The sequence below is a fragment of the Lampetra planeri genome, chromosome 5, assembly GCF_965212315.1.
Source record: "Lampetra planeri chromosome 5, kcLamPlan1.2.h2, whole genome shotgun sequence".
Taxonomy (NCBI): domain Eukaryota; kingdom Metazoa; phylum Chordata; class Hyperoartia; order Petromyzontiformes; family Petromyzontidae; genus Lampetra; species Lampetra planeri.
The window spans coordinates 5,344,061-5,456,636 of NC_136111.1; the positions used below are offsets into that span (position 1 = coordinate 5,344,061).

The window sequence follows — 112,576 nt, forward strand, 5'->3', positions numbered from 1 at the left end:
TTGCATCTCACCATGTTTACCAACCTCCGAAGGTCAATGATTGGCAAACATAAGCATATGGACTGTGGGCAAATGTGACGACTGCACCTTTTCACAACTAGAAATTTAAATGCAATAAATTTACATGTTTTCCAAAAAGTTGTCCTTATGTACAACAATGGTAAAATAAAACAATCGACTATTTTTGTTGGTTTGCAACAGCTGTTGAAGTATACATAAGCTGTCTGGGTTTTCATCGCAGGGCCCGAACCCATCCATACCTCCGATAACTTGTTTTACACTAGAACTCAGCCGTGCCGAGCCAACCCAGCGCTGGTCAGGAAGCGCCAGATTGTTTTTCCACTGCAGAACCCGAGCCTTGCTGCTGACGTCACACACATGCAATTTGTCATCATGTGCCGTGCTCGACCCTGCTAGACCCTAAACTAGATTCACATTTCTTGTGAGGGCTAGCCTATCACGGTTTGGTGCTGGCTTGGCATGGCAAAGAGCCAGTGGAAAACCACCTGTACTGGGAGAGCATCGCTCTGGCTCGGGTCATGTACCAGTGGAAAAGCAGTGAATTAGGTCCTGGGTTCAAACCTTGTGGCTGGTGGACTCAAGAGGGCCGATGTCAATGTTAGTACACTGAGCAAGCATTTTTGAGATCCTGGGTTTGAGCACTTGCTGAGTGTCTGAAAGAAAACGATTTCCCATGTCTGGGCACACTCAGCCAGAGTCTCTTGAAGGCTCAGCCTGGTTGGTCACCAATCGACTGCACCAACATTCATCACATACAGGAGTAATTGCACTTCATATATTCAGGCCTACCTATCAAGTTTTCAAATGGCCCGTGGATAAATATAAAACGATTCACTTATCTGCACAACGTTGAGCACCACATTGCAATCCTCAGCAAGACAGACCATTTAAGGACCATCGTTTTTTCGGGGGGTTAAATCGCGTAAATATAAATGTGTCGTTAAACCCGCCACCACCCGACACAGCCAATAAGTAAGGTTCGTCACGTAAACAAAACGTGCCAATTCATTACTAGTTCAGCACACCGGTGTGTTTGAGAGTAAACCCACAACATGTACAATTCGAGTACGATGTTTCGCCGGTAATAACCAGCATCGGGTTTAACGACTCATTTATACTTAGGCAATCTAACCCCAAAAAAGCTTTTATGGACAATATTGCTAGCGAAAGCCTACGTGTTAAACATTTAAGGACATTGGATCAAAATCTGTGACGTTAATGCTCTGCTGTCTGTTGGCAATTCTAAATAAAGTTACACGTTTTTCCTCAGTACCTTAATAAACATAACGAAAAACAAATATCAGTAAAAAAACAGCAACAGGAAAATAGCAACATTTGTAAGAGGGGCAGTGAAAACGTATAAAGGTTCTTTGATATTCAAGGAATTTCATAAGCTGACATTTAATTTAGCAACTACTTACATTAAAATGTTTTGTTAAATAATACCAGCTCATAAATCAATGCACTAATTCTATAATTATTACATTTCCATGGAGTCTATCTTTGAAGTGTCCATGTGGCTCCGAAGACAAATGCTTATTTTCAGAGCACTGAGTCGGCACCAATGAAAATCCGAGCGTTCAAATCCGTGTTGGTACAACAATGATTAAACCAGGACCCTCCAGTAGTGTAGCAGGTAGGAATTGGACACAGATGAGAGAGAAAACGCCAACTATATATATAAGTTCAGTTCTGTTGTCCTTTACCAAGACAACGGATTTCTAGTAAAACCTGGATTTATTTTTTGTAATAAAATTTTTTATCAGGGCACCATGGTGTATGGGGCAGTTATCAAATATTATTGACTCAATTCCTCGGGCTTCTCTATATGAAGGGCTATTCCCCAAAAGATCGCCTGCTAGATACATCTATGTTTTTCCTGCTCGGGCAATATTATTGACGGATGGTTTTGAATTCTGTATTGAAAGAAGCAGGAGGTAAATTTCGGGAGTTGTGTTTGGTAAGAGTGGAGGCAGACTGTGTTGTGCTAACGAGTCCTAGTAGGGATGCAACCGTTCGAAAGTTGTCTATCACTCTATCGCTGCTGTCTAAGCCGGTCACATTTGCGCACATTTATTTTGACGGTGACCTAAGAGGACCACAATGCACTTCTTGAGGAAACTCTCGAAGAGTTTTTTTTTCATATGCACAGCAGCTTTGTGCGCTTTGTACACATTTGTGCATGTCGTGTGAAAAGGTAAAGAGCGGTTGCTCAAAGTTGAGGGCATATATGTTGAACGTCTTTCAACATATATGGCCTCGAACTCGCAGTGCTGGCTCAGTGCTCTGCCACAGGCAATTTCCCTGTTGTGTGCTTTTGTCTTTGTGCACTTTTGACAAATCGTTCCCGAAGCCGCCTTTTCAACTGCCCCTTGTCATCTTTCACTTCCATCACTTAATGCGTTTAATTAGCTGCCTCATTAATTGTACTTCATGGCTGCACGCTACGAATTGTCCACATCGCGGACTGGTAACGTTAGCTGTCCATTCAGCAAGCTCTCTGTACGACTATCCATCAAGCCGCGCAGCACGCTTTCAAACCTTTCATTTGAAATGTTCACCACCTTTCGATTTAACCGTTACTCTGACCAGCGAAGATAATTCAAACGAGGTGTTCACTTCGTCGATCGGCAGGTCGCGTGCTGTTGCGTAAAGCGTGAATACGGACACCTCTTCCAGGACGTCTGGCCGGCAAGGAGGAGTCAGCCAAATACCCTCCACATGGGCTCTTGGGGAGGCCCTTCCATCACCAGTTGTGTTTGACACTTGCAGGGCTGCACCCTTACCTTTTCACTTAGCCATCCACCTCACCGAATGTCTGTCTGTTCACTCGGTGAACCTGGAATAGCGGTCCGCAGAGCATGCACGCAGTTGTGCGCAAAGGTATCAAATATTAACAATGCTGCCCGTCCCGCAAAATGTCCATTTCGTTTTCCACAACACAGACTTATCAATACATTTCAGCCGTGCATAGACCACGTAATCTGATGTCCAAGCATCAAACCAGTAGCTCCTCCATTATTTAGTCCATCATAATGATGGTGATCTTCATCATCATCATCGTCGGCTGTGATCCACTCACTGCTGGATGAAGTTCACCCCTCCCTCCCAACCAAAGACGTCCCCATCTCTCAGGATTGTGAGACGTATAAAGATCCCTCCAGTAGCTGAGCTCCATCCGCAACGAGCTCGTGTGCAGGTGGACGTCCTCTCGGCCACATCCCCCTCCCCCCCTCTCCGTCTTGTGCAGTCCGCTTCTGAATAAATATCCACCAATCGCTCACTTGCGTCCATGCTGTTGCTGCTGCTGCTGCAGCATACGAGCAGCGAGGGTAGCATGCAGTGCAGCGAGCACCCCTCCTCCTCCCCCCCCAGCTCCCCCGCCCACCCCACTGGACCCCACTCGCCCCGCTCTCCCTGCCCGGCCTCCCCGGCCCCCGCGGCCCAGCACCAGCGCCCGGAAGGCATCCTCGCCGGACAGCAGCGATGGCATGTGCTTGAGGAAGTATCCCTCGCAGAACACAGCCAACTGACCGGCGCCCACCTTCTGCAACCGTGACAGCAGCGGCAGCGGCAGTAGAATCAGCAGCAGCATCAGCAGCAGCAACATCAGTAGCAACAGCATCATGAGCAGCAGCAGCATGAGCAGCAGTCATAGCAGCAGCAGTATCAGCATCAGCAGTGTTAGCAGCAGTAGTATCAGCAGCAGTATCAGCAGCATTAGCAGCGGCGTTAATAATAGTATCGCACTTTGGATTGTACTACCGTTTGGGTTGTGCCGGACTGAGCGTCGTTCGACGTTTCGCCCCACGCGCTGGGAGCTTCGTCGAGAACCTTCTGTTGAAGGGACCGACGAAGTTTCCGGGGCCCGGAGCGGAACGTCGGACATAGTGCCGAACGGCTTCCATCGTGGCTGGTGGTGGCGATGTTTTAGTTGTTGAGCCTGATTTCATTATGTGCGGAGTGGTCGTGTAGCAGGTGAGCACGCTGCACTACGAACCTAGTGACCCGAGTTTGACTCACGGCCAACACCAGTGACGATTATCTGAACCGGTCCTGGGCCTCCCCTAGGTGGACTCAGCCTCAAACGAGTGCGGTGTGTAAAAACATCGCCACTGGGTAGACAAAGGCAGTCGGGCGTAGTGCTAGACTACCCACCCACCCTCGTGTGCCGTGCCGGCCTTCATCAGGGCTCGCTAACAGCACTCGCCCCAACAGTCTGCAAAGGCTACACGGGGGATATTCCTTCGTCTTCTTTGTTGCTGTTATGTGGTTGGCCGAGTGGTTGCGCGTGCCTTGGCGTGACGGTAAAGGCCCGCAGCGTTGCTGTAGGAGATGGCGCGGGAGCAGAGTTGCTCGCAGTGGAGCTGCAGGGCGTCGAGCTGGAAGAAGCTGGCAGCCGACATGAGCTGCACACGTGCACGCAAACGGGTACACAGGCACGGAGGTCAAGAGGTCGTCGAGATCGATGATGACAATGATGCCGTCGCCAACACTCGCTTCTCAAATCACCTCCTAGTGGCAAACATTGTCACGATAAAAGGCGACCAACGTACAGTCATACAAAAACAAAGATCCCCTGTATAGCCTTTAACAGACTATTGGGCAAGTGCGGTTAAGCGAGCACCTGTGAAAACCGGCATGGCATACGAGAGGGTGGCGTGGTGGTGTTTACACACCGCTCCAGGTACGCATTGAAGGTGATATGAACCGAGGGGGGGACCAGGACTGTATCAGATATCCGTCACTGATGTTGGCCACGAGCGGGAAGGGAATGATCAAAATCCACTGTCGACCAGGACTTGTGTGCTCTCCCTCCTTCACCAACCTGCACTGGCCAGCTGACCAGCGTGGAGAGGTACGGCCAAACAACCCCCACGTCTGACATGGCATGAGGAGGTTTTTATCTGCCAGTGGCTTTATGGAAGGTCAGTGAATTACTACTATTGTTTTATGGCATTATTTTCTAGGCCCCATCCAATCCCTTTCCAGTGGAGTTATTGGCTTATTACTCACAATGAATAATCTAAACAGATTTCTTAAACTCGGCCATCTCTACCGTACTATATTTCAATATCGGTGTTTATGATACACAACTGATAGTTGCGCATTTTTACCGTTTGTACAGCAATATTATCACAAAACCGCACGCGCACACATACAATGACGTATACACAAGACAGGTGGCATGAGCCACGCTGTCAGTGATCCAGTTCTGCTCTCCTTTCCTTACCTCCAAGATGTCTTCGTCTGCTATTTTGACCTCCTCCACGCCGCCGTAATACACGTAGCGCATTAAGAGCTGTGAGACACAACAGGGCGCATTGTGTAAGGTTCCATTTATATATTTATTTTTGCCTCTAGTGGGGGTCCTTCTGCCAGCGGTGGCACGAGCAATTGCAGGGTCGCACCTTTACCTTTGCTACCTTGTTTACTTTAATAGTGCTATCGTAATTGCGCTACTCACATATTTTGCTTAGCCCTTCCGGTGCGTGTCTGCACATAGGGCAGTCCAGGTTTGGCACCGCAGAGTCCAAGCGGTTCCATAAAAATCTGTCCCGGTGTCCTGAAGCTTTTCGTGAAATCCCAGACTTTGTACCCTCAATGCATACATACTTGTACAATTACATGCGCACATATCAACAACACGTGACTGCTGACCCACCTCGAGGATGTGGTATTTGATTTCCCCGATCTCAATGCTCCGACACTGATCCACAGAAGAGCCCCCGCCGGTCAACAGAGCCTTGAATCTGTACGACAGACGAGGCGCGAGGTTGTGGGTATGAAATGTGCAGCACGTCGTTTTTATTTTCTGTTTTACAGTCTCATCGTGACTATGGGAACCTCATTTGCCAGTAAAAAATATGATAATTGGTTCTTTACCCTTCTATCTGGCAACAAAACTGACACCTTTTTATTATTTGGTTCTTTCGGTTAAGTCACGTCTAAAGATAAAATAATAAATTATTTAATTTAATTTATTATTTTATCTTTAGACGTGACTTAACCGAAAGAACCAAATAATAATTCCTGCAGTCACGAAAGTTCTAAAATTAAGATTGACACCTTTTTACAAGGAGTCATGTTTGCATAGACCGCAATACCTGCAGTCATAATACAAACAAAGGAACATAACTCTGATAATGTGCACTGTCCTTAAAGTTGATTGATCCACACCCGAGACAGCTCATTGTAAAAAGGTGTCAGTTTTGTTGCCAGATAGAAGGGTAAAGAACCAATTATCATATTTTTTACTGGCAAATGAGGTTCCCATAGTGTAGATGCTTAACCCGAGCTCTCATACTCTGATGGTGCATTGTCTTTGAGTTGTGCGCCTTTTGGCGTCATCTGGTCCAACCCATATGAGACTAGGCTCTAAGGAAAGCTGTCTCGGGTGTGGATCAATCAACTTTAAGGACAGTGCACATTATCAGAGTTATGTTCTTTTGTTTGTATTATGACTGCAGGTATTGCGGTCTATGCAAACATGACTCCTTGTAAAAAGGTGTCAGTTTTGTTGCCAGATAGAAGGGTAAAGAACCAATTATCAGTCTCATCGTGATAAAAGTCAGGCACAGCGATTCGCAGGTGCTTGGCCTCCCAGGGCAGAATGAACGCGAGGCGCACGATTGGGCAGGCGTTGCACGACTTCGTGGCAGCGGCGGGTGTCTTACCGTGGCGAGGCGGTCACGAGCAGCACCTTGTGGGCGTAGAGAGGGCGGCCCTCGGCTATGAACGTCACGTCCGACATCTCCCGATTGTTGACGAAGTGCGGGTCTGCGAGCGCCCACGGGTTGCGGCGGGAGAGTGAGTGTCGGTTAAGTGGCGTCAGCCGCACCGCGAAGATTCCGACACCGATGTGGGCTCTGGCCAGCAGATGACAGTGTTGAGCATTGCCCCCCGCCCCCCTGCCTCATACACGTGGTGGATGTTCTCCGGGCACTCTGGGTTTTTTTTGGGCTCCGACGCGAGGGCCAAACAAATCAACTGACGGAAACGGCCAAACATCACCAATGCAGGACCCTCTTTGAGAATGAGTCTTGCGAATCAGTGAGGCTTTACCCAGGTTAAGTAAGCGACGTTAATTTACACACACGAGCAACGTCCAATAAACAACAAGCGCCAATGCTTCGTCGTGAGAATGAGTAGCCCCCACTCGTTTCAGTCTTTGTGAACTACCGGGATCCCCAAGTCTCTCTGCATTCAAACTCAGATGCGTGTGAGTTTGTACATCTCGAGATTATTCATCAGTGGACCGGAATATCGCAACGGTTTATACAGAATGTGTGGTGTGCAAAACTTTGAACCTGACGTCGTAGGTGACAAAAATAGCGTGGTGTCCTTGTAGAAGCCTCACGTTCTAGGACTGGGCTCCAGAACGTAAAACGGTTTCTATACCTTGCCAGCACCACGCCCGGCCGCCTTTGTCTCCCCACAACCGCACCAGGTGCTCATTCGTGGCTGAGTCGACCTCGGGGAGGCCCAGGACTGGTTCAGATTATAATCGTCACTGGTGTTGGCCATGAGCGGCGAATCGAACCCGGGTCGCCGGGTCAGTAGGGCAGCTCGCTAACAGCTACACTTCCGCGAAAGAAGTTCAACACACGCACACGTACACGCACGCACGCACACGTACACGCACACGTACCGAGCCGGGCCCCCAACGGGGTGTGGTCCTCGGGGATCTGGGGCACAGGCTGCGGTCCGTAGCACTGGCTGAGGATGTCGGCGACTCTCTGCGTGATCGCCTCGTTCTGGTGGTTTACACGCGCACGCACGCACACAACGAGCAGACGCAAAAGCCACGCAGAAAAATAAAGCACGCGCGTTTTACGAGCGCAGAAATGATCATAACCGCGCCAGGTGAGAGGGAGTCTCCGGCCTGTGCCTTGCAGCCGACCCCATGCCACATGGCCCACGGCCACACGAGGCCTACCACTTCGAAACGGCGTGCAAACGATATTTAACCTTGATTTGAAGCTTTCGTGACTGCAGGAATCCATACTCTTATATTTAACCGTCGCTGCGAGCGCCTTTAGCTGGAGGAAATGGGTACTGAGAGGAGGGGGGGGGGAGATAATTTTGACCGGGCAATGACGTGTTGCTAATTTCCACGTCGCGCTCAGTCACTTATGTCACTGCATTGGCAGAAGTGACTGCGGTAAGTGTGTGTGTGAATTCACGTGTGGCCTTGCCAAAGGTATTTGAAAGTTCTATTCAGCCCTAAGTAGGGAACAGGTTACGCACCCCCTGTTGTACACAAAAAAGTTCATTCATACACATACGTGCGTGCTGCGAAGTACACCATAAGAACACCACGTGGTAATTACAATTGTCATCACAGTCTGCACTGATGTGAAACTGGGTTTCATGCCACACGATACACACTTAGTTACTTTGACGTTCCTTAAGCAAGCAACTTTATACATATTCTTAGGTTTTTTCGGTAAAGTCACGTAGGTAAAACATCAAAATTAATGAAAATAAAATAAAATAAAAACAAAAATCACGACGTTTCGGAGGCAACACAAGTCTCCGTCATCAGGTGGGACCGTCACAGCCGAATTAGCAGCTTGATGCAGCTAATTCGGCTGTGACGGTCCCACCTGATGACGGAGACTTGTGTTGCCTCCGAAACGTCGTGATTTTTGTTTATATTTTATTTTATTTTCATTAATTTTGATGTTTTACCTACGTGACTTTACCGAAAAAACCTAAGAATATGATTCCTTGCAGTCACAAAAGCTTCAAATCTAGAACTTTATACATTTCATCGCAATCAATTGTGACACAACCTCTTGTAGATTCTCGGGCAAAGTGCAATCAGAGCAGTCTTCACTAACGAATGTGCCCAAAATTAACATACTCTGGTTAACAAACCCAGGTTAACAACAACAATCACTGCCATGCACCACCGCGTGGTGTTGACGTCACCACGATGCTTGTTCCAGGCTATGTTCACTTTGAGGCCTCATCAAATGGAATGTTCGCTGGCAGCAGTTCACAGGACGGACCCATGTGTTTTGCGTTAAGTGATATAGATGACTGGCAGATGCACCACCTGTGCTCCCCACTGCACCAACTTTCCGTGTTTTAGGCCGCCCGGCGCTCTGCTCGTTGTTGCGAGCACCATTCCTCCACCCTCGTTAAATGCTGGAGAGCTGTGCCCTCAAACTGCCCAGCACCATCTTTTTACGAGCCTCCTCAACAGGAGGTTCCAGTTGTCGGCAAGTCCAATCACTCCTCCACCCTCCTTTAATGTTGGGGAACTGCGCCCTCAAACTGCCCAGCAGCATCTTTTTACGAGCCTCCTCAACAGGAAGCTGCAGTTGTCGGCAAGTCCAATCAGCTCCAAATCAGCCCGTGCCACATCAGCCCATCGCTCACAACCGCCCAACCTCCCGCAAAGTCTCAGATGAGGCCCTGTCCCGTTCTCTTTAGTTCTCAACCGGTAAAACTAAACCTCACCGCGGTCAGCCACAAATCATCATCACACGGTCACTTGTATACAGGGTGCTTCAAAAAAATGTGAACACACCCAAGAATTTGCAACGACACCACAAGAAATGTGGCCTCCGGGCTCTGGAGACCACCTGGAGACGATTCCAGGCAATATGCGTTGACAACGATGGCGAACAAGTGGAGACTCTTCGACTTTTTGAAGCGATTAACATGCATTTGTTATCGTGTTACAGTGCATATTATTACCCGTTCTTTTCCCATTAAATACGACAGTCCCATAGAAGTGTTAACATTTCTTTGAAGCACCCCGCATATACACACGCGAGCGCGTTGGTGGGCCGAGGTTAACCGACGCCCCCCCCGCCCCCTCCAGCCCGTTACCTGCTGGCCTCGCAGCATGTCGAAGAGCAGGGGCAGCCCGCGCGCCAGCATGAGCTCCGTGAAGTGGACGCCGCCGGCGCGCACGCTCGCAAACTCGTCGAGCAGCGCCATCGTCACCGCGGAGCGCGACTGCACGCACGACGTGTGCAGCGACTCCAGCCACACGTGCAGCGTCCACGGCACGTCTGCACACGTGGCACACGCAGCACGTAGACATCCGCACACGCCACGGAATGAAACGGCGCACAGAAGATCCCCCCGTACGGCCTCAACGGACACTTGGGGCAAGCAGCACCGTTAGTGAGCAAGTACAAAGATCCCCCGTTTAGCCTGTAACAGAACGTTGGGGCAAGTGCTGTTAGCGAACACCGATGAAGGCCGCAGGGTGCGCGAGGGGGTGGGTGGCCAACACCGCGCCCGACCGCCTTTGTCTCCCCAGTGGTGATGTTCACACACCGCTAGTGAGCACACACACAGACAGACACACCAGGCTATGAGAATGATTCTTACCCTTGCCGCGCAGCTCCATGGTGACGTCCAGGTGTCCATGCTCGGCGCTGTGGTACATGGCCTCCTGCAGGGCCCTGACCCTCACCCGTCCGCCCTGACCCTCCGCCGAGACCCCCACGCCAAAATCCCCGGGGCCGCCCGCGCCCTCGGCGAGGATCTCCTCCAACGACAGCACGTCCTCCTGCTTCTTCTCGGGCTGAGACAGCAGCTTGCGCAGGACGTTCCTGAAATGGCAGCCGGTGGCGGCATCAGTCACGGTCGGCCGTCGCACGTTCGACGTTGTGTTCAATTGGTTGTTTTAAACGTACGCGGCGTGTGTTGTGCGTTCTGTGCGTATGTGTGTGTTGAGGTTTGCGCAGCAGAAAGAGTTAATGGCAGCACCAGAGTTGTTCTTTATATTCTTACTTTGGGATACCTTTCACAAGCGGCCGTTGTTATAGGCTAAAAGCTGGAATGTATGAGAATGGTTCTGAGGCTTGTGATATTTTTCAAGAAAAACACATTTATTGAAGTGACACTTTGCACCTGTGAGTGCAGAAACGCTCTGTGTTCCCCGACAACTTAATATTAATTATTCGAACAAAATACACGCATGCATGGTTGCTCTGAATGTACCATATTTGGAAGTAACGTTTTAAGTTCCAGTCGAAAATACTTAGAAGCTATTCAGATTTCGCCTTTGGTCTTCCAATTCAATTTTGATCGGCCTCACCCAGTCGTCGGACATGACTGTACAAAGACATTCTTGTTCATAAGCAAACTCACTAACTCAGCTCATGCTCAATGAGTGCGGAACAGTAGCACGGGCGTGTCACTGCAGAGCAGTGGCACGGGGCGTGTTACTGCAGAATGATACGTCAGCATTTTGTTGCCGACCAACACGCAGTACAATCTAAAAACACATCGGGAGCAGCTATTCAAAACAACCGTGGAAACCTACGCAGTCCAGAGTGCTGCACTGGAGCTCGCGGTCTCACCTACATTTAGCGCGTGGCCTCCTGCCCTCACTCAAGCCCAGTCTCACCTGTGCCCATGTGACGCTGCCTGGCTGAAGGAGTTCATGTCCCCTGGAGTGGCGGCGGCGATGCCGTTGCGTTGCACCGTGCTCACGAGCGCGTTGGCTCCCTTCGCCAGCAGCAGGCTCACCAGCTCGTAATTACCTGGCGACATACAAAGAAAGACAAACATTCCCCCGTGTAGCCTTAACAAGTGCTGTTAGCGAGTACCTATGAAGGCCGGCACGGTACATGAGGGGGTGGGTGGCCAACACCGGGCCCGACCGCCTTTCTCTCCCCAGTGGCGATGTTTTTACACAACGCACCAGGTGCTCATTCGACGCTGAGTCCACCTAGGAGAGGCCCAGGACCGGTTCAAATAATGGTCACCGGTGTTGGCCGTGAGCGGGACTCGAACTTGGGCCGCCGGGTTCGTAGCGCAGCACGCTAACCCCTACACTACTATCTCCCCCAAAACGTACATACACACACACACATTTCACACACACACATTTCACATACACACATTTCACATACACACACATTTCACGTACACAAACATTTCACATACACGCACACATTTCACATACACACACATTTCACATACACACACATTTCACATACACACACACACATTTCACATACACACACATTTCACATACACACACACATTTCACATACACACACACACATTTCACATACACACACATTTCACTTACACACACATTTCACACACACACATTTCACATACACACACATTTCACATACACACACACATTTCACATACACACACACATTTCACATACACACACATTTCACATACACACACATTTCACTTACACACACACACATTTCACATATTTTCTATTGCCAACCCGGGAGGCCCCGGGTTCGTAGCTCAGCGTGCTAACCGCTGCACCACCGCTCCCCATACACACACAGACACACGCGCTTCGCATCACAGCTCAAAACAAAAACTAAAATTCCTGCGCGCGTTGCCAACTCTGATAAAGCAACGGCGGCGTATCTCTGCGCGGCTACGCACGTTTGTTTCAAGCGCAATCAAGCAACCGCTATGTTGTGGTCGATGAGATGAACTGGACGAACTTGCTCGGGTCGTGATAAAAACATCCAAGAACTCACAGGGAGATTATGACAATGATTGATCCACAGTAATACCACAAGGCATGTGTGTGTGTGTACTGGGTACCAGGGAACAAAAGAAAACCCAACCACTCACGAAGGGACTCGCCCAGGCACGTTTGCAGATGTTGCGCAGATAGCTACGTCGTCACTGGACGTGTAAGCAAAATCCCCGCAAAGTCAAAGCAAGTGCCGATGTTGGGCTCCAGATGTATTTGAGCTCTAACGTGTCTCTTGTGGCGGCTTCACGTGCGTGCAGGCGAGGGAGTGCGGGCGAGCGTGTGCACGTGTCGAGATACGCGAAGCAGTCGTCCGCCAATCCCAGCTCTACCATCGCCAGCAGCCACAGCTACATTCTTGGCCAAGATGCACGATACCCACGTCGATATCGGCTATCCAGCCGGATTATCTAGGTGTGCGTCCATGACAGACGCGGGCACAACGTACGTAGCCAGCCGTGCTAATCTCGGAGGTGCGGGGAAAGCACAACAGACTAAACACAAAAAGCAGTACTAAATAAATGAGTTTTTAATCTCGCGCGTACACGTGTGGATGATGCACGCGCGAGTCGCGTGCGTGTGCGAAACGCAAAGGGTGCGCACTCGAGAGATGTGCGGACGAGCGAGCGAGCTAGCGAGAGAACCGCGTGCAGGACGTTACTGGGGAGCTGCGGAAATAGTGAGCGCGTGAAGAGGTGTGGACGCATCAGCGGACGTGTCCACCGATATGTAAACATTCATTGAGCCCATGTGAGAGAGGCAGGCAAGGGTGTGCGCGCCGTGAGAGGTGTGCGGATGAGAAAGGTGTTCACATCGATGACGGTGCGTACGCGGGAGGCGCGTGTGTAGGTCGACTCGGCCTCAAATAAGTTCCATGTGCTGTGTGTGTGTAAACGTCGGCACGAGGGAGAAAAAGGCAGCCGGGCGTGGTGTTGGCCACCCACCCCCTCGTGTGCCGTGCCGGCCTAAATAGGTGCACACTAACAGCACTTGCCCCAACAGTCTGTTACAGGCTGCACGGGGGGGGTAATTGTCCTTGCGTGTCGCGAGAGCGAGCGTGGTGTCACAGGTGGACGTGTACACGGGCGAGGGTTGTGCACGCTCGCTCCACCGACCTGCGGCCGACGCGAGCTGCAGGGGCGTCTCGGCGTAGTTGGGATCGTCCGTGTCCTTGAGTGACCCCTCCACGTTGGCACCGGCCTCCAGCAGCAGCTACCGCAGCACAAAACGTCACGGTGATTAATTACAAGCGTTGTCCACAGGCTGCCCATGAAGCGGACCCAACTTTTGTTGGCCGTGGAAGAGACGATGGGCTGAGTTGCTAGCCTTCCCGACTGAGATACGTATTTATGTTTGCATGCTGAACTTCTTTCGCACCGTACGTAGCCAACCATGCTAATCGGCGGTGCAGGGGAAGAACAACAAACTGAACACAAAGAGCTGCTCTAAAGAAACGAGTTTTCAATTTAGATTTAAAAGTGCCTTGCTCCAGTGGCTTCCTTACAGTGGAAGGAGGAGTGTTCCGGACGGCTGCAGAAGCGCTTCTGAAAGCGCGCGATGCGGTGACCACCGTCTTTGAGATGATGGTTAGCCAAAAGCCGCTGTGAGAGTGACCGGAGTTTGCGTGATGGTTTATGCTCCATGTCCAGTAGGGGCGGGTAAGAATGTTATAACAACAATACGATAACATGATAGGAGTGTAAAGTTCAAGAAAGGTAAACAAATCACCCAAACACATACAAATGAAATTAAACCATTCCCATTGTACAAGGCAAAGCCCACTGAGGTATTAACTTATTTTTCAGAAGCGACCTGGCCACAAATGATATCTCAATAAAGTGGCCCATCATTTGGAGATTTAAAGCATCCTTAACGGTTGCAACCCAATCAGCGGTGCTGCCTGGCACGAACGTTTGTTTGACACCGGCCGGTCGGCCACGTGACCCCTGATTATACCTGGGCTATGGAGAGGTGCCCGTACAGGGTGGCGAACGACAAAGCCGTCCAGTGCCTCGTGCCCGGGTGCACGGACGGGAGCACGTGGGGGTCTCCCGGCACCTGAGATGTGAGCACACAGACACGCAATTAAAAACTATCAAACGATTTTTATTTTATTTTACCAGGCAGTAAGACCCCCAACTGAGCTACTGAGCTCTTTTTCAGAGGCGACCTGACCACGTGTGATGGCTCAACAAAGTGGCTTATCACGTGGAAATTTACAGCAGCCAAATATCTCTGAACGCGTGTTGATGCTAAATGTGGATGGAAAAACCAGAGGACCCGGATAAAAATCCACGCGACCACGGGGAAAACAACCCGCAAACTACAAATATACAGCAGGCGTCAGGGTCTGGATCGAAGCCACGACCTCCTGCAGACCAGACGGTGGTAGTGCGTTCGCCGCTTTGTTGCCGATGTCCACGGCTTCGAATGGGGCGGCCTCCCTGGTCAATGCTGCGGTGAGCAGTAACGGGACAAGAGCCACGCCTCGTCCGCTTCACAGTGGACGTCAGAGATCCCGTGACGTCATCCGTAAGGGTGGCAGGCCATAGTGTGCAGCGTCAAGGTCCAAATTTGTGACTTGTGCAGTGTGTGCTGTGTGGGTGCGCTTGGTCTGCACGGTGTATGCAGTGTGTGCAGCGTGTCTATAGTGTGAACAATGTGTGTGCTGTGCAAGCAAGCACCTCCATGTCCAGCCTCGCGCCGGCGTCGATGAGCATCTGCACCATGGCCTCGTCCCCGCATGCGCAGGCGTACATCAGCGGGGTCATGCCCTTCACAAAGACGAACACACCCGCGGACGCATTAGAGATGTAAACGACGCGTCGACTCGTCAATTAACATCGTTTCGTTCGCCCGCGTAAAAAACAAAAAATCGCGTCTGTTAGAATCAAATACAGCACGCTAAATAGCTCTTATCTCAGCTGTGTGTCCCGGGCTGCCCAACACCAGTCTCAACATTCATTGCAGAGATAAGGAGGTTAACGTGCCTTCGGGGCGCACATTTAGAGCACCCATCTCTTTCTTTTCCCCTTGGCCGCAACCAGCTACCTGGTCATTGAGCGTGTCGACCCCGGCGGGTCCCAGCAGGGCGATGGCCTGCTTCACCAGGTCCGTGCGGCCGCAGTTGAGCATCCGGAACGCGAGGTCCTGCAGGAAGCGGCCCTCGGCCGCCCGGGCGTCGAGACGGCGCCAGGCGCAGAAGCAGTCGTCCGTCCTGCGTTGACGACGCACGCGCAGGTAGGCGCGCGTGCACACAGCAATGTGCGCACACCACAGACACACACGGACACCTCTGATTAGCGCGGTTGGCTTCGAACGGTGCGAAAGAAGCATGAACAATAAGAATATATTTTACCCTTTCTGGCAATAAAACAGGTGTTAAGATGTTCAAACACCAAACAGACACCTTTTGCAAGGAATCCTGTCTGCATTAACCACACGTACTTGTGGTGAACTTGCAAGCAAAACATGCTCTGATAATATTTGGCATTGTCTTTGAAACTGATTGGCCTACACCAGAGACAGCAGCCTTCTTTATGGCCTAGTCTCACCAGTGTCAGACCGCAGAACGGCAAAAGGCGAACAGCACAAAGCCAATGCACGTATCAGAGCAATTATAACTCGGGGGGGGGAGGGGGGGCAGCTATGTCACGTGACCTTTTGTTGCCAGTCTCACAGTATGAAAAATAAGGGCAGGTATATTGCCAGGGTTTAACCGCGCGTACTTGAGCAGGCGCGGCTCGCAGTCGACGCCAGGCAGGAAGAGTCGCGCCGCCTGCCGCACGTCGTCGCTGTCCACCGTGAGGCCTCGCCGGTGGGCCGCGTGGGCCATCGCCACGCGCATCCACTCCATCAGCGGGGGCCGCAGCACGAACGGCCTGGGGGGGGACACGCGCGGCGGCCGTCAAGAAAAAAAACACCTGGCCTCACCCGCCGACAAAACAACTAAAATGTTCTCGCGAATCGTTTTGTGTCGATCTGTATCGAGCGGCCCCAATTCAGAGGGGCCGCTCGACAAGCAATTATGGAATTTGTACGTGGGGTGATAGTGATCGAGATGAGTGGGGTTGGTATTATTATTCAAAGTGGTGGTGGAGTTATGGTGACAGGAGAACAGGTGGGAGTGGATAAGGAGGGGTTGGGGTAGGAGTCGTGATAGGGGTTGGGGTCGTGATAGGGGTTGGGGTAGTGATAGGGGTAGTGATAGGGATAGTGATAGGGGTAGTGATAGGGGTTGGGGTAGCGATAGGGGTTGGGGTAGGCCTGGTCGTAGCTCGGGGGCAGGGAGTAGCGGTAGCAGGATGGGTTTAGGAACTATCGTTGGGGATTGTGGCGAGGTTTTTTTTTGGTTTTAATTGGACCGGCCACTAGAGGTCCCCCTCTCAGCCATCAGCGCCTGATATTGTCCACCGACCGCGCTGTTTGCTAAACTACAACTCAAACGTATCATGAGCATCGTCTTGGAGAATTCAAATAACAAAGTAAATAAGCACACGATATGTCTCCACACATTCCGTCTCTCGGTGTAAACAAAACGAAGGCATTTCTTACACACACCCATCAGCCGCTCGGTCTTCTGGGAGTCCATTTCAGCAGCATCGTACCAAGACAAGCAAACTCTGGACCGGTTCATATTCTTTGGGTCTTTCGGTAAAGCCACGTAGATAGAACAATTAAATAATAAAAATGAAAATAAAGTGAATAAAAATAATAACATTTTATTCACTTTATTTTCATTTTCTTTTTACAATAACATTTTATTCACTTTACTTTCATTTTCATTTTTATTATTTTATTCTATCTACGTGACTTTACCGAAAGACCCAAAGAATATGAATTCCTGCAGTCACGAAAGCTTTAAGTCAAGATCTGGACCGGTTATTTCACATACAGTGTCTCATCAGCAGATTCAGGCTTGTTGAATTAATCACTGTTAATCTGGCTGGCTCTGACGAGAATAGTTTACTTTCATGAATTGTATTATCCATGTTATCACTGTAGTTACGATCACAAACACAATCAGCATTATCACTGCAGTATCAGGGCGATCTATCAGGCACCGTCGTTAACAACGCTCGACTCCTACCGCACAAAACCGCGAGTAGAAATCTGGGCCAAGGTTTCACCCAGCCTGTCAATCCTTCTGGGGTGGATAAAACAAATGCTAGTTAGTCAGAGGTCATACGTGGTCGTCCTGTGGTAAAACTGGGCCCCTTGCTATCGCAATGTTGTGCTTTTCACCACTATTTCCGGACACAACTGGCTCGTAAAAGAGCCGAGGGACCGTGCCAATGAACGTTATCATTCACGCACTCATTGTTGATTTCAATCACGTATCTACTGCTGGATGAGGGCCTTATTCTTATTGTTTCGGCCATGAAGGTGTTTCGACCAAACTTCACCAAGCTGGTCAATGCGGGTCGGTGACGGGAAGGGCCCAAGACCCAGGACTCAGAAACTGATGTTGGCCATGACCAGAAATTTGATTCCCCAGATCGCAGTCTTCAGAGTGCAGCGCGCTAACCACCATGCCACCACTGGGATTTGTGCGCATTTTGGTAAATCCGGACATAATATTCGTAGGTTCTCAACAATGTCATTTGCATAGATATTCCAGAACTAAAGCCGAATGGAGAATATTTATTTTACAATGTGCCGCATGTTTGGTCAGATGAATGTACGTGCATCTCTCTGTGCATACAGGGCCGTGTCATCCCATAACCCATAACCCCCCCGGGTCTGTCCCGTGACCTCGTACCGGGCGAGCCTTAAACACTTCACGTGAAACCCTCAAAGTGCATCGAGCGCGGCGCAAGCACTGTGGTCACATCACCGCCGCTTAGTGGAGGAAGGATTACAACATAACACGACAACAAGAGGTGATTTCTCGACAGCGACATGTGCGGCCGTTGACCGCAGGATCGGTCCTCCCTGTCGCAGGAGCTAGGCAACCCGCGGCTCCGGAGCCGCGTGCGGCTCTTCAAGCGGCCGCTTCGTCACGTTGGGCACGCGCATTGGCGACCCTTGAAGTATTGAGTCGTTTTTGCCAAATTCGATTTTTTTAAAAATCGCTCTTCTTGTTACTTTTGATTGCCGGCCGCTGTCCCATCGTGTCTTGCACATCACGTCGTCACGCGCGTTGTTGCGCGTGCGCGTTGTTGCGCGCGCGCGTTGTTGCGCGCGCGCGTTGTTGCGCGCGCGCGCGCGCGCGCATCTCGGTCCCGTTGCCCGTGAGAACTTTTAAACTGCTCGCATCCATTGGGCAAGATGTGGTTCCAGAAAAATTAAAATGAAATGGAAATAGGAAAATAAACACAAGGTCCTAATGATTTACTGGAGGAGGAGGGGCGGGGGTGCATTGTGGGGGGGGGGGGGTAAGCACAAGAAGCTGCTTGCCTTTAATAAGGCTGCCGTGTTTACGTAAGGGCGCGTACATCACAGCGGACGTATTCGGTAATAAAGATAAACAGAGCTGGGAGGGCCTCATTATCATCGCTTATCTCTTCCTCCCATCCCATTCACTGCGCGGCTCCCCGTTTCTCACAGCGCATGCAGCAGCTACTGGCGACAGCACCACTGCCCACCACCGCCCTCATATCACTGCTGCTTGCTGCTGCTACGAGTTATTCAGAATGCATTCTCGACCATACATGCACAGCCCCGTTGGTGAATCCGCTGCCTGGATGAGCACCGGCCCCAGCCTCGACTCACGAACGCGTCCCGAGTCAGTGCCCAGGTGTTTGTGAAGTTCGTGAGGTGGGGGAGCGTAGATGCGTGCAGCACAACCACGGACTTGGCCGCTCCTCCGCTCTCTGCTGGCTGACCAGCTCGCAGCAAGAACTCCCTCGGCTGGTGATGGTTCGTCGGTTAAGAGGAGTTGGACTCTTCGCTGTCGATTGGGAAGGATTGGGCGAGCAAGAGCGTTGATGCCAGAGGACAGCCACTTTTTTTCCTTCCCACAAATGATATTGAGCCTGATCGAAATGCTTTTTTTTTGGTCTGTTTGGTCAATTTCTGTTGTATATGTGTATGGTGAACTTCTTTCGCACCGGGCGAAGCCAACCATTAAGGGATTGGGGGGGGGGGTAAGAACCAAATTAAATGTTTGTTACATATTAAACCATGATCAAAATATTGTAACACCCTAAATATATTGTATACAATATTGTATTGAGTATACAGTACCATATATATTGTATTGTTTAAGGATTAAGGATACAATACGATATTGTGTATTGTACACAGCATTGTATTGTATCCTTAAACAACAGCAAAAGAAATGTCTCGACGTTCCCCAGGTCGCCCGTAGCGACGTTGTCGCTTCAAGCTCTTCCATGGATCTCATCCCTCTGCTGCTTGGACGACGGACACCGACTGTGGGGCTGGAGGGCACCTGGGGGATGCTCCTCTCCCCCCCCTGCCCCCCAGGGATTAACCCCCCCCCCCACACACTTTTCCGAGAGCTTTTACTGCCCTCGTGAACCTGATGGGCCATTTCCTGCATTAGGGTAATTGTCAATGTTTACGCTTTGTTAATGCGCGAGATTTCCTGCTAAAATCCTGCCCCCCCCCCCTACCCCGGGCGGACTCCCACCGTGTCACGAGCCCAGCCCAGACCCCCACAACAACAATAACCACAACAACGACAACAACAACGACGACGACATCGACAACAACAACGACGACGACGTCGACCCTCTGTCACCGTTCTTTTGGACCGCTCGCATGTGTCGACCGAAGCACGCCGGCGAAATTTCAGTCCGTCAAACAACAACAACATCAACAACAACATCAACAACAAACAACAACATCAACGACAACAACATCAACAAACATCAACAACAACATCAACGACAACAACATTAGCAACATCAACAACATCAACAACAATATCAACAAACAACATCAACAACAAACATCAACAACAACAAACAACAACATCAACAACAACAACATGCATCAACGACAACGCGTCTCCACGTTGCACCCCCCCCCCCCCCCCCCCGTGACGTCTCAAGACGTCTCGGCCCTCGGTTGTCTTCGAATTCGGAGCGTGGCACGCTAACCCTCACTCCTCGTCACTTCGTGGCCGGGTCACATACACACACCACACACACACACCACACACACACACTGGTCACACACACACCACACACACACACACCACACACACACATCACACACACACACCACACACACACACCACACACACACTGGTCACACACACATCACACACACACTGACCACACACACACACCACACACACACACACACTGGTCACACACACACCACACACACACACTGGTCACACACACACCACAGATGCAACGCAGCTCCATCATCTTTACAAGGAGCACCCCTCCCACTCCCCCATCTGTGGCTCCGTCGCTCCGGTGCCGGGAATGTCATCGTGGCTGTTTGTCGTGTGAGACAGCTGCCATTTACCATCGCCAGGCTTTTAATGGTTGGGACATTTTACTGCGAACACAACTGTGATTTTTTTTTTAGTCTAAAAGATATTGATTACTTTCAGTCCATTAATCGATTATATAAGTGCTGAAACTTCCCCCATCCCTCTCTCTCTCGATATATATGCGTCTTATGGGAAGGCCTGTTAAATAAATGGAAGTGCCAAAAGGATACTTAACCGGATGGACCTAAACACATTTGGGGAATTGCGAAAGGTCATTGTAAGTCGCCATCGTCTGGACGTGAATGTCCCAATAGTGATGCAGAGTCATGACGACGATGATGATGCGCATGAGACACCCAACGGCTGAACGACGAGGCGGTTGCATGTGGGCGACAGTACAGCAAGTAGGTGTCCAATAAACAATCTGCGCAGTATCGTGGAGCCCGAGTGTCATTCTCCAAGTGATTGGACTTCCTCCCGCGTAAACGTCAAACCAAAAGACGAACGTTACGAGCATCCAATCGTTCTGGTGAAGAAGCCCACAAAGTCGGTGAGCGTCTGACAGCTCGGTTATTCTTGCGCGTGGAGGTGTGGTGAAGCAGTCGGCAGCAGACGGTGGCGATGAGCCCTACAGCCACCTGAGTTTGACTCCCCGCCGTGGCTATCATGCGGGGCGAGCGGTATCTGAACCACTTCCCGGTCCCCACCGTCCTCGACCCGCGATCAATAATAAACGTTTGTCGATATTTCTCAATCTTGATTTAAAGCTTTCGTGACTGCAGGGATTCATATTCTTGGTTCTTTCGGTAAAGTCACGTAGAAGGGAAATAATTAAATAATATACATATAAAACAATAACAATTCTCACGACGTTTCGACTGCAACACGAGCAATCATCAGGTGTGAAATCCACAGGAAGAAAATTTGAAAAAAGTGTGTTGCAGTCGAAACGTCGTGAGAATTTTTATTGTTTTATATTTATATTATTTTATTATTTCCCTTCTACGTGACTTTACCGAAAGAACCAAGAATATATTTCTCAATCTGTATGCAAAAAAAACTTACTGGAATAAACACACACTTGTGAACGCCAGTAGACGTTTCTGTGCTCAATGTTTCTCTATGGATGTTTCAAGCGGGGGAGGGAAAGAGAGGGGTTGGCTTGCTCTGAATTTTGACTTTAACTGATTGAGCCGAAAGAGAATACAAACAAAAAACATCTATTACTGGGCATGGCATGACATTACGTTCACTTAAAGTCAACAACCACTGCCCTTTGCTCAAACGCTTCAGAACACTTGGATGCATATTGAGGCAGGAAATGTGTTTTCCTGCCTCATGTTGCTGTGTTTGTGAGTCTTGATTTGCATCAACTTGTCTGGGTGATTCTGGAGGTGGATGCTTATGGCAGGGAACTAAAGCAGCCTGACTTCATACGGCGTTTAAATCCAAGTTGAAACCACCCACAGCTAACCTGGACTTTACAGTTTAGCGAGTACGGCCACCAATGATGGCACGAAAACATCTGAAAGATATAAATGACGGCCAATCTAAACTGCGTCACCAATTTCAATAGATGAGGTAGTGTGAACAACTTAAGATCATGTGAATGAGGTCGACATTTCCATAATAAATTACCTTTGATACAACAATTTTGCTTATCGGCGCTGACTGTCCACTCAGCAGGATCACCATCAACCAGGTGACCAGCTCACTGATCGCAAGGCTGACCGAAATGAGAAAACTAAACACACGGTCATCGCAATCACCCAGAATGCATCTGGCCTCATCAGATCTCAGAAAGCAAGCAGTACTGAGCCTGGGTAGTGCTTAGTTGGGTGATCAGCATGCACAACCAGATTGTTGTAGAGTTTGCGGGGCCACATGATGGGTGGCAGAGGGGAGTGCAGCAAAATCCATGACTGGACTGAACTTTAATGCTTGTGCATGTTATTCATCACGAGCCTGCACTGCCCAGCTTGGCGATGTCTAGCAAAACAACCCCTGCATGCATAACACAGGTCGTTAAACCCACCACCACCCAACACAGCCAATCAGTAAGGTTTGTCACGTAAAGAGAACGTGCCAATTCGTTGCTAGAACAGCACACGGGTGTGTTGGAGAGCCAAGCCACAACGTTTACAATCTGAGTACGACGTTTCGCCAGTAATTACAACCGGCATCATCAGGCGACAGCCAGATTTGGGTGCCGCCTGATGATTCTAACTGGCTGTGTCGGGTGGTGGCGGGTTTAACGACACATTTATACTTACGCGAACTAACCAAAAAAAAACTCTATTATGGATGATATTGGTCGCGAATGCCTACGTGTTAAACTAACCCCTGCATGATTCGTTTTGTATGTACGTTTAACTTCTGTCTGTATGTAGCCGACCGTGGTAAACGGAGGTGCGGTAAAACCGTCATCCAGCGGTTGATGTACAGACAGACGTGAATAATGACTTGGGGCATTAGTAATTCTTCTCATGGAACGTTTAACAAGTTGCCTTAGTGTGGCCATTTGAGCCACGTGTGTGTTTCCACTGAATCTTAAACAATACAAATACTTCTCAGTTTGGCTTCGTCAACTTACCGTGACCCACAGCGCTTGTGAAAATATTTTCTCTTCTTTTTTTTACATTTTAAAATAATTGCCGTTATTCACTCTCTCGCTCGCGCACTCACTCACTGGGATTCCAGCGCACACCTAACACACCCCATGTGATCGGAGGGGCCCAGCGTGATATCGAGTGTGATTAAACCCCCAGGCATGTAACCACTGTTGTAGTGACCGCTCACAGCTCCCATTCGTCTTCATCATCGTTATTCAATCTTTGTCAAAATTAATTGTTTTCATCATCCTCTTTCTCATCTACAATTGTTAACATTGGCGCTTGGATACTAATGATATAAGCCACTTTGTTGAGCTATCATTTGTGGCCAGGCCGTTTTTGAAATAGAGCTATATAGCTCAGTGGGCCTTACCTAGTAAACTAAAAAAATTTACATAAATAGTGAAAATAGTTACTAATTGTTATTGCAATAGTTGGTCAATGTTATGCCTGGCCCCTAGACAATTCACATGTTTTCACAAGAACTCCAAAATCCCTGATTCAATCATTATAAAGCTTAGCACGCAGCTTACCAATACCGTTGCCAACAATTACATCATTATTTGTGGGTAAGATTGGCTACAAAACAACTTGACAATAAACATTTCCCCCACTGCGTCACCACCGCCACCCTCACCAAAAAATTCCAAAGTGGAACTTATATCTGCCTCGGACAAATTGTCAACCCAATCATCATCATCATCATATATGTATGTTGAACTTCTTTCGCACCGTATGTAGCCAACCGTGCTAATCGTCATCACAAGATGCCAGGGTAGTGGAGACACGCGCGCAAAACAAGCTTCTTACATAAGCGACTTTAAATGATTATTTGTAACTAATGTGACAGCGTGATAAGGATGGCCACAGTCGGAGGGGGTGGAGAGAGGTTTGAGGGGGAGTGGGTGTGGATGCGAGAATGTGGGCGGATGGGGTGGTGAACATGCACATTTATTAAACAGAACTAAAGATGCACGCCTTGATTTATGATTAAAAATATAAAGGCGTCGGCTTTAATCTTGCTGGCTACCAATAAACGCATGCTTACTTCACCATATCTTTGCGCGTGGTTATTTATTCTATTATTATTCAAGAAAACCTTGTTTACCAAGTCTCAACAATTTCAGGACAGATCTGCATTGCCACATTTGGCAAGGACACACTTCACGCTGAAAGGGTCCATACACAATGGGTTCATGAACCCACTTGCTGTACTGCCGTCTAATGGTCGTTTCAACCACTGTCACCTCGGGGTCAGAGACGAACGGGCTCGGTGGCAAAACCATCGTGCAAATCTAACGTGCACTTCGCCTAGCGGCCTTGCCCAGGTTTGAGGTGTTTCGTTTATGAGCACACCAGCAGAGCGACGTGTGTTAAACTCCTCATAACATGACCTAGGGAAGGCCCAGGATCGATTGAGATCACCGTCACGGGTGTTGGCCGCAAGCAGGAATAGAACTCTGCTCGCCGGGTTCGTAATGCAGCACGCTAACCGCTGCGCCACCGCTTACACACAAGATAAAGACAAAGGTGCCCCAAATAGCCTTAACATACTGTTGGGGCAAGTGCTGTTAGCTAGCGCCTATGAAGGCAAGAACGGCACACGAGGGAGTGAGTGGGTGGCCAGCACTACGCCCGGCCAGCTTCGCCTCCCTAGTGGCGATGTTTACACATCGCATGAGGCACTCATTTGCGGTGGAGTCGACCTAGTGGGGCCCAGGACCGATTCAGATAATTTGCCCCGGGTGTTGGCCATGAGTGCGAATCGAACTCGGCTTCCCAGGTTCGTAGCGCAGCGTGCTACCCGTTGCACTACCGCTGCCCCCTAACACACACAACACGCACACACGTACACACATTACGCGCGCACACTCTCACACACACACACACTGCCCCCTCCCCTCGCACCCACCCCCGTCTTCCTCTCTGCGCTCACCTCTCATAGGTGAGGCTCAGCTTGGGCGGCTCCAGGTTGGGATCCTCGATGCATTCCATCCGCGGGCAGCGCATGAAGTAGTAGAGCGCGTGCAGCGAGTCCCAGCCCCAGGCCGCCTGCGTTGGGGCATTCGCGTGGGCTGCCCGCGAAGGGCTGACACCGACGCTCGAGCCGCCGCCGCCGCCGCCGCCACCGCCAAACCTCGCCAAGTGATGCATGGCGCGAGAGACCAGGTCTCCTGGTGGGGGTCCGGGACAGACGATGCGACGCACGTTACTTGGGTGGTGGGGGGTCACGAGGATGTCGAACGATACCAACGGGCACAGAGTCAACCCCCCCCCCACCCCAGAACTGGCTTCGAACGGCGAGAATTGTTTTAGGGGGTTTTGTTTTCTGCTGCCGTGCGGCTCTCCCGACGTGTTTTTTCGGGTCGTCACACGTGTGGCTCATAACGGGTTCAGGAGTTTTATAGCGCGTGCGCTGTGTGGTTACAAGCGCAGCGTGAAACCGTGTCACCGTTCACCGCGTGCGCCGAGTTGCGCAGGGTGCTGCACGTGGACCGCTTCTGAACGGCCAAAGCTGTTGTCGCCGACAAATTTAGCTTCCAAGAGGCACGACCAGATGCGTCGAGATACCGTGAAACCTTGGGGTGGCTGTCGTGGTGTGAAGGTCGCCGCGCTAAAACTTGCAATCCAGGGGACGCAGGTCCGATTTGATCTCATGGAGCGCTGGTTGAAACAATGGGGCCAGGTTTTTTAAACCTCCCCCCTTCCAGCAGTGTCAATGGGTGCACCACAATTAGCTAATCCATCGGTAGGTCACGTGTGGTGGGGTAAAGAGTAGGAAATCCCACCGCTTAGAAAACGTCAGAGCAGTGTGACAAAAAAAGGCCAAAAAACCTCTCAGAAGGGCTCACACCCACAAGTAGAGGCCCTTTTGTCCAGCGGTAGTGTGAGTAAGCAATTACAGGTCTGCACCTTTGCCTATTACCGTCATCCTGTACGGAGCATTGTATGTAAAGCAGCATCTCACAGCGAAAGGAAACTGCGCGCCAAGTCGACAAGATCGTGACTCGTTCCGCCAAAGGCCTTCCACTGGTTGCCAATTGGTCATTGCAGCAACATCGAATTGCTTCCCACACATTGCAAGTGTCACAATCACTGGCAGAGGGGGGCATGACAAAAGTAATCACTATTTATACATCAAGCAGAACACTGGGTCCTGGCAAACGACCTCAGCTTAGATGCAGACAGAGACAACACACAATGGCTCCCACACGAAGTCTGATAGACACTCGAGGGCAAGAGCTGTGTGAATGGCCAAGGCCATTCCATAAGCAGCGGCGTTTGAAGCTATTCAGTGCTTTGTATTGAATACAGATACTAGTATATGCTTTGCTTTGAATCGCGAGGAGGAGACGGTGGCTATGAGCGGGACACATGTGCAGGATGGGGGGTGGGCAGGATGCTAAGATGGGCATTCGAGTGGCGCCCAGAGGTGAGTGACCAAGAGGAAGACCACGAGAGCAGACGGTGGGATACTCTAATCGTGGTGCTCGGAGGTCAGGTTTTGTATATTTATTTTTATTTGAATGTGTCACGAGGTGACGTGCCATTCCAAAAACGACGCCGCGTTCGCGGAGCCTCGTGCCGCGTCGCTGAAAAGCTCCGGAGAGACGAAGCTGCAGAAGTTACATCTGGGGAAAGTCCAAGAGCCCTCACCCTCTTTCAGCCGACGGGAGATTATTGGGTTGAAAAGTGGAAGTGCCTCAAAGGGGCAGCAGCATGGGTCATGAGAACTACTGTGGGTGACGACAGACCACGTACATGACTCGAATATTACCAAAAAAAAATCTTCACATTTATAATATTTAGGGAGCATAGGAATTGATTATAATCGACGATGCACCATTGCACCGCCGATGCATAGTATCAAGGCGACACACCCGATGGGATATCGCAACATGGAATCGTCGTCGTTTACGTTTCGCTTGGCGATGGTTGCTCAACCCCGAGCCCGGCACACGACTGCTCGCTGAGGCTAGGTTTGGGGGAAGGCGCCCCCCTCCCCCCGCCCCCCATCCTCCCGAGACTCACCGAGCTCGGCGACGCTGCCCACGTAGGTGGCGAGTAACGACTGGTCCAGCGTGCGCAGCTCTGCAGCGCCGTACGGCTCCACGGACATCGTCCCACCGGCGCCGCCTCCTCCAGCCATCGATGCCGCCCGCTCTTCGAACGCGCTGAAGTGCAGCGGCAGTGACAGCACACCTAGACGGAGACAAGGGTGGGGGGGGGGAGGAGCACGGTTATGGCCTTGCAGACACGTGCAGGAAAAGCGTGACCAAGCAGGCGTTGAAACTCTCGTTTTGAACTCTCGTTTTGAAGTGTCGTTATACCCGCGGGAGAGCGGGTGGCTCGCCATCGGAAGGTAGCAGAGTTCAAGTACTGGTTGAGGTTTGACTTGGCCCATCATCCCTCCGGGGTCGATAAAATAGGTAACCACTCTGTGTGGAAATCAATGGAGGTTATCCTGCCCGAGACTCGTCCCCATCGTAAGAATGTGGAATCTTCACGACTGGCTGTAAACGGAGAGGGATGAGCACCGCCTCAGTGCTCATTGGAGCAAGAAATCGCTTTTGTTTGCGAAACTAACGCACTCCGCCATAGACGCCACGCGCTAGGCACGGTCAGCGCGCCGCACATGGCAAAACGTATCGGTAAGATTTATTTAAATAATAACGGGAGTCGCTCCAGGTCAGCTCCGTACACTAGAGGAACAAAAATGAACACGTTTCAAAAAAATACATTGAAAAAAGCCAGAAAAACTGCCCATTTAAAGAACGTCAAATTAACGACTGGAATACAAAAGCGCGGGATGACATGAACTTCTTTGTAAGATATGCGTGTGCGAGCCCCCATGTGACTGCCCCACTCGATCGTCCCTCCGTGCTCATCGGCGGCCCGGGTCAAGTCTTTTCTGTTCGACGCCGCGACGACGCGATCGCTCGGAGCACTCGGAGAGATTGAAATCTTAAAAAGTTACACACGGAGCTTTATTTTGCTCCTTTATTATTCAGCCTCACTTCCGCTGGGACCGGGAGCTCTCTTGTGTGTTAGTCCTAACGCTGCTCGCCCGGTACTGTGTTTTTAGGCATATTTGTCATAATGTTCACGACATCAAAGCCGACACAATACGCAAGAGACTGGTGTACACACACACACACCACACACACACACACACTTACCACACACACCACATGCACACCTACCACACACAAAATACACCCACCAGACACCCACCTACACCACACATACCCACTTACCATCATACAGACGCACCCATCACACACACAACAAACACAAAAATTCCCCATATAGCCTTCAGAGATTGTTGGAGCAAGTGCTGTTAGCGAGCACCTATGAAGGCCGGGACCGGCACACGAGGGGGTGGGTGTCCAGCAACATGCCTGGCCGCCTTTGTCTCCCCAGTGGCGAGGTTCACACACTGCTTGAGGTACTCATTTGAGGCTGAGTCGACCGAGCGGAGGCCCAGGGCTGGTTTAAATAATCGTCACCGGCGTTGGCCGAGATCGGGAATCGAACTCGTATCGCTGAGTTCGTAGAGCAGCGTGCTAACCACTGCAACGACCACCCAACACACACACACACTTACCACACACACACTCACCACACGCACACCTACCACACACACACCAACCACACACACCCAACCAGATTTGCTTGAAACCCAGTGCCGCTGGCTATGACCAGGTGCTCATTTTATATGTAAGCTGAACTCGCAGAATCATCGGCCAGGCTCTGATACCAAATGAAATTCAAATGCAAACGAAACCTAAGGGACTGCGTTAGCAGTGGCCTATTGATGCGAAACAAAGGCAGATCCATTTATAAGCACCCAACTTGAATAAACGTGGAAATATTACAAGGAAAATAATATTGTGTCTCAAATCCTCTGCCCATCTCCTCCCGCCAGTCTCAGTAAGGAGGGGGTCATCGGATATCAGTGGGGTATCTATAAATGATTCACCCTACACACCACCATACACATGAAAACACACGAATGCTTAGAACACAAGGGCCACTGCTCTTCTGCCTGAAAGAAGGAGCAATACCTAAACACGTGGAGTTGTCCCAACCTCTCCACTTTCCAGGTTGCCTGGGATATAAATGCAACATTAGCCGCGGCGCACAAAATATGTCACGGTGCAAAACGCACTGGCAAAACAGAAACCGCGCGCAAAATCCACGTGCGCATCTGGACGGGGTGCGCACGTGCTTCACGCATAAACAGAAACACATGGACACACGTGCACACACTTACACCTGAAACGCGAAACAATCCGCGCGGTGTCAGAGCAAAGCGCCGGCGCAGATGTGCACCGTGCACGCGAAGAACGTGCCCCCACGCGTCCAGGCGCCCAGCTCCTACTACCACCACCACGACGAAGCGCAGTCACGGGCGCTCACGCGAAGCCAAGGGACGGGGCAGAACCTCGCCCAAGACGAAGATCCCCCCGTGTAGCCTCGGCAGACTTTTGGGGCAAGCGCTGCGTGCGAGCACGTACGAAGGGCGGCACGGCACACGATGGGGGTGGGGTGGCCAACACCACGCCCGGCCGCCTTTGTCTCCCTAGTGGCGATGTTTACACGTCGCACCGGGGGCACTCATTTGAGGCTGAGTTGACCTAGGGGAGGCCCCAGGACCGATTCAGATAATCGTCACTGGGAATTGATCTCAGGTCTCCGGGTTCGTAGGGCAGCACGCTAACCGCTACGCTACCGCTCCCCGCCCACACACACACACACGCCTGTGCATGCACCGACACACATGCCCGCACGCACGCGTACACAGGAGAAAGCAGGAAATAGCAGGAAGTAATCAGAGCAGGCAGTGCGAGTTGTGGGTACGTGTGTGTGTGTGAATGGCGAATGTACACATGCACATGTGTTTGCTGTGCAATATGCATTCATGCAGGTACGCGAGCCGTCTGGGATATAATGATGCATGTGTGTTTGGACGTGCAGGTGTGTGGTCATGTTGATGTGCGTGTGTGCGGGGAGCGGTGGTGTCGCGGTTCGCGCGCTGCGCTACGAATCCGGCAGCCCAAGTTCGATTCCCGCTCAAGGCCAACACCAGTGACCATTATCTGAATCAGTCCTGGGCTTCCCCTAGGTCGACTCAGCCTCAAATGAGTACCTGGTGCGTTGTGTAAAAACATCGCCACTGGGGAGACAAAGGCAGTCGGGCGTGGTGTTGATTCACCAACCCTGTCTCGTGTGCCGTCCCGGCCTTTATAGGTGCTCGCTAACAGCACTTGCCCCAACAGTCTGTTAAGGCTATACGGGGGATCTTTGTCTTTGTGTAGGTACTTGAGGTCAAATTCTATTAAAAACATTGGGAATTAATTGACAGTAAGACTACACGTACGGATATAAATATTTCTTTTTTTAAAACGTCGCAAGTTGATTATCGACAGCGCTGCATAATGAAAATACAACACACGGGTTGACTGCCAATACACAGGTCACTGGAAGGGTTGATGGCCGATATGAATGATGGAGTGGCAGCAAGAGTGTTCAAAGTCACGGTAAATCAGAAACCTCCTTGGTCTTTTACTGACATACGTAGGTGCGTTATGCATTGTATGGGCTCAATAAAAGCATTCGTTCTAACAGTTTATCCTGTTAAATTGGCAGGATATATATGTTTCCATACCTATGCACACACGTGCGGATGAATACAGTTACCAATTACAACCTGGCTAGAAAAGGATCTTTGTCTCTTTCTGCGCACGCGTGTGTGCGCGCGTCCACGCGTGTGTGCGCGCGTCGACGCGTGTGTGCGCGCGTCCACGCGTGTGTGCGCGCGTCCACGCGTGTACGGCTGTCTGCGGATTGTATATAAACCCCTGCCAAGTCAGCCAAGATTTCCGAGGTCGCTCCGTTTGGAAACATTTTGTAGAGTGGGGGGCGGCGGGGGGAGGGGGGGGTGGGTGTGAATGTCAATCAAACGGGGTATGACCCTGGGGCCGGTTAATGCGGGTTGACAGCGAAGCCTGGGACGAAATGCAGACCGTTCGCTCGCTGTGTCGGAATAAGTGCACGGAGGTGCGCCGCGTACGTTTGTGGCTGTGGCCGTGAGCGTGTAGGCACAGACATCCGAGTGGGACGCGGGCGAGGATGTTAACTCCCTCTCCTGGTTGGTATACAGGAGGAGGTCGTGGGTTCGATCCCGACCCTGGCGCCTGCTGTAGATTTGGAGTTTGCGTGTCTCTCTCCCCGTGGTTGCGTTGATTTATTTTCTCCGGGTCCTCCAGGTTTTTCTCTTCACATTTAGAAAACATGCGTTTCGAGTGTTTGGCTGCTATAAATTCCCACGTGATAAGCCACTTCGTTAAACTCCCAGGCATGTAACCACTGTTGTAGAGACCGCTCACCGTTCGTCAAAATGCATTGTTTTCATCATCAACTTTCTCGTCCAAGATTGCTAAGGGTTGCACTTGGATACAAATGATTTATAGAATTGTTGGCTGCTATAAATCTCCAAATGATAAGCCACTTCGTGGAGCTATCATTTGTGGCCAGGTCACTTCTCAAAAAGATCCACACAGCTCAGTGGGCCTTACCTGGTAAAATATAAATAGTTTAGTTTAAATCAGCGGCATGCGTCACTATCCGGCTGTGATTGTGTGTGTGTGTGCGTTCATTTTGAGTATTATCCTCGCGCAAAGAATTAATTTTAGGCAACAACCGTGGAGAACCCGTCGCTCCGCGATGAAAAATGAGAGATCCGTCATTTTCATACTCTTCTCACAATCCTGTACTTGGAGTGCTAAAAAGTAATCCGCTTTTTTTTACAGAATAATAAAATGCCAAGTTAATATAGATTGTGAAGTGTTTTTTTTATATTCTCTGGGATTTCATGAATATTCTGGTGAAATAAAATTGCATTAAAAGGAACTATGGAAAAGTTTGCGCAGTTTTAAACGAACCGTGTCAGTCTTCTTCTGTCGCCATCTATTTATTAATATACATATTCCGAACTTCTTTATCTCCAAAAAAAACCCGGCGACCTGAACTCGACTCCCACTTACGGCCAACACGAGCGACGAATATCTGAACCGGTCCTCGGCCTCCGCTAGCTCGACTCAGCCTTAAATAAGTACCTGGTGTGGTGCGGTGTGGTGTCTAAACATCGGCACTGGGGGGGCAGACAAAAGGTGGCCACCCCGCCCCCTTCGCGTCCAACGTCGGCCTCAATACGTGCTCGCCAACAGCACGGCCCCAAACTGTTGAAGGCCCAAACAAGGGAGATCTTTGTCTTTGCTATATGCACGTATAAAATGCTTCAAATTCTCCGTGGGCCAGGAACTCTTTATGTAAATAAATATATAACAAGAACCACTGCCACATCCTCTCGGCCCCTCGTGTAGCCCCCATGCCCCGAGCTAAACATTTCCCAGCATGCTGGTCTCCCGGGTGCCACCACCACCACCACCACGACAAGAAAGGCCGTCGCCTTCTCCTGACAAATCCTGCCCCAACCCTGCCCCAAGCCTGCCCCTCACACAGCTGCCCCCCCACCCCACCCATAGGGCAGCACAAACCACATATGCCTGCAGCACCTAGCAAGTTTTATTTTTTTTATAAAAAAAAAATCACCCTCAAGAAAGACTCGTTGAGTGTTGTTGGGGGTGGAAAGAGACAGGAGAGGAGGGAATAGAAAAAAACGCTCCGGAAACTTTGACGGGCCCCCAAAACGTGTGCCCGGTGTGAACAAAGTCGTCCAAATCTGGTCACACACAATCACCGCCGAGGTACTCAGAGAGGCAATGACTTTTAAATTTGGTTGACATGTACACGTACACCTTTGCAGAGTTGAGCAGTGGCACTGGGACTAATGCTTAACCCCATGAACCTGGGTGACCTGAATTCAATTCCCGACCACGGATAACATAAGCAGCGAGTGATACCAGACCGGGTCATGGGTCCCACCTTCAACGCGCATTGGCCAGTGCGGTAAAGTATGGTCAAACAACCCTGCCATAAGTGACATGGCGTGGGGAGGCATTCATCCAGCAGTGGATTGTCAAATGGCTAAAATGTATCTTATAATTATTTTACATCTTTATGCACAGAAGCCTCACTCATTCTCAAAAGTTAACACATTTTTTGTTTGTTCCTGGACCAATTACATTTCGAACAATATAGCACACTCCAAAACTCCGCTGCACAATCGTAGCACCAGCTACCTACTTGCTGTACTGCATTCCCACAGGCACCGACTGCTCGCCTTGCGGGCGTCTGACGCCGGCTGCGGCCACCGCTGTGAGAAGGCGCCCCGAGCCGGCTCGAGCACCTGCCTTTATTTATCATTTAAAAAAAAAATTTCAAATATATAACCCCACAAAATGTGCTTTCCATGCATTCTTTACCTACATTCCAATTCACAAACATCATGTGCGGAAATAAATTCTAATTAAGCGACACCTGCTCGCTAATGACTCCGGGAAATACAAATAACCCGAGGAAAAGTGGTTTCGTGGGTGGTTGCTGGGCAGGGGGGGGGGGCGAAGGAGGGAGGTTTGACGATTCGGTTATTGGGCCGTGTTGGCGCTCTGTTAAAAAGCTGGACGTGGGGACGCAGGCTGGGCTCAAGAGTTTGGGCCACAAAACCCGCCGGGGCGAAAACTTCCAAGCGCTGGAAATTCGAGGAGCGCCGCGCAGTAAGCAGATGCCAAGGCGCTAAACCTGATATCGACGTTTCATAATTAATTAGCTGCCGACGAAAGCACCGTAGCGACGAAGGGGGAAATGTGGCCACCCCGTTGTTGACGTAGCGTTGGGGCGCCGCACGCTACGTCGAGGTTCGCCGTCCGAGGCCGGCATCCGCCCGCGGTTAATATTCAGGGGGCGGGCGGGTGGAGAGGGTTATGAGTGTGGACGTTATAAAGATGCCCGTGGAGCTATTGGCAATAGGCTAGGCCGTGTGAGTCAACGTCATGTGGCCCGTTAAAAAATATACTTCAAATTAATTGGGTAAAAATCCACAGAGCAAATGTCGCCCACCCACTGGCAGGCTATAGCCGCGTGCGAAAACACAGCGCCTCTAGAATAACACTGCGCTATTAGAACAGCGCGAATACCGAACGCCTTGAGTTATGATTATTATTCTACTATGAGACCTCTTTTACCAGTGGCAAAATATAGTAGAAGGTTTTTACCCTTGAAACTGGTACAGTTTAAGAGGTCTCATAGTGTAAATGCTTACTTACCCCGAGCTCTCAATACTCTGATAGTACGCTGTTTTTGAGTTGTAAGCCTTTTGGCGTCATCTGGTCCAACACCAATGGAGACTAGGCTCTAAGGAAAGCTGTCTCGGGTGTGGATCAATCAACTTCAAGGACAGTGCATATCATTATCAGAGTTGTTTATTTTTATTTGCATTTTGACTGCTTGTGTTGTTGTTATTGCAAACATGATGCCTTGTATAAAGGTGTCAGTTTTTGTACCAGTTCAAAGAGTAGAAACCTACTACTATGATGATTATTGTTCGCAGCCCCAGCTATCGTAAAATACACAGCTTACCAGAGCCCAGTCTAAGAAGAAAGTCTGCGTTGTAATGAAACAATATATATGCATGTCATATCAAAGATTGAAATTAGCAGCAGCAGTCTGCAGGAAGAGTTGTGTATTGGCAGATGAACGCAATAGAAAAATGTTCACAAGCTCTGCGCATTTCCCCGTGTCTTGAAGACGCCAGCAATGTTAAGCGTGGCAGCCAATTGCACGTCGCTCATCCTCGCCTCTTCATGATCTGATATAGAGCTACTGCCCACGCCTTAGCCCATTTTAGATTTAATTTTTTAGAAGGCGGTGTTACAGAGGGAAAGTGGTATGGTAATGATGAACGCTAAGGGCAATGCATGGCTTATGAAGTCATCATTGTAATCGGGACACAATGAAAAAAACCCCACTCCTTTACACTCCTCTATCAATTATTTACAGCGATATATTTCCATCGCTCTAATACATAGCTATACAGTATTGCTTCAACACATTGTTTTCACCGGCAAGAAATTATTTTGGTCCTGGCAAAAGGAGACAATGAGATCATCATTTCGCCACGGACAGTAGACGGTGCTGATATTTCAATGCCACCTAACTTAAATAATGTTGAACAACAACAATGATTGTGGCATTGCGGAACCGTGGCGAGTGTGTATGTACGCATGTTGAGCTTCTTTCGCACCGTACGTAGCCGTGCTTATCGGTGGTGCGGGGGAGATACGTGGAGTGATGGAGATAGCATGGGGGAGGCCTTAATCCAGCAGTGGAGAGACACTGGCTGAAGATTATTCATTTCAACGGGGAGATGCGGGAGATGGGGACATTTTGCTATTTCTGTCGCGACGTGTGATTCGGGAGGATATTCCTCGGATAATGCAGTGCGGTCCATTTGTAGACATCCTGATGAAATCAAATAAATCAAGCGACTTCGAGTGCCTCTGCATGTCTCCCAACAATCTCAACCGCCCTCATTTATTCTTTAAGCACCCTCCTCTGCGAAATATGGACCCATCACTTTTACAACATTCAATCACCTGCTGGGCGCAAAGTAAGTGGGTCATTAGAAATCAGCGGGGTATCGTATATATGTATTTCCCTGTAAATTACAGGTATCCCATCGCCATGTGGGGAATGTAAATCGCAATCAGGTATTGAAACTGTGTGCACAGCGCAGGTTCCACGGCAGGTGAATGTCAAGTCCATGGTTCGATTCCAGGCGATGCGGTTTTTAGTTTCTATTTATTTGTGGAGAATCGAGCCGAGTGACCAAATTCTCGATTGACTGAAAGCGAACGGACACGTTTGGCCACGAGCTGCCCAAAAGTTAATGTTTCACGCTCGATTGCCTCCAATAGTCAGGTAATGCGGAAAAGGGCCTCGTTTTGGCTGTCCTTATGGTGAGCATGTGCAGTGCAGGTTTTTTTAAACTTCAGTTATTATTATTACGCGTGCGTGCGTGCGTTATAAAAACTGCAGAGCAAGTGGCCCGGTGCCAAGGCAGCACAAATACGGCATTATTTGCGCGCTGAATATAAACACAGCTGCGAGCGCGGTGCACACTCGGAGCAACAGAACCTCTTCAGTGCGACTTCAAAAGGTACCCCCCACCAAACGTTTGCATGCCTGGCTGTCTCCCGGCAAATATGCTCGAGGCAGACGCAAAGGAATGGACGGAGCAGTGGAGATGAGAACGCCGCGGATCCGCGTGCGGTGACCTCAAGTGCGGCTACTGCCACCTCCTCCGGGACGTGTGGCCAGCATGGAAGAGTAGGCCAAAATGCCCTCACTGGAGAGGCTTCTCGAGAGCTCCCTCTAGTGGAGGCCCATCCGCCAGCGGTGGCACGAGCGAGCAATTGCAGGGCTGCGCCTTATCCTGCGCTGGCGGCATCAACTCACGAGGCGGAGTATCCGTTCAGATCTCTCGCGATGCAGAGCAGCTTCTTTGTATTCGTGAACAACCCACGGAATCGATGTCACAGAGCTACCTCTGAGAAGCCTTCAAGTGACTTCTGTTCCACACGTTAGGGGGCAGCACTTTCCCACCCACTGTGCCACTGAGAGTATTGCTTATCGCATCACCACATAGCTCATGACACAGCAGTAAAGCCAAAATATATTAGTTATAAGCACGTATCCTGCTATGTTTGAGCCAAATGTCAGCTGTATAGCTCTTTTTGCAGATCATTGAAATAAACATCATCAGTTACTCACTCATGACCATCTATACATATTAGATGATAAACTATAAATACTTGAAACGAAAAATACACGAGTTTATACACAAAACAAAGATCTCCCGTGTGCCCTTTAGCAGGCCGGCACTGCACACGAGGGGGTGGGTGGATGGCACCATGCCAAGCCACCTTTGTCTCCCCAGTGCCGATGTTTACTACACACCGCACCGAGTACTCATTTAAGGCTGAGTCGACCGAGATGAGGCCCAGGACCGGTTCAAACGGTCGTCACCGTTGTCGGTCGTGAGCAGGAATCGAACTCGGGTCGCCCGAATTCGCAGCGCAGCGCGATAACCGCCGCTCCACCGCAATTTATAACGCACGCACATTGCCAACCTTATCACATGGGCCACGCGGCAAACAATTATAATGGCAAATGGCCATACCCTGGCAATGACGCCCGGGCCACATGACGTTCACATACACCCCAGTGCTTATTTCCTGCACAAGCGTTCTTCAATTCTTGTGCAGTCCGATGTGTATCCGTGCTTGGGTTATGCCCGTAAGTGGATACGTGCACAAGGACGTTTGCCTGTGTTGCACGTGTTTGTGCGTATTTGTTCGACGTTTCATGTGGCCTCAAAGGGCACAGGGGCTTGCAGTGATGTCGTCGTTGCTTGGGGAGCGGCGGCTATTGTTGTTGTTGCTGTTGTTGTGTGTACGCAATCTTGTTCATTTGCTCTTGTGTGTACTTCTGAGTGCACGTGCTACCGAGTGTGTTGTACGTGTGGTCATGCATATGCGTGTTCCTGCGACAGTCAATGTAGGCTGCACAGTGAATCTCTGTGTCTTGCTGTGTGCAGTGCGTGTGTGTGCGTGCACACAGAGTGGGGAGCGGTGGTGTAGCGGTTAGCGCGCTGCGCTACGAACCCAGCCACCCGGGTTCGATTCCCGCTCACGGCCAACACCGGTGACGATTGTCTGAACCGGTCCCGGGCCTCCCCTAGGTCGACTCAAGTTGAGTACCTGGTGCAGTGTGTTAAAACATCGCCACTGGGGAGACAAAAGCAGCCGGGCGTGGTGCTGGCCACCCACCCCCTCGTGTGCCGTGCCAGCCTTCATAGGTGCTACTCGCTAACAGCACTTGCTCCTGCAGTCTGTTAAGGCTATACTTGGGAGATCTTTGTCTTTGTGTGCACATACGTGAAGCATGCACCTACAATAAATACAGTTGAAGCATGCCTGTGAGCCGCCACACACACACCTCGCTCCAAACCCCCCCCCACCCAAAAAAAAACCTCACTTGCACTTAATCCTCATTGTCAGAGTAAAATTATTACCAAATGAAAGCTGCTGTTGATACACCACTTTGAAATACATTTAAACGTCAGGGGCAAGCACGTATTATTTGTATTTTTTTCACCCCGTTAAGTTTGATAAATACAACCCACCCCCCCTTCCAGCTCCCCCTCCCACCCCCCTTCTCTCTCTCTGTAAAGAAACGCGATACATCCCACAATGCCGATCAACCTCCACCACTCTCTGCGGGGTGATCACCACTCTCTGCGGGGTGATCACAACTCTCTGCGGGGTGATCACCACTCTCTGCGGGGTGATCACCACTCTCTGCGGGGTGATCACCACTCTCTGCGGGGTGATCACAACTCTCTGCGGGGTGATCACAACTCTCTGCGGGGTGATCACAACTCTCTGCGGGGTGATCCACCGCTCTCTGCGGGGTGATCACCGCTCTCTGCGGGGTGATCACCACTCTCTGCGGGGTGATCACCACTCTCTGCGGGGTGATCACCGCTCTCTGCGGGGTGACCACCGCTCTCTGCGGGGTGATCACCGCTCTCTGCAGGGTGATCACCACTCTCTGCGGGGTGATCACCGCTCTCTGCGGGGTGATCACCGCTCTCTGCAGGGTGATCACCACTCTCTGCGGGGTGATCACCACTCTCTGCAGGGTGATCACAACTCTCTGCGGGGTGATCACCACTCTCTGCGGGGTGATCACCACTCTCTGCGGGGTGATCACAACTCTCTGCGGGGTGATCACAACTCTCTGCGGGGTGATCACCACTCTCTGCGGGGTGATCACCACTCTCTGCGGGGTGATCACAACTCTCTGCGGGGTGATCACCGCTCTCTGCGGGGTGATCACCACTCTCTGCGGGGTGATCACAACTCTCTGCGGGGTGATCACCGCTCTCTGCGGGGTGATCACAACTCTCTGCGGGGTGATCACAACTCTCTGCGGGGTGATCACAACTCTCTGCGGGGTGATCACAACTCTCTGCGGGGTGATCACCGCTCTCTGCGGGGTGATCACCACTCTCTGCGGGGTGATCACAACTCTCTGCGGGGTGATCACCGCTCTCTGCGGGGTGATCACCGCTCTCTGCGGGGTGATCACCACTCTCTGCGGGGTGATCACAACTCTCTGCGGGGTGATCACCGCTCTCTGCGGGGTGATCACCGCTCTCTGCGGGGTGATCACCACTCTCTGCGGGGTGATCACCGCTCTCTGCGGGGTGATCACCGCTCTCTGCGGGGTGATCACCGCTCTCTGCGGGGTGATCACCGCTCTCTGCGGGGTGATCACCGCTCTCTGCGGGGTGATCACCGCTCTCTGCGGGGTGATCACCGCTCTCTGCGGGGTGATCACCGCTCTCTGCGGGGTGATCACCGCTCTCTGCGGGGTGATCACCGCTCTCTGCGGGGTGATCACCACTCTCTGCGGGGTGATCACCACTCTCTGCGGGGTGATCACCACTCTCTGCGGGGTGATCACAACTCTCTGCGGGGTGATCACCGCTCTCTGCGGGGTGATCACCACTCTCTGCGGGGTGATCACAACTCTCTGCGGGGTGATCACCGCTCTCTGCGGGGTGATCACCACTCTCTGCGGGGTGATCACCGCTCTCTGCGGGGTGATCACCACTCTCTGCGGGGTGATCACAACTCTCTGCGGGGTGATCACCACTCTCTGCGGGGTGATCACCACTCTCTGCGGGGTGATCACCGCGGTTTGTACCTTGCCGCCAAGAGCTCGCGTCGTAGCCCTCAGAGGTTTTCGGCGAGGGGGGGGGGCGGTGGGAGAAGGGGGGCGATGGGAGAAGGGGGGCGGTGGGAGAAGGGGGGGCGGTGGGAGAAGGGGGGCGATGGGAGAAGGGGGGCGGTGGGAGAAGGGGGGGGTGGTGGGAGAAGGGGGGGGGGGCAATGGGAAAAGGGGGGGGGGGCGATGGTAGAAGGGGGGGCGATGGGAGAAAGGGGGGCGATGGGAGAAGGGGGGGGGGGGCAATGGGAGAAGGGGGGGGTGGTGGGAGAAGGGGGGTCGATGGGAGAAGGGGGGCGATGGGAGAAGGGGGGGGTGGTGGGAGAAGGGGGGTCGATGGGAGAAGGGGGGCAATGGGAGAAGGGGGGGGGTGGTGGGAGAAGGGGGGTCGATGGGAGAAGGGGGGTCGATGGGAGAAGGGGGGCGATAAGAGAAGGGGGGCGATGGGAGAAGGGGGGGAGAGAAGGTGAGGGGGGTGGGAGAAGGGGTGGGGGGCAGGTGGGAGAAGGGGGGGGGGGGCGATAGGAGAAGGGGGGGGGCGATGGGAGAGGGGGGGGGAGAGAAGGTGAGGGGGGTGGGAAAGGTTGTGGGGGACGCCGTTTGGAGGAGTCGAGGGTGGCGGGTGCGACTGGAGCCTGCGGGTTGCTCGCAAAGAGGGCCTCACACTGCCCCAGTGTCCAGCTCGACCCCTGACCCCAGCACCCCCGCGAGTCAAGGCAGGCAGCGTGACAGCGTGGTGTCGGGGCCGCTGCAGGCCACACGGTGTTTAGCTCATCGTCTCGTCTGCTGTAGGAGCACGCTTCGTGACCCTGTGACTCGGAAGCAGGGGTGCATTGGTGGATGTGTCCTTAAAATATATATTTTTTAAACACACGCACACACAAAGCACTGTTTGGCTTTGTCGACTATTGGGGGTAGATGCCGTTCACGGGCATTTGTCATGCCCGGCGTCGATCATGTCCGGCGTCACACCAGAGCCAATGGTTGTGACACCATCAACATGTACGACATTCGCCTGACCTCTCACTGTCAGTGCGATGTCACTGATTGGCATTTTTCCGTCGTCGATTCAAGAGAAATGTTCTCAAGAGAAATGTCCTCAAGCTTCCGCAGCGCAAACATAACACCGGCATGAGATACATGCGCTCTAAGAATGGTGCAGATACCAAACGCATTGAATATTATTTTATTCCCCCCGTGCTGACAATGACAACGTCGCAAACCATACAAGATTGCTTATTTTGGGCCGAGTCTACACCAGCGGTCACCAGCGACGGTGTGCATCAGGCTGGAAGGGTGAGCGGCACGCAAACACTCCGCTGCCGAAGCCGTGCAGCAATATCGACGAGCGATGCGCACGCACGCGCGCCTCCGATCAGCTAGGTACGGTGTGAAAGAAGTTCAACGTACGTACATCCATAGGCGGAAGTTTGACTTCTATATTTGGGTGGGGGTGCAGGGGATCGCTTTGTCCCTCACATTAGGAATCGCGGGTGCATAAAAAGTAATTATATAATAATATATTTATTTTACCTTCATTGTAAACGACTGAAAATAAATGAATTACGGTGTCAAGTTTGGGGGTACATTACCCCCCGTGCCCCCCCCTCCCCTCCTCCAAACTCTGCCAACGCTACATCCCACCGTACGAAACCAATTAGCTGTGGCTAGTCCCACACGCACCATTCCGACACGACCACAGCCTCAAAGCTACAGCTCGCTTCCCACCGCCGCCGCCACCTCCACCGCAAACCATCCTCACCTCCCCAGCCCCCCAGAACACGAGAGTGGCCTCACTGTAATGTCACAATGTGGAATGCATTACGGCTGCACGTTTCTCCCCAAGTGAAACCAGGGATTAACCCCCAAAAAGTGAAGAAGATTTGAAAAACACACAACGTATGTATCGGAGCGGTAAGTGGTGTAGCGGTTAGCGCTACGCTGCGCTACGAACCCGGCCACCCGAGTTCGATTCCCGCTCACGGCCAACACCGGTGACGATTATCTGAATTGGTCCTGGGACTCCCCAAGGTCAACTCAGCCTCAAATGAGTACCTGGCGTGCTGTGTAAACATCGCCACTGGGGAGACAAAGGCGGCCGGGGGTGGTGTTGGCCACCCACCCCCTCGTGTGCCGTGCCGACATTCATAGGTGCTCGCGAACAGCACTTGCCCCAACAGTCTGTTAAAGGCTATTCGAGGGCTCTCTTTGTCTTTGTTATGACTTTAGCGCGATGTGTATGGCTTAGGGGTTGCTAACAATGACTGAGCGCACTGCGGGCTAAAATCACTGGCTAGTGATTATTATCCGAACTGGTCCTATATGCCAATGCACACTGACCAGGCTGGTAAAGTATGTTCAAGCAAATCCATGTAACTGACAAGACAAAGAAAAGGCCTTCGTTCAGCGATGCATTAACAAAGTGCTGTAAATCATTATTATTCTTAATTAAAAACACAAGCGTGTCTGTGTGTGCACGCGCATGCACATGTCCTCCAGTTTATAATTAACTCAGTAATGGGGTGGTTGTGTGGATAAATGGGATAATGCACGCATCAGTACAATGGGCCTTGATTGAGCTCCCTGGTTGGAGCCCCGAGGCTCATGCTTCTCTCTCAGGGGGCCCATTCCCAAGTCAGAACCCCCTAAGTCGGGCAACTGCCGAGGTCCTGATATGAAAGCCAGGGGCGCAAAGGGGGGGACCGATAACCACGCAGGAACACTGAGCCCAGCACCAGCGAGGGATTTAGGCTGAAGCTGGGGGGAGCTGGGTGATTCAATACGATGGGGATTAGTGTCCGTGTCAGGGCAGTGATCCCCCCCCCAACCCCCTGAGGTTCTTCTGAGTTCAAACGCGAGGTCAGCGCTCGAAGTGAAAATTTAAATGTGATAAGCAGACGGAGTTTCCTCGTCGCAAGAGCAGATACGATGCCTACATCTTAAAAAAAAACCGGTATCTGTATTCGATTAAGTATATATAATACATCATTGCTTTCTATTTCAAAACCAAACAGAATTCACCATCACGATCAATGTCCGATGTTCGCAACGCAGAACCCCCGAAAATTACCCCAGTGATAGGTATTACGCAACCGAACATTAAAATGTAACAAAACAAACGTAGCTACTTGTAATGCAAAATCAAGGGGGTTTGCATACAAATGTTTTTGCTTAATTTAGTTACGGAAAATGTGGAGCCAATCTGTGGAAGGCTTGGAGGAGTTTCAGGCCACGTCATAGGCGCACCACAAGGAGGGGATTGTGGAGGACTCCCTCCCATCCAATCACGCACGAGGAGCGTGGCAAGGCCCTCTCCAATGCCTGCGAGCGGGAAGGTAACAACAGCCCTCAACAAATAAAGTGTTTGTCTAAAACTTGTTGCCTCTGCGATATTCTCGCTAACCAAGAGAGACAGAGGGAGAGAATATGAACTAAACAAATAAACACATCGCACAAACACAATGCACAAATCCAAATCTACTGGTTGCATTCTCATGATGTGCTGGTACTCGAAACGCCGGGCAGGCATGAATCACTTGCAGATGTCATCAATCGAGTGGGTTCAATAACAATACAGCTTTTTATTTTAGATTTTCTGGTTTTATTGCCTAATTGGACTCTCGCCAAAGTAAATGGGTGAAATGCACCTGATAAATTATTGTTATTATTATTAATTCAATGTATCGTTGCAACTCAGGGTTGTGCTTTGATGCAGGGATCGATTCTTTCATGTGTTGTGTTTATCAACTCGCTTTTCCCGTTGTCTCATTTGTACCGTTTATTCTCTCTCCGTGAGCCAAATATTTTTTTCCTTGGCCCATCGGTTGCGTTTAAATAGCATTCAGTGAAAAATATGTATTCGTACACACAGTTTCGCAACAAATATCAGGAGCCCTGGCAATCAATATCGATGAATCCGAGGCTCATTTAGACTCCCGCAAAATTTCTCACCCAACGGCAGCTAGTGACGGTCTAACGGAACGTTGTCGGAAATTCTGGCGTTCTCACTAATACGTGTAAAGAAAACAGATATTTGGAAAAAAAATCCATAACAACTTCAAATGTGATCACGCTGCATTGGCTGCGGTGCACAAAGCCCAATTAACAAAATACTCGACGCATTAGTCAACGACGCTGTGGACTTAAAAAGAAAAATACATCTAATGGGTGCCGTTTCGGGCAATTTACCTTCTTCATAGCACATATAACTTTGCAATATAGACTGAAAGGACCGAGCAGTTGAAAGCATTCCATCCAAACCCCCCTCGGTAAATTATAGAGGAGCTTGAAGATTCACAATGGGGGAAGCTTGCCTGTGCTTCTGTAATTGCTGGGCACGCAAACATCCGTTACGTGCCTGCTAACGCCACCACAACATGCCCTCTCTTCCTTCCTGCTGCCGATCCTGCACCTGCTGTCAAACAGGCACATTGCGTCCGATTTCTGTTGCACAGTCAGACATCTATTTCCGATGTATGCTGCACAGTCGGAAAACCCCACGTCTGACACACGCAAATCTACAAGGCATCCCTGGCTAGACTGCAGAAGCGCAATGGAAAGGTTGAAAGGCTATTTAATGCGGGGCTTTATGAGTTGTGGAGACATTTAAGCACCGTATATAAATGTAAATCTGCAGCCTTACCCTTACGCAGTTAGCACCTGATCTCACAGGTCTGCTTTGGCAATATTCTATCATCTGCCCTCACCATTTCCCCATTGTTAATGACTTCTTTTGTGCCAACTCATGTGACCGTCTATGTAACCTGCCCTCCTCCAATCTTATACATATACCCCATTTGTCGTAATACTGTACCCACTTCCTCGTTATGTATTCAACAGCACAATGATGCGCAAGGCAGCAACAGAATCTCGGGGCTTTACGCATTATGTGAAACCAGCAGTTCAGAATAAGTGGATTGTGGTCATTTTAACCATATTTGTTTTCTGGCTGGCACAAATTTTTATGCGGCGATGGGTTTTCTTGTTATTTACAGATGTGAATCCTCATTATATCTGCAATGCGCTCTTGACACTTTCTTTATGCCAAGCAAGCCGGTCGGAGTTTTGCAACTTTGAAAACCTGAAGTTTCTAGCGACCTCTACGTGACCCTATACTTTTTAAAGGCCAAATACTGCTTTTTTCCCAGCTGCATTGTTCGAGCTATATGTATGTCATCATTGACGTACACAAATCCTACCTCAAGTGCCCATTTCATAAAACGGAATTTTTACTCACTTTTTCAAAGTAGTTGATGTATCATCATCATCAGATCTTCCTTAAGTTAACTTGCGATGATGGGGCCGAACAAATATAATCAAATGTATCGAAATCTTTAGCTGGCGTTATTGCTTCGTTCAATCTCAATCCTTTTCCTTTGTCTTTTACATAAAGTGGGTCATGTCGTCTGCCCTGCTAATCTAAAATTGCCTCCCGCCTGAATTATTAACACACTTTTGTAAAGCTGACCTCGACAGCCAAGCGTACAATCCTCGGCACGCAGAAGGCATCCGACAAGAGCACGCGACCCATTCTGCCGCGCCTGCGATTAGCACGGCTGGCTGCGTACGTCGTGAAAGAAGTTCAAAGCACACACATACTGCCCATGGACTAACATTACCCATGGAGTAACACTACCCATAAAGTCACGTAGACGGGAAATAATAAAATAATAAAAATAAAACATAATAAAATAATTCTCACGACGTTTCGGCCACAACGCAAGCAGCCGTCATCAGGTGGAGAATAGGTCTGTCGAGAAGACAGAGTCTGAATGACAACCCCAGGCTTGGGGTGTTTCATTCGGCTGGAGGGGGGGGGGAGACACCTGAGGACGGCTGCTTGCGTTGTGGCCGAAACGTCGTGAGAATTATTTTATTATGTTTTATTTTTATTATTTTATTATTTCCATTCCACGTGCCTTTACCGAAAGAACCAAGAAGATTAATCCCTGCAGTCACGAAAGCTTTAAATCGAAACTACCCATAAATTCAACACTGCCCATTGACTCAACACTGCACCTCCGATTAGCACGGCTGGCTACGTACGGTGCGAAAGAAGTTCAACGTACATACGCACATGCCCATGGGGCGGAGTGGCTCTGACAACAACGGCACTGAGGCGGAACACAGCGACGGAGCCCCGATAGGGACGGTTCAAGTCCGGCGGTTGTGCTAAAAGCGGCAGCTTGAACGTGCCGTGTGCTGGAACATCATCGCAATGATTAGCGGGGAATGGGTCGCCACACCCCTCTCATTATTGCTACCACACTCCCAATGTTCGACATGCCTGCGATTCCAAGGGTGACACCACAGCAGCCCAAGAATTGTGGGGGCATTCCTCAATGTTTTACTTCCCGGCCTAGCTCGACTCTAGACCGGTCCCTTTTTGACAATTCTACAATTTTTACCACTGCACTCCCTGTACAGTATTCTGGAACTCTTTAACCCAAGCTGTTGACTCTCTGCACCCGGAGCAAAATCCACGCGACCACGGGGAGAGCGAGATACGCAAACTCCAAATATACAGCAGCAGGCGTCAGGGTCGAACCAAAGACCTCCTGTATACCGGGCGAGGTAGTTAACATCCGTAGCGCCCCGTCGCTCCCTCGCGTAGACGAATCAGTGGCGCACAGCCCCTGGCACCGTGCTTGCAAAAGCTTGGCTTGACTGTGCTTGTCGTGGGATAGTGCTGCACAACATTTTTTTTGGGGGGGGGAGTAGGTGTTGAGCATGCGATGGAGAAAAGAAAAACAGAGAGAGGTGAGGGCGGAGCGACGCCCTCGCCGCTCACATCTGGAGTTGCACGGGTGCGAACAAAGCCTTTCCTTTGTGCGCACGTGGCATGGACCGCTACCCACCACCACCGCCGCCGCTGCCTCGACCACGTCAGCCTCCCGCTTTCCATCCAGCCCCATCGGTAACCCCACCACCCGGGGCCCCTAAATCCTCCTCCCCTGCTGCCCTTCCCCTAATAACCTACAGCCCCCCACCACCACCACCACCACCCAAGTCTGAAACAGCTTACAGCAATTGCCTAGGAACATTCTGAGGTGTAACAGCTACAGTCACCGTTGCCAGCCCACGTACGCAAAGGATTTTGTGGCTCCGATGGCTACACTGTGTGTGTGTATATATAATTAAAGTATATATATATGCACGCGTGCATTCTTGCACACACGTGTGTGTGTGGAGGTATTTTATACATGTGGACTAAAGTGAGTATCAGGTACAATACCGCGGGCTTTGAGCGGTGGCACAGTGGTTCGCGTGCCGCTGCACTGCGAACCCAGAAAGCCGAGTTTGATTGCCTGTCACGGCCGAGACCGTTGGCAATTATCTGAACCAGTCCGGGGGCTCCCCCTAGGTCGGCTCAGCCTTAAATTAGTACTTATTGTAGTGGGGAAACGAATGCTGGCCACACCCACCTCCCTTGTGTTATTCCGGCCTTCATAGGTACTCTCGAATAGTACTTGCCCTCTGTTAGAGGCTACATTTGGGGATCTTTATCTTTGTAATTGTATGTGTGTCCACTGTGTTACAGTTCCGAGTAACCCGGGTTCCATTCCCAAACATGGACATCATCCTCATCAACAACAGCACCACGCGCTTTCAGAACCTGGCCATGAGCCCAAGTCTTCATAAAAACGTAGGGCACATAACGATCCATCAGCTTGTCGACTGAAGTCAATTCTCATGGTCGCGTTAGCTGTGGCTAAAAGTGCAGCTCGCTCCGAGGTGAAAGAGAATGCAGCAGGGCTGATGGGCAGTGAGCGAGAGGAAGTCAGGTGGCATGGGTGGGCACACAGTGGCCGCCCCAAGAAGTTAAAGTAAGTGGGGTTGGCGAGGTGTGGCCAGCACGACGCCCGGTCACATTCGTGTGCGTACAAGTCCCCGCGCACGCGTGTATGTGTGTGTGCGCGATCTTTCTCGTGATGTGGTCATGAACAGGTGCTGGCTGACCCGAGGGTCATGGTAAAACACAGAACGGTGGCAGGGTGCACACACACACGCACGGGCACACAAATAAACACAAGGCCATGACACTGTAGGAAACGTGAGCATCTTAAAGTAAAAATATTATATTCCTAGATTTTGCTTCTTCATTTAAAGTATTTTTTAAAAAATGTATATTTGGCTAATGAAGTTCTTGCATTATTTATTCTACAGCTCTTTGGTAAATAGTTGTTTTCCCCCACCGTTGTCTGATTACTACATTTATTTGGTGGAGTTGTGTGGCTTCTTCCTTTTCAAAAAAACTGATGGACTCGGTCGTACCTCGAGAAATTCCTCCTCCTCTGCTGAAATATCTGTGCTGCAATCCTCGACTGTTTGTCACGATGTACTCGATGAACCCCGGTCCCCCTTGAAAATTAGTCAATGGCGAAATGTTGGGATCATGGTCTGGGGCATGGGGACCGAACGGATTTATTTAAATTTATTTTCCCTGTGACGATCTTTTTCTTGTTACATGCATTGTTTTCTGGTTATTTATGTCTTCACCTTTTAGTTTTTGATTTGCTAAGTAGTGGGGTTTTGTTTTTATATCGTCTGTGTAAGGGACTGGTTTATTGATGTGCAGCGTTGTGGGATGCAATTGCATGAATGACGCCACATCAAATGAAATTATGATTATGAATGCTCTCCGTCTCATGCGTCTCAATGGGTTAATTTCACCTTCTGGTTAAATGAAGGATACATCAACTACTCATAACAAAAATTCTGGTCACCGTCAATTACAATTTTCTCCTCCAACTTCGATCAATAATTGCTCCCTAATCCTCAGCCACTTTCGCTCTAAGTTCTTGCCTCTGCTCTTTTACCGTAGCCAACAGCAAATGATAGCATTCCCTTTAATAATGCATCCATGTGTTGCTTCCTGGACAAGTTGAACGCATGCCAGACGCCTTCCACACTAATGACGTTTCTAGTTCTCTCACCCAATGTATAGGTGCAACTTTGGAACATTGGGGTGGCGGCGGGGTGGGGGTCGGAGGGACGTAAAGCCAGATGGTGCGATAATGAAAGAGTTGACATTGGAAGTCATTTGTCAATTCCGCAACAGCTGAGGGATCTGGTGCAAGGAAGTGATGGGGAACAATGGTGGCATCGTCGGCCGTGATGACCACTTAATCATGAGCTTTAGGAAACAATCAACGTTATCTTTTGCCTGAATTATGATGTTGCGTACTCCACTGCGGCTGTGTTCCCGTTCATGTGTGGTCTCACAACTCCGATTAGCGCGGTCGGCTGTGGGCGGTGCGAAAGAAGTTCAACACACATACACGTGCGTTCCTCACTCGCGCCCGTTCCCTCTCTCTCTTCGAGAGCAGGCGTATATAGTGAGCGGCACCTCACGGGTTAAAGCGATTATTACGCGGATAATAATCACTTTGAAACTTGGAAATGAGAAACCGATACAGAAATCTGTTTAAGAATTTGCTTACATTTTGCTTAAGCATCTGCTGGGAAACACTGGTCCGGAAAACCTAAAAATTGATTTTAAAAAAAAGTCTGTTTTGTTTATTTATTTCAGCACCCAAAGATCCCTTCATGCACTCTTCCGTAACTTCTTGACCCTTCAACCAGGCCCAGCCCCTACCCACAACAACACCCCTCCACCCTTCCCGTCATCCATCCCCGCCATTATTACGCGAGCGTGCCTTTGCGTCGGGTAGTTATCTGGAGTGTGGGGTGACGGCAGATAAATTTGCCTCGACTTTGAAGGATGAGGTGGAAAAAGGATGTGCCCACGGTCACAAGTATTAAGCGAGTAGCACAGGGGGGGGGGGGTGGGGCTGGGTTTTAGTTTGTTTGCAAACAGCAAGCCTGTTTTGGCCTTGTAAACAAACCAAAAAATGTGGTCTTCATAAAAGCTTTGTTTTTATTGGGACATTTAAGAAACACTTTGAAAAAAAACAACCACTCCCAATGTCCTGCAACAATCTCATCTAAATTCCTGCCCAGAAGCGTGTCCCTTTACACTGTGAGGTCAGCGTTGTCCCTCACCGGGGTCAGTCAGTCAGCCTCAGGCGAAGAGGGAGGAGAGAGGAGGGGTCAATAGCGTCCATTCAAGTCGCACGCACACACGCACGCACATGAAAGGATTTGTTAACGCGGGGTTGAGTCACTCATTTGGTTTTCGAGGAAATGTAAGAAAGAGGGGGGCTATCCTGCAAAGAGAAACTTTGATGACCGATAAAATCTCAGCAGAAATTCAGCCTTTTTTTTTTGTCTGAGCGGGCATATTAAGTGACGGGATAAAAGTTGCGTGCAGTGCGTTCTGCAGCAGCGCGTGTTTTCATAATGCGCATTGGATATAACGCGATGAAGGTATTAGGGTCACGTTTTTTTATAACGTGGATGCGAATTGGAAAGACTTGATTGAGCGAACAGAACTACGCCGTGCGAGTAGGAATAAGCGCCTCAGTCTTTGTTCGGCCTGCGTACGCATCTCACGTGTTATCGCGGACTGTGCTTTACCCCTACATTCGATATTATGACGCTATTTTTCCATAACGCGGTGTTTTTCTACCACCGCGTTATCGGAGAACAGACTGGATTTTGTTCATTGTGCGACCATCTGTGAGGAGATGATACAATACAACCAAAATAACTTATCAAAAGTGGAATTTAAGGAGTCACGATGAAGCCAGCCATATTGTTACCGCATTATCCAGATTATAAGGCCCTCACCACCCTGTCAAACTTGTGCCCGATGTCCATAAAGTTATACAAATCTAGCCATACACCTACCGGTGTCAATAAAGTTCTACAAATCTAGCCATACACATACATACACCGACCAGATTATGAGTTGGACCCCCAACTTCGTGTTTTGAAATACATGGGAGAAAAGTACACGTCTTGTAATGTGGAGAGTGTGGCACAGATATGTGTGTTATCAGCTATTTCTTTCCAGGACACCCTGTTAAGAGTGGGTTAAAGGTCTGGGCATCATGCCGTATTTTAAACAGGCTCGTAATAAGGTTTAGGAGACAAACAGTGAAGTTTATTAAAACGAAGGCTGACCTTCATTAAGTGAGGGAAATTAAGTAGATGTTTGTGTGTGCGTGTGGGAGGTAAAATGCAGCAAGTTGCCACATTGGGGAGTACAAGTGGTGCATCTGTCAGTCATTGCGGTCAGTCAACCCATGGCACCTGGGTCTGTCCTGCGATCTCCCGATGGCGAGCCCTTTGACACTTCACGTGGCCTCAAGGTACACCTAGCCTGGCACAGGGGCCGTGGTGACGTCCCCGCCATTTAGTGGCGAATGGCGGTTGGTGTTATGTGGGAGGCAGGTGGGGAGGAGTGCTGCAGAATCAAACGCGCTGCGCAACAAACCCGACCACCCAATTCTAGATTTGAAACTTTCGTGATTGCAAGGATTCATATTCTTAGGTTTTTTCGGTAAAGTCATTAATAAAAGTAAAATAAAAAATAAAATAAAAATAACGACGTTTCGGAAGAAACACAAGCCTCCGTCTTCAGGTGGAACCCCTCAACCAGTTTATATAAAAATACGGTTTTCCTGTAATTTCTCTCACTTGATACAGCTATCGTGCTGCGACTGTTCCACCTGAAGACGGAGGCTTGTGTTGCTTCCGAAACGTCGTGATTTTTATTTTATTTTTACTTTTATTACTTTTTTTTCCGACCACCCAAGTTCGATTCCCGCTCGTGGCCAAGAATAGTGACGAGTACCTGTAGAATGGATCCTACGCCTACCCCTCGGTTGAATCAACCTGAAACGAGTATCTGGTGCATACAACAAAGAGCACTGGGGAGATAAAGGCGGCCGGGGCGTGTTGCTGCCCACCCCAAAATTGGGCCACGTGGTCCAACATTGCATGTTTACTGAGATGGGCTTGTAGTGCCTCGGCGAATGCATAAACTGGCTCCGTTCCAAGTGAACTGATCTCGAGACTGATAAGTCCTTTTTGTTTAAGGCACAGAACGTTTCTTTGCTCCTCGACGCATTGTTCAAGCCAGCAACACTCAATCATATTAAAGCATTCCAAAAACGCCCTTTAAGCGAACGATTGCTTCCTGGCAGCAGCAGTTGAAGACGCGGAGCCATCTCCGATCTCTCCCCCCCCAGTTCCAGCCTTTCTCGAATGCCGTAGTGACAGCAGTGACATCGCTTCTCGAGCATACACAATTCGTTCCCGTCTAGAAGGAACAAAAACCCAGGTGCTTCCTCAAAAGCCAGTTCAAGTTGTTCAAGTCGCAATGGGAGTCAATAGATAGATGCAAAGTCTGCTTTGAAAACCCATCGCTTTAAAGTGGCCTTCCCTCTTTTAGTTCCGTCGGTGGCGCTGATTCTGTTTTTGTTTCCGGCTTGTCATGCATTGCGCATTGGGATCATTGTATGGAATGCGCATTATACATTTTGAGTATTATTATTAAGTTAAAAACGAATTCCAGGTGATCCCTTTTACAAGCAGCCATGGCACACTCCGGCCCGTTGTTTGCGCGCCCCTGCGTCTTTTTTTTTTACGGCCGAGGCGTGAGATAGGCGCTGCACCAAACGGTGACACTTAAAGGTGCAACGTCTTTGTTCGTGCCGCTGCTGGTGGAAGGGCCGCGACTCGAGGGAGCTCTAGAGCGCCCCTAGAAAGAGGATGTGTTGGCCGATTTCGACCTATTCTTCCACGTGACCTGCCTAACTTAGCACACCACAATTAGTGGTGTACTCAGTTATACTGCTCTGTGGGGACAGGGGGGGAGGTAAGAATCTTGCACCATTGTCGTTTTAACCGTCACGCTGGGAAAGTTAACTGGCGACCTCTGGATTACAAGCCCGGTGTGCTCACCATTGCACCACAACAGCATCACCTTTGAGAACCGGTGTGCCTCGCTCCTACATTAGTTATAGCGGGCCTTGCCAACAAAAACACATCTTGTCCACTCCACCCACACGACACGGATGTTACATGCAAACCATGAAACGCACTATGCGCTGAGCATATCAAATATCCCATCCGTCAAATATCGATTCCAGCATTTGCAACAACAACAAAAATAGGTGGGAGTTGTGTATGCCAACAATTGTGATGCCTGTCAGGACGTGTAGCGGTGTAACAGCAGGAAGACCGTTGGGAAAGGGGTGAGCTTTCGAATTAAACGTGGGAAGAAAGTCTAAGATCGCAGTTTGCATTGGCAGAGCGTAGAGACAGAAACTTGGCAACGCCATCAACTTTGACTTTGTAATAACACTCACAGCCACTCCGAGCTGACACTCGGGACAACCGCTGGGGTCTCTCCACTGCTGCGCCGGTATAACCAATGCAGCAAAAGGTGACCAAATGTAGCACCTGATGCTGCTTCTTTGGCCCCAATTGAATTTCCTAGACTCAGCCTTTTGCTGAGCAATGGGACACCTGCAATCATTGGAAGCTACTCTCACCTTAGGTTGCAGCCATATTTTAATAAAACCACGAAAACCACTCACCACCGCTTGTTAGGAACAGGAGCCGTTTGTTTTTTGTGATGTCTGATAGTTTTAATTTGGCGTTGACAAGATCACACTAATTAATATATTTAACACCACATTTTTTCCCAATTTACTTTCATTTCCACTTATTTTTCCTACACTCTTGGGGGGAGCACCTTGATAATATACACGCCGTGCTTTTTATATTATTTGAGCAATTGAATTACAACTTTAAAAGGTAAAAAATAAGGAAATATCCGAACCTAACTTAAAACAGAAAGAAAAAATTGGTATCATTGTTTACATAATATTAGATTTAAATCATCATAATACTGAGGAATAATTTACAATCCTTTCTTCATTCCTGTCTGAAATGAAGGCCTCCCCATGGCAGATCATTTGGCAATAGTTCAGCACACCGGTTAGTGCTGGTTGGTGAAGTGAGGGGGTCCAAGACCTGTTTAGACATCACTCGTCCCCTTCTAGCCACGGCTGGGAATGGAACTGAGGTCGCCAGGTTTATAGCACAGTGCACTACCCACCGCACCACCACTCCACCACAATCCTAAATCAAGGCAGAGGCGCGTGGATAGCGGCGGTTGCTTTACTTGTGGGCCTCCGAAATGTCGTGATTTTTATTTTATTTTTATTTACCTTTTATTCATTTAAATTTTTTACCTACGTGACTTTACTGAAAAAAATAAACCTATGAATATGAATCCTTGCAGTCACGAAAGCTTCAAATATAGAATCTAACAACAGCCTTTGACATTAATCAAAAGGCGCAGACATCAAGGCAGGCCCAAGCCAGAGGTAATGTCACGAGTTGTCTCTGATTGGCCACCCACAGTCGTGGCAGCAAGGTGTGTCTGGTCACGTGATGCTTGCGACGCAATGTGATTGGCCGCCAACACCTTCGGGGTGGTGGCCGGTTGCGATGGGCAAGAGCCTGCAACCCCATTGGCCAACACCGCACGTTGCCGTGTGCCCTGCGAGTGAGCCAGTCGGACCACGCTGGGAAAAAAAAATAAAATCTTTCGATGCCCGAGGCAGCACCTTCTGTTTCTGGTTGCGCTCAGCGGGCAAAATTTTCATGCGACTTTAAACTCGCATGCAAACAAAACTACTCTCATATATGCATGTTTATTTGGCTGTGTATCGTCAAACCGCACGTGTAAGAATCAGTGTTGTTTTATTTGTGCATGTGCCGTATGTGATGGGGTTCACATCACCCCTGTAGCTACTAGAGGCCGCTACATATACCACTAGAGGCCGATGGCTACGTACGGTATGGAAGAAGTTCATCATACATGCAACATTAAACATATATTTTTTCACCTTGAATCATCAAATTTCCAGATGTTTGTGGTTGGAGAAGGGAGCAGTGGACCAGACGTTGGGCTATGAGGGAGGAAATTGGATAGGGGGCCCCCCATTTAATTCCTTGCACCAAGGCACATACAAACCACACTACATGCCACTGGTGAATTCCTTATGGTTGTGTGTGACTACATCTGCTCAGTTGGGAGTGGCGGTGTGGTGGTTAGTGCACCGCACTACGAACCCAGTGACCACAGAGTTTAATTCTGGCTCACGGCCAATTACAGTGACGAATATCTGAACTGGTCCTGGGCCTCTGCTAGGTCGACTCAAACCTTCAATGAGCACCGAGTGCTATGTGTCAACGTCAGCATTGGGGAGACAAAGGCGGCCGGGCACGGTTCCGGCCACACCACCCCGTTCGTGCGACGTGTCCGGCCTTCATAGATGCTCGTAAACAGCGCTTGCCCCAACAGTGTGTTTGAAGGCTACGCGAGGGATCTTTGTACCAATGTCTTTGTTTGTGCATCTGCTCGGGCGTCTGCGCGCACATGCGATCATTCCCACGTGCATTGTACACAGCTCGTGCAAGATTCTCCACGCACGTGCGCGCACAGGTCGAACGTGCGCCGCGTACAGCCCTGCAGAGGCGGGCACGAGGTATGATACTTGTTAAAAAACACACAAACGGTGTGGGGGGGGGGGCGGGCCGCTTCAGGAGCAACTTCAAACACGAAGGCAGCCAGGGCCCCCGCTGTTCGTTTGACGCGGCACCATTCTACCCTGAGCCACCGCCGCAGGCACCAGCCGGGCCGCGTTTAAAATTCGTCGATAGATTTCAGCGAGAGACTGGTGTTTGTTCATGCAAAAAAACACGAAACACCTGTGTCCATTTTCATTTGAAGCCATTAAACAGGTGAGGTGGTTAGCACCGACCCCCCGTCACCCGAGTTCGATCCCTGGCCGTGGATAACGTCAGCAGCGAGCGATAACCGAACTGGTCCTGGGATTTCCCAAATTCAACAACCCGTGATGACCAATACGGTGAGGTATGGTCACACAACCCCGACAATACTCGACCAATAAATAATAGTCACGTCGCCACTTAAACATACATCATTAACACGTTGCTTCCACTGGTCTCAACATGCAATACATTGCACACAGATGTCGCCCCCCCACCCCACCCCCCGTCTTATCCACCCACCCCTTTCTCTAAGAACATCCATCAAAAGGCTTTATAACTGTTAGAAATAAAAACAATAATCCCAAAAAGGTTTTCATCTCTTCCACTTGAGGCATCACAGACATCTCTTGCATTTCCTTCCCAGTTGAACGTGACAGCCCAGGGAACCCGTTTCCAGTTTGGGACACACGGACGGACACGGAGAGAGACGGGGCAGACAATGGGAGCGAGGAGAGAAAGCCACACACAGAGAGAGAGAGAGAGAAGGTGGCCTGACAAAGAGGACGGGGAGACATACGGACATATGTAACGACAGCTGGCCCAGAGAAAGCCTGGCCCACGTGGACATAGGTGGAGATAGAGCTACGTGAAGACATGCGGTCAGGTGACCAGTTGAATAGGGAGAGACAAACATTTAAAAAAATATTGCCCGATAGACACAGCCAGCAAGAAATACAGCTTAGGAAGCTAGTCAGACAGACGCACAAATGAGACGATCCAGGAGGATATATTGAGAGACAAATAACAAGATTGATGCAAAATAACCAAAGTACAAATGAACCACATAGCCGGACAGGCGGGCAGATTTAGAGACAGACTGAGAGGGACATCGAGAGAAGAGGTCTTCTTCTTCTTTCGCATGGCTGACGTAGATGACGGAGAGCAACAGCTACAATTTCACATTCAGGTGGTCAAGCCAGATAACCGCGTTAGGACCAGCGGAGTGCATCATCGCTGTGATGTCTCCTTCGCATTTGTGGATCGGGCATTGCGTCGTTATACTTTGCATAGGGAGGGGTAATAGTGCGGCGGGCAAGCACGGAGAGAACAAGACGGACGTTTAGATAAACGGATAACAACTTTACACACAACCACGCAGAGTGGAGAGAGATATTCACACAGGAGATGCGGATATAAACAAATAATGACGGGCAAATAGAGAGAACAGAGGCACAGGGAGCAAGAGAGAGAGAGTTCAATATACAGATGACTCACAAAATGTACAGAGACACAGAGATCGTGACACACATGCAAAGATTCCCCGTATAGTCTTTAACAGACTTTTGGGACCAGTGCTCTTAGGGAGCACCTATTAAGGCTGTCACGGCACATGAGGGGGTGGGTGGTCACCACCATGCCTGGTTACCTTCGTCTCCCGAGTGGCCATATTTACACATCACACCTGACACTTATTTGAGGCTGAGTCAACCTAAGGGAGGCCCAGGACTGGTTCAGATCATCATCACTGGTGTTTGCCGTGAGCGGAAATCGAACTCGGGTTGTCGGATTCGTAGCGCATCACGCAAACCGCCGCTCCCCACACCATGACACGCATACAAACAAACATACAGACACACACACAATTATTCAGGCAGTCAGACCAGCCGGCTAAGCACTCAACAAAGCAGACAGAAATGCACCTAGACCTGAGTGAGTCACCTGGAATGTAATTGTTCGAAATTACAGGTAAAAGTTGAAGCTGGTGCTGACAAACGAAATGAGTTATTGGCTGTGTCAGCAAATGTTCCAGGCGATGATCATCATCATCAGAGAGAAAGACCGACAACCACAGTCAGACAATCAGACCAAGAGGCAGATCGTCTGATAGAAAGGGACAGACATATGTAGTCAGCCAGTGAGGCACAAATTGAGAAGCAAGACATACCGCACAAAAAATAATAATTCATATAATTAGACGGGTGGGCATCTAAAAGCGTAAGAGGGAGTAGCACGTCCATAGGCATCCAGGGTGAATGGGCGCGAGACGGAAACTTGGAAATATGTAGCCAAATAGAGAATCAGACGCACCGCAAGCCAACAAGGACAATCAATACTCCATCATCATGAGTGCAACCGCATCGGTGCTGTCATCATTGCCATCGTACACGGTAAAATGTGGGATTTTTTTGTGGATTTGGAATTTAGGCAAACCGTCTCCCCTATTTCGGTATCGTGGGATATTCGTCTTTCCACGATGCGTCTCGGTCGTTTGTACCTCAAAAGGTGGCAGCCCGAAGGAAATCTTAATCAAACAACATCATCTTGTCCGCACAGTGGGGGAGCGTCTTGTTACGAACAGACGGCCGTGCCCATGATTCCGCGCTTCGCTGTGCGCGGTTGTTTAGTCCACCTTAGTCCACCGGGCGAGGTGTCCACAACGGAGGGTCGTCAAACAGCGCCGACGCACACAACAAACGTGGCCCCCTGCTTCTTCCTAAGGTCTCGCCAGACAACGTCCCATTACCGAAGCTGCACACGACACTTACACAGTCACACTCCGTTTATACGTCACCCGGTTATCCGTTCATTCGTCGGCAAAAAATCCGGTTTCTCTCTCTCCAAATATCCGGGAGGCATGGCCATCCGAATGTCCGGAGTCCAGACCACGGAGTTCTTCGGCAAATACTTCCAATTATCCGAGGTTATCCGTGGACACGTCTCCCGGATAAATGAATGAATCCCCGGTTGGGGTCCCAGAGGTTTGGAACTGGGGTACTTGGTGTCGTCCCCCACTCCTCCCGTTTACCCCGGATAAATGGAGTTTGGACTATTTTATTTTATTTCTATTATTTCTAGTATTTTATTATGTATTTTTAATATTTATTTATTTTCACCTACGTAACTTTACCGAAAAAACCCAGGAGTATGAATCCTTGCAGTCACGAAAGTTTCAAATCTAGAATAAATAAATACTATATATACTTCCTTCATATATCTCTCCATCCACATAAAAAATAAGGGTATGTTATACGTGTGGATGGACAGATATTTTAAGGAGATACATATATAGTCCGCTTACTTATTTTGTTACTGACATTCTCAACAACAACAACAATAACGTGAATGGTTACTTTGAATGATGTTATTTCTAAGTTTATTCATTTTATTTTGTGTGCATGTGTGTGTTTGGCTTTTTCCCCGAGTGCCTCTAAGTCACAAATTGTTTGCACATGGGGTAGAACACAAATGCTAAAACATATTCTCTTGCGTACTTATACAAACATATTCTCCGACTCCCAAGGAAATCATGCACCCATCATCCAACACTGCTGGATTTAGCAGCGGACAAAACTCAGGACTAATGGAATTAAACTTTCAAAGCTCAAGGAACAATGCTTTGGATTTCAAGTTTCACCCGCAGGGCTGAGGCCATTATCGTTCGGTTGCGTTTATGTACAAAGTGCCTGTACGTGCGTGTGTATGACGTGTGTGTGTGTATGACATGTGTGCGTGTATGTGGGGAGCGGTAGTGTAGCGACTCACGCGCTGCGCTACGAACCTAACGACCCGGGTTCGATCGTCACGGCCAACACCAGTGACGATTAACTGAACCGGTCCTGGGTCTCCCCTAGGTCGACTCAGCCTCAAATGAGTACCTGGTGCGATGTGTAAAACATCCCCACTAGGGAGACAAAGGCAGCCGGCCGTGGTGTTGGCCACCCACCCCCTCGTGTGCCGTGCCAGCCTTCATAAGTGCTCGCTAACAGCACTTTCCCCGACAGTGTGTTAAGGCTACATGGGGGATCTTTGTTGTATGTACACAATGGCTGGAATAGTGAGTGGTTAGGGCACTGCGCTAGAGACCCAGCCACCTGGGTTTGACTCCCACCTATGTACAAAGCAACCACTAGTGGTTTCTGAAACTGTTGACCATCCCAGCAGTGAATTGATAAGGAGCTGTACGTAACATTACGTCTACAAATAAAGCCACATGCATGTTTCCATTGGCCAGGCATGCAAGCAGCAGGTTTGGTGCAGTCAGCCATGGTTCGTTATACGTGGTCTCCGTGCAGCGATGGAAATGCGCACAGTGCACATGACACTTCCCTGAGATGTGCTCACGACAAAGACAAAGATCCCCCGCATAGCCTTAACAGACCGTTGGCACAAGTGTCGTTAGCGAGTAGCACCGATGAAGGCCGGAACGGTACGCATATCGGGGTACGTGAACAACACCATGCCCGGTTGCATTTATTATTTGGCTGCTATAAATGTCCACATGATAAGCCACTTGGTGGAGGTATCATTTGTGGCCAGGTCGCTTCTGAAAAATAGCTCTATAGTTCAGTGGTCCTAGTAAAATAAAAAGTAAAATAAAAAGTTTATCTTCTTTGTTCTTTCGGTAAAGTCACGTAGAAGGGAAATAATAAAAATAATAAAAATAAAACATCATAAAATACGAATTCTCACTTTTTATTTTATTATGTTTCATTTGTATCCTTTTATTCCCTTCTACGTGACTTTACCGAAAGAACCAAGAAGATGAATCCCTGCAGTCACGAAAGCTATAAATCGAAGAATAAAAAGTTTAGTTTATACACCGCACCAGGTTCTCATTTGAGTCAGATATTCGTCGATATTCGACCGCGAGTGGGAATCAAACTCGCGTAGTTGGGTTCGGTGCACAGCCCGCTAACCGCGACTCAAGGCAATTTTTCCATATGAGAAGCAGGGCCCGTACTTGGCGGGTGAGCTGGGATGGGCCTTCCACTAGGAAATGTCCGTTTGGCCCACCCATGTTACCTCCTCACAGTGGTTTATCGTCAATGTTATGGTGGCCCTCCCAACTCAACAGCTCTACTGCCTACCCCCCCCCCTCCCGTCATGCGAGAAAAGCTGGAGTCGAGCCTAACTAGAAGCCGTAACTGTGACGTACATCTGTGCTCTACCGCAAGAAATGGGTTTAGTGTGCAGGTCCTATTCTGAATAAAGAACGGAACAGCGGATTCACACTGATTGTGATCAGACAAAGGAGTAACTTCCACCGTACCTCTACATAATCTCTGCATGTCTAACGAGGCTTCAACAATTACCTCGCCCACCCCAGCGATTTGATGAGTTGCCACAAGTCGATAATAGGTTTTTCCCCTTTTATCTGGCAACAAAACAGGTGTTAAGTTGATTAAACACCGGACTGAAACTTTTTACAAGGAATCCTGTCTGCATTAACCACAATACTTGTGGTCAAAATGCAAACGAAAAACATACTCTTTGTTTGCATTTTGGCCACAAGTATTGTGGTTAATGCAGACATGATTACTTGTAAAAAAAAAAATCAGTTTGGTGTTTTAACAACTTAGCACCTGTCTTGCTGCCAGATAAAAGGGGAAAAACCTATTCTCATATTTTGGTACTGGCAAAGGAGGTCCCATGATGTTGCCACAAGTTGTTTTGTGAAGATGACGATAATGCAAGTCGTTGAACTTACGATGATGCTATAACATGGACACTACCAGCACATACTATATGCTTGAATCGATCAATGCGGCTAAATGAGCTCTCTGCGTTCACAGTGTAACGTGCGTGCGACGGCGAAAAACCCTTCGTGGCATCTGCAAGGAAACGGCATCTCCGTTCTCGGACGCATCTCGAAACTTCACCACCAACGGCGCTTGCGTGGCACTTCTTGCTCGGGCTCAAAGGGCAACAAGGGGGTTGCTTTTAGGGTCAAGTGGCAGTAGTTCGTCTCACCCAGCAGTCAACGAGAGGCTAATTTGGTCACAATTAGTAGGGCGCTCTTGTCAACAGAGAGAGAGAGTGGCGGGCACCGGCGTCAGACATTTGCCGAACACTTGTGTTTGAATCGGGTGTGGGGCGGAAGGTTTGATGGAGGAGAGCGGGCCTTGCTGTCTGTGTGTGTGCAGCTTGGCTTGTTTGATTAAACCCTTCATTGGGGGTAAACACATCTGCACAGTAGCCCGCGTTTAACAATTTCCTTACTTAGTTAGACAAAAACAAATATCTCTGTTGAGCATTACAGACTTATAGGGGCAAGTGCTGTTTTGCAAGCGCCTACTTAACCCAGTGCTGCTTAAGAGCCGATGGGGTAGTAGCACAGCACAAAGCACGCCTGACCACCTTTGTCTTTCCAATGCCAATGTTGACCACGTTGCACCGGGTATCAATGTTTAACCTACGATAGCCTAGGGGAAGCCCAGGAATGGTTCAAATGTCATTTTCGCTGGAAGAATTGCATCATGGCTTGGCATCATTAAACCAGGGGGTGGGGGACTTTCGCCTTAACAAGAGCCAGATAGGAGTTTCACAAACATATATACACATTGCATATATATACAGCTTTGGTGGGCAACCACCCATTAACACGTGCCTTAGCGTTATCCAATGACAATTCCAAAAATAATTCGTACTCAGCTTTCCAGGTGGCTGATCGTCGCGTTACGATGTACGTACTTTGAACTTCTTTCGCACAGTACGTAGCAGAGGTGGGACAAAGTCATTGTTATGCAAGTCCAAGTCGAGTCGCAAGTCATCAAATTCATGACTCGAGTCTGACTCGAGTCCAAGTCACATGACTCGAGTCCACATCTCATAGGTGGGACAAAGTCATTGTTATGCAAGTCCAAGTCGAGTCGCAAGTCATCAAATTCATGACTCGAGTCTGACTCGAGTCCAAGTCACATGACTCGAGTCCACACCTCTGGTACGTAGCCAACCGTGCTAATCGGAGGTGCGGGAGAAGGACAACAAACCCTGACAAACACAGTGTTTGCCAGTTCGAAAATACGTCCTCTCCTTTATCGTATTGGAGCGGCGAAGAAGGTCGCGCAGCAACGGAATAGCCCACTGCGGGTCGTGATGTACGAGGTCAAGGGCCGGATTTGACCACGTGGGTTGCGGAGACTTGCCCACGTCTTCGGTTGAACCAAAAGCGCTAGTGCTGCAGCGAAGCCGGTCTCGACCACGACAGCGCTACGCACGTACACCAGCGGATGCTGCGCAGCGTACGGACACACTGAGACACGCATCCTCCTCATAGCCCGCATAGGCCGTTGCTGCTCACGCTGTTAGCGGATGCTTATTAAGGAAGGCTGTCACGTCGCATCATCGTGCGTGGTGTGAATATACACGCCCGGCGGACTTCGGCTCGGAGTTCTGGTAGCCATGACAACGCCACTTGTACCGTTGCTCATTTTAGGCGAAGCTGATCCAGGGCAGGCACTGGCCAGGCTCAGATACCGAGCTGCAAGACTGTGCATTGGTGGACAAACACAGCAGGCTGGAATCGCTCTGCCAGTGTTCTCATAACCACTAAGTTCCCACAATCACATCAGGTACCCCATGACAACTATAGGGCAAAATCACCGTATAGAGAAAACAACAATAGCGGGTTTTTTTCAAAACCTCCACGTGTCTCCAATTGATGTTGCAGGCGACACGTAGAGGTACGAACACTTCACTAATGGAGTTGGCCAAACGTCCCAGCATTGGACCACAGAGCTTAGGCGTTGTAGAAACATGCGCTCAAAATACTCTTTGGTTCTTTTGGTAAAGTCACAAAGTTAGAAATAAAATTAAATAAATCACGACGTTACGATCGCAACACAAGCAATCTTCATCAGGTGTGACAACCACAGCAAGAAAGAATTCCTGAAGTGGGCGAGAGAGCTGCCGTGGCAAGAGTGTTATATAGGGGGAGGAGCAAGGGAGGAGAGAGGGGGGGTCAAAGTGTTTGGCTACGATAGATTTCCACGTGATAAGCCACTTCGTTGAGCTATCATTTGTGACCAGGTCACTTCTGAAAAGGAGCTACATAGCTCAGTGGGCCTTACCAGAGGTGTGGACTCGAGTCATGTGACTTGGACTCGAGTCAGACTCGAGTCATGAATTTGATGACTTGCGACTCGACTTGGACTTGCATAACAATGACTTTGTCCCACCTATGAGATGTGGACTCGAGTCATGTGACTTGGACTCGAGTCAGACTCGAGTCATGAATTTGATGACTTGCGACTCGACTTGGACTTGCATAACAATGACTTTGTCCCACCTATGAGATGTGGACTCGAGTCATGTGACTTGGACTCGAGTCAGACTCGAGTCATGAATTTGATGACTTGCGACTCGACTTGGACTTGCATAACAATGACTTTGTCCCACCTCTGGGCCTTACCTTGGTAAAATGAAAAATCTTGAGTTTTAAATTGACCGTACCGGTTCCCTGCGGCTTTCCTTCTTGGCCGTCCTTTCCCCTGCGCGTTACGAATTTCAACACAGCGGTTTGAGATGCAATCTGGATGAACGACGCCGTATAAAAAGAAAACAATGTTACTATTATTATTAATTCTGGATTTCAAGCTTTCGTAACTGCAAGGATTCATACTCTTAGTTTTTTCGGTAAAGTCACGTAGGTAAAAAATGAAATTTAAATAAATAAAAATAAAATAATATTATATTATTATTTTATTATTAATTTTAAGTTCATAATTTACCTTCGTGACTTTACCGAAAAAACGAAGAGTATTATTATTAACTTTGACACACTTCAATTCCATCTTTAACATTCTCCCAATAGACGCACCTTGTCCCATATAGCCGGTCTAATCGTCAAAACGACCTGTTGAAACGAAAGTCAAAGACGGGGGGGGGGGGGCGGGGTCATGAAATAAATATCAGTGGGGTGTCTTTGAATCGATCACGCTGTACTTGTACTTGAATCATTTTCCCCATGAAAGAGCAAACTGAGTCTTCAGAAAATATTTGTGTTTAAGGAGGTACCCCTCCCCCACTCCCAGGTTTGGCTATATTTGACCGATTGCTTTTCTCTGGCATTCTTTTTTTTCATTCAGGTGTGGAGGAAATTTGAGTGCTTGGATAAATAAACCCATACACGCCGGGAAATAGCTAAACTCCAGCTCTGCCACAGATATGTAAATGTACAAGCCACTGCTGGATGACGCCCCTCCGTGGTATGTGGGTCATGGGGGTTATTTGACTGTACAGGAGCATCCAAGTACAGTACAATTAGCAGCCTATGACACATGTTAAGCATGATGGTCTAAGAGCTACGATCGTGGCTAAGAGCTTGAATATTCATTTTCTGACATATCAATAGAGCACATCTTTACAGACATTTGACCATACTTCACCACACTGGTCGGTGCGGGTAGGTGGAGGCAGGGAGCATAGACGTGGGAGAATACGGTCACGGTACGTAACATGGATTTTGCTGCCCATTGTGTAGTCCCGCCAGCCTATAACACCTGCTATGCACGATGGTCGTCTGTTCAAACACTATCAGGGATTAACCCAGCTTAGCGTCCCAAGATCTGACGAAACCAGGTGCATTCATAGGTGCCACACGTATAACCTGGCAACGTCTGTCGAGTCCGACTACTAAAGGCACCCACCGCCTAATTTTTCTCATCTCTGTGCTATGACGAAGGGTCACTGCTCTTCACGTCACATCTTTTTTTTTAAGGGCAGCGTTGTTGACAACTGCATTGAGTCTTCGTTATTTATGCTCATACACCGTGAACGATGCAGTATCACAAACAAAAGTTGTATTTTAAAGCAGGCGAGATGTATCGCGTTCATATCTATCATCACTGCAGCCTCTTGCTAAAAAAATGGAAACTTTGGCCATCCCATCCCTGCAAGAGCCATCAGCCCAATCTCCAAATCACGGGGTTTAAATTCACAATCCGCATCGCCATCACCACCACCACCACGATATTTTATTCTGACAAATAAAAAAGAAAACGATCGCTCCCGGGTGCCAGGGAATTCCCTTTTCAAGTAACGTGAACGCAGGTGAGAACGACGATGATGACGACGACGACGAAGATGAATGCTGACAGTGGCGGTAAACGGGGTGGAGGTGAGGGATGAGGCAATTGTAAATGGGGGCGGAGAGGCCGGTAACATTTGGCGAGAACAATACACCGGGCCGGTAATAAGCAATGGGGGGGAGGGGAGGGGGTCTGAATATTGGATGAGCCATCCCCGGGGGCCACATGTATAATGCACGCAGAGCGTCGAGGACATTTGCGTGGCCGGGCGGAGACCGATGGCCGGAACGATTTGGACCCCCCTCGTGATTCGATGCGGCGCAGCGATGAGGATAGCGTTTCGATTTTATTTTTTATATGTTTCTTTGGATAATTTTCTCCACCCCCCCCCCAACCCCTACTTCCACTTGTGGATGTTTAATTTCATTTATTTTTATAATAATAATGACACCGATGGGGTTACGTAGATGGTTCAGTTTCCCAGTGCAGGCAGTTGAAAAAAATGGGGTGAGGTTCTTAAATCCACTCAGAAGTATAAATTGGTACAACACAGTTGATTGATCGGCAGGTCACATGTGAGACGTCTGGCCAGGGTAGAAGAGTAGGCCAAAATACCCTCTGAGAGGGGTTGCTCTCTCCTCTCTCTAACGCTCTGTCTAGTAGAGGCCCTTCCACGAATAGTGGCATGAGCAAGCAATTTCTGGGTTGCACCTCTGCCCTTTGATATCATATCCACGAACCCGGCTGGGCGGTCTTCCGGAAAGCCACTTGACTCAAGCGGGAACCTGACTCATTGCCCTGACACAGGCATTGCTGCAAATCCCTTGGGAGGCAAGCGGCCACTGCTGGAATCGAGGCGTTCTATGGTGAATGTCAACCAATGCTCCCAACTTTGACCCCACTGACCCTCCAGTCCCTCCCTCCCTTCCTCCCTCTCCCCCTCCCTCCCTCCCCTACATTCCTATCCCCGCCCCCCGCCTCCCAAACACCATGAAAACGCACCACTCACGCCAAGTCTAATTCGTGACAGTCATGGGATTTCTCACCGTGCTCTCGCCTGGTTTTACAATAAACGTCAGTCGAGCCGAGGTGGTTCCTTGCGGTGCTCGTAATGGTCACGCGTCAGAGCACTCAGCTAACCCCTCGTGTGCCTCGGGTTGATCAACATGTGTGCACAGAGTGGTGACCAAATAGTAAATGTGGGTTTTCACTTAATTCAGCCTTACTTTAGCACTGCGGGGGGGGGGGGGAGGTGGGCAGGGAGATATACGTTTTGTAAATATACTAGATAAGCTATGTACAGCCAACTACTCTTCACAAATAAAATATATCAACTTCGGTTCATATTGGCCGGCCTTGCACTCTTCCATTAATCAGCAACATTTGTCTAAGCACACAAAAAACACTGGACCAGTTCCAATTGGCCAATAAGACTCAGAGTATTTTATTTCAAAGGGGAAACAGGGAACGGAAGTCGACGTAATTTGTTACTCATCACGCTCTCCACCAGGGATGCCACTCCGGTTTGTAACGGTTCGCACAAACGAGTGGACGCCAATTTTCGTATTCTATCTCTCGTCGGACGCCAATTTCCATATTCTATCTCTCGGCGCGGGAGTTGAAACAACGGGGAAAGTTTCTTGAATTGTACCCCGCCTCTGTGCAACCCAAGCAGTACGCGAGAAGCGGTGCACCCAATTGCACCGCTGCGTGGGCAGAGGTCGCGTGCGGTAGGGTAAAGTGGCGGATACTACGACCATCTCTTACCGTTGTGTATTAATGCTCTTTACAAAGTATAAAAGAGCAGCATATATTGCTGGGTAACGAGGGCCTACACTGCAACCGGTTGTCTTCTGGGACCTTTCCCCGAACACGATGTTCGACTCCGCCGACTATTCACCAAACGACATGACCCGATGACAAACATTCGCCTACAACCACTGGGAGCGTAAAGAACATCGATTCATGACGAAACAACTGACATTTACCCACAGAATGTGCAGGAAACCCACATGAACGGCGCCTGGCGCACAGGTCGGGCGGGGAGAGGAGAGGGGAGCGGTGGGGGGTGGGTCAGGATATCGTTGTAAATTCGTGAGTGGGTGTCAGGTTGCGTGGCGCGGGTGTCACGGGCAGCATACGTAAGGGGCCGTGCAGCGATGGCAATATTGCGTTACTAATGAATTGCTGGCCTCCTTTATGTACACGGCCCTCTATATGACACTCTCATTGCCGGGTGAGCGAGGCAGCGTGATGGTGAGCATGTGACAGAGGAAGAGACAAAAGAAACAAGCTGGCAAACCAGTCACTTAAGGGGGCCTCCGCCCCGTTTCGAGATTCCTAGGCCATAAACATTCATCGGGGAAACTTCGGAGAAACATCGGGTGGGGAGGAAAGGGTGAGCACATCAGTATACATGTACAGCCCTTTTGTCAATGCTTTGCTGGATGAAGGCCTCCCCATGCCGTGTCATCTTTGAGGGTAGTTTGACGGTATTTTTACACGCTGGTCTCTACGGGTTGGTAAAGTTGTGGAGCCCAGAACCTTTACGGACATCACTCGCCACGGCTGTAGCCATGGCCGGGATTCGAACTCGTGTCGTCGGGTTCACAGGCCGGTGCAGCAAGGTCTATTTAAACGACTCATAACAACCGAAAATGGTCAAAGTTCCGTCTACAAATGGCCGCGAATAAAATAAGAACGGTAACGATAGCAGCTCTGTATATCGAACTCTTTAGCTGCTGTAACTGTTACTCTACGTCTTGGTAACACTATGCTGCCGTATACGTACGCGATTATGTGCCACGAGTTCGGTGGTCAGCGTTAAAATGTCCTTAAAATACGCCACCGCGGAGGGCTGACCATCACTATACCTCCTCAAAGAAAGAATAACAGACAGAGAACGACAACGTAGCAGTGCGAGAGAGAAAAGGGGATGAAATGCGAGACAGGAAATCGGAAGACAGCATTGAAGGGGCAGCGTGCGCGCGGTGATAACAGACAAAAGCAGCGGAAGGGAGGGCTTAGCAGTTTGCTTAGAGAGCACGGGGACGACGGGAAGGAAAACACAGAGAGGGAAAGTGAAATGTGTGGTGAGTGTTTGCGAGACAGAAATAGCCACAGTGGGTGGAGCGGTGGCACAGCGCTTAGCACATTGCCCTGCGAACCCGGCAAACGGAGTTCGATTCCAGGCAATGTCTTACATCAGTATTGAGTGATTTCTGAACCCCACCACCACCACACCACCCCCCAAGTCACCAACCCACACTCACTGTTCCGGAAACGTACGGTCAAATAACTCCCGTGGCTGACAGGACACGAGGAGGCCGTCATCCGGCAGTGGATTGACAACGCCGTGAATTGCTGGATGGGCGGGGGAGAGAACAAAGATAAGAATGGCCATGCCGACAGAGGCTCCATGGTCAAACAAAAAACACACAACAACCACACACGAACCCTGTGACCACGACCATGTGATGCGCAAATGTTACAAACTCAAGGGGACCCAAGCCCTACGCCCACCCCCGAGTTATGAAACGAGCCTCCCCACCGCTCCCCGACACCACTCCGCAACAATTCATCAGTGGCGTGCGCTCGTAGATCTAAACGTGAGTTAAACAAAATTATTCGGTGATACACTCTACGAAGAAGTGCCAGTGCTTGGGAAGTCACCAAGAAAATGTTTTCCTCCTTTTGAGGCCACGGTGTTTTTGACGAATGTGTTTTCTCGTACAATGTTTAGTCAAGAGCGAGCTGCGATTAGCCTGCATGCACAAATTTACGTGCCAGTTTGCCGGAGCGACAACTTGATAACGTAGCTTCATCATGAGGATGATCAGCCGTGCTCATTCAACTGCTGGATGAAGGCTTCGCTAAAGCTGTTATGTCGGTCATGCAGGAGGTGCTGGTGGTTGACCACACTAGAGATTTGAGACATACCATGTTCCATAAGGAAATACGGTATATATGAGAAACGCACTGCATTCAGAGACAAAGGGAGACAGGAGACTAGAGAGATGCATTCAGAAGATAGACAGGATAACAGCAGAAACATTTACAGTGCTCATAAAATATAGAAAGGCAATAGACAGTCGAGAGATGTATTTCGAACAGATGGCCACAAATGACATGTCGGAGATGTACGGAGAAGACACGTAGAAAAATGTTCGTTGAAAAATTAATATGTAAGACACAAAAACGTAAGTGGACAAGAAGGAGATGCTTTCACACGAGACAGAAGAGTTGACTCGTGTGAGATTCGGCCTCTTCGAAGCACGTCAATCCTGCACGAACTCATCACACACACACATAATTTACTGTACACTGCATCAACCCTGTCGCAAAAGCATTGCAGTATATCACAAGGATACTCCATCGCACCCATCTGGATACAATCACACAACAAAACCCCCTCCCATAACTTCCCAAAGTCAGCAGGGCAACACATCATGTGGGGAAATAGTCTCGGTGACACCACAGATTTATTCCTCGTGTCTACAATGGGTTTCACCCTAGCAAAGCGATTCGACTTAAAACTTCATTGGCTATGCGAATGGATAAGATGGACTGTTTGATATGGGGGGGGAGGGGGAGATTATCAAAGAGCAGCTCAGACAAGGAGCCTGAGAAACTGGAGTTTGTGCCATTTGTTTAATCGAGAGTCACGTCGCAACTCGTAGGTGCCTCGCGCACCTCGAATAAATCCCAAACCCGAATGTGACATTGCGGCTGTGAAGGTCAAAGGGCGGCCCCCTCTTCGGCCGCTGAATGAGCAACCGACTCGAATGGCCTTGAGGTTGTAAATCACGTGGATGCCACTTTTGCATGTCACATAACTGCAATAGGAAGGGCAGAATTATTTTCTTTACAAGTTTAACATTGTGTAAACGATTACTTGAAATCAGTTTTGCACACTTTCAAAAATAAAGAGACAGAATATTTATTTATACTGGAGGAATCCGATGAGATATAACGCTCTTTTTCACACATGTCCAGTAAAGGCAGGTCAGAACGTTATGATAACAAACAGTACAAAAACACCATAGGAGTGCAAAGTATATCAAAGGTAAACAAATCACTTAAAAACATTGATGCGCCATCTTTTTTACTGACAAATCATTCTAAGTGGCTGGAACCACTCTCCACTTGTCGACCAAGGAAGCAAGAATATTCAGCATGGGCAGTAACAGCGGATCAGTAAATAGATTCTTAAGCTCACGACGCAAGCGATGGATCGAGCGTGCAAGAATCGATGTTTTTCCAGACGGACTGTATATGTCGCGTACTCCATCGTAGCATCGCAAGAGGTGGCCGCGTCTTAGGAAGGCCTTCACCTAGCAGCGCGCTGGCCATGGCCGATCATCAGGCTACATTGCATGCAATGGATTCCCGTGACCCCACATATCTGCCTCTCCGCGTGCACATGAAGGTGGGAAATAGATGTACAGTGCTCTAAAGTGGTAGGGCTGTAGTTGTGCACCGATGAGTCCAAACAGGTGACCAAGTCTGTTGCGCACCTAAGCGTTGGACTACACAGTGCAATTTTCCCTTGTCACGCAACCTTTCAGGGAGTGATACCCACCCTCAAACGAGGTGAAAGGAAGTCGACTCAGACAGCGTCCCCGCACCTCGGATTAGCACGGTTGGCTACGTACAGTGCGAAAGAAGTTCAACATGGGGAGGGGGGGGGGGACGTGTCACACCACACGGGAAGAAAGAGGTGACGAAGATGGAAGCGCCGGGGATAGAGAACGAGAGCCGGGCCTCGAGAAAAGAGATGGTTCCAAGCGGTGGACCAGGATATGAAGGAATGTGGAGAGGACGTGGAGATGATGGCTGGCCCAGGAGGGAAAAGGACCGGGGAAGGCAGATCCCACACCAAGAAGAGTTATTTAATTTCAAATTCTCTCGCGTAGTCACCAGGTGGTGGTGGGAGATGCTCTCTTTGGGGCTGAGATGGCTGTGAGGTTTTTGTTAGAGTACTGAGCAATGAATAGGTAATATGTAATGGAGCATTGTAACCTTGGGAGGAGGCTCCGGGGGTTAACCTTTAGGCGGACGATGCTGCTGCAAATTGGCGAGCCCAGCGTTTAACGCTCGTTCCCCCCGGAGGAGTGCGTGCCGCCATAAATTATTAGCGGTCCGTCCGGCAGGCGGTCATGCACCCCCCTTTCAGTCGTTAACCGCGGCCGCATTGCATTAGTTAAGGACGCAGGCCAAAGCGTTCACTTCCACGCCCTCCCCTCTTCCCTTTCAAAATAGCGGTAATGATAAATTAACTTTTACGCGCCCACTGAAAGGCCCGAGACCTCTTAACTCTCCCCTTGAATGAGGTTCACGTCTGGATCATCCCGCCAATCGATTTGATAATTTCGTTTCGCGTGGATGGCGAGGAGTGCAGAGAGTACGGAGAAACACGCAGCACGCAATGGGGAAGGGAAACAAACCAAACCCACTAAAAACTCTGCCAAGAGTGGTGAGCAACCTTGTTTCTGTACTGCCTCATAGATGGCCGCTTTCTGACTTGGAGGTTGGTGTCTCACATACACGCTGCGTGCATAATCCACGAAGAAAATATATCCCAAGCATGTGCCACTGCATCTGATGTACCGTATTCTCCGGACTAGAAGACACACTTTTTTCCCCTGTATTTTAAAACGAAAGTTGGGGGATGCGTCTACTAATCCCTAAGGTGTGTGTGTGTGTGCGTGCGCGCATGTCCAGATTTGCATACATTTACTGAGACTGGGCACATATTTTGGGGTGCGTCTTACTTCGCCGGTGCATCTTCTAGTCCAGAGAATATGGTAATGAAATTACTGTATTTCTAGTCTGGATCCTGGAGAATTAAATTCGTATTATTTTTGGCTTGGTCTAAAGGCTGCGTGTAATAACACCCACGATAAATATGGTTTACAGGTCTGCAGTTTGCCTTTAATATTATGTACTGTATACACATTTCCTGGCTCTAATAACAATTTCAGGAGTCAGTTCATTCTGGAACAAGGAGCGTGTTTGGAAAATTCAACGTGGGTTCATAACTGCACGTTAATGAACCATCTCGACCGGGGATCATTTAAAGAAGAAAAAAACCAAATCCGTTTATTTTTCTGCTTGAATGCATTGTTAGGAGTCAAAGGAATATGCTTGAAAATGTGCCGCACACTTTCAGAGTAATCATATAAATCGTAGCAGCCCACCGCAGTGGACGTGATGCGGGAGAGCGGTAGATTTGGCACGAAAAGGGTATTGACGTCCCTGCTGAAAATGGGGATACATTTATATATATTTGTATATATAAATATATATTTATATTTTTTACAGGAAATGCAGGGTCGGGGGGGGATATTTGGCGAGATAAAGATAAACAAATTTTGGTTTAAAAAAGTTCCGAACGGCCATTTCGCGCTCAAAATCTGCCACAAAGTGTTCAACACCCGCAGTCAAATTGAGACGTCATAAATTCGCTGAGCTGCCCCATAACTCTGATTCACGTCCCCGTCGTCATCGGTCATGATCATATCTCTCCACTGATGAAAGCCTCCGCAAGACGTCACCATTTGTCAGTGTCATGTGTGCGTGGCTGTAAATCAAAAACCTGGGTTCATCCGGGGATTTGCAACACAGCGTGCTCAACTGCTACGTCTTACAAACACCTCGCGGTGTACCGCACTTACGCAACATCGTACACACGCACACACAGCAAAACACACCACTTCCTCTCCACTTCTGCTAACTTAATTCACTTACGCAACATACAAAAAGACAAAGATCCCCCCCGTATAGCCTGAACAGACCGTAGGGTCAAATGCTGTACGCGAGCACCTATGAAGGCCGGCACGGTCCCACGAGGGGGTGGGGTGCCCAGCACCCTGCCCGGCCGCGTCGCTTTTGTCTCCCGAGTGACGATGTTTAGACACCACGCCAGGTACTCCTTTGAGACCGAGTCGACCGAGCAGAGGGGACCGTTTCAACATGATCGTCACTGGTGTTGGCCGCGAGCGGGAATCGAACTCGGCTCGCCGGGGTTTTTAGCGCAGCGTAGCGCTAACCCCCCGCTGCGCTGCCGATCCCCCAGCACGCTCAAGACAAACGCACAGACACACACGACGGAACACGCGAGCAGGCCCCATTTGCTTTCTAGGTCAATTCGATTGACATCTCCGCTGCCTCCCCCACAACCACCACCACTGCCCGCCCCTCATCGGCAGCTGCTTACGAGCACCATCTCCACTTATTCCCATGGAGATACAGTGAGGCGAGGAATAGAGATGCAGTGAGTTGAGCAGTGAAGGGATGAGTCAAGGTTAACATTTGAGCAGTCGGCACATCTGCGACTCGCCAAGTGGCTCGTAAAGTCACCGCGGTCACATTTCTGCTGGACACGCCCCGTGATTCCCGTAGACGTGCGATCATTGCGAAAGCATTGTGATCATCGTTGCCAACCGCAGCGTGTGGTCTGCAGGCATTTAAAGATACTGCGTTTTCAAAGTATGGCAGAGGATGAGGTTAGGACTTGGATGAGATATTGCGGGAGTCAAGACCCAATTTTGCTATGAAGTTATACTGGTAGGAACCTCCTGGTTACACCAGCCCACAGGGGATTTTTGTGTCCGTCCGTCCGTCGTGCATCCAAAAATGGGAGGGGTGGGGCTGGGTGAGGAGGGGCTGGTCACCCCGTGGTGCCCTTATAAAACTCAACGTTTAACCTACTCACGCCGGCTTGTGCCCACCCTCACAGTCGGGCATATTTGTGGAATACACCACGCCACCGTTGACCCTGGCCATTGACTGAGCAACCCAACGTTCCTACCAGCTCCCTCCGCAGGGATGTGTTCTTTCAAGGGCGACCTGAGGTGGAGCGAATGAATGAAAGTGAAAAATATGTATTTAATTGAAGGGCTGAGAAAGAGAGACTGATGAAGGATTAATTTAACAGGTCGAGTAATTAATTGTAAAATTATTAAATAGGAGACGGCCATAGAGTGTGGGATTTACAAAAGGAAATATCAGAATGTGAGGGAATCAGGTATTTAGCAGGCAGTCAAAGAGTGGGATGAGGAGTAAGACTTAAACCGATTTAATGAGACAACGAAATTGAATGGCGAGAGGAATGGCGAGAGAGGAGGGGCGAAGGAGGAGATCGCGAGGGTGGCGATGGAAATGAAGGTAGCGGCGAGAGAGGTCGGCGAGGATGAAAGGGGGCAACATAACCCCGAGGGAGTCGAGTTTCTCTCTTCTCCGTCTCTCTCTGAGGAAAACCAACGACGTTCCACCCACGTGACCATCGACACCCCCCCCCCTGCTTCCCCCCCTGGCGTGACACATCGACACCTGGCAAAGACATCAGGTTGCACCAGGGCTGCCGTGTAAACTCACGTGAAAGCGACCTGTGCACCACCTGACCTGTGTGCTGGGTCGTACGTAGCGTTCCCGTGCACGGACGTGTCTGCGTGTGTGTGTGTAGCTGTGTGTGTGTCTGTGAATCTGTGTGTGTCTGTGTGTGTGTATCTGTGTGTGTGTCTGTGTGTGTATCTGTGTGTGTGTCTGTGTGTGTATATGTGTGTGTCTGCGTGTGTGAATCTGTGTGTGTATCTGTGTGTCTGTGCGTGTATCTGCGTGTGTATCTGTGTGTGTGTCTGTATGTGTATCTGTGTATATCTGTGTGTGTGTCTGTGTGTGTATCTGTGTGTGTATTTGCCTTCGTAATTCAGCGGCGCGTCGATTCCCGCCCACGGCCAACAGCAGTGACGATTATCCGCACCGGTCCCGGGCCTCCCCTAGGTCGACTCGGCCTCAAATGAGTACCTGGTGCGGTGTGTAAATGTCGCCACTGGGGAGACAGAGGCAGCCGGGTGTGGTGCTGGCCACCCACCCCCTCGTGTGTCGCTCCGGCCTTCATAGCTGCTGCTCGCTAACAGCAATTGCCCCTCCAGTCTGTTAAGGCTATTAGGGGGGATATTTGTCTTTGTCAAATGGTGGCGCAGAGCTTAGCGCTGCACGGCTCGCCGTGATGGGGGTGAGGAAACAATCGACAAACGGATTCCATTCCCCGTTCTTTTGCCCAAACAGAAACGTTCGGCTGCGTTCCCGCCCCGTTCCGGGTCTTGCTTAATTTCACTCAATGTCAATCAATCTGCGAGAAATTCTAAGAATCGTTCTGCAAGGTTACGTCGACACTCGAAGGAAGCCGGCCGGAGTGTTCCATAACATGACGTCAGCAGAGGCTATTGACAAAATACCTCAGGCTCAGAGCGTGCGTAAAAATGTCAGGCGACTCCGACAGCCGTACCTTTGTTTGTTTGATCGGGTTCAGTGTGAAATGGTTCAGACGCACAGGGCCAGACTCACGCACCTTTACGATTATTAGCACCGAGCTAACAATGTCCGACGTTACGAAACACTGGTCAAGGCAGCCCTATGATCCCCGAGGTTCAGTGCGAATGAACCTCTCGGTGTTGATGCGCGACCCGGGGCAGTGTGCGCGCTGGGGAGACAAGGGTGGTCAGGCTTGGGTGCTGCCACGCCAAACAGCTCGTGTGCCGAGTCAAGCCTTGCCATGTGCCCGCCAGCTAACATCACTTGCCCGGAAACAAATGGCCAGCCATCGAACATTTTGGCCAGCCATCGAACAAAGACGGCCACTGCGTCGCGCGCTTTCAGAGGCTCTTCTGCGGCCGTCTGGAACGCTCTTCCTTCCGATATTAGGAAGCCACTGGAGCTATGCACATTTAAATAATCTAGATTGAAAACTCATTTCCTCTAAACTGCTTTTTGTGTTTAGTTTTTTGTCCTTCCCCCACACCTCCCATGAGCGTGCTTGGCTACGTACCGTACGAAAGAGGCACATTTCTGGGTATGTGGCTCTGCTCGAGAACCTGGTGTCATGACGAACGGCAGGAGCCTGGCGTTCAAATCCAGGGGCCACATCCTGCCAGCTCGCCAAGCTAATCGTTGTGACACTTTAATAAATGTCACGTTTTTGACATCGCGTTATTACAATCCGTCAGATTAACATGACGAGTGGTTTTATAATCACCTTTTTTCAGGCTATTATTTTTCAAGCCGCGAAACGCCATAAATAGCGAAGGCTGCCTCAGATCTTGCTCGGGCAACGCCCACCATCCATTAACACTTTGATCAAAACGCAGCTGGGTATTCAGGGCATGAGAAATTGGAATCCTCAAATCCCTCCCAGCAAAGTGAACTCCAACCGCAGCCTCAACCACAGCCCCAACCCCACCCAACCGTACCGCGGAGGCTCTGAGCTTAGGCCCCATCGGTTGTTGTCACAGAGAGAAGCATCTGGCAAGATCGTAGCTCAGCACGTGGTCACGACTTTAGCATTACAGTAATTTCATAATCGCAGTGTTTACATTTTTTAATTCCTCTAAAAGCCAGCGCGTGCCATCGCAGAGAGAAGAGCCGACAGGTTTTGGAAGAACAAATTTGTACTAAGAATGAGAGTGTTTTTGCAAACGTCTGCACGGAGATACGTCGGAGATAAAACGCTGCTTATAATCACCCCCTCCCATACAAGTCCTTTATACATGTCCTCACGAACACAACATTTAATAATCGTAACGACATACGGTCATTTGAAATGTACACCCGGGAAGAGGCGCATGCTTAGAATTACGGAGGGGACGAAGAGAAAAAAAAAGCGGACACACGTGGGCAGGACACCGTTTGGAGAAGAGGAGGCTGGGACTAATGATGGAGTAAGCAGCCGAATGAGGAGAAACAGCTGAGAGGCTGCCCGTCGCTCGAGACGAAACGGCGAGAATCGTACTCGTGTACTCGGGAGCTAAATGGACTGCCGCATCACGAGACCACGATGTCTTGTTGTTCTTCACCCGCACCTCCGATTAGTGCGGTCGGCTACGTACGGCGCAAAAGAAGTTCAGCATGCATACATCCATATGGCAGTGGCTTGGGGGGAGAAGCCTTTATCCAGAAGTGGATATAACATGGTTGATGATGACGAGGACCATGACGACCCAGGAGAGGCCTGCTTATTGAGCTCACCGAGCCTCAATACTTTTTGCAGGAGGGTTTCGCCTAAATTACCGAGACCTTCCTGTACGAGTCGTTCTGTGTTTGCACACGGCTGTAAAAAACAGGCAATTTCCGGAAGCGGGACGACCCAAAATAGCTAGCTACAACCCTACTTGCCCAACTGCTTCTTAGGAGGCATCATAGCTGCGGGACTACATTGCCGTCAGCTCTGGCATTTGGTTCCGGTGCCCAAGTGCCTAACGAGGCCCCCGAAAGTGGGGCTTTGCAGAACCGAATTTTTGACACGGTGGCTTCTTTTCTCTCCTCCCCCCTCAAATGAGTTTGCGGCCAAGCGAGACGGAGCGCGCAGATCAAACGAACGATCGCTTCGTGTTAACGATCCCTCGCGGAAGTCGGTACACGTGAAGAAGCGCCAGCGGTTCGCTGCGAATAAAAAATGTTGCCGGATGAACCGACTCGGAAGAGACGGAAAAAAACAAACCTCCCCCCCCCACCGCGGTTTTATCTCGTATCTTTAAAAATATATATACGCGCGCTTGCGCTGAGCGACGCTGGGCTGTCCGACTGCAGGCTCTCTCCGCTTCGTGAATAAGAAAGCGGACTTGGCACGATCGGCGAAGCGTGTCGCCGTGGGGCTTTAATGATGCCGCCGTGACACCGCAACCAGAGACGTGGACTGCATTACTGATGCCAGGACTCAAGTGCCACCTACGGCAGCGGCAAAAGTCTATTCTCTCGTGAGAGGAGATTTAAACTCACGGCCGGCCTGCATCTTCGTTTTACGTGGACTAAGTGACAACACGCGCGCACGCAGATGTCGCTTTCGCTAAACAGTCTGCTGTCCTATACCGTTGCGTGCTGTTTTCATAACGCGGATTGGATATAACGCGACGAATGCATTAGGGAACGCGTTTTGTTTATTACGCAGATGCAAATTGGATTTAACGCGATGGAGTGAGCAGAATTATGTCGCGCAAGTAGGAATAAGCGGTCGTACGACTGCCTCGGCATAGCGCCGCACAAAGGCGGGATGCTGCTGGATGCTTCTAGATGCTACGCACACGCCGCAGTCTTTGTTCGGCATGCACGCGCATCCCACGTGTTATCGCGGACTGCGCTTTTCCCCCTATATTATACATCATTTATTATAACGCGATTTTTCATTCACGCGATGTTCTTCAGGAACGCAACTACCACCGCGTTATATAATTGTTTTAGTTTATCCAGGGGCTGCGACAACGCAGACTTTTAACCCGAGTTGTATAGTTGCGTTAAACGTCGGCGGAAGGTGGGGAGCGATGGCGCAGTGGCTCACGCGCTGCGCCGTGAACCCGGTGACCCCCGTGTTTGATTCCCGAAGGCTGACACGTTAGTCACGGCGGCTCGCCATGCATGGCTCACGTCGGCGGCGAGCGATACCTCTGTACCAGTCACGGGGCACACCCCTCCCCCCCACATTCTCTTCACCAATCTAAGCGAAACTATTTATTATTTTACCAGCTCTTCGTCAGAAGCGACTTGGCCACAAATGATAGCTCAACGAAGTGGTTTATCGCGTGGAAATGTATGGCAGCCGAATACTCTGAAACGCGCGGTGTCGATTCTGAATGCGCAGGGGAAAAACCGGGAGGGCCCGGAGAAAAATCCACGCGACCACGGGGAGAGAGAGAGACACGCAAATTCCAAATATGCAGGGTCGGGATCGAAACCACGACCTCCTGTATACCAGTCGAGGGAGTTAACATCTCGAAACCGTGGTGCAGTGACCAGCATGGGGAGGTACGGTCAAGCAACCCCCTCCCCCCCACGACTGATGTGGTGTAGGAAGGCCTTCATCCAGCAATGGATTGACAGCACGCTGCAAGTTCACAATTACATTCCGTCCCTGTGCACGATGGCAATACGTTCAGGAGATAAATGTCCGATGTTGACAACTGCTAGCCATGGACAAGAGGGCTTCAGGAGAGAGTTTGTGTACTTTTGTTATCCCTCCTCCGTTGATGGAGCACAGACTACGCTGGTTTAATGTACCATCCATAGTTTCGGCTGCATGGCCACAATATCATTGCGTCTTGTAAACTTAACACTATACACACACTGACTGTTTTTTAATTCATATTACATTTGCCGTTCATACCACGTGCTTCCCCTGGAACCATCGTGTATTATTTTTCCAGCATTTCCCCCCACCTCCTGGATCTCCTATGAAAAAAAAATATATTATCTCATTGGGCTCTCTCTCTCTCTCTTGGCTCAAAGGATGTAAAAAAATAACCGGAATGGATTTTGGAGCTCTGCATTTGAACTCTTACGAGACCTGCAATGAACCTCCTAAGCCACTTCATCACCATCAAGATAAATACGAGCAAAACAAAAGTCACGCGGGACAAGTTCGATAAACGGTCAAAGATATATGTCGGGTGGGAGCACAGCGGGGGAAACACGGCGGAGTACGTACTCTTGTGGAAGTGATTTCACACTCCTTCTTGGTTCTTTCGGTAAAGTCACGTAGAAGGGAAGTAATAAAATAATAAAAATAAAACATAATAAAATAAAATAATTCTCACGACGTTTCGGCTACAACGCAAGCAGCCGTCTTCAGGTGAAGAAAATATGTAGCCGAAACGTCGTGAGAATTATTTTATTTTATTATGTTTTATTTTTATTATTTTATTACTTCCCTTCTACGTGACTTTACCGAAAGAACCAAGAAGATGAATCCCTGCAGTCACGAAAGCTTTAAATCGAAATTGATTTCATACTAAAACCCACTTAGCCATCTGACAGTCCTCGTGTTGTTGATCGGCTGAGATGTACATATTTACATTGGGTGATGGGAATACCAAAAACAAGGTAGACTGTGGCAACAGTGAGGAGCAGAGCACGACTTCTCTCATTCAGACTCTGTCTTCTCGACAGACCTGTTCTTCACCTGAGGACGGCTGCTTCCGTTGTGGCCGAAACGTCGTGAGAATTATTTTATTATGTTTTATTTTTATTATTTTATTATTTCCATTCTACGTGACTTTACCGAAAGAACCAAGAAGATGAATCCCTGCAGTCACGAAAGCTTTAAATCGAAATTTAACGCAGGGCCGTTAGGCACATGTATACAAACAAACACTCCCGTGTGTGTATCAGTGTATCCATCGAGCGGACAAGGGCCATCATTCGCTCCAGATTTTTTTCCCTGTGTCTGTTGCTCTCCGTGTTTCTCCATGTCTCTCTCTTTCATTACCTGGACTGGACAGGAGTTTACAAATTCACCAAGTACGTGGCTGTGCCTTACACGAGCATTTTAAGGGCTCAAGTCTTTGTACCCGAAAAAATATCTCGAGCGCTGTGTTTTCGTAGGCATAATGCAGCTGGGGATGTTTGTGCAAGGGTGTAAGCACAGGTGTACGCACGTACGTGAGTAAACGTGAGTGCCCATTTCAGAGGTGTGTGTGTGTGTGTGCACGCACGCGCTTGTGCATGCCGAGTGTTGACGTCGAGGTTTGCACACGCGGCTACTGGCTACAATCCCGGCGGCGATGTGAAGCCTCATTCCTGCCTGTGATGCACAATACGCAATGGCAGATGAAATCTGTGGTCTGGGACTAACGTAGGTAGAGCTAAACCTACAAATGAGTACGGCATGTGTGTAGTGTGTCAATTTAAGCAATGGGGGGGGGGGGGGACAGTCTGTGTGTGGTGTTGGTCACACCACCGCCTTTAAATTCGCAACACTGGCCTACAGAGGTGGCGGAACGAAATTGTGTCTGGATTGTACAGGCCCGGCAAAATCGGGCAGGACAAGGGGTGGACATGGGGCAGAGCAAGAGGGAGAGAGACAGACACACAGCGAGACACAGACGAGCGGATGTGGACAGGGACAAGAAAACGCAATGCAGAGAGGCAATGAGAGAGAAAAAAGCGTAGACGTGTGTAGGGCAAAGAGGGTTTCCTGCCCAGAGAGAGACACACAGATACACAGTGAGACACAGACGAGCGGATGTGGACCGGGACAAGAAAACGCAATGCAGAGAGGCAATGAGAGAGAAAAAAGCGTAGACGTGTGTAGGGCAAAGAGGGTTTCCTGCCCAGAGAGAGACACACAGATACACAGTGAGACACAGACGAGCGGACGTGGACAAAGAGACAGGAAAACAAACGCAGAGACGACGACGACGACGAGAGAGAGAAAGGCGTGAGATGCACGGAGCAACAGACACTGGGACACAGATTGACACGCGCTTACACACAGACAGGGTGGCGGGAGGAGGAGGGGGGGGGCAGACTGTGAGACATGAAACAGACACGAAGAGAGGAAACGAAACAGACCCAGATATGAAAAAAGAGAGAAAGGGTTTGCAGCAGGACACACAAGAGTGACAATAACAGTGCACACCGCAATCTTCTTATGATGATTGTCACTTAACTACTGGATGTTGGCATTGAAGATCTCACCCAAGGAATTCTAACGGTGCCTTAGGCTGAACGGGGGCCTCGGGCATCATTACGGCTGAACCCTAACAAATGATTAAGGCATCGTAGCCTGACTCGAAGAATGTCCATGCAAGTTATTATATATATGTATGTGCATGCGTGTTTCCGCGCAGTGACTGCTCAACGTCTAAACACTTGCTCATGAATAGAATTCCAAATATGAAGCGGCAATAATGCACAGGTGAAAGGGCTATTGAAGTAAAGCACACCAGGCATTGCGATCTCACGCAAGACGATGACTTTGTGGCGATCGACGCAGTTATTTGCTGCACTTTAGGTGGATCAGTGCCCAGATCGTCAACCTACCCCCACATGGAAGCTATGCATCATCTTCATCCTTCTCGTGAATCATCGCTACTTCATTGCAACTGCTAGCTCAATGACTGGCGATGAGTGTGCGTCTCTCTGCTGCTCCTTCCATCGCCCGTTCACCCAATCACCCGCGGCGGTTCATCTCCCTTCCTCTGCCTCTACACCCTTCCCGTGCGCGTCACAATCGTGCACTTGCTGGAAACGGCGGCACAATCGCGGGGGGGGGGGGGCGGGGGTGGCAATGACACGGCACAACACCTCATCCAGACGCTCTAAGATGTGGCTGTTTGTGTTGGCGGCGGTGGAATAGCACAAATAACAATGACAGCGTGTGTCGTCTAAAGAAGCCAGAATGGATAATGATTGACGTTTCGGGCAATGGCTCTTCTTCATCTTCTTAGCGCATTAAACTCTGCTATGCTATCAAGAAGGACCATCGCCTGAGACATGGTGTGAAGAAGAGCCATTTGCCCAAAACGTTGCCTATTATACATTGTTCCTTTCAAGGCCACAGTGTTATTGCTGAACATGTCTCGTTTTTAGTTTGTTATACAAGCACAGGTTTGATATAAGCATTACACTTGTGGCATCAGATAGACGCCACACTACTTTGATGAGTAAGCTTGCTCCCAAGGGTCCGTGCTTATATCCAGCCCCCCCTCCCGAAGCCGGCACAGATCGCCTACTGGCTGCCACAGTGCTACCACGCACACCTCGGTGCTAAATTGCGCGCGTGGCGGCGGCGGTGGTGGTGGTGGGTTGGTGGTGGCGGAGACGGAAAGGAGGAGGAGGTGCCGTACAAGGCTGCCGAGTGTTCTCCCAGCCAAGGAAAATAGACGCAACCAGAACGGGGGGAAGGTGGGCGGGTGGGAGGAGGAGGAGGAGGGTGTTCTTAAAGCGAAAAGCAACGTGGAACTGAAATCTCGGGAGCACAGCACAGAAGGAGATGGAATGTAGAGTCGCAGCGTCAAGGCAGGAATATCGGAGGCAGAGAGATGAGAAGCCGTTGCACGGTCGGGTTGTGGCGAGGTTTAGAGGGTTCCGCCGATCGTAATCTACGGGCTGCGAGTTCAAATCCCGATCGTGGGGTGGGGCGGATCACAATACGATTTGAATTCTCAGAGCATCGAAACGTGGCCGCATCGCGAGAAACTGTCCAGAACTACGTCGCGCGTGTTTGTTCTACACGGCCAGGGCCAGAGGAAAAAGTAGGCTCGACGTTGGTCCAGGAGCGGCGGAGTCGACAGCGCGGATGGCAATCGAACGCAAACCACTGCAGTCGATTAACGACAGTACTCCCGGCATGCTGCAGTTCTGACTTACATACCCGTGGGCTTATTTTGGGTCTGTTCACTGTGTCAGGTCCGTGATGCGCTAGCACGAATAAACTCACCCACGTTCTGCATTACCACTTGAGACGTGGACAAACGTTGTTCTAAGGATTAACCGGTTCTTGTCATGGGAATGTGGAGTTTGCACTCCTGGCTCAAGGCTGTTGACAGAGACTAGCGAGACCAGACACTCATTTGAGACTCGCTGCACGAACGCCACGCGTGCTATACAAATAGGACTTACGGTATGAATGTTAGTAGTGAGGAAGTTTGATTCTCACAATGAAGGCGAAATGTTCGGCGGATCGTAAAGTGAACCAGTTGCGCCGAAAACACAGGGGAAGTTCGGAGCCAAATAAAATCAGAACATGAAAGAAATGCGAAACGGAATGGTGGCTTCATAATATAGAGGAACGATTCTTTCATAGAAAAATCCCCAGTGGAATAAAGGGGAGAAAATATAAAGAGATCAACGCATCTTATTTCACATCTCCCACAAATCTCGATATCACGAATCCACCGGAGCTATGCATTAAAATCTAGATTGAAAACTCACTTTCTTCAAAACTGCTTATTATGTTCAGTTTGTTCCCCCCCCCCCCCCCCCGCAATGGTTGGTGACGTATGATGCAAAAGAAGTTCAACGTACGACACATATGTACAATCTCAACACACTTATTGAATCTTTGAACACTCCCTCCACCCCCCCCCCCCCCCCCCGATATACTCCTTCCAACACAGCTGGTGTGACTTGCATGCAGGCATTCAGCAGTGTGCAACTGAATGCCGTCGATATCTCACACCTCTCCGTCACGTGCAGGGCACCGCACGGCCTTTGATGTAACGCCACGGGGGGGGGGGGGGGAAGAAACAAACTCGGTGGGTTCATATCGGGAGTACGCGGGGGCCACCTTGGCCGCGGGAAGCCAGAAGGCTGAAATGGGAAGTCGACATATCTTTGGATACAGAGAAAAAAAATTAAAGATCCGAAATACGGAGCTGGAATGTGCGGCCAGCATCGTGTTTTTTGGAGAGAAAGAGAGAGGGAGAAAAAAAACCAGAATAGAATTGGAAGCAGAAATGTTGAGATAGAACACAAAGAACAAAGGAACATCAAGGGGAACAGATAGACAGCTTGAGACGTTTACAATAACTCACAAGATCAGCCTACCCGGCTCACGTAGCTCAAAGCCCAAGTGATTTCCGGCTCGATTGTGCACTGAGGTGGTGTTCATCTGCTGCTGACAGCCCTGAGCCAGAGGTAACAGTTCCACATTCCTATGGCGGGAGCAAAACACTTGTAAACTAATCAGGAATAAATACCCCATGGGAAGAATTTACAGTGCTTTGTCAATCCACTGCTGGATGAAGGCCTCCCCATTGCGAGTCGGTCGTAAGAGGTTTTTTTTTGGCCGTACTTCCTCGCACTGTTTGGGGCGATTTAGTGAAGGGCCAACAGTTGCAGGATGAGTTCATATAACACTACGCCACTATGTTAGCCACGATGTTAGCAGTAGCCAGGAATCAAATCAGTTGGCCGGGTGCATAGCATGATGCAATGACCACTGCACCCCACCCCCCGAGTCCCCCTTCATTTGAATAAATAAACAACACGACTGTATAATTAGAAACAAAAAAATGAATAAAGAACTCGACAGGCAGGCAAGCAATAAACACTGCGCAGGGAAGAATGTGGACCCAGAACGTGAAGCTGGAACCACACTCACCCCTGACACTTGCTCGGTGCATTGTGGGGGACAGGTCACTCACACGCCCAGTCAGCTCAGGGAGCTCGTAATAACCGTGCCACGAGAGTGACCTCCAGCACGACGGCGATGGTCGGCTTGTGACATTAGCCACTTTGCTTGTTATCAAGAAAGGTCCCGAAGTGTTTGATGTTCTAAGCCTGACCGCCAATTCTCTCTATTTACACCTCACCCACCCCCGATGTACCTTCCCAGTAAGATGATGGACACACCTCTCTGTATCTTATTCTCTCCAAAATCTCTCAGCATGTCTCTCCATATAACCCACTCTCTCCATAGATCCCTGTCCACCTTTTCTCCTCTTTTTTCCGCCCTCTCTAAAATGATTTTCTCCGCTCTCCCATAGCCCCCCCCCACCCCCTATCCCATTCCCTTTGTGCCTTGTTGTATCTTGCACCACTGTGCTGTCCTTGAATAATAATAATAGACGCTTTAACTTGTAACACGCTGCACGGTATTCGCTCGCTCTGGTGGCGAGAGAGAGAACGGCCGTGTGCTCGGTGGCAGATGACGGGGAGCTCTGCATGCTGATATGAGCTACCCGTCGGAGGCTGTCGGACTGCGAGAAGGACTGCGAGAAGGGCTGCGTGCAGAACGAGAGAGAGCGAGAGAGAGAGTGAGAGAGAGAGCGAGAGACTGAGTGAGCGAGAGAGTGAGCGAGAGGTGGGGGTTTACATAAAGCAAAATAAAAAATAAAAAAATAAAAAAAATTACGAAATGATGAACGAAGCAAAGTGCCGACTACACCGAGCAGCTTCTTGTTTCCACTGATCGTAAAAAAAAAGAGAACGGCTGAGAGGAGCGAGGAGGAACCCACAGACGAATGGGAAGGCAGAAGCGGCAGCAGCAGCAGCCACGCCGCGGGGACCGACATCAACATTTGCCCGAGAGCTCTCGAGCTGACTTCCACCACCCCACCCCCCCCGAAAACGGTGAAGCGCACCCAGCACGACCCACGTCGGATCTGGCCACTGTGGGAAAACCGAACAGGAACATCTGAGTTCTCAACACACCGCCGGGTACGCCATGAAGCAATGCCAACTTCACAAATTGAAACTCGAGACAGCAGCTCTAGCAGCGGCGGCGACGGCGGCGGAGGAAATGTATTCGGCCTCGCCTGAAGCTGTTATTTGCATGGCTTCAATCGTGGATAAGTTGTTATTCTTCTAAGCTGTGTGCAAGACGACAATGAAAAGCGTGGAGGGAACTTCGGAACAAAAAAAGCGCTCGTTGTTTTTTTCGTAATGTGTTTTTCGTGACATACACAACGGCAATGTGTTTTTCGTAATGCTTCAGGTTTGCTCCCTCCGCTCTGCGGTTGTTATCTCCGCAGTTGGCGAGGTGAACTTTCCTGCCATTGTGTCTTGAGACGCGAGAGGTGACGGCAGGGGCCATCGATATTGGGATGAATGGAGCAAGAGGAAACGAAGGCTCAAAATCACAGCCAGACGCACGGATAAACAAGGAAATACGCCGACAGAACCCAACAGACGGACGGAATGACCAGATACATACATACACATGCATACACAACAGACAATAGTTGAGTAACGAATGATTGATTAATCAATCGATGCTAACGCTCACGAGGCATGCAACGAGTCTTGAGTGTGACAATCAACTATTTATTTTTGCGTGCAAATTGTATATCATCTGTTCCTTTGGGCGAAAGCCGGAGTGCCCGGACGAAAGCTACGCGTGTCATGCGCGGGGGAAGGGGGGGGGGAAACGCTAAATCTACGAACATAGTCACACACAAACACACACAAAGGAGCCCAGCACGCAGCTGGTGATAAACAAAAAAACTTTTAAAGTAACTTTTTCAGAAGTGACCTGGCCACATACGACAGCTCAAAGCAGTGGCTTATCGTCACATGGAAATCCATAGCAGCCCAATACTCTAAATGCACATTTACAAATGTGGAGGGGAGAAAACCGGAGGACCCGGAGAAAAATCCACACGACCGCGGGAAGAAAGAGAGAAAGACACCGCAAACTCCAAATATGCAGCGGGGTATCGGTACGCGATCGGGATCGAACCCACAACCTCCCGCATACCAGGCGAGGCAGTTAACATCTCACCACCGTGACGCCCCCCGCCCCCGCCCCACGGCTCCCTCCGGAGCGACTCACCATGTGCGTTCCTCCCGCAGATCAGATGCTCGTACGGCTGGAGGAGTCCGTAGAGCTCCGGGTCGTTTCCCACAGCTGCGTCCAGCGCCTCGGGGCATAGCGGCCTACCACGGCGACGCCGGTGGGCCGATCCTCCAGACCCAGATCCCCCTCCTCCTCCTCCTCCATGGTGGTAGCTGTGGTTGTAGCGGCGGTGGTAGTGGTGGGCGGGCAGCTGAAACGGTTTGCGCCGACAAACAAAACAAAACCTTGAACGATCGTCGCCATCGTCATCGTCGTCGCGAGAATCATTCGACAGTAATCGCGGGGTGGAGTTGTGGGGGGAGGGTTTTTAACACGGCGGGGACGTTTTAGAGTAAGTCCTCCGTGTACGTGGATGCGGGACTCCCCACACTTTGTGTAGAATGAATAACAGACTGGGGGAACGCTAGGTGCCATCGTGCCTTATCGTGTTTATATAATACCGTACTAGGAACAATGACAATAACAGTAATAATGACAAAAGTGTACCCACACAGCCCTGTAACCCTTTGCTGGATGAGGGCCTCTGTGCTATGTCAGTCATATGTGGGGGGGGGTTATGACCATAGTTCACCATGCTGGTTCAAGCAGGGAGCATAGTTTGGGCATAGAAGTACAGTACCACAATGGATGTTTTTGCACTGCTCTCTCCAACACACAACAAAAGCCCCGCAGCAGCCTATAACACATGTTATGCATGGCCCTTCCAAGGACAGGTCAGGCAAATCCAGACTGAGCCCTGCTTAGCTTTCGGGGCGTGACGATATCGGCCACATTCGAGGGAATTTTCTCAAAGGATGACGTCGACAGCTGACGAAATGCGTACGGCGCCGCTGTGAAAGATATTCTTACATTTGCCGGTGATAACAGAGCAAAAGGCGCGAGCAGAAGGTCAAATAAGTTACACGTTTTCCCTCTGCACGTCGCCCAAGTGCACCGCGCGGACGCGAGCCAATCCCAAGAAAGGAAGCACAGGGTGTGGGGATTCCGCTGGCGAGCAAACGATGCCAAGGCGAAGTCCCACACCCATGAGCGAGGATGATCTAATCTGAGGCCGATCCATGTGGCACACAGACACCCAAAAAAAAACAAAGATCCTCCCCATATAGCCTGAACAGACTGTTTGGGCAAGTGCTGTTAGCGAGCACCTATGAAGGCCGGCATGGCAGCTGAGGGGGTGGGTGGCCAGCGACCACGCCCGACTGCCTTTGTCTCCTGAGTAGCAATATTTTCATACTGCACCAGGTACTCATTTGAGGCCGAGTCGACCTCGGGGAGGCCCAGGACCTGGTTCAGATAATCGTCACTTGTGTTGGCTGTGAGCGGGAGTCGAACTCGGGTCACCGGGTTCGTAGTGCAGTGCGCTAACCACTACACTACCGTTCCCACACACAGACACCACACTACACACGCACAGACACCACACACACTACACACAGACACCCCACACAGTACACACAGACACCACACCACACACGCACAGACACCACACACACTACACACGCACGTCCGCAGTGCTGTGGCAGTCGACGCGATGCGCCACGAACACAACAATCGCGATTCGATTCCGGCTCACAGCCAACATTGGTGGCGAACATATGAAACGGTCCTGTTCCTCCCCGAGGTCGACTCAGCCTTAAAAATGAGTCGCCTGGGTTGTGGTGCCCACCACACCAAGCCATCTTGTGCCGCGCTGGCATTCGAAGGTGCCCGCTGACAGCACTTGCCGCAACAATCTCTCTGTTTGCGTGTGGCCGATTGAGCCCATCGGCACTTTGCTCTGCACGTTGTAACTTGTAGAGGTGGGGGGGGGGGGGTAAACGCAACGGAACTCCTATCAATTATACACAATAACATGCATGTGTCTGTTTATGTAGTAATAGGGGGAGGAATGATGCAACCATTCGTTGATTGATGAAAACTAAACTAAACTATTTTTAATTTACCAGGTAGGGCCCACTGAGCTATATAGCTCTTTTTCAGAAGCAACCTGGCCACTAATGTGTGGACATGTTTCAATGTGGAGGGAAAAACCGGAGGACCCGGAGAAAAATCCACGTGACCACGGGGAGAGAGAGAGAGACGTGCAAACTCCAAATATACAGCAGCAGCCATCAGGGTCAGGATCGAACCCACGACCTTCTGCATACCAGGCGAGGTAGTTAACATCTCTACCTAAAGCTCACGATATGCAACGTCCACCGGGGCGACGGAGAGAGGGGATCAACTCGTGGGCAGGAGCTAGGATTGGTTGCAGCGCAAGTCCAAGAGAGATGGCGACGCCATGGGAAGGCCTTGAGCCTGCGGTGCATAGATCACCCCTGATAATGAGGATCATGATACCTGCAGCTGTAATAGCATGACTTCATACTCAATACCTATGGCACCAGAAGTGGTCATACCCGCAGGCATAGCGATGTCAACTTTGTGATGAAGAGGAAAGTGGTATTATTTTAACAGATTCTAATGAGCCGGGAATTGAAAAAAAAACATGGCTCCTACACGTATGTAGGTATGTGTGTTGAACTTATTTTGCACTGTACGTAGCCAACCGTGCTAATCGGAGGTGCGGGGAAGGACACGAAAACTAAATACAAAAAGCAGTTCCACATAAATGAGTTTTCAATCTAGATTTAAAAATTAATAGCTCCAGTGGCTTCCTAATATCGGAAGAGCGTTCCGCAGAAGCCGATCTGAAAGAGTGCGATGCGATGACCACCGTCTTTGTTTGACGGTCAGCCAAAAGCCGCTGCTTCTGCGAGGATGACTGGAGCTCGCGTGATGGTTTACGCTCCTTGACGAGATCGGAAGGTATCGTGGTTCGTTTGCGGCGAGCACTTTGCGTGCAACGGCTGCATTCGTTCGGCAACCGGAAGCCAACGCAGCTCGAGCCAATCACGTCGGAAGCGACGACGGGGGAACTCATCGACGCGTACCTCCTCTTTCTTCTCGTGCACCCCGTCCTGGCCCACAGTCGTTTCCGCCGCCGCCGCCGCCTCCTCGTCGTCGTCGTCGTCCCCGACGGCGCAAGCGGCCAGCGCCCGCACCGCCACCTCGTCCACCAGGGCCTCGACGCAGGCAGCGAGCGCGATGGCCGCGTGCTCGTGCACGCGCGCCGCCACGCGCGCCTCCGCCATCCAGCGGTGGAGCCGCCCCACGGGCAGCGAGAGGCCGCAGCGCTCCGCCTTGCCGCGCCAGCCGCGCTCGCCGCCGCTCAGGCCGTAGAGCGAGAGGGCGCGGGCCGCCCCGGCCAGGCACGCGTCGGCCAGCGAGCGGGACAGCACGACGCGCGCCGCGCTCTCCACCTCGTGCCGCGTGCACCTGCGGGAAGGAAGGGGGTCAACACGGGGGTTTAATGGGTTCGTGTTCGTGGCGGGTTTTTTTTTATGGGGGGGTAGAGATTTGAATTGAAAATTTTTTTGGACCAAAACCGTAACGGTTTCGTCAAAATTGCGAAAAGGGCGGGCGAATCGTTTACACGCACGAATTGGACGGGAAAAGACAAATGTCCCCCGTATAGCCTACACCAGATTATTTGTGCAAGTGCTGTTAGCGAACACCTGCGTATGTAGAACTTCTTTCGCACCTATGCGTAGCCAACCGTGCTAGTCCTTTTCATAGGCCGTACCAGCCTATGAAGTGCTGGCACGGCACACGGAGGGGTGGGTGGCCAGCACCACACCAGGCACTCATTCATGGCTGGGTCGACCTAAGGGACGTCCAGGACCCGTTCAGATAATCGTCGCCTATGTTGGTCGCGAGCTGGAATCGCACTCGGGTATTCCAGGTTTGTGGCACAGTGCGCTAACCACTACGCAACGGCTCCCCACAGGCATGCACACACAGACAGACTGATACCGAGGCACGCAGACACAGATATGTCAGGCTGACAACACGCATGCGAACTGACAGGAAGACATGAATACAAATACAAACCGTGAGTAAGCGAGAGCAATGGTAATGTGACACACACTCCCCATGCCTCCAGCTCAACGCACCTCAACGACAATAACATTATCCGTTGCAGACAGTGTCATTATAACAACTTGATGAGAGGCAAAACAGCATGTCAACAACTTTTGCACTATTTACACATTATACATCGACGCACAACGGGCGACCTAAGCGATGCAAGTAAAACCAAAAAAGCGGGCAAAAGCAACCGACGGCGCTCACCTGGCATAGACGAGGCTGAGCCTCTGGGCCTCGCGAGCCAGCCGCACCAGCGCCACGCCGGCCATCGACGACAGGTGGGCCACCACGTCCTGCGGAACCCGCCCGGCCGCCACGGCCTCGCGGGCCCTGCCCTGGGCCAGCGTCACCGCGAGGTCACGCACGTTCCACGGGGCATCCTCCTCCTCCAAGCCGGGCAGGCGAGTCCAGTTCCCCGCGGGGCCCGCCGCGCCTTCGCCCTCCTCGGCGAGCGCCGTGTTCACCGTGTCGCAGCTGCCGTGGCCGCTGCGCGACCCGGCCGAGCCGTCTCCTCCTCCTCCTCCCACGCCCCTGACGACACCCGGGCCGTCGCCGCCAGCGCCGCCGCCTCCGCCGCCGCCGCTTATTCCTCCGCCACCGGCACGGGCGGCACCGCCACCACCACCCCCGCCGCCGATTTTCCCGGCGCTACCGCCGGTGCCGCCGCCGCCGCCGTTCCCGGGGCTGCCGGCGCCGGCGCCGCGGGCCGTGTGGGTAAGCGAGCCGCGCTGCAGCGAGGAGAAGCTGAGGGATCTGCACGAGCCGCCCGTGCCACCGTAGCCCGAGTCCAGAGTGAGGTCCTCGAGGGTGCGCACCGGAGGAGTGGGGCAGTCCAAACCGGCCATCCCAAGCGGCGCCCCAGCGCGGCGGAACTCCAGCGCGCCGCGATGCCGAGCGACGGTGTCCCGGCGACCTCCTCCCCTGCCGCTTAGGCCCTTCGTGAGCGGCGCGAGGAAGCACGCGTGGCCCTCCCCCCCGGACGTTCCGTTTAAATCCGCACGCTCTTAACGGCTCTGGTCGTAAGACGTCCCAGCGCGCCTCTGTTGGCCCTGCATGTAATCCTGCAATTGACACACGAGTGCGCACGCACACCCGCACGCACACACGTTCCGAACTTGTTTAGTGTGACCGAACATCGGGTGTGGGGTTGGGTGGGTTTTGTAAATCCGGCGCTGTTGCGTGTCTATGTTTTATTTTATTTCCAACCATGGACGTTGTAATTTGACGTGGACGATGCGACTTTGCTTTCATCCAGTTGAGATGGCGCATTGAGAGGTGTCTCTTTTGCACGGATCCCGTGGGAACAGTTTTACCATCAGAATCGGAATCTTTATTTAGACTGGAAGGAATCCGACGAGCCTTGAAGCTCTTTTTCACAGGTGTCCACGAAACGAAGTGCCCATTGGGACATCGCGCAGGCTAGTGCAACCCTTCACATTAGAGAGCGGGGAGATTACACGCTTGTCGGTTTTGCACGTTTTTGCACGTTGTTTGAAAGTTATGAGTTGGTACGGCAGAAAATAATTGTCTACAGCGAACTTGACATTTTTTCTGGGGGGGGGGGGAGGGGGAAACCACGCGATAACGTGAAAATATAGCCCGCCAAATTTAGTAACCATTCAACTACGCCAAGTTCACAGAACATACGAAGGACGTGAAAATATAGCCGTGAAATTATACCGCGAAAATATAACGTGAAAATATAGCCCGCCAAAGTTCGCAACCGTTCAACTACGCCAAGTTCACAGAACATACGAAGGACCGTCTTCTTCTTCCACGCATTCGTCGCACTCATGCGGCGTCCAATATAGTGAAGGGCAGGATATGGTACTAATCGCATCTCCATCATATCGCCCCGTGCACACACATACAGCCCAAACATACATCCCCGTGATATGTGCACAAACATAAACATACAAGCTTACACGTAGAGGCATACACGTCCCGCTAAACTCGAGACATCACGCACTTCCAAACATACACACTGCTCTGATACCATCAAACAATTTGCAATACTATACAGCAGAGTGCATATTCGCAAAAGAGACAGATTCACCGTTTATACCGTAACTGTTCAAACACACCTGCATGCCATGATGCACACGCCAAATTCTAAACCACCAACATGAACGTTAAACACACAACTCTAGACTCCCCCCACACACTAAACACTCCACTCTATATAATGAACCTTTTAAATACACACACACACAACACCCCCACCCACCTTTGTACACCCACACAGCTCTGCATACACACATGCACACACCAAAGACAGAGACACCCCGTATAGCCTCAACAGACTTTTGGGGCAAGTGCTGTTGGCGAGCACCTATGAAGGCCGGCACGGCACACGAAGGGGGTGGGTGGGTGGCCAGCACCACGCCCGGCCGTGAACGGGAATCGAACCGGGGGGGGAGCCAGGTTCGTAGCGCAGCGCGCTAACCGCTGCACCGCCACTCTCCCCAATTTGCACCCTAAACAGGCGCACACACACGCACACATTTATATCCACACACACACGCGCGCGTGCCTCCTGTCAATATCGGTTCTTCACCGTGGCCTGCAAATTAGCTCAAAGCCGTACAGCGACTGTAATGCGAACCACGTTTATGTTTGTTGGGAGGGAGAGGCAGAGAAAGAGAGAACGCACGGGCGCTCTGAAACCCCAGAGCTGCGTACGGCCATTGCGTAACACGATTTGCGTGCGTGCCGAGTCGGTCGTGGTGGCACGGGGAGGGGAGGGTCTCGAAATTGATTACAGAAGAAAAAGCAGCCCTTCAAGGGAAGTGCGTTACTTTCTGGGATTAAAAAAAAACCTGGCGTGACGCTGGGGTGTGATCGGAAGAGACCCAGGTGCCATGGGTTAAGTGACCTGAGATGACTTGGCAGATGCCGTCAACTGTGCTTCCCCCACCGTGCCAACTATCTGCGTTTTAGCCGCAGGGCGCTCCGCACGTTGTTGTGAGCGTCCGCTCATTTGCCCTCCGCTGTTGCTTGGAGGGCGACCGCCTCCCAACTGCAAAGCAGCCCCCAGTCCTCGTGCTCGCCGTCCAACACCCCCAACTAACACCCCCAGCCCTACTCATCACCTAAGTCAATTTCCCCAGAAGTCCCCCCCCCCTTCTCTTTGTCTCCCCCCACCCTCTCCTCGAACCTCAAATCCACGCCCTCTCTACTCAACATCTTTGACTCACTCTGGCTCCAGAATATATTTTTAAGTTGCTTTGACTCTTCAAAATAACTCGTGTGTACCTCGCCAGGCTCCCAAGAACGTCTGGCCAATGTGGAAGCAGCGAGCCAAATACCCTGAGCTTCCTCGAGTCGAAGGCAAGCGATCACGAATAATAATGACAGCTTCTACGGCGCTGTAAAACATGGTAAGCAGTTACACTTGCAGGGCTGCACCTTTATCTTTCTCAGTGTCGTGATTGTCATCTGTCCCGAGTCACCTGTGTAATTCGTCTGTGTTTGTATACCTGGCATTCCAGTCCAGTATCACTTTGAATTTCCTTCTCGTGCTGTTATTCCTCTGACTGTGCCATTGTGTTCTTTATCTCGTGTTTGCTGTACCTCTCAAACTACCCTCCCCCTGTCTGTGTTTAATCTCTCACGAGCCCGCAGTCATCTGGCCTCCAAACGTTTATCTAACTGTAAACTTTAACTGGGAGAGTAAAATAACAAACTCAGGAACACTACATGCCATCCTCCCCCGACCACTTTATATAATAATAGTGACGCTAATAATAGTGGTTATAATAACAACAATAATGTTCACATACAGCCCTTTGTTAATCCACTGCTGAATGAGGGCCTTGCCACGCCGTACTAGTTGTGGGTGTTATGTGACCATACTTCACTATTCTGGTCAGCGCCCGAGTGGTGGGGGCGGGGGGAGCATGAATGCACCTTCTTAGAGCCTCAATGCAGCCGCCAAAGCATTACAGTCATGATTTCTTACACGTCACTTAGACTAACAGACAGGACCCTGAGTCTGGACACAAGATATTGTCGGACCATAAACCAGAGCCATCTCACAATTGACTAGTCCGCTATGTTTAGTCAATAAATCAGCTCATAATTCCAGCTGTGTCAGATGACAAGAGCAACGGTAGACCCTGGCGAGACCAGACAGCATGCGCACACAACTCAGACTTAACAAACCTCTCAACACACACACACAGGAGAGGCTTTGTTCCCAGCAGGACAAAACATAAACACACGGTTATCTCATCCACTTTCTTCCAAGAGATGTTATCGAGCAAGAGGGGAGGCCTCCTAGCCGGTGGCGTCATGGGGACTCTCCCACCCCACACACACACAAGACGTACACGCTACGACACGGATGGGGTATTTTTTTGGTGTTTTTAACCAACTGTGGGCTAAATTCGGGGGTTTACACAAATAGCTCAGTGGACCACACGTTACCTTCCCGTCACTTCTGTCACTCCGCGAACCCTTTCCCACTAAAATCAGAAACACATTGTCGTTGCCAGGTCAAAAAATAAATAAAGATTCTCCCTTCTAAAGCCCGATTAGTTCGGCTGAAGGGGGTAAATATTGTTTGCAGGCCATCTCGCCGCCGTACGAAAATTAAACCGAGGACCTTTGGTCCCCCACACCAGGGTAATGCACTGAACACAAACACAAAACAGAGAAACAAAAATCCACCATGTAGAATGTTGGGGCAAGTGCTCCGAGCATTTTATAAGACCACGCATGGGATTGGGGTGGGGTGTCAGCGGTCATGCCTGGCCACCTTTGTCTCTCCAGTGCTGATATCTACAAGATGCACCAGGTGATCATTTGAGGTTGAGACGACCTAAATACTGGATACATAAACAATAATACACTGTACGTGAAACTATACACCTCTGCAAATAACCTTTGCTGGTAACATTAAACCAGTCGTGGAAAACATTACCATGGCAGGCATCAATCTTTTCATTAAAAAAAAACATCTATTTGACTTTTTTCTCACCCCAGTAAGGTAACAAATTCGAGTTGACCCCCAAGAGGAATTTGAACTTAAGACTTTATGACGGCGGGTAGACAATTGCTGTAACAACGGCTCCACCCAGCCAGACATGCATTCTCAATGATACACTCAATATCACACACACGCACGCGTACAGCAGCGGATGATGCAAGAAAACGCACGATGTATGGAATGCAAAAAGAACACATACACGCCCCATTGCACACTCACTGACCACAAACACACTGATACACTCTCCTGTGAGTGTCTGGTGCTAATGCTCGGATTATGTAGGCGTTGGATGTAATTAATGTGGATGACGGAAGGATTTAAAATTCGGGATTAGGATAATTACGATCATTCACGTTCAGTAAATGGTGAACCGTAAATGATATTACGGCGAATGACAGGATTAGTAAAAAGTGTAATTTTGTCTTCTTAGGTTTTTTCGGTAAAGTCACGTAGAAAGTAAAATAAAAGAAAAACAAAAATCACGACGTTTCGGAGGCAACACAAGTCTCCGTCATCAGGTGGGACCGTCACAGCCAGATTAGCTGTATTGATACATCAGGTGGGACCGTCACAGCCAGATTAGCTGTATTGATACAGCTAATCTGGCTGTGACGGTCCCACCTGATGACGGAGACTTGTGTTGCCTCCGAAACGTCGTGATTTTTGTTTTTATTTTATTTTACTTTCTACGTGACTTTACCGAAAAAACCTAAGAAGATGATTCCTTGCAGTCACGAAAGCTTCAAATCTAGAATTAAGTGTAATTTTGTGTTTAGGGAATGGGCTAACGTTGGTGTTTGGGATTAATTTAGCTTTAGAAAATAGTATTGCGGACAAGCTGGGGTAACCGTCAAGCACGTTGTGTGGGCCCACGTGTGGCCACGTGGGACCGTCGGATTCGTAATTTGGGGCCCACTGGCGGGAGTTGGGAGGGTACTGTTGACGGGGGCTTTGTGTTTGTTTGCAAGACTGTTGCATATTAATTCTAGATTTGAAGCTTTCGTGACTGCAAGGAATCATCTTCTTAGGTTTTTTCTGTAAAGTTACGTAGGTCAAAATTAATGATGTTTGTTTTTTATTTTATTTTATTTTCATTAATTTTGACCTACGTGACTTTACCGAAAAAACCTAAGAAGATGTTGCATATTAGTCAATAACCGTTCAGCATGAGGATATATTATAATTCTCATGAGCCACACATGTAACGATTAGAACAATGGACTTGCAATCCAAAGGGCACCAGGTTCGATCTCTCGGCACGGCAGTTGAAACTATGAGCAAGTTTCCTAAATCTGCCCCCCACCCCCCCGCTTCAGTCCGTCCAGCAGTACAAATGAGTATGTCGCAGATAGCCAATCGGCAGGTCACGTGCGGTGGAGGAAAGTGTGAGTAACCTCTGCACCTTCAAAGTTGTCTGGCCAGCATGAACAAGTTGGGCCAAATACTAAAGTAATTTTGCTGTGGCGGTTCCACCTGAAGATGGAGGCTTGTGTTGCTTCCGAAACGTCGTGATTTAATTTAGTTGTTTTCATTTTAATTATTTTTTACCTACGTGACTTTACCGAAAAAAACAAAAAGTATGGGCCAAATACCCTCTGCAGGGGCCCTCTAGAGCTCCCTCTAGTGGAGGCCCTTCCACCAGCATGGCGAGATGTCAACTCCGCCATCTGGTTTACAGGAGGTCGTGGGTTCGATCTCGACCCTGCCGCCTGTTTATTTTTGGAGTTTGCATGTTCTCCCTGTGCTTGTGTGCATTTTTCTCAGGGTCCTTCGTTTTTTTTAGATTATTTTGGCTGCTATAAATTTCCACGCGATAAGCCAATTGGACTGTAATTTGTGGCCAGGTCGCTTCTGAAAAAGAGGTATTTCGCTCAGTGGACCTTACCTGGTAAAATATAAAAGAGTTGCATTTTAGCTCAGCTTTTGGAAATTTTCAGAGGGCACGGGTCAACTCTGTGTCTTGCAGCCCCCAGGATAGCGTTTCTAGAATGTTACTTTGAGAGCTATTGCGCCACTCCTAATTTGCTCGGACTGTAATTAAGCATTCCTGGATGAGGTGTAGTTCCTGTATTGGGGTTAAACTGAACACATATTCTGAATTCAGTCCAATAAAAAAAAAACACTTTTTTGAGTGTTTTATGTTTTTTCAGAGGGGGGGAAGGCAGTGCAGTGGTTATCTAACTGCACTACAAATAATTATCCTAAAGTTCCATTCCCGGCCATGGCTAACCATGAGTGGTGAGTGAAATATATGATACCGGTGCTGGTTCCCATTCTTTACCAACCCACGCTGAGCAGCATGGTGAACTCTGGCCAAATAACCATCATGACTGACGCGGCGTTGGTGAAGTCATTCATGCAGCAGTGGCTTGACAAACGGCTGTGAGTTACGATGATGAGGTAACGTATTATGTTGGTGACTGTGTTCGTAAATGGACCAGTGCAGGTTGCGTCACACGACAAAAAAATCCCAATCTCATCAATCAGAGTTATTACACACACACAGGATACACAAATGCCATTACATAAAGAGGAAGTTAAACAGTGAGTGCGTTTTTTTTTGCGTGTGGTCATGAATTCCCGGCTGTTGTCATAAAATATCAACTGAACCTGATAGGAGTGGATGAGACAGAGTCAGAAATGGAGATATGGGAAAAACAAATGACTTGAGGTAGGGGTGTGCTCCGGCGCACACGTACATATTTTTGGAGAGGGAATCGCAATGCGAGTGAGAGAAGACATTGGTATGTGCTTGAAAAAAAAATTACATGATACGCAAATAATATTTTGACAGAAACTGTGAGACTGGCATAAAAAATGGAAAAAAATGCTTTTGCAGAGAGATCGGGTGACTGAAAGAATTCCCTTAGAGGGACAGGAATATGCAAAACTGATCATCAGAGATGGTCAGCCAATGATTGACACGTGCAAATAATGGGTTGAAAGATGCAAGGAGATAACAGAATTCCGTAAGAGAAGCGGAGCTAGACACAAGTCAAATGCCTCGAGGAACACAGACACGTCAACACAGTAGTACGTCAGGAGACGGGCACGGGGAGAAAGACAGCGCAGGCTTTCACAGGTGTGCTGCAAAGCTCTCGGATGTATTTTCGGGTCGTAACGCGAATCGTTTGGCACGAAGACCGACATTTCGCTCTCAGCACGTGCAGAAAAACATCTGACATCATGCCAAACAACACCGGGTAATACTCGAAAACACACATCACAGGGAATTTATTGCCAAAAAAAAGACAATATCTTGATGGAAAGGCAAATGATCGAGACAGATAACTGATGTGCAATTTACATATTGCTTTAGTGAGAAAAGGGTGTCTTGAGGATTTGGAATGAACGGCAAAAGAATGTTTAGAGAAACGGAATAACTTTTTTTTAAAAGCCAATTGTTGTAAGGAACAGACCAACATCTAGGTACAACGTGTTAACCTATACAACGCAGGCCATACTCTGCAGTCGGCACTGTAAACGTGTGCGTATAGAATCCTTCGGCTGACAAGAATTCCCGAGAAGCGTTTGGCAGCCTGCAGCGCGCGAGACACAGACGCGTTTCACCCTCATGAAGGCTCATCAGCAGACCCACAGCTCCAGCTGCCCTCCAATGGGGGAAGAGCTGCCTGTGGGTTGGCCACCGCGAGAGCGATTCACCGCTAAGGAGAGCGCACTTGGGTGGTGCCAAAGGGACATTTGGTGGTACAGGGCCCACCCCGGCATCCTCATAGGGCCAGCCCTGCTCACCGGTGACGTCAGCGGCCTCCACTGAGCCACCATGAGCACAACGTTTAATAATATAATGGTCAACACACTTTTTCTGGCATAAGGTATTCCAACGGTTTCAATGTAATTTTGGGGTGCGGATTCCAAATCTGGCATCAGTTTTTGTCTATCACGTCAGGTTTTTGAGATATCAAATATTGCATTTTCAATAAAAACTGCAAAAGAAAAATATTAAATAAATGTGGATATCTACATAAAAATATATTATAAACACACTATTCTAAAAATACAGCACAGTATTTTAACACTAAACAGTCACTGACTCGCAACAACTTGCAATCATAAGTGACAGAGTTCATTTCGGGTAAAATCAATGAAAATGGGGTATGTCGATAGCATAAAAATGAGATGTGATAGAGCAAATCTGAGATCAGATTTGGAATCAGCACTCTGAAATTAACAACTGCAAAAGTCCAGGCCAGAAAAAAAATATTTTGTTGACCAGTGTAATATAATGGTGCTGTCCACATACATGCATGGCCCATTGTCATTCTACTGCTGGATGAAGGCTTCCCCGTGCCATGCGATGCGGGTTGTCGAGGTTATGCCGACTCCTCTTTTGGCATGCTGATCATTAGGGGTTGTTGAAGGTGGGGAGCATATAAGTACAGGACAACAATGGATTTTTAATTCACTCCACTCAGCTGCTCACAATGTAGCCCCAGCACTTGTAACACCTGTTATGCATAAGAGTCATCTTTCCCCAAGCACTATCCAGGTTTAAACATGCTGATCTTCTGACACCTGCTGAGATCAGGCGCTTTCTGGGTGAGTTTGGCCATGGGCTTAATCGTATAAGAGTACTTTGTATCTTTTGTTTATAACCCGCTTAAGCAGCGTTATCAATCTCGCCGTTCTGTACGTGCTTGCAACTTTCAATGCCCCCCCCCCCCCCCAACAGATGACTCGCGGTCTTTTGCCTGCTCGGAAAACCACACTCTGTGTTGCCTTGGAAGTGGCATGGCTGGGTGCGCTGATGAAGGTGAAACACATCCATGCCTCCAAAGTCGCTGATTATTACCTAAAGCCAATCTCACTAATTACCTTTTGTTCCCCTCTCCACTTAACAGCAGAGGCGCACTGGGGGTTAAATGCCATGCCAGCTGGACGCAGCTCAGGACGCACCAGATTGTTTTTTTTTTCCCACTGCAGAACCCAAGTCATGCTGCTGATGTTACATGTGTAGAGAGATGTCCTGTCAAAAATAATTGGCTAAAGCGATGGGGCTCTGGGGGAAAAGTCTGCACCCACATACGTGATGGACAACATGTGTGTACAGGCATTTGATGAGTGGATTGGATAATTGGGAATTAATCGGAGGGTTGCGGAACTGGTTGGGACTATATAAGGACAGAGCAGGGGGCTGTCAGGGAGTCTTCTGATTCCGAGGCTGGAGTTGCTGTGGCTGTTTATTGTGGTGGCTGAAATAACGAATATATAGTCGACAATCTCGACTTGGGGAAATCCTTTAAAGTGTATAGAATTGTGTGACGTCAGCATCACGCATTCAAGTGTACTCGCTGATGCCAAGTGCAATGGAAATTATTAACCCAGTTTCCTGGCCTTTGGTTGGATTCAGATGTCTTTTGAGGCCAGAGTTTCACAGATTTAATGGGCAAATGCTATTGGCAAAACCACCTTTGAACCGCGAGGGTCCCATGCAGATTTAGTTTGGATGTACGAGTGGTAAAGGAGTTAAGACTGTCTCTGGGGACAATTCATGAACGGGGCGATTTCTGAATCGCCCCGGAATTCAAACGTCAAATAATATCTGTCCAGGATAATCATTCCACATTAATCGTGCAAAACTTGGTACCAAAGTTTGGTTACTATTTTTTTTTTGCTAGGAAAGGGTGGAGCATCATTCTTCACTGAATCTGACGGCTAAGAATCTGCTACCATGGGCATCATGACACCATAACACGAACACCGCCCACGGCTCGTGCTGGACATTTTTAGCAATTCCATGGCTCTGTCTCCAGCTCTATCCTAACGCACGCCCACCTTGATCCGTTCCACCATTGCAGGCTGCGCCACGGCAAAATGCGGTTCAGTGGAAACGGAATGAATGGCCGATTCCAAAAGTTGGCCGAGTTTCCACAAAAACAGCAGTTATTCCACCAAAACGGGGTGGAATAACAGTCTAAAGTGCTTCGTGAATCGAGCTCTTTGTCGGGCAAAAGATCAAGCTAGGTTCGTTAGTTACTGAATTTCAAATTCGAGGCAGGAAAGACGTTACTTTTATGAATAAAAAATATGTATCCTTTTTTTTCTTCCATTCACTGCAGCTCCATGATACACGCCTCGAAGAGTGTGCGTGAGAATCAATATTTTTGGATTTGTCTGCTTTACATGCCGGGCTACGTAGAGGTTGAGCACAGGACGGTACAGCAAAATTAATTGTTGTGCTGTATTTCTATGCTCCCGCGTCTGTGTTCCCTGCGTTGACTGAGCAGAACTGACCGGCGTGGTGGTGAAGAATATGGTCACGTAATCCTCCACGGCCTGCAGTGGACTAACAAATGTGTCACACGTGTGTGAATATATTGATGTAGAGACAATACACAGCCTGGTACAGTATGGCAAGCTAAGAATCCAAAGTTATTGGGTGGTGGTGGAAAACCCCAACACATCACATTGCAGAAGAAGAAAAATGTAAAGCTAAGAATACAAAGTCTTTGGGTGCTGCTGGTGGTGGTGGAAAACTCAACACAACACATCACATTATAGAAAGAAAAAAAAACACACGTGATCTGTCACTTGAGTCTCTCCTCTCCAGTAACAACAACAACAACGTATGTTCACGTGTTACAAAACCACGGCAGCCCGGCATCGCCATCATCAGCCGTGGTGTTAGCAGACGCGAATTTTGTAATAAACTTGCTAAGGAAGTTTTGCCCAGTTGTGCTCAGGATGAATACGAGAAAAACAAACGTCGCCAAAGGAAAGACGCCACACAGGTTCGCTGGAACAATTGGAGAGAGCGTTTGCAGGGGCACAATGGGAAATATCACGCCGAAATCATGTGCGTACTTGTCCCAACGCACGGCGCGGTCTGAAATGCGCAACAAAGACTACGATCCCACCGTGAAGCTTCAACAGACTTTTGGGGGCGAGTGCTGTTAAGCGAGCGATCGCTTGTGTGGAAGGGGATCTTCGTTTTCGAGGCCGAGCCGACCCAGGGGAGGACCGGTTCAAATAATCGTAAATGGCGTTGTTGGAACCGTGAGCAGGAATCGAACTCGGGTTGTTCCACAGCACTTGTATCCATCTACATTTACAGAGGCGGAGAAACGTCCGGCCGTGTGAGGCCCGCGAAATCATTTGGTGTGGCCCTGGCCAAGGCAACCGCAGGCGGGACTCGAAATTCAATAAATCTAGGAACAAACCTGGAAAAGCAGTTGCGAGCAACAACATCATCAGCACCAGCTAACATCACGCGCCTCACCAAAGAGAAGCAGTTCCAGCCATCGCATTAGGGGCGAGTTAATTAAATGTTTGACCAAATATAACAGGTTCATTTTTAAGTTGATCATTTTGTATGGCCCGCGAATGAATGATGTTATAAATATCCAAATGGCCCTCGGCAGAAAAAAGGTTCCCCACCCCTGATCTACAAGAACTTATCGACGAAGACGTCCCAAAGGTTCATCTTCTTGGTTCTTTCGGTAAAGTCACGTAGAAGGGACTTTACCGAAAGAACCAAGAAGATGAATCCCTGCAGTCACAAAAGCTTGAAATCGAAAGTCCCAAAGGTTGTTTTGGGGGGGGGGGGTTCGTTTGACCATCAAGTTGACAGCGACGGGCTTAGTCGGTGCAAGTTGATAAGAGGTTGATGAGTCGCGGGTGGGATCTGGGGGGCGGCAACACCTGCCCGCCCGCTCGGATGTAACTCGCCGCTGACGTGAGCCAGCCGTGGCCAGGAATCAAACCATCTCTCTCAACCCATTATCTCTGAGGTCGATAAAACGGTTACTACTTTGTGAGAAGTCAATGGGAATGTCTAATTTCTGGCGCTAGCTCTGGCTATGTGCTTACACGCACGACAGTATACACACACACACGTGTACAACTAGGGAGAACAACCACAGCACACACACACACAGAGACGTGTTACTGTGCCAATTAAAGCTCAAACTCACACGTCCGCACCCTCTGCCTGGAAAGCACACGTGGTAAGCACGAGCATTGAGCGGAGCACACATAGACTGACAATCAACACACAAGTCTACAATTACTCACGACACCACGTCTCTTTTATACACGATGCAAATACACATGCAGCAAGCATGCTCTCTGTGGGCTGCAATACTCACACGTGCACGTGCAAAGGCACACACATTCACAAGTTCACATACTCGTTCTCCCAAGACGTCTGGCCTGCGTGGAAGAGTAGGCCAAGTGCCGTCTAGAGAGGGGCTCTCTCGCTCCCTCTGAAGCTCCATAGAGTGGGAAGGCCCTTCCGCTGGCAGTGGCATGAACAAGAAATTGCAGGGCTGCACCTTTACCTTGCACATACATCCACAGCACTTGCATAGCGCACGCACACACGTGTATCCATGTACATGTGTGTACACATAAGGAGGCTTTGGTATCTACATACCATATGGAGAATACTCTATACTTCTCAGCAGTATGTATATATCACGCTTACATCACGAATTTCAACACACATAAAGCGAATGGAATACATGTAGTAAACACAGATCTTAACACAAGAGAGTATTTGTAGTACTACTAGTACTGTATACGACTATCCCAACACACACACAACCATTAGTACACATGGAAAGTATGTCCGGTAAACGCACACTTTGTATTAAACACACACACATACATACTGTGCTCGTGTACAAAAGTGACACTGTTACACGTACATCGCAACGCACACGCTGAATCATTGAGTCCTTTACGCGTGGGTGGAGGACACACGAGCGAGACACACAGACAACCAGAGTACTCACCAAATACGAGTCCCTTTAAACAGCCTGTTGAACTCTTGAGTGAGTCCACTGGTGCTGATGTCTTCTCTCTGTCTGTCTCTCTCTCTCTGTGCCTCTCTCGCTCGCTCTGTGCTTCGCTCGCTCTCTCTCGCTTCCTCCTCCCTGGGACTGCCAAGGCGCGTGCCGCAGGGATGATTGAAAGGGGTGGTGGGTGGTGGTGGGGAGGGGGGGTCAGAGTTGTGGGGTAGGGGAGAGAGGAAGAGGGGAGGAGGTTCGTAAGAGAGGGGGAGGAGGGTTTGTTTGTTGGTGGGTGGGTGGGTGGAGGATGTCAGAGCAAGGGAAGAGAGAGAGAGGAGAGAAGGGAGGAGGGGAGAGACGAAGAGGGTGTGGTTGGAGATGAGAGAAGGGAGAGGAGGAGGAGGAGTGCTGGGGGTATTTAAGGAGGGATGGGGAGTTTTTGCTGTATCTCCGAACTTTGTGCGTGTCATCACGCTCTTGTTGTGATGTATGTACGGACATTTGTATGAACTTGCTTAGAGCTTCTAGATTTGAAGCTTTCGTGACTGCAATGATTCATACTCTTAGGTTTTTTTCGGTAAAGTCACGTAGGTAAAAAATTAAATTAATAAAAGTAATAATAGAAATTAAAATTAATGAAAGTAATAATATTATTTTATTTTATTTCTATTATTACTTTAATTTTAATTTTTTTTCCTACGTGACTTGTTTAGAGCTATATGTGCAGTACGTTGTGTAGAGGGGTGCAACAACATCATGTAGTATTTAACTGGACCTGTCTGGTCCCACATCTTAGCTCACTTCACCAACCCGCACTCACCAGCGTAGTGAAGTATGGTCAAATAATCATCACGTCGAACTTGGACGTCGCGAAGAGGATGTCGGTGGATTGACAACATTGTACAATTAAGTACAAGTGAGCTGTGTCATGTCAAACATGCCAGTGCAGTTATTGCCATATTTATGTACGATACTCCCAACAGTGGGATTTCGGCGTTGGATTCTACAGCCACATTTTTCAAATTATATTTTTCCTTTCGTGTGTTTGAAAGAGAGAGAGAGAGAAAAAAAAGTGTGTATTTCAACTTCAAATCCGGATTTGTTCAAACTTCAAACATCGAATTATTCAGAAAATTCTAACACCGAATGCCACATCGTAGGGGACAATAATACACTGGCAGGGCAGTAACAACACGAATAAAACAAACCCCAGTAATTTGTTCATAAACCACCAAAGTTGAGTTACGCACGCGGAGATTAAAAAAAATCTGTTGAATCGTTTTATATTTTTTGTACAACAGCCTTTTACGGACCCAAAACACGCCGCCTTAATCATTAACACGCCTGGTAACAGTACACTAGTTTATTACAGTTTTACTGGTAGGAACCTCCTGGTTACACCAGCCCACAGGGGATTATTGTGTCCGTCCATCCGTCGTGCATCCAAAAATGGGAGGGGTGCGGCTGGGTGGAGAGGGGAGGGTGGGGAGGGGCTGGGTGGGGAGGGTGGGGAGGGGCTGGGTGGGGAGGGTGGGGAGGGCTGGGTGGGGAGGGGAGGGTGGGGAGGGGCTGGGTGGGGAGGGTGGGGCTGGGTGGGGGGAGGGTGGGTGGGGCTGGGTGGGGAGGGTGGGGCTGGGTGGGGGGTGGGAGGGATGGGGCTGGGTGGGGAGGGGCTGGTCACCCCGTGGTGCCCTTATCAAATTCAACGTTTAACCAACTCACGCCGGCTTGTGCCCGCCCTCACAGTCGTCCATATTTGCGGAATACACCACGCCGCCGTTGACCCTGGCCATTGACCGAGCCATTACCCGAAACGTTATCCTACTCCAGTACAGCTACGATTATCTTTGACTCTATTGTCCACTCTTTGCCATTGTCCGCGCGCTCGGGCCGATGCGGGCAACATCCTCTTTATCCACGAGTTTCGTCTTCCTCTTATAGGTTGCAAGATGTGAACTACCTCGCCTGGTATGCAGGCAGCCGTGGGTTCGATTCCGGCCCTGACGCCTGTATATTTGGATGTTGCATGTTCTCCCAGTGGTCGCGTGGAATTTTCTCCGGGTCTCCAGTTTTTCTCTCCACATTTAGATACATTCATTGAGTGTTTGGCTGCTAAAAATGTCCACGTGATCTTCGGATGTCACCCAGAAGCGCCCTTCTGAAAGTACGTCATGCACCCAAATGTCCGCGATAGATTTGTTTTTCAAGGATACTAAGAATTGCCCCACGAAATCACCATCGCATCCAAGTTCATTCATTTCACGAAGAGAAGCACAGAGAGTTTATGGATAAAAGGATTGTCCAATAGTTTTTCCATATCGCGGATTATAAGAGTTTTGATATATTGTCCTGGTGCCTGTCAGTATAAATGACGAACGTGGTCCCTAAGTCACTGATGATGCAACCCATTTAAGATGTATTTGTTCCTGTTCATAGAAACTTTGTCAGATAGGAAAACAAAAACGCAGGAGGGTCGTGAGACCCGTCCAAGCAAACAAATGACCACCGGATGCGCACCGACTTTTGTCGAGGACATCGTCCCATATACAAACATCGACAGTAAATTTTACTTGTAGCTTCTACAGCCAAATTTTATGGCGTCGTGGGGTACAGAATCATGGTGAACAGTGGTGTTTGCGGTTTTGGCACAACGCTGCATTTTCGGGGGATCGTGGCCCATACAACTTGTCATATGCAAAGGAAAAACAGGGGAGCATTTAACTTAGAATTGGTCAGGGTAGGGAGCCGACAGCATGGATTGCTGGGGGAAGGAGATTTCTAAACTGCGGGAACATCAGGTGCGTACGAGTGACTTTCCACTGAGCGAAGGTTGACGGGCTTCGACGGGAAATTACGTAAAGTGATTCATGTGACCGCCTGCAGAGTCCTACAGAGATAGTGAGTCATGAGTCTGAAATCACGGAACATGTCTGTGACGTTATAGACTCCGTTGCAAAATGTGCATGTTTTATAAAATGGTTCTAGAGCAGGGGTGGGGAACCTTTTTGTCTGCCAAGGGCCATTTGGATATTTATAACATCATTCGCGGGCCATACAAAATTATCAACTTAAAAATTAACCTGTTATATTTGGTCAAACATTTAATTAACTCACCCCTAATGTGATGGCTGGAACTGCTTCTTTTTGGTGAGGCGCGTGATATTAGCTGTATTGATGATGTTGCTACTCGCAACTGCTTTTCCAGGTTTGCTCCTAGATTTATTGAATTTCGAGTCCCAAATGCGGTTGCCTTGGCAGGGCCAGACCAAATTCTGATTTTGCGGGCCTTATACGGCCCGCGGGCCGGACGTTCCCCACCCCTGTTCTAGAGGTACGACTCAACCCTGTTCAATGCACTGGTTGGAGGCAGAGGGAAATCAGAGTCTGTATTGAACGAGTGCAAGGGAGGCGATAATGTGTCTTGCTGGGAGAAGGATCTTCAAGAATATACAGAAGCAGCCGAGGAGCGCCAGCGACGGTCTCACTGAGTGAAGGTTGACTTGAGGGCTTCGAGAGGAAATGACTGCAGGTGTTCTGTGCGTAGTCCTAAAGGGTGAGTCACAAGTCTGGACCCGTGGGGCATTTCTGTAAAGTTGAAGACTCACCTGCTCATAAGCAAGACGGGTATTTATAGAATGGCTCTTGACGTATACGACTCATCCTGAAGTACCCGAATGCACTTCCTCCCGACGTATGGTTTGCATAAAGGACGAGCTGTGAGCTAAGTGCTGACGCATTCACCACTGATGAGACAATTCATACTCGGTTAAACCAAAAGTATTACGTACATTCGGCAATTACCGGAGTCACTTACAGGATTACAGGGACGCGTATTTAAACACGCGACAAACATTGCACTTAATACTCTGTTTACAAAATTACAAATCTGCTGTAGTTTATTAACCCGAGCCATGTGTATATATTTGTCCTTAAAGATAACATAAAATGCCTTCTGAAGTATAGTGTATCTTTGTAAATGTTGTTCATTTTAAGTTGACATGTCTTAATGTTATCTAGCTATCTTCATTTTCCAAAGTTACGATCTTGTGTTTTGATTGAACATTTTTGTTTTAGAGATGTGTTGTGTCCGTGTCTATCCGCACCCTTAACTCTTGACAAGACACAATCGTAGTGACGTCGCCAGACTGCAACAGCGGCGCGACTTGAAAGTAATTTGAATGAACAAACATGTTCTCCCTCTCGAAAGAAGCTTCGAACTCGTTTTCTAGCAGCGCCAAACGTCAATACATCAACAACGCATGTTTGAGTCCTCCATTATGTTTGTCCGTAAACAGGTGAAGGCTGAATTTCGATTTAGAAAGCTTTCGTGACTGCAGGGATTCATATTCTTGGTTCTTTCGGTAAAGTCACGTAGAAGGGAAATAATAAAATAATACAAATTAAACAATACAATTCTCACGACGTTTCGATTGCAACACAAGCAATAACCATCAGGTGTGAAAACCACGGCAAGAAATTTTGAAAAAAGTGGCGTTTTTTTATTATCTTGCTGTGGTTTTCACACCTGATGACGATTGCTTGTGTTGCAATCGGAACGTCGTGAGAATTTTATTGTTTTATTTTTTATTATTTTATTATTTCCCTTCTACGTGACTTTACCGAAAGAACCCAAGAATAGGGGAAGGCTGAGTTTGGTTGAGCGTTCTCCCTCCCCTCCTTTGCGTGAGATTTATCCAGGCACCCGGGGTTCCTCCCCTTTTTTGCGGAAATAAATTGCTTCATTCATATCCTCTTTTGAAGGAATGTATGTTCGGTAATGCTTTCTCGGAGGCATTATAATTGTATAACCAATACATATTTTGCTGTGCAACTCATTGTTTTGTTACACACGATCACTAGCGCATACTTGCTTTTTGTTTTACAAATAACATACAATTATACGAAAACAAGCTTATTATTCAGGCACATTGGTATGTTGCTTTTCATGATTACGTTCAGTTTTCCAAAAGCATCTCCAAACTACCTCGTTCTGGCTCGCCTCTTTATTTCATAATTTGATCCCATGGACGCCTTCAATAACTGCCCTCGGTATACAGAATTAGAATATGTATTTATATTGGAGGAATGCTATGAGCTGTGAAGCGCTTTTTCACAGACGTCCACGGTATATGCATACATAACGAACGTATGGTCACGTGTCTTCTAGTTGTGCCGGTCGCCTTGACGTGTTCAGTTGTTCATGGAAAAAATTGTACCTGATTATTGTGGTGCTCATGCAAATGTTTCCTGCAAATAGACAGCATCAGTCGTCATTCATCAAACGCCAGCAGCAGCTACATCATCGACGGATGACGTAAGCTTAAAAACGCATTCGTCAATAACCACAGTGGCCTTAAACGGAAACATAATATGCGACGTTTCAGGCAAAGGCCCTTCATAACACATAGGCCAGATAAGAGGGGATGAGATTTGGAGACAGCATTTTACACCATGGGGCCTGATAAAAATTACATTTTATGTTTCCCAATGGACAGTCTTTCATCTCAGGTCAGTTCCTGAAGAAGCTCCCATCACGTGTAGCGAAACTTCGGACATCATGCCAAACAACACTCGGTACGACCCGAAAACATCGATTTTTGTTTTCCTTGTCAGGCCCTATGGTGCAAAGTGCAGTTTTCAACTCATATCCACTCTGTCTCTCTGGCCTCTCGATGTATGTGCTATGAGGAAGGGCCGTTACCCGAAACGTCGCATGTTATATATTACTTTAAAGGTCACAATGTCATTGACGAATGTGCTGAGTTTTTTGTTGTCATTTGTACTTGCGCATCACCGCCAACGCAGCAGCAGCATCACGTGATCACATGCTTTGTCTTAAGCGTTCATCTTCTCGAACAATTGTGCAGTGTCGAGTTTGTGTATTGGGTGAGTGGTTGATGGTTGGAGGGGCATGAGAGGAGGAAGGACCAGGGGAGGAGGACACTGCGCGCTATTCGGGGCAGAACAATGAAATCCTTGTTGTGGTGCATAACGGTGGACTTTGAGCTCCCATACCCATGTCATTTATTTAAAAAGTAATCCCGCTGAATCCTCTAATTTTTCTAATGGATAGCAGGCTACATTAACTCAAAACAAGATAGATACAGTTAATCTCCCTTCGCGAAAGCCTCCGTGTTATACTCATCTCCCTTTATAACCGATTCGTCGTTTTCTTCGTAGGCTGATGTTGACCTGGAGCTGCAAGGATACATTTTACATTGAGGTGGAACATCAGCCAGATGATTGCGTCTGGGAGTAGCGGATTGTATCGATGGGCACCACGGTGGCTAGGTGCTAACTACTTCGCCTGGTATGCGGGAGGTCGCCTGAATATTTGGAGTTTGTATGTCTCTCTCTCTCCCCATGGTCGCGTGGATTTTTCTCCGGGTCCTCCGGTTTTCCCCTCCACATTTAGAAACGTGCGTTTATAGTATTTGGCTGTGATACCTTTCCACGTGATAAGCCACTTAGTTGAGCTATTGTTTGTGATAGCCAGGTCGCTTCTGAAAAAGGGCTATACAGCTCAGTGAGCCTTACCTGGCAAATTAAAATATAGTTTAATATTTGTAATGGTTGAATGTGATTATGCATTGTTCTGTTCTGGGTGGTGAACTAAACACTGTTCACTGCAGGAGAGTTTTTAATTTTCCATCATCAGGTACATTATCAGCATCAACTGCTACTGCCACGGTGTTGTGCGGATAGAGGGTTAGCGGTTGTGCCCTGCATCAGCTTCGCAGAAGATCCTAAGCCAGGGGATCTTCAGCATTGGATCTTTCACAAGGCGACTTTTTAAAATATACATCTGGGTGACGTTACTAGCCAATTCAGAGGACACATGCACACGTTCTCATATACAACACTCTGCAACATACAAGCCGGACAACCTGCTGGTTTTGTGTAGCGGTGTTGCCAGTAAGCTCGGTGTTGCCAGGACGTGTGAACTCCACTGCCAGTTTAGAAAATGTCACGGTCGTGGTTCAGAATAATCTGATGTCTCTTTCTCGTAGACTCACTCTG

At 49.4% G+C, this 112,576-nt stretch overlaps 1 protein-coding gene across 1 annotated transcript; it reads right to left on the reverse strand.

Moving 5' to 3' along the window:
• Window positions 1–3,664: 3,664 nt before the first annotated feature.
• Window positions 3,665–105,859, reverse strand: LOC144718723 (ankyrin repeat and BTB/POZ domain-containing protein 2-like). Its single transcript, XM_078594200.1, has 19 exons — window positions 105,560–105,859; window positions 92,018–92,874; window positions 90,778–91,162; window positions 87,821–88,034; window positions 27,575–27,745; window positions 25,479–25,716; window positions 16,243–16,395; window positions 15,566–15,731; window positions 15,199–15,288; window positions 14,471–14,572; window positions 13,630–13,726; window positions 11,402–11,537; window positions 10,378–10,601; window positions 9,868–10,052; window positions 7,673–7,778; window positions 6,699–6,801; window positions 5,687–5,774; window positions 5,255–5,323; window positions 3,665–4,430 (listed from the first exon to the last, which is right to left on the reverse strand). Exons 2-19 carry the CDS (start codon window positions 92,656–92,658, stop codon window positions 4,287–4,289), a joined length of 3,312 nt encoding a protein of 1,103 aa, XP_078450326.1. The 5' UTR covers window positions 92,659–92,874; window positions 105,560–105,859; the 3' UTR covers window positions 3,665–4,286.
• Between the last annotated feature and the right edge of the window lie 6,717 nt (window positions 105,860–112,576).

Excerpts from the sequence above, each read along its gene's own strand:
- LOC144718723 (XM_078594200.1), bottom strand. The coding sequence starts at position 92,658 with ATGGCCGGTTTGGACTGCCCCACTCCTCCGGTGCGCACCCTCGAGGAC. Across the intron at positions 91,163-92,017 it reads CTCAGCCTCGTCTATGCCAG|GTGCACGCGGCACGAGGTGG; the intron begins GTGAGCGCCGTC and ends TCCTTCCCGCAG. Across the intron at positions 14,573-15,198 it reads GCGCGAGGCTGGACATGGAG|GTGCCGGGAGACCCCCACGT; the intron begins GTGCTTGCTTGC and ends CTCACATCTCAG.